The 131,995-nt window shown below is 37.8% G+C and overlaps 10 protein-coding genes and 1 pseudogene across 11 annotated transcripts; 6 read left to right on the forward strand and 5 right to left on the reverse strand.

The window, feature by feature from the left end:
• The first annotated feature begins 202 nt into the window (after positions 1 to 202).
• Positions 203 to 2,457, forward strand: LOC149379376 (NF-kappa-B inhibitor-like protein). The gene is made up of 7 exons (XM_089602304.1): positions 203 to 596; positions 927 to 1,070; positions 1,144 to 1,200; positions 1,292 to 1,372; positions 1,461 to 1,495; positions 1,582 to 1,674; positions 1,919 to 2,457. The coding sequence occupies exons 1-7, from the start codon at positions 366 to 368 to the stop codon at positions 2,184 to 2,186; spliced, it is 909 nt and encodes a 302-aa protein (XP_089458430.1). The 5' UTR covers positions 203 to 365; the 3' UTR covers positions 2,187 to 2,457.
• Positions 2,458 to 2,719: 262 nt separating this feature from the next.
• LOC149379377 (uncharacterized) lies at positions 2,720 to 3,565 on the forward strand. Its single transcript, XM_089603998.1, has one exon. The coding sequence runs from the start codon at positions 2,720 to 2,722 to the stop codon at positions 3,563 to 3,565; it is 846 nt and encodes a 281-aa protein (XP_089460124.1).
• A 1,255-nt stretch (positions 3,566 to 4,820) lies between these two features.
• On the forward strand, positions 4,821 to 5,817 carry LOC149379378 (uncharacterized). The gene is made up of 2 exons (XM_089603999.1): positions 4,821 to 5,456; positions 5,668 to 5,817. Exons 1-2 carry the CDS (start codon positions 4,821 to 4,823, stop codon positions 5,815 to 5,817), a joined length of 786 nt encoding a protein of 261 aa, XP_089460125.1.
• A 3,533-nt stretch (positions 5,818 to 9,350) lies between these two features.
• Positions 9,351 to 15,632, reverse strand: SAMTL (mitochondrial substrate carrier family protein). Its single transcript, XM_089603049.1, has 7 exons — positions 14,021 to 15,632; positions 12,864 to 13,278; positions 12,530 to 12,674; positions 12,281 to 12,396; positions 12,044 to 12,122; positions 10,401 to 10,634; positions 9,351 to 9,990 (listed from the first exon to the last, which is right to left on the reverse strand). The coding sequence occupies exons 1-7, from the start codon at positions 15,087 to 15,089 to the stop codon at positions 9,670 to 9,672; spliced, it is 2,379 nt and encodes a 792-aa protein (XP_089459175.1). The 5' UTR covers positions 15,090 to 15,632; the 3' UTR covers positions 9,351 to 9,669.
• Positions 15,633 to 22,422: 6,790 nt separating this feature from the next.
• LOC149379380 (uncharacterized) lies at positions 22,423 to 23,405 on the forward strand. The gene is made up of 2 exons (XM_089604000.1): positions 22,423 to 22,875; positions 22,926 to 23,405. Exons 1-2 carry the CDS (start codon positions 22,423 to 22,425, stop codon positions 23,403 to 23,405), a joined length of 933 nt encoding a protein of 310 aa, XP_089460126.1.
• Positions 23,406 to 27,416: 4,011 nt separating this feature from the next.
• IQD3 (IQ-domain 3) lies at positions 27,417 to 30,660 on the reverse strand. 2 transcript variants are annotated; one of them, XM_089603791.1, is made up of 6 exons: positions 30,407 to 30,660; positions 29,873 to 29,972; positions 29,467 to 29,781; positions 29,146 to 29,373; positions 28,759 to 28,878; positions 27,417 to 28,251 (listed from the first exon to the last, which is right to left on the reverse strand). In XM_089603791.1, the coding sequence occupies exons 2-6, from the start codon at positions 29,945 to 29,947 to the stop codon at positions 27,637 to 27,639; spliced, it is 1,353 nt and encodes a 450-aa protein (XP_089459917.1). In that variant the 5' UTR covers positions 29,948 to 29,972; positions 30,407 to 30,660; the 3' UTR covers positions 27,417 to 27,636. The 2 variants fall into 2 exon arrangements, with proteins under 2 accessions (XP_089459917.1, XP_089459918.1); XM_089603792.1 differs by having other exon boundaries at positions 29,467 to 29,778; positions 30,407 to 30,657.
• Positions 30,661 to 41,404: 10,744 nt separating this feature from the next.
• LOC149379382 (U-box domain-containing protein 35-like) lies at positions 41,405 to 44,201 on the reverse strand. Its single transcript, XM_089603012.1, has 5 exons — positions 44,033 to 44,201; positions 43,825 to 43,946; positions 43,613 to 43,734; positions 41,572 to 43,303; positions 41,405 to 41,470 (listed from the first exon to the last, which is right to left on the reverse strand). Exons 1-5 carry the CDS (start codon positions 44,199 to 44,201, stop codon positions 41,405 to 41,407), a joined length of 2,211 nt encoding a protein of 736 aa, XP_089459138.1.
• A 7,182-nt stretch (positions 44,202 to 51,383) lies between these two features.
• LOC149379383 (Noc2p family) lies at positions 51,384 to 57,397 on the forward strand. The gene is made up of 14 exons (XM_089604214.1): positions 51,384 to 51,514; positions 51,690 to 51,816; positions 52,038 to 52,098; positions 52,214 to 52,322; positions 52,419 to 52,467; positions 52,557 to 52,651; positions 53,273 to 53,338; positions 53,578 to 54,105; positions 54,209 to 54,511; positions 54,608 to 54,928; positions 55,052 to 55,258; positions 56,103 to 56,192; positions 56,307 to 56,399; positions 56,921 to 57,397. Exons 2-14 carry the CDS (start codon positions 51,708 to 51,710, stop codon positions 57,020 to 57,022), a joined length of 2,133 nt encoding a protein of 710 aa, XP_089460340.1. The 5' UTR covers positions 51,384 to 51,514; positions 51,690 to 51,707; the 3' UTR covers positions 57,023 to 57,397.
• Positions 57,398 to 58,096: 699 nt separating this feature from the next.
• Positions 58,097 to 58,972, reverse strand: LOC149379384 (uncharacterized). Its single transcript, XM_089603797.1, has one exon. It carries the CDS (start codon positions 58,886 to 58,888, stop codon positions 58,319 to 58,321), a length of 570 nt encoding a protein of 189 aa, XP_089459923.1. The 5' UTR covers positions 58,889 to 58,972; the 3' UTR covers positions 58,097 to 58,318.
• Positions 58,973 to 68,422: 9,450 nt separating this feature from the next.
• LOC149379385 (cytosolic sulfotransferase 14 pseudogene) lies at positions 68,423 to 69,376 on the reverse strand (annotated as a pseudogene).
• A 2,123-nt stretch (positions 69,377 to 71,499) lies between these two features.
• Positions 71,500 to 72,986, forward strand: LOC149379386 (uncharacterized). The gene is made up of 4 exons (XM_089604001.1): positions 71,500 to 71,649; positions 72,007 to 72,180; positions 72,418 to 72,478; positions 72,649 to 72,986. The coding sequence occupies exons 1-4, from the start codon at positions 71,500 to 71,502 to the stop codon at positions 72,984 to 72,986; spliced, it is 723 nt and encodes a 240-aa protein (XP_089460127.1).
• The last annotated feature ends 59,009 nt before the right edge of the window (positions 72,987 to 131,995 follow it).

Here is a 131,995-nt window from a genome sequence, read left to right on the forward strand (position 1 = left end):
ATGTATGAAGTCGATATTTTTGAAAACCAAAAATTAAACTTGGTATTTCATTAAAATACGAGTTATATATATATATATATATATATATATATATATATATATATATATATATGTATGTTATTTTCCCAATATTTTAACGTAAAAGGTAATATGGAGCCCACATCATCTTGGCAAAAGAATTGCAATCCACGCATCGGCGGTAGATATTATTACACCGCAAAAATATATCTACAATTTTTATCCGACCGAGTGAGAGACAGGGTGTGGTGGTGGTACGGCTTGGGAATTGCGTACGCACCAGAACAAGCGCCACAACATTCTCTGGTCAAGCAAGCTGAGATAATCCCCATTGGCTTGTCTTATAGATGGAGTCTCTCCAAAGAGCTGGCTGGTTCTTCTCAAACCCCATCAACACAATTCCTCGCACATCCAGACCCAAAAACGCCGTCTTCGTGAATTGCAGCCTCAGAGAAGAGGTTTTGGAGACCTTCGTCAGAGAGAGGCAGGTCACCGGAGATTTCGTTTCACGGCTTTCCGACATGTTTTGGGAAGGACAGCCTCTCAATTTCACTCAGCCACCACAACACCAACTCCAGGTTCGCCTCAATTTTTTTTTTTTTTTTGGGGCGTTAAAGCTAAATAGCAGATTGAAATTAAAAGAATGAATTTGTAATAGCTTGAAGTTGAATAGTCAAAATTTACAACAGTGTCCAAGTACTATGTGTTTCAATAATCTTTTTAGATCATGTCGTTCAATTTTTTGAAAGTGATACATTGCTTATTGCTTAGATACGGCGTCAAAATTCAAAAAATTTATGAACAACGTTAAAAAAAGAAGAAAAAAAATTCGACAACGTAGCTTGTATTTTGCTGAAAACTTACTTTGGCTAGATTGCTATTTTTCTAATCCCTTTGAATCGTTTCAGGTCACTGTGATGGAAGATAATAAAGTCACGGAAGACGATGGTAACGCCGAGGAAGGGGGTTTCTTGAAACTCTCTGCAACCAAGGAATGGTTATCAGGAGAAACAGACTCTGCTCCTCCAACTAATAAAAAGGCCATTGCCAAGGTTCTCACCTCTACAGCTTAAAAATTACTCAATTTCTATTGATTCAATTTACAGATATTATCTTTCACATCAGGCAATGCGAGACGACAGAGAGCGAAGAAAGAGGCTGAACCTTCTTCAATACGAAGCCGTATGATTACTCTCTCGGTCGTTTACAACACGTGTTCTATTTCCAAAACGAAGAAAAACGAAGCATTGTTTGTTTCCCTTATTGTGTGTAGATAAAGAGGGAACTTTGGGTTTTATCCATAGGAATCGGAGCCGCTTGTACAACGTACTGTTTGGTTATTCTGTCGGTGCAGGTATGGTTGATATTATATGCATTCAATGGTCGTTGAAGGAAGAAACAGGTGACTGGTTTAAGGTCTGATGATGCTTAAATATTTTCAGGCTGCTGTTAGCTACGCCACAGGCGCTCTTCTCAGGTATAACCTGATAGCCTAGTTTTTATAGATTTTATGGCGAAACAGACGAGTGATTGTGGTTTTTTTTTTATTTCTTTACAATCCAGTTGTGTGTACCTTAAGCTCTTGTACAACCATGTCGATAAGGTGGGTAGAGAAGACGTTCCTGAAATCTTCAGGCGGAAGAAGAAGGCTAAAAAGTAAATGCCACGCTATCATATTTGTCTTTTTGTGTGTCAATTGATTACTTCTCTATCATTTAGTTCTTTTATTAAACGAGCACCGATCCGAAAGCCCAAAGAGCAACCATCGAAAATGTAAAAGACTTTGGTAAAACATATAAACCCGTGAGTTATACTATATTAATTGCGGATTTGGTTTTGAGATGGAACTCTGTGATACTAATTTCGTTCTGAATGTCGTTTTTTCTTTGTGAACTTGCAGAATTGGGATAAGAAGCGAAGATTTACAGGATTCGTTTGAGAGGACGATAAGGGGAAGCGGGATGGCTCTGTCGTCCCCGAGGCTTGTGCTTCCGGCGGTGATATACGGAGTTTGGGGTTTGTGCCACCAATATATCTCCTCTGACATCTTTGATTTCCAGATCGTGCCGGCGATGCTTGGATTGTTTGTGTACAAAGCAGCGGCGCTTGTTCAGCTCTACCGAGACAACCAAGACCTGTCTTTTGTGTTCCCACAAGACGAATTCTAATCTCTATGAACGAGGGAGAGAAGTTTGCCAAGGTGGCCATGGTTCGGGTTTGAAGTTGGTTCGTCTCTGTCATCACAAGTAAAACACAATTTTGACGCCAAGTTAAATATCTTTTTGTGGTTTTCTCTGTTGTATGAGAACTCGATTCGGTTTCTTTATTTAGTTGCTCATGTTATTATGTAGAGCATGTCAAGTCGGAATCATTTTAATCAGATATGTACACTTTAATTAATTATTTTTAATTAAATAAAGGTAGTATTTTTTGTTCCTATGATATATTACTATAACTCCTTGATGCAGTAGGGAATATAGAAGACTTATTTCGTTACAAGATATAGTTTCATAATATTTAAATCATTGACAATGTCCGTGTATGACATTTTGTTGTTTTAAAAGTCTCACACGTGTAACATTTTACAATTTCAACGAGTTCATAATCAATTAAAAAACATAAACAAATTTCAAATATTCTCTCTGAGTTTCGTTTGGTTTCTTCAGAGTTTCCTTTGTGGACTTCACCTTCTCCGTAAGGTATGGACGATTTATGTAGCAAATGGCAGCACCTCAATGTGACAGAAGACGAATTTGAGGTGGTGGCGCTGGAAGAAGACGACCTGGAAGAAGGGAAGTCTGCGGCGGAATTTATTCTTACCGGAAAACTCATGACCGACGACAAGCCCTACAACTTAAGGGCTCTGAAAAAAGTCATGGGGAACCTGTGGAATGTAAAGAAGGGACTGGAAGTGATCGAAATCCAGGATTCGGCCCTTAAGTTCAGCTTTGGTTGTGCAATGGAGAAGAAGAAGGCTCTCGATAACGAACCATGGCTTTTTGACAAGGCTCTGCTCAGCCTATCGGATCCGGTGGTCGATGGAGTGGATAGCCCGAAACCTCCCCTTTGCACGAAGTTTTGGACTCAGATTCACGGCCTCCCACTCATTGTGACATCGGCTAAACTCGGTGAAACTCTTGGGGGGAGGATCGGGAAAGTCATCAAGGTGGATACGGATAGACAGGGCAGAATCAGGGACAGTTTTATAAGGGCTCGTATTGTCATCGATATTTCAAAACCCCTTCGACGGGGGTTCTTTGTCCAACCAGGGGCCAAGGCTGAGAAGATTTTGTGTGAAGTGAAGTACGAACGACTACCTTTATTGTGTTTCCACTGTGGAGTCATCGGACACCAGTGTGATGGGTGTAATATCAGTGGGGCTCCGAAAGAAAAACCACCGGAAGGGTTTGGATATGGCAACTTCTTGGCCGGCGTGGCTCTGAATCGGCTTGCGTCGCCGGTGTTCAGGATACCTGCGTCAGACAAATCCAGCAAGAGGAATGGGGAGGATAAGAGTCGGGCCGCGGAGGAAGGCAGCAAGAAATAGGGTGCTCACTCGGCGTCGACCGATCCACCGGTAAATAGACCTGTGACTCCTCAGATGGACCACCCCCCCGATTCCGACGAGGTTGGCCCTCAGCCCGAGGCAGATGCGGCTAAGATTCCAGCGGCGAATCAATCTCTTGGGAAAGAACCCTTTCTCGCTCATCCACCTGGGCCCACGCCTCGGGAACTGAGAGCCTCTCTTTCACCCAATCTTGGAATAGAAACGTGGAGGGGTCCTATCGACCGGGTTGGACAAGCAGGCTCCAAGAAGGCCTCGAGTTCCGTCAACTCGGGAATCCCCAAAGTCGTCAGCGGTGGTTTCCAAGAAGGGAGTGACGTGAACAAGATGAGGAAGAAAACAATCACTTTGGGGAAACGACAAATAGGTGCAAAAATTAAAGAAAAGATGAGGGACCTCACTACTAAGCCTGTTGGACCAGACCCAAAAATTAAGTATTCTTGGGCTGAAGAATTAGGCCTAAAAGCACCTAACCGTGGGCCTGTGTTGGTGAACCCGAACCAGCCAAACAGCCAAGGAATTGGGTGGTGACGAGGATCCCCAGACCTAATGCTGATTGGCTGCCCCACCCTTTTGAGTCAAACCCAGCGAGCAGGACTACTAGCCTCGCCACCCCTGGAGCGTCGGCGAACGCCCTCCATGGCACGGCGGAGAGGGGTGAACTGACGGCTGAGAAGACACCACGGGACGCGATCGAGACGAAGCGTCAAAACAATGTGGAGGAAGAAAATGCGAGTGGATTCACTTTCACTGCTTCGGAGAGAGTGTTGGGGCCGGCCCAAAATAACGTTTCATCGGGGCCTCGTGTTAACAGTCGGTCCACGCCTCAGAATGAAGAACGAAGGGGAGAATCGACGATGGTTTGCGCCACAGTTGAGTCTCGGGGTTCTTGGAAGAAAAGGGCCCGACACCTCTCGGCTATACCTCGCTCGGGGGAGAAAACCTTGTCAGATATGGAATCGGGTGAGGGTCTGAGGACCGAGGAAGAAGGCAATACCGCTAAGATGGCCAGGAAACGTGTGGGGCAGCTCCTGGACGCGGAGGAGGATCTACATGCCGAAGCTCTCAGGTCGTATGCGAAAAGGGCTCTTGTTTCTTCTCTGAGGCTGCCACAGGAGCTGAGTTGCCAAGCCTCGAACACGTCTCTCGTTTCAGCCGTTTCTGCATCTTCAGATTTGGCTGCGAACTCATCGATGATTGAAGCGGCGCCCCGCGGTGACGAGGGCCGCCGGGAGCAATGATTACCTTTTTTTGGAACGTCCAGGGGTTGGGAAACCCCGGGACGAGGCGGGCTCTTCAGTCGCACTCTCAAAAGTATAAGCCCGATATGATCTTTCTATCGGAAACTAAACTTAAGAGTAGTTTGGCTGAACGAGTTCGCATTTTGTTGGGTTTTGAGAACTGTTTCACGGTTGATCGGGTGGGGCTTAGTGGGGGACTAATGCTCCTGTGGAGAGATACGATCCGTTTCTCGCTGGGATCTTTTTCTCGATTCCATATTGAGGGAGGAGTTCGGGATGAGGAGGAACGGATGTGGAGGTTCTTGGGTATCTACGGCGACCCGGTGGCGGCTAATCGGAAATGGTCATGGGATCTTGTTCGAAGAGTCTTGGCCACTCACCCCGGGCCTTGGATTCTCGGAGGAGACCTAAACGAAATACTCGAGAACAAGGAGCTCAGCGACGGAAGGACTCGGGACCCTCATCTCCTTGAGTCCTTCCGTCACCTTTTGGAAGATTGCGAGCTGGAAGATCTGGGCTTCGAGGGAGCGGAGTTTACGTGGCGCCGGAGCTCTTCACCGGATAGTGTTGAGGAAATAATTGATAGGTGCTTGGCCAATCCGGAGTGGACGACGATTTTTCCGTTGGCGAAGGTTTTTCACCTTTAAGTATTGGAGTTCGGATCATCGGCCGCTCCTCCTTGCGTCCGATGGTACGAAAGAGAGACCCAAGCCGAGCAAGCCTAGGAGATTCTTTTTCGAAGAATCTTGGTGTGAGGAGGAGGAATGTGGCGCTATCATCCGAGAGGCTTGGGGGACTAGTAACGACCCGAGTGACTCTCATTCTTTTCTTGATTCGCTTAAGAAATGTCGGAGAGGTCTTGCTCGGTGGAACTCGGGTATGAAGGCGGAGCTCAAGTCGAAGATTGAGAGGCAAAAAATCATTGTGGAGCAGGCCGGGGACAGAAGGGCAAAGGGAGTCGGGGAGACCTCGGACGCGAGCAAAGAATTCTAGATGGGCTCGTCGAGAAGGATGAGATTTATTGGCGGCAAAGAAGTAGGATGGCGTGGATGAAGTGCGGGGATAAGAACTCAAAACTTTTCCACCGTAAGGCAACTACACGGAAGAGAATGAACACTATCCGGGGGCTGAGACCCGGAGTGCGAGAAGGTGATCTCGAGGTATTTTGAGGGTATCTTTCGCTCTTCTAGACCCGGGTTGGATACCATTGACACGGCCCTTGCCGGTGTTGAGCCGAAAGTCACCTTGGCTATGAACGAAATCCTTCTTTGTCCCTTCGATGATAAGGAGGTGAAAGCTGCCCTCTTTGCGATGGACCCCATCAAAGCGCCCGGTAGAGACGGCTTTCCCGCCCTTTTCTACCAAAAAAATTGGAAAGTGGTGGGGGATCGCGTGACTACCTTGTGCTTAGGCGTTCTCAACAATGGTGACCCGGTCTCGGAGCTCAACCACACCATTATCACCCTTATCCCTAAGGTGGATAAGCCGACTAAGGTGAATGAATTTCGTCCTATAAGCCTTTGTAATGTCATTTACAAAATCATTTCAAAGTGCATTGTTTCTCGCTTGAAGGGTATCATGGACGTGGTTATTTCGGAGAATCAAGGGGCGTTTTTCGGGGGCCGCCAAATATTCGATAATGTCATGGTGTGTTTCGAGGGCATCCACGCCATGAAGAGGGGTCGATTCGGCAACGGTAATTTCGCCGCCTTGAAAATCGATATGGCGAAAGCTTACGATCGCGTGGAGTGGAAGTTCATCGAGGCTATCATGGTGAAGTTGGGACTTGATTCTAGATGGGTGGAGCTTGTCATGCGATGCGTGTCCTCGGTGAGATTCTCGTTCAACATCAACGGCTCGATCCAAGGTTCCCTCGTTCCGGAACGGGGGCTACGCCAAGGGGACCCTCTCTCCCCATTTCTTTTCCTTTTTTGTGCCGAAGGTCTCTCTCACCTTCTCATGGAAAAGGAAAGAAGGGGTGTCATCAATGGGGTTAGATTCGGAAGAGGGAACCTTCGGTTCTCGCACTTGCTTTTCGCCGACGATAGCCTCATCTTCTTTCAAGCTAGCGTCGAGGAGAGTGAAGAGGTGAACCGGTGCCTCTCGACTTATGCCGCAGCCTCGGGTCAAGCCGTCAACTTGGTGAAATCCGATGTGTGCTTTGGTAATTCCGTTCCGGAAGCCACTAAAGCGTTGGTGGCCGATAGTCTCGGAGTCTCGATCACCCCGATCCACAAGAAGTACCTCGGGCTGACAACCTTCTCGGGCCGAAGGAAGTGTGAGTTGTTCGCGTTCATTCGGGAGCGGATTTGGGAAAATCTTCAATCTTGGAGGGGGATTTGGTTTTCTCATTCCGGTCGCGAGGTCCTCGTCAAGGCGGTCCTTCAAGCAATCCCCGGGTACGTGGCTAGTTGTTTCCGTCTTCCAAAGACGCTCATTAAAGACATTCACAAAATCATAGCCAAATTTTGGTGGGGGAGTAAAGAGAACGAGAAGAAGATCCATTGGTGCAAGTGAGAAGATTTGACAGCTCACAAAGAGGATGGAGGGTTGGGATTCCGGGACTTGGAGCGGTTCAATCAAGCCCTCGTCGCTAAACACGTTTGGAGGCTTGTGTGGAATGAGGGCAGCCTTGTTGAGAGAGTCTTCCGCGCGAACTACTACCCCGACGGGAACATCCTTGACGTCGATTGTAAGACGAATGGGTCCTCTATTTGGCGGAGCTTGATGTGGGGTAAAGATCTTATCGTAAGGGGTTCGAGATGGAGAATCGGCGATGGGGAATCGGTGCACGTGATGAGAGATCGTTGGATTCCCCGGACCCATAACACCGCGCTACCCGATGGGTATCTTATTCCGGAGGATATGCGTGTGGCGGAACTCAAGCATAATGGCGGTGAATGGAATGAAGCCTTGGTCCGAGCCATGTTTGAAGACGAAGACGCGAATGATATCCTCGCCATCCCGATGAGTGAAGATGGGATTCCCGATAAACTTCGATGGCATTTCTCCCTCGACGGCGAGTACTCAGTCAAGAGTGGCTATCGTGTCGCCATGACTTCCCTTGCCCGTGCCTCTCCGTTCTCACCGGGTGTTACCGCGAGATGGTGGAAAACCCTTTGGAAGCTCTCACTCCCACCCAAAATCAAGCTCTTTGCTTGGCGGGTGTGCAAAGGGTGGATTCTGACTTTGGCGAACCTTTTTCGGAAGAAGATTACCGATAATGACCGCTGCCCGAGGTGCTTCGGTGGACCGGAAACGGTCACGCATAGCCTATGCGGCTGCCGAAGGGTCCGTAAAGTTTGGGAGGTCACTTGTTTCTTTGATTTTGTCAAGGATATCCGGGGAGAAGACGCCACTTCTATCTTCATCAGAATCATGGAGAATTTCGAGGTTAGTAACTTGGAATTATTTGTGGTTTTGGTTTGGGAGTTGTGGAATCATAGGAACAATGCGGTGGCCGGTCATGCCGAGTGGAATGCGGTGGATACGGTGGAATGGGCTGGAAATTTCCTCGAGGACTTTCGGGGTGCCACTGTGACCCGTCCATCTTGGCCCTCGCCTCGCTCGCAAACGACCGAACGGTGGCTGCCCCCTCGGCCCGGAACGGTGAATATTTGTGTTGATGCGGCCCTTAACTCGGCTAGGGGAAGTTTCGGCACGGGGTGTATCCTTCGCGACCACCGCGGATGGGTCATTGCCTCGGAGATTTTGGTGAGAAATTTCAGGTTTTCCCCTTCCCTTGCGGAGGCCTACGCGGTTCTTGGCGGGCTGCGGTTGGCGTCGGAGCTCGGCTTTTCCCGGATTACGGTGCACTCCGATTGCCTTGAGGTGGTTCTAGCAATTAAAAGAGATTCTACACCGGCTACGGAGTTCGGCACGATTTTGGAAGACATTAAGGTTAGAAGGCTGGCGTTCTCTAATTTTGATATCTCTTTCTTACCCCGCTCTTGTAACGTTGCGGCACATAACATGGCTAAATATGCTCTCGGAATGAACTCGGATTCGCGATGGATGGGGATTGTCCCTCCATGCGCAATGCGATAAGTTATTAGTGACTTTGTGCTTTGATGTAACCACGGTTTTCCTCCGCCACCTAAGTGAGGGTTTTAATGGTATTTTCCTGTGGTACCGACCACGTTTTCAAAAAAAAAAAAAAAAAGTCTCACACGTGTTAAGCACCCGTGAATGCATAAATTATGTAAAAAAAAAATTAAAAAAAAATTAAAATCTTAAATTTTACTATTACGCTTTTCAAAGAAATTATAGCACATAATAATTTTCCATTGGAGTGAAAAATGTAATAGTGGTAGATATTGGATCTCATTTTTACTACGGTATTTAGTATTCTCCAATGTAGATCCTCTTACTATATGACTCATTTAAAAGTCAGACGACACATCCCAGTCGAGTGGGACTTTCTGATAGCTACCATTAATGAGAACATCTACTCGTACAAGGTTTTTGTGCATTGGTCCTAAATAAGAGCTATATTACACGTACGATGCGCTTTATGTGACAAAAAAAACCTGGAAAATAAGAGCATATTGCAAAAGACTGTACAAGTTGATCAAAAGATCAAGTAAAAGAAGATACAAAACAAAATCCAAAACAAATTTCCACTGCCAGGGAAGAGGAAGCAGATTGTAGAGTATCAAAAGTTAAAGAGACTTGGAAACAAAAATCAATGTGCGTCTCTAAGAGAGGTCGACGAATGATAAATATTTTGAACAGATGATGCTACAAAAATCCCGGAAAGGGTTTCAAAATCTTTCCAGGCAAAAAAAATTCACTAGCTATCATCATCATCATCCACAAAAGATGTTGGTAAGTGAGATTTTTTTTTTACGCATTAGCAGCATTTAGCTTGTCGTTCTTGTCCATGGCCTTTCTCGCCAGCTCGTACCCTGCGAAGTTCATGGCTCCCAAGGGGGCGATCCAGAAGAACCTTGGAATGGCTCCTTTGAATAGTCCGAGCGGTCCCTCGTGACGGAGTATAGAGAGAGCGATCACCGTCATCGACACAGACCGGCCTTGTGCAGTCATCATCCTCGTTTTCATGACGTCGAAGGGCGTTGTGGTGACCGCCGCTAGACCGCCGGACAAAGCTCCCACCATTATCGTCTCCCACGGCTCGAGTTCACGACGCAGAAGGTGTTGAACAAGCTTACAGCATCAACACGCACGACAAGCAATTAGATGCCCGAGATGTGATTATATATGGTAATCAACAAGAGTTTTAGCAACCAGTTTTGAGGCCTCAGCAGAAATTCTATCAACAGAAATGCATGTAATGGTTTTAAATTTAGTTACTATCATTTCGAAGAACCTAAGGTTTAATATTGATTTATGATCAATGGATAGGTGAGAAATATATATATTCATAGTGACCAGCCCTGTATGACCACTTGAAAGTGTTTAAATAATATGATGATTAGTTTGCACAAAATTTTATGGTCAAAGCTTAAGAGTTGGACCAAAAAGATTTCGACGTTTGAATGTCAAAACATACGGGATAACCCAGAATTGTGTTTGAAAAGGATGACGAAGCTAGGGTACAAAGGATATCAACAAACCTTTTTGGATTCAGCGTAGAGACCCATGCCAGCGACATAGAACGGAACTTCTCGGCAAAGTGTTGCGCCGGTCCCACGAAAGAAGCCCCGAACACCGTCTTGGTGAAGTGTGCCGACAATGGCCTCTCCAACGTTGTTAAATAGTCCGGCCTGAAGCCGTTGCTTTAGTACCTCACATGGGATCCGCACCGCTGTTCCCAATACAGTGCTGCAAAATGACGCTATAGATTGAATCTATAGAACCGAAGTCAAACCATAGAAAAGAGTCAACAAGGGTTTCCTTCAATGTGTAAAAAAGATGTCATATTTCGAAAAAATAAAATAAAATAAAATAAACAATGGAAACAAAACAATATTTAAGGGGAACACAAGATATTCTATCAGTTACCGATTTAAGACTTAATGAGATAATTAGCATCAACAAATATAAACTTGCATATCAAACTGATCACAAAAATTGGGAACCCAGTTCGGTGTTTGACACAAATAATTAAGGGGCACACAAGATATTCTCTCAGTTACCGGTTTAAGACTTAATGAGATAATTAGCATCAACAAATATAAACTTGCATATCAAAATGATCACAAAAATTGTGAACCCGATTCGGTATTTGACACCTATGTCCGGGGGCCTTGGACTGGGTCGAAAGTAAGTTACATATAATTCAGACAAACGAGGGTATCTCAACCAAACAATCCCTTGCAGAAGTTTGACACTCATGAGTATAAAAATACCTTACAAACAGTTTCCATGTGTTTCCCATTACTCTCTAACTGAGCAAGTTGGCGTAGCTAATTGACTCTGAAAGAATACATGCACGCTAAACAGGCTTTCAAAACCACATAAATCGTATGTGTTCAAAATACGTTGTTCTAACACTTAGTTAAGATAAGATCGTGATTTGGCGGTTTGAAATCCTGGGAACTCGGGACAGTACTTCTTACTTGAACTATTGAGCAAAAATATCAAGAGTACATTATTTTAAAACCATAATGCCATTATTAAGTTCAATACAAGGCAATTTATGAAAATTCACCCCGAATTTTATGCACCACACATATTGTCATTTAGATGATTGAAACAGTGAACTTTTTAATGGCTTGAGACAATTTTGAAAAATTATCGCTTGGGTTGTTAATATGAATGTGCAGATACTGTAAAAAAAAGGATCAAGTATAAAACTTTTTTTTTAAAAGAAATTAAGTATAAAACTTTAATCCACACTAAACTCCAAAATTTGAGGAAGGTATGATACATGTGAGTCAGCTTATTTTGATCATTTTGACGTCTCACACGCATCTCATTGAGTTTTTCTTAACACGTAAACGTATAATTTTTTTTCGATATCTTGAATTACATAACCTGGCATCATCTTAATAATACTACATAATCATCAAGTGATAAGAAATGTGGTAAACAGCTAAAACTAAAGTGCAGAGAAAGACAATGAGATAAACCAATAGAAGTTCTGATTTTAATTTTTTTTAAATTAAAATTAAAAAAATTGAAACAATTACTTTTTCTATTGATAAATGGCAAAAGCCAGATTTACAAAAAATTAAAGAAGCAAAAGAAAGGATTGATGTGAGAGGATATTTCGAAGGCTAGAAGTACCATAAACACAGTGTAAGAGAAGAGTCACCTGAATTCCTGGCAGCGTTGGAGCAATATTAATTAGAACTAGCTTGCTTGCTTCGAAGATTCCAGTTCGCAGGCCATGGCTACAGCATTGACAGAAAATTTTAGCCATAAATACAAGAAAAATACCAAGCCAATGAAAAGTATATAATATATATATGTGTGTGTGTGTGTGTGTGTGTGTGTGTGTGTGTGTGTGTATTTTATTATGAGACAGAAGGTTTGGATCAAACATAATAACCTGGAGAATTGACCAAGGATGGCAGGGACTGAACCCCTGTATACCCCTCGCACTCCAATCTCTGGTAGCTTTGAAATAATTTCAGGGAACGACAACGTTGATGCTTGTACACGAGTCTGATTGAATCAACAACAAACAAACAGAGGTGAATTATTATTAAGATGTGAGGCTATCCAAGACTATGAACCACCAAGTAAAAACTCAAGCATCAATAAAATATATATTGGGGAAAGAGCTTAAGAAAATTGCCTTAATTGTATCAACTGGATGCATTAGGGCACAAGAAAGAGCACACGAAAGGCCTCCAGCTAAAGCAGATTTTAGAACACTACCAGCAGGTATTTCCATAGGTGGAGGTACAGCAACAACCGTTGCTGCTTCAAACCAGATACTCCTGTATATTGGGAAAGATTGCAATTTGTTCATAAATCATATGTTAAGCAACATAGACAAGGTTTTTTTTTTTTTTTTGGGGGGGGGGGGGGTATCATTTCAATCCAGTTAGAATAGAAGGAAAAATAAAACAAGTTTAAATTACTGATAAATAATAAGCATCGAACTGTGCACGAGCAGATATACTTACCGAGGATCATCTTGAAGCCTGTCAGAAGGGAGTAAGAGCATGAAATTTCGAAAATGCCCATAAGATATAGATTCTGAATCTGCATTCAGAAACCGCATCATCGCAATGGCATTGTCTTCATTGGCCGGAAGCCCAGAATTCTTGAGTGACGTCAAAATTTCACTCTTCTGAAGCGTCCCCGACTTGCTAAGGCAAAGAGAAGTGTATGCCCGGAGAATTGTGGATTCCTTCTGCTCCATCAAGGATAAGAATTGCTTCCAGCCAAATGATTTCGAGAATATGTGACTTCTCGTGCGGCGCATGAACTCGGTAGCGTATCTTCGTGGCAATTTCCTTTTTCTCATTGCAATTTCGAGGTCTTCCAGTGTTACTTGGCCATCACCGTCGCGGTCTAGCTCTTCAAAGAATCTCCTTCCTGTATGTATGAAAAGTTTTATTGTGTCTCAATTACTTTCTCAAGTAGATTTACAGAGCAGCAACGATGCAACGACTAGAAGCAATCCGCATAAAGTGTACCACATGAAAAAGATCAGGTTATCATGTAGGAGTGAGAGTCTATGATCAGAATCTCTTCTATATCAGAAAAGAAAAGGACTGTTTGAAGAAATTCCCTTTACATATTGCAGACTGACGATCAGAAGCACGGTGGTGCAATCTTTGTCCAATTATAGTATAATACGGCCTCTCCGGAATCAATCTTTGTAAAATACTTTATATATTGATACTCATTTTTTTTCTTATGATTTATTTGTATTTGATCTCTGCAGACATAATTTTGTTTGATAGTAACATGGAGAATAAATCCAGATGTTCACAATTTTTTTTATACCAAGTCTAGTGTTTCTAAAACCCAACAGTCAGAATTCCTATGGCCCTACTCATTTTCAAATGCTAAAATAAGCACACAAGGCCGCGCAAAAACTTGTAAAACAAACACAAGCTGAGATAAATATAGTATCATTTCTATATAGTGAGTTGATATGGAGTGGAGATATTAAATTGTAATATGGCCCATCATTACTATGTAAACCTTGCCTTGTCTTGGTCAGTCAATAACTGGTAGGACGACAAAAACAAACCACTTATTGCCAAACAAGTCTAAGGTTAAACTACATATCCACAATAATAGAATATATATAATGTCAAGGAAAACGTACCTTCAGACTCCGTGTATCTGAAGAAATCTTGGACCGAGAACAGCTTCTTTTTGTCGGGATAGTCCTTGGTGTTGGAAGGCCTGCCCAGATGAGGCACGAGCTCAATCAGCTCCGTCAGCGACACGGTGGACAGCGTGGACCTCAAGCGCTCGACATTCGAGAGCGGAATGCTGAGCAAACCGCTGGCCAGCTTCTGAGGCGAAATCCCACCCGCCTCGTCGCCATTTTCTGCATTGACGCTTTCGCCCCCGTCCTCGTCATCGACCGAGGAAGCGACCCCGACGACGCCCGAGGGAACACCTCCGACTTTGGCAAACCTCAGGTTTCCCAAAAAGACGTTCACGTCCGCTCTCCCACCGTCAAGAATCCCTTTCACTATCTTGTCGCCTTCTTGGACACTCTCTTCCAGCTTTTGTAAGTTGAGAGTAAGCTTGTCGAAGACGAAGCCTATAAAGCACTCGAGCGGCTCGTACTTTCCGTCTCTGTGTGTCACTTCTTTACTCGGCGATTCCTTAACGATCCGGCTCTCGAGCTTATCAGCTTCGCTCACCGTCTGAGACTGAAACCGCTTCTTGCTCGTCTTGAACGGGGCCGGGATCGCCTGAGTGAAACTGTTGACCCAAAATGACCAAGCCAATGCAAACTGCAAGCAGTTCACACATGAATTGTCCTCTTTAGCCGAATCCGAATTCGAATCCGAATCCCTCTGCTTCTGCCCATTTTTGCGCACATCGGCTCGGTTGGTGTAGCCTGAATTCGGGGAAAACTTTCCGAACAAAACCTTAATCGGAATCTTAACGGACAAACCTTTCTTTTTCTCCTCACCAACCACTGAGACACACTCACTATTTGTCCTCTTTCTCAAGCCAAAGATGTGGGTTTTTCTATTCCTATCTCCTCCGCCAAACTCGGCACCACCCAATTCATTTCCTTTTGCTTTGGCTCCGCCGAAACAACACTCGAAGTCTCTAGCCGCTTTCTGAAAACTCAATTCCAGAGGCGAAAAAGCTTCTTTCACAGATTGAATCGATTTCAGAAGCGATTCGAGTGGGTCATTCGCAGTCACCATTACTATCAACCTCTTGTTTCTTTTTTTATTATATCCTCTGAGCTCTTCTAGACACTGAGACTGTCTAATTTAGCAAACTCAATCCAATTCTATCGCAATATATCGAAAACAAAATCTAGTTGAAACCAATAGTTAGCAATGAAGTTCAGTGAAGGACCTTCGAAAATCCGAAGAAGAGACCGCCAAGGACCGATCGGTTAGATCCGAATGAGAAGCAGGTAAACCGATTGAAACCGAAGCTCCGATTCGAACAAAAAAATTACACAATTTAATGAACACGCGATGAGAATAGAAATTTACAAGCATCAAATGGCAAACAAAGTTTCTATTTTTTCCTTCATTTCTTGTCTTTCTTAGCTCTCAAATCATTTTATCGCAACGAAGTAAGTAACGTCTTATATCTTCAAATCCACATTGATATCCATAGGAGATAGAAAACAAATGGCGAAGAGGAAATATGAGTATTTAACTTTTATTGAGAGAGAGAGAGAGAGAGAGAGAGAGAGAGAGAGAGAGAGAGATTTGTGTTCGACAGAGAACGAAGAAGCGCAGGAAAAACAAGAAGAAAAGAAGAAAGATTAGAGGCTCATCATTATTCGTTTTTTTACGACCCAAAAAAATTAAAATTATTCATTTTTCTATTATTTTTTGTTGGATAAATATTAAATGCTGAATGGATAAATTCTGACGTAAGGACTCGTTGGAGAGAAGACACTTGGGCTTTGAAACCAGTTGGTACTTGGTCCAAGACTCCAAATACTACACTTGCTCTTTATTTTTATTTTGTTTTTTGTCTTCTTAATTATGTTTACCCAATATTAAATGTGGTAATAAGTTTAGACAAATTCAATGCTTATCCAACCAAACACGTATACAAAACTCAATATCTTAATAGATACTTTATATTAAAATCAAACTCTATTGCTTTGCTACTTAAAAAGAAACTCGATTGCTAGGGTAGGAAATGGAATATTATGGGTCTTAATAAGATTTTTTTTTTTTGGTACTTGCCCTTTTGAATGATCGGTCGAAAATAGGAAGCAGATAAATAGTTAGAAGGAAACTATGAAGAAAAATAATAAGAATAAATATATTTGTTGTGACAATATATACTTTAGTACTCTCTCTCTCTCTAGTTTTAATTACGGAGATAGTATATTTGACTTTATCCTTTCTTATTTTCTTCATTTATAACTCGCGTGCTCCATTTTTTTTTTAATTGCCACTCATGTATAGGTTTATATTGTTTATAACGTTTACTATTAGTGTTAGTTGTAGATATTTGTTTACAATGGTTTATTATGATTAATATATATGTTATTATCGTGTCTATAACTGTTTATATTTGTTAAATAACACAAATCCACATAATGAAAACAAACATATTAAAACAAATCCAATAAAACTTGTATACATTAACTCAATTACAAACTTATTGAAATCGAAATACCGAATACACTAAGTACTCATCTAAATTTTAAAAAGAAACCGAACATCCTATCCTAATCACGAGAAACTCGCCAAAAGTCTATACAAGATGAGAGAAAGAAAATAGAAGAATGAAAAAGTATAAGAAATAAGTTAATACCAATCATTACTAAATTTATATAACCGTTTATAAGGCCATTTCCAACCAATCACTCTATTTCTCACTATATTTTTCAGTAAACAGTGATTTCTATCCAACCGAACTCTATTTTCCACTCTATTTTCACTCTATTTTTATCCCCCTTTATCTCTTATTTATACTTATACCCCTATATATTTTTTATTATTACTGATTAGATAACTTAGAAGAATTATGATAATGAGTAAAATATTACTCTATAAATTAATTATAATTATAAATATAAATACACATTAAATAAAATAAAATTTTATTAAATAAAAATCACAACACAAAAAATAAAATACAACACAACACAATTAAAATAAAAAAATACAACAAAACTCAATTAAAATAAAGTAAAACAAACTACAACACAACAAATAAAAGTAACTTTAACACAAACAATTATGACTCGGAATTAGAATACTCTTCCCACAAGTTCTCAATCAATGCATTCCGAAGTGCGATGTGTGCATCTTTATCTCTTATTTGTCTATAACGAGTACGAAGACAAACTCCTTTGTAGGGTTTACATGGAGATTTCGCAAGACCCAATCATCGGTATATACCAATCATCCGATCAGTTTTGGACTCGTGTTGCGGAAGCTTACAACAACGGCAAAAGTCCGGATTCATAGATGCGTTCGACGCGATCAATCCAATGCCGTATTCAAGTGATTGAGAAAGCTACAAGGAAGACGCATGCATGCATTCGACAAATTGAGAATAGACACCCAAGTGGTGCTTCAACTGAAGATATTGTGAGTATTATAGTTTATTGTTTTCTCACGATTAGATTTTTACTTAACCATTGTTTTATCAACTTTCAGATGGATCAAGCTAAAATATTGCTTTCACAAGATGAAAAATTCAAGAAAAGTTGGAAGTTTGATCATGTGTGGAACATTATTAAGAATTTTGGAAAATTCCAAGATGGAGCCTCAAGTGCAAGACAAACATCTCGAGGTTCATCTTGCCCACAAGAGTCAGAAAATCCAACTCCTGAATCTGCTAGACATCCATCTCCTCATGAACGGCCGATTGGGGTTAAGAAAGCCAAATTAAAAAAAAAATTGGATGATGGAATAATGTCTAGAATTAGTGGTATTGAGGAAGGAAATAAAGAACTTCTTGAGCAATTGAAGAAGACAAGTGTTATCAGGCAACGCCACTTGGAATTGAAAGAAATCAAGGAAGAAAATAAAATATTGTTCCGGGATTTAAGTTCAACACCAGATCCACGGTTTCGGGCATATGTTCAAGCCGAACGAGCGAAAATTATACAAAAGAGGCTTGAACAACAATAATCCCATGCACCACCTCCGACTTCTGATTCATATTCTCAATATTTTACCGGTCTCTGGGGATCCGACACTAATCTTCCAGAATATTAGTTTATCTATTGTAATTTTATTTTGTTGTATTGTGCTTTTTAATGTCTTTTGAGTTTTCTTGTTGATTTTCTTTCAAATTGCTAATGTAATTGTGTTTGGTATTAGTTTATTATGACCGTTTTAATATTATAATTTTCTTGCAATGTGCAAATATCATTGTTGTATTTTAAAATATTGTTGTCTTTCAAATTATGCAAAATAATAAATTTTATCTAAATTAAATAATTTTAGGGATAAATATTAAATAATTATATGAAATTTGGGCATTTGGATAAATTTTAAAACTTAAAAAAATAAAAAAATAAGCATTTAACAGTGCAGCGCTACATCGGAGATGGTCTAAATGTATATATAATTTAAGTCTATATGATCGTGAACAAACATTCTACAAACCAAAAAATTGTTTTAATAAAATTAGAGTTGAAAAAGGTGGACAAGAATTGATATCAAATTACAAAACCATTAACATATACCTATCAATTTTACCTAATTTAAACCACTGAAGATGAGAAATTTGACATCGTCTTTCACTATAAAAAGAAAAAATTATCATGAATACGTTGAATAGAAATAATCAAGAAATGTGGTAACAAATTTTTAAACCTATATACTTTTTCAAAAGACACCGAGTAAATAAAAAAATGCTCAAAAAATTCTAATTAGATAAGAAATTATTCGAACAAAGAGAAAAAAGTACCTTCGTTTAATTATAAATATTGCTCATTTTATTATGCGTAGGTAATTTAAAATACAAACACTCTTCTACGACCAACATACTGGGGATGCTTGTTGAAGAGATCAAATGCCTCAGCAATAGCTTCGTAAACTGCGACTTCTCGTTCATCCCGCGTATCTGCAATATTCCAGCTCATAAGCTGGCAAAGTATTCCCTAAAGTTTGATTCTTCGGTTGTATGGCTCGATGAAGCTCCACCATGGTTGTACTCTGACATTAAGGCTGATTTGCCAAGTTAATAATAACAGCAGCTGGTTTCCTAAAAAAAAGGTATTTGTTGGTGTCCTTCATGTCCACACATACACGCGCAGAGAGAGAGAGAGAGAGAGAGAGAGAGAGAGAGAGAGAGAGAGAGAGAGAGAGAGAGAGAGAGAGAGAGAGATGATTTTTATTCGTTCTAAATAATTTAAATAATTAACGGGATAAATTCGGCAAATAACATATAGATTCGTTGCTACATCATACATTTGACTATTTTTTTTAAAGGCATTTACGTTTGTGGAGATTGAACTCACGATTTCCATTTTGAAGGTGATATGAAATTATTACTAGACCAACATAGGTACTCGTACTATTTTACATGTGACTTTTTGATAAAATAAAAATAAAAACTTGAAACGTAATTTCATATGTGAATTTATTATTGATTATTTTTTTGTATTGTGTAAATTGTTCTAGTAATTGTTTTTTTTTTAACGACTCTTGTTCACTAACTTGGGTCTTTCGGTATATATCTTTGTATTCTCCCTATTATTATTGTAGAACCAAAATTTAGATCCGGAGTTTTATTATTATATTAGAACTATTATGTTTTCTTTATTTTGCACCTTTAATGTTAATTAACCTCAATTTGATATCAAAGCAAGTTCTTTCCATGTTTGATTTGATCCCAACGGTTGATTATGACTCGCTAGTTTCTAAGTTTTTATGTTTTACATAATGTTTTGAATTGTTGATGTAAATGTTATGTTCATAAATTCGATATGTGTTGTGGAATTGATAGCTATTTTTTCAGTCATTAAGTTTGATATTCGCCCAAATTTTCAAGGGTTTGAAATTTTGTTGCTTCCCTAAAAAAAATAAAATAAATAAGGGTCGAGTGGCTATCTAGCCATATGAAATGTTAGAAATTTTGAAATAGCCAATATTTCGTTAATTTTTTTATAAATAGCCACGTAAATCTATTTACACTATCAAAATAACCTAAAACGCAGAGTAAATTTCTAATAAATATGGCTATTTATGAAATATTTACAAATTTTTTTTGGCTATTTACGAAAAATTTACAAAACGTTGGCTAAAACGCAAACACTTATGTTTGTGTGGCTTATATCGCAAAAAAAAAAAAAAAATTGCAACTGTATTATCTTAAAGTAAACCGGGGCTCCACCAGTGTCCCCTAAACCTAGGCTTATGGTACGGAAGAGGAATGGAAATCCCTTCATTCCGGCCTTGAAATTCGAGCGGAAGGATTTCCTTCTAGTGGATGAACGGATGTTGACTTCCACCGGCGAAAATGATTCCTTACATAACTTTATTTTGTATGTTTAAAAAAAATTATGAGCCGTTGGATTTGAGGCAGTTGCAAATCCAACGGCTCTAAATTGTGCCAAAAATGAATATCTTATGACCGGAAGAAAATTTATTTCCATATACATGGAATGAAAATTCTATTTCCAAATCCAGTGGAATTCCGGTCAACATTGGAATGAATAATTTATTCCAATCAAACTCAGAATTCTGTGCCTCATGGAAATGGAAATGGAAATGCATTTCCTTTCACATGCCCAGGTTTAGTGTCCCCCATGAATATGATTATGATTGAAAAAAAATCATCATAATGCTCATCAAATCCAATCTTAGAGTAAAGAATCACTCTTACAGTAATTAACATTCATGTTTCTTGATTTAACTTTGGACAATATAAACAATTTATTTCTTACGCCCCATATGGGCCAATTTAAGGGGTTCATACATGTACCTTTTCATTCTGTCCTCTTATTCGTGATGAAAATGGTCACTTTTGTCCAAAAACTACATTAAATCTTTTAGGCAAAAAATTGTCATTTGATTGAAAACATACACAAAATTTATTTGATAGGTTTCGAGAGATATAGACACACAGATGCCCCATTTATTTGAGCGGTAGGTCGTATTTTAAATTTGTTTCTAAATTAATGTATAATTTTAATATAAAATTATATATAAATATGGGGCATTTATATATAATTTTATATTAAAATTATATATAAATATGGGGCTTTATAAAGAGAAAAATATGAAAGCGGTTTATAAGTTTATCAATATAAAAGTAGGGACAAACATCGTTCTCCTTGAAGAATTGATTCTAACTTATAGTTTGATCAAATCTTTTCGAAAAATGATAAGCTTAACTTATTTAGTTTCAACTCAATTGACTTTTGAGCGATTCTGAGGGAAAGGAGAATTTGATTAAATATCTTACAAATATGGACTTATGATCCACATACTTAACACTACTAACAAAGTTATACTCAATATATTTGAATTGAAACATAATAATTTGAATTGAATACAACAAATCGAGATTTAAAAAAAAATTACGAATAGTGGAGTTGGCGCGCATCACAAAAGCTTACCCATATTAGCATGACATGAAACCATATACATTAATGTACTAATTTTGCCGTATTTTAATTTTTATTTACTTGATTTTTCAAAATAAGGTTTCCCAACAAGTAACAGCGACCATGAAGAAGTACACAAATACCATAACTATCATCTCCAGAGGAAGCAATATGAACAATAGTTTACTCATTGAAGTACAACAAGATTTATAAACATTAAGAGTTTTTCATTAAGGTGAGAAAGTCTCTTTTTACAAATACAACTTCCTGTACTTTATACTCCCTCTCTCAAAAGTCAAAATACATATATGCATATACATATATGCACACACACACACACACATATATATATATATATATATATATATATATATATATATATATATATATATATATATATTAAAAATTTAACGGTTTAAAACATTTGTAAAACACAATTCTGTATTTGAGTAACATTTATAATCTGGTAGATTTAAACTTACGACTTCATTTTTAAGGTAACGTATAATTTTTCACTGAACCAAACTAGGAACTATTTTTTCTTCATATAAAAAGAGGTAGAAAACGATAAATATATCTACAAGCTATCCATTTTCGTTTGAGAAATTTCATTACGTGGACCTCAAAGTTAACAAAATGTCAAAACTAAGTCTCATACTTCAAAAAAAATCTAAAAATGAACTTTTATCTTTATTTCACACAAAAATGCTCTTCTGACAATCGTGGCATACGATGATATATGGTTGTCGAAGTTATTTGGATAATTCATGGTTGTTAGCGTTAGTTTAGCTTTCCCTAAAGTCTAGGAGCGGTTACGTGTAATACACGCTATGATCCTCTTAGTTTGTTACTAGGTTATTTCCGAGTATTTTGTGGTTATTGTTATCTTAGTTATTGTATAAATATGCTTTGATTCATCAATAAAAGATTAGACCGTCCATTCTTCTCTTTTCCCTGGTTTCCATAATCTTCATGGTATCAGAGCACTAATGACGAAGTACGTACACCAGATACAAGGTCTCACATCAACAACCTTATCTGAACCCTCTATTGCCATCACTCCTGTAACCCAAGCCACCCAAAATCAGCCAAACACTGACCATTTCTCCCAACAAATAACCAACCACAAACTCACGGGCCAAAACTATCTCCAATGGTCTCAATCTGTGATGATGTTTATTTGTGGAAAAAGCAAAGATGATTTCTTGACAGGTACGACAGTCACACCCAAGGAAGATGATCCAGCCTTCAGACCATGGAAAGCCAACAACAACATGGTCATGTCATGGCTAATCAACTCTATGATTCCGGAGATTGGGAGAATTTTTTGTTGTATCCCACAGCAGCTGAAATATGGGAAGCTGCAACGATTACCTTCTCTAGTTCAGAGAACACCTCAGAAGTATTTGAAACTGAGAGTCATCTTCATGAGATCAAACAAGGTGAATACTCAGTTACACAATATTTCAGTTCTCTCACACGTAATTGGCAGAAAATTGATCTCCTCGACACACACTCATGGAGCTGCCCTGACGATGCCAAACTCTACAAGTCTATTGTTGAGACCAAACGAGTTTTTAAATTCTTGCCTGGCCTTAACAAAGACCTTGATGAGGCTAGAGGAAGGGTCATCAGCACCAAGCCACTACCCTCTCTGAGAGAAGCCTTCTCTTCAATCAGACATGAGGAGAGTCGAAGAAAAGTCATGATGGGAGATGCTTCACCAACAAGCAATGAAGTCTCAGCGCTCATCTGTTCAAGTGACAGCCAAAGCCAAGCAGCCAAGGCCTATACAGATAGGAAGGGCTCGAGGAGACCCTACTGTGATCATTGCCACAAGCCAGGACACTCGAAGGACACCTGTTGGCAAATACATGGGAAGCCCTCGACTGGAAGCCTCGAAGGTCCAACTCAGAGCAAGAACACAAGGGAAACTCGGTCTCCACCTCTCCATTCAGCAAGGAGCAGCTAGATCTTCTCCAAGCCTTGATCAGTCAATCACAGCAAGCTCCTCAGACCTCTACTAATGGTGCACTTGTGGTGAAGAAAGGTAATATCTCACTGGTTTTCCACTCCAAAACTGACAATGATTCCTCATGGATAGTTGACTCTGGAGCAACCGATCACATGACTGGTAACCGTGATTTATTTACCTCATACCATGAAAGTGATAGAGAAATCACAGTCATCATAGCAGATGGTTCTATCTCATATGTAAAAGGCATTGGAACTGTTAAGATCTCATCATCATTGCAACTCAACTCAGTTTTCTACGTGCCTAAGTTGAATTGCAATTTGCTGTCTGTGCATAAAGTAAATAAGGATCTGAAATGTGTTACTCACTTCACTGAGGATTCTTGTGTGTTTCAGGACAGGGTCTCGGGGAAGATGATTGGCAGTGCTGAGGTCAAGGCTGGTCTCTACCTACTCAAAAACCCACAAAATTCTAGCTGTTTGATGACAAAATTCAATAAGGGTTCAAATAAGGAGCAGATCATGTTGCTAGATTATCAACTTGGTCATCCAAATTTTATGTACCTTTCAAAACTCTTTCCATCATTATTCATGAATTCAAATTTGAAACATTTGCAATGTGATATTTGTCATTTGTCTAAACACACTAGAAAATCTATGTGCCTAGTTCATATAAGCCATCTCAGCCATTTACAATGATTCATAGTGATATTTGGGGACCCTCTAAGATTCCTAACATTTCTGGTGCAAAATGGTTTATACTTCTCATTGATGATCATACTAGGCTCACATGGGTTTACCTAATGAAAAACAAGTCTGAAACTCCTAGTCTCATCAAACAATTTTATCAGATGATCCATACACAATTCAACACAAAAATTCAGATATTTCACTCAGATAATGGCACAGAATTTTTCAACTCAATCCTGAGTGAGTTCTTCCTATCAAATGGTATTATCCACACCAGCTCATGTGTTAAAACTCCTCAACAAAATGGAATCTCGGAAAGGAAAAATAGGCATTTATTAGAAGTAGCTAGATCACTCATGTTTACTACTAATGTGCCTAAACAGTACTGGGGAGAGGCTGTCCTAACCGCAGCTTATCTCATAAACAGACTGCCCTCAAGGGTCCTAAAATTCTCAACTCCTTGTCAGAAATTACTTGAGAGTTTTCCGAATTCTAAACTCTTGTCAACAATCACACCTAAACTGTTTGGATGCTCAGCATTTATACACCTATATGACCAGAACAAACTAGATCCTAGGTCCCTGAAATGCATCTTCCTAGGTTATTCACCATCAAAAAAGGGGTACAAATGCTATTCACCATCTCTCAGAAAATATTTTCACACCATGGACATTACCTTCCTAGAAAACTGTCCTTTCTACACTTCGATTTAGGGGGAGAATTCTATAGAATCTCAGGATAAAAATACTCCTCCTGTGCCTCAGCCACTTCACATTGAGCCTGTCCAAACAGATTCCATGCCAGAAAGTCTAACTCCCACCTCACAAAGTCCACCATCATCTGAAACTGAAGCCAACCAATCATTGGAACCTAGTCCCTTGACTGATGACAAGCATGATCCAGGTAACACTCAATCAGATTCTTCTTTACATGATGATGACTTACCCATTGCCTTGAGAAAGTCTACTAGAGCTCATACACCTTATCAGATGGAGGATTTTCTGTACTATGGTCACCTCTCAGCAAGTTGCAAAGCTTTCCTCACTCAGATTGATCAAGCTCAGGTTCCCTCCTTAATACAAGAGGCTCTAGCAAAGCCAGAATGGAAGCAAGCCACTTATGAAGAGATCAGTGCTCTAGAGAAGAATGACACATGGGACATCACCACACTGCCACCTGGGAAAAAGACTGTAGGCTGTCGTTGGCTATTCACTATCAACCACAACTCTGATGGGTCCATTGAGAGGTTCAAGGCAAGGTTAGTTGCTAGAGGTTTTACTCAAACTTATGGTATTGATTACCAAGAGACATTTGCTCCTGTGGCTAAGCAAAATACTATTCGAGTCTTACTCTCTCTAGCAGCAAACCTTGATTGGCCATTGCACCAGTTAGACATCAAAAATGCTTTCCTAAATGGTGAGCTAACAGAAGAAGTCTACATGGATATTCCACCTGGTTTTGAAGGTCAACATTCTCAAGGACAAGTCTGCAAATTGAAGAAAAGCCTATATGGACTCAAGCAAAGTCCTAGGGCTTGGTTCAGTAGATTCTCCTTGGTACTGAAGAAAGTTGGATACTCTCAAAGTGAAGCTGATCATTCTCTCTTCTCCAAACATGGTGCTAGTGGTAAAATTACAATTCTGAGTGTCTATGTCGACGACATTGTAATCACAGGTGATCATGAGGAAGAAATTGTCAATCTCAAACACATACTTGCCACAGAGTTTGAGGTTAAGGATTTGAGAAAACTAAAATACTTCCTAGGTATGGAAGTACTCAGATCTGAAAAGGGTATTTGTGTGTCTCAAAGAAAATACACCCTTGACCTCCTAAAGGAAACTGGAATGAGTGGCTGCAAACCATCTGAGACTCCTATGGAACCAAAGCTCAAGCTTGATGCAGCTGAGACTGATGTGGCAGTGGATCGAGGAAGATATCAACGGCTAGTAGGGAAGCTGATCTACCTGGCAAACACTAGACCAGACATTGGGTTTGCTGTGAGCCGGTTCATGAGTAACCCCAGGGAATCTCACATGGAAGCTGTGTTCAGAATCCTTCGCTACCTCAAAGGAACTCCAGGAAAAGGTTTGTTCTTCAAGAGGAGTCCCAGTCAAAGTATTGAAGTCTACACTGATGCTGACTATGGTGGTTCTCAGACTGATAGAAGATCTACATCAGGTTATTGCACCTTTATGTATGGTAACTTGGTGACCTGGAGAAGTAAGAAGCATTCAGTGGTCTCACGCAGCAGTGCCGAAGCCGAGTACAGATCTCTTGCTCAAGGGATATGTGAAGGAATTTGGCTCAGACGACTACTCAGCAACTTGAAGATTCCCTATGACTCTCAGGTTCTACTTCACTGTGATAATGAAGCCGCTATTAGCATAGTAAAGAACCATGTTCACCATGATCGCACCAAGCACATCGAGATTGACAAGCACTTCATCAGTGAGAAGATTGACAATGAAGACATCAAGCTACATCACATTCCTTCTCGTCTACAAATTGCTGACATTATGACAAAGGCTCTTCCTTCACCTTTGTTCAGTGACTTGTGTTGCAAGCTAAACTTGTTCAATGTGTATAGTTTAGCTTGAGGGGGAGTGTCGAAGTTATTTGGATAATTCATGGTTGTTAGCGTTAGTTTAGCTTTCCCTAAAGTCTAGGAGCGGTTACGTGTAATACACGCTATTATCCTCTTAGTTTGTTACTAGGTTATTTCCGAGTATTTTGTGGTTGTTGTTATCTTAGTTATTGTATAAATATGCTTTGATTCATCAATAAAAGATTAGACCGTCCATTCTTCTCTTTTCCCTGGTTTCCATAATCTTCAATGGTTATAAGGGTATTTTTGTCCGAAATAGAGACATTCATTTTTAGATATTTCTGAAATAAAATGTCTAATCTTGATATTTTAACTTTGAGGTCATGTAATGTATTGAAATTTCTCTCTCGTTTAGTCGGTCATGTTTCCTGTCCTCCTACCATGATATCATCATTGATAAATGCTTGCTTACCGTCGTCGGTAAATCAATAAAGAACATATCACGCTTCAAGACCCAATTGTCATAATAGCATAAACAATCCCACCTAACTTGTTTATTTTAACGTTATCGCTAGCTTTTGGTGAAATGAAAATAACCTTTACAAGGTTAATGTTGGCAGTGACTATGTCTTCCTTGAGTCCTCAAATAAAGTCCCCTTGACTTAGTAGCCTCAAATACCACAGCGTGGTAACCACACTTACTAATAGTTAGTTATATATGTTCCGTTTGACTAAAATAGCACCGTAATAAATACATGTTCGGCTGAAAGAATGTTCCAGGGAAAATAATACGAATAAACGAGAACAAGAAACTCATATAAGAGGAATCAATTACAGCATCACTACTACACAATTAAAAGAAAGAAAAGAAAAGAAAAAAAAAGTTAATTATTTAATAAGAATACTTTGAACATAGATGTCAACCCCCTAACAACCCAATTCTACAACACATTAGCAAAACACACAACAAACATACACATTAGCAATATGAGACCTATACTCCAATGTCCTTGATAATGGTAGTGGTGGTGTCGAACTTAGGCGGGCCCGAGTGTCTCCTGGGCCCGGCCGGGGAAGAAGAAGCGTGGAAAGAGAGCCTCTTCTTGACCGACGAGCCCTTGTCGGGTGTGGTGGGCCCGTTTCTGTCGAACCCGAGGGGGCTCGGGAGACGGGACTTGGCCTTGGCGGACTGTGTCGGAGCCATGTAGCTGGGGACGGAGGAGGAGCAAGACAGCGAGCTGGCGAGGCTGTCGCCGTCGTCCCTCACAGACGACCCGGCGATGCTGTGCCTCCGTCGGTACACCCGCTGCTCTGACTGGGCGCTGAAGCCGCTTCTAGAATCTTCTTCCTTCGGGGTCCGCATTGTCGCGGTCACCGACGAGGCCGAGGGCGAGTGGCGGGGCCGGGGCGAGGCTCTGCTCTCCCGCCTCGGCTCTCGCCGGTACGCTGCGGAGCTCTTTGTTGAGGCTCGGTCTTGTTGCGACTCGGCCGCGCTTCGGCTCTCCCACGGCCTCGATGCCATCCATCGCTCCAGCCAGCTCCAACCCCAGTGCGGGTTGCTCGGGTCCATGAACGTCGGGTTCGCCGATTTAGGAATGTTCTTCAGTGTCTGCTAAGCATAGTAACATATGGATCCAGTACGTTAATATTCTAGTCTAATTATCGGATAATTAAGAATATAGTCCGACTAATACAACATCCAGGAGTTGTAGCTATTAAGTTATTTCAAACTAGTTTCTTCATTCATAATTTTTTTTCTTCTTCTTATAACAGTCGATCGGATCACTTGCTGTTGTTACTCTTCGGTTTCCTGGTGCGGTCTATCCTGTAGAAGTACTCAAATTGGATTAGCGATCGATTTCTAGGTTTCGCCGTAAATTTAATTGGTTCTAAGGTAGAGTATTGCGCCAGAAACAATAGTATCTCCAATTAGAGCCTCTCGGGGGTGTAAACGATATCTTTTCTCGCCACTCCATAGTGTATGAGACAGATGTATACATTTCGATCGGAAAAAATTCATTAGAAACTAAAGCCGACGCCCTTTCTCAACCAAAAAATCTCAACAAAAACAGTAATGCAATATTCAGACGAATAATTGATCCAAAGGAAACAGAACCTGATGAGAAAATGCATAAGCCAACGCCCTTTCTCTCCTCACGGCGGCCTCTTGCTTGCTCAGCAGTTTAGCCTCCATTTGTTCTTTGGACTGAGTGCTGTCATTCCAGTCCTCTCCGATCTGCTCGAAAATTCACAAAAAAAAAAAAATTAGATTCCCACTCAAATACAAAAAAAAAGTAAAAAATAGAAAAATAGCCACTTTTAGACGTAAATCTTAGATAAATAACCAATAATTGGTATAAGAAAGTGGCTATTTACCTAAAATTTACGTCTGAAAGTGGTTATTTACCTAAGATTTACCAAACGTTACCTATTTAGCAATGTCAAACGTTTAAATTGGCTATTTTTCTAATGGACCAAAAAAAAAAACGAAAAACACACGTACCGCGGATCTCAGCTTGTCAAGCTCTTTCTCGGTTTTCTGCTGAAGCTGCCTCTGAAATGCAAGGTTCTCTTCAGACATTCTGATCCTTCTCGTGCGGATCTGGGACTGCAGGCGCGCCAGAGTCTGCATGCACCGCAGCGTCGCGTTGGCTTGCCTCTTCACCGACTGCCCGTGAATCAGCGTCCTCAGTCTCACCAACCCTCTCAACGCCTTCAACGCCCTCCTCGCCTTTCAAACATCAATCACACATCCAAATGAGAGAGAGAGAGAGAGAGTTACTCCTCATTTTTTTAAAATGAGATGGAATCTCGTGATACTTACCAGATAGCCCCTGAAAGCGGTTTGGATCCTGATAGCGGCGATTTCGTCTCTGGATTCTCCGCGGAAGCGCGGGGGAGCGGTGAGGCGCACGACCTCGGCGGCGGCGTGGGCCGCGGCCACGGCGGCTTCGGCTGCGGCGGCGGAGGCGAGGGCGACGGAGACCGCGTGCTTGCTCTGCTCATTCTCGATCTCCCTCAGCTTCGCCGGAGGAGCCTCGTTTTGCTCCGCTGCTGCCGAGGAAACCGTGGTGGCTTCGTCTGAGTCTCCGTTGCTTTTCTTCCCAAACCATTTCTTCTTCGGCTTTCGGGTTTTCTGCTAAGCATGGGATTTGAAAAGAGTGACTTGTAAAAAATGGTTTCAAATAATGTTTCAAGAGTAGTGTATGGTAGAAGTTAGAAATAAAAACCTGATCTTTCTTTTCTTTGGAGTCTGGAGTGAGGGCTTTCTTTACTGCAGAGAACCAACTCCCTTTTTTGCCCATTTCCCCTTCTCTACTCAATTCTCGTCTAAACAAAGAAGTGCTTAAGGATTAGGAATAACAAGGCAAAGGTAGATACATATATTCCAGAATTTAATGAGTGAAAGTCCAAGAGGTCTTGACAGAAAGATTTATACAATTGACGAATCTAATAAACGCAATTCTAGAAAATTAAATGTGATTTTAATGTGTAAGGGGAAAGGAAAATATAACTGACGATTTATGGAGCTAATTGAACAGAGGAAGGAGGAAAAAAAAAAAAAAAAAAAAAGCTACAGAAGCATTATTTTTGTTAGGATTTAGAAACAAACGGATAAAGGACTTGAAACAAAGTTGACAAAACGGCAAGATCTTCATAATAGACAATGAAGAGACAAAGTAAAAACAAAATGGATTAAAAGTCGTGTGTATGAGAAGACAAAAGGCCAAACGAAACAGAAAGACATTCCGTTTTTAACTTACCACTTCTGCGTTGAAAAACTCATAGATCTTTCTCTGTGAGCTCAGAGAGGGACTAATGTAGCTTTCTCTCTCTCTCTCTCTCTCTCTCTCTCTCTCTGTAAGACCAAATGGGATAGAGATAGAAATGTGGAAGTAGAAGAGCACGCGAGTGGTGTGAAGAAAGAGAAAAAAAATAGTCAGATCTCAGAATGAGGAAGAAAAGTTTAAAATTAAATGGTTTTACAGCGAGGAATTTCTGGATTTGGTTTCTGAGGATTAATTTCTATTTTAGCCAACAAAGAACTGAAACAACAAGTAAAAAAACTACTACAAGAACAGCCTACAACAGTACAAAGTACAACCAAACCTTGCTGTCTTTGTCTTACCGTTTTGCCTTTTTTTTGTTTATTTATTTATTTTAACCTTTTTGGTGGCAAGATTACCCGTGGCAGTTAATTTTTTCAATGGGAACTTTTTATATTGTGTTGCGTGGCGTAGAGGCAAATCTGTTGGTTCTCTACTGTACACATTCCACGTAATTATATATATATATATATATATATATTTTTTTTTCATTATTTATTGTTTTTTTGCTACAAAAAAGTTTAATTGTGGTTATTTTACAGTTGAGGGAAAACTTTGAAATTTTCTTGTACAAGAAGTTAGAGGGCTGCACAAATTTGTACTAGATCTTCTATTAAAAAATCGCTATAGAAGATTTCAATGCTTTTTGCCAAGTCATAATCAAAGTATACTTATAGAAACTATTTTTTTTTCATGTTTAGGAAGCTAGTTTAATGCTATTAAATGCCTTTTAAAAAACACTACTTGTTATGTCCTACCAAAAATTTAGCTTTGTTTGGAAGCATTAGAATGAAAGCATGCTACATCACTTTATAATTTAATTTTAATTGGGCACATCCTAACTTCTTGCTTTTATATTGCTTCAACAAAAAAGCTAAAATCTACAAGTTTGTTTAGCTGCTTGAAGCTCAGTATAAATTTAAGGATTGTGACAGGGTTTCCATCTTAATCATCACAAGTAATAATTGCGTAATCCATGTTCGTGTTATAGTAAATAGTATATCAAAGCCAAATGAGTAGTTAGTTTTTATCTACCCTTTATATCAAACTACAAATTGAAAATGAAACAAGTCAGTTACTTTATATTATAAGAAAATTGACAGCAATAATATTATTTATTTGTCATTTATCAAAAATCAATCAAAATTTAAATATTGACATATTTAATACTAAATTTATCACGAATTGTAATTAACTCGTAATCAATGTATCACATAATAAATTAAATTCGTGATCGATTTAGTATTAGATGTGTCAACATTTGAGTTTTGATTGTTATTTGATAAATGATAAATCATTGATATTATTGTTATTAATTTATTTGTTTTATATGAGATTACCGACTTTCTTTTATTAATAAAAATAAATTCCTCTTCGTACTATCTTAAGAAATGAATTACTCTTAAATTTTCTTTTTGACTAAAAATCATGGGAGATGACTTCATACCTATGCTAGTAAGCATATGCATCTACACCATTCAAAAATAAAATATAATACCCCAAAATACAGTTCCTATGGCAATGACAGGAATCAATTTCAAATCTAAATGCCTGTCAGCGGTATTTTCCTATAAGAATATCTGATGCAAATAACTTAATATATTTCAGATGCCACGTCAGAAGAAGATTGTGATAGGCACGCTTGGTGGTGCCTGGTGGTGCTTATAAATGTCATCACGTGGGCTATCATTTCTTTGTATTTTCTTCTATATTCTTATGCATTTATTTTTAGTTCCATTTATTTATTTCTTGTTGGACCATCCGAGTGATCCGACCATGCATTATTTTTTACCTATAAACAGAGACAATCGATTCATTGAAAAACAAGATAAAATACAACTGAAGAAACTAATTACAGATATAACATGGTGTCAAGACGAAAATCATCCTCAAACTCGCTCCATCAAAAGTGTGGCACCTTATTTTTCAGGCAAAGTGGCAAACTATTCGAGCTCATCAAGAGTTGGCCTTGCCAAGTTTAGCGCGTAATACCGTAGCTAAATAAGGTCTCATATATAACACTCGACGGCCATGAGAAACAACCATCAAGTAGAACCGATAAATCTTGGTGAAGCTGATGGTTAAATAAGACTAGTCAACGCAAGAAAAAATATGACCACGATATCTAGATAAACCATCGAAACCACTAAATCGATGATTAGAGTAAGCACCGTACAACTCTCAGGTTACCATAGAAATAAGTGATATTTTGTTGGTGTTGACATACAAAAATGGTTCAACAATTGTCCTGCGAGGAGCACTAGGGTCCGAGTAGGGAGCCCCGACCACACATAGGTTCCAGGTAGGATTTTCTCTATATACAGACGAATCTAGTACAAGAGAGCAGGGGTGACCGTGCTCTTGATGAGCTGCCTACGTACCCGCATTTGCGGGATCAGGTCATGACGTAGTTCAAGAATGTGGATGAGGGTGCTTTTGGATAGGTGAGATTTCCGGCGTATACTCCTCCTTCCCTTTTCTTTGTTGATTTGCTTCCCTTTTATAGAGTTGAGTTTGGAGATAATGGGGAGTTCAAATCCATTATCTAGAAGTTACTTTGTAACTTTCTCATTATCCTTGTGAGTGGGTGGTTATCATGCATAACCGCTTGGTAATTATTTTTATTAGAGTAACCATCGAGTACGCATTCTCAGATGGTTTTAAATAATGATATGACCACATTTTCTTAGTCTTCCGACGAGGGTCTGACCACATGCTCGGAGGATCCGACCACATGGGTCCGAGTATAAGGGTCCGAGCACGTTCTTGACCTTGCTAATTTTATGTGTAACAGCAACCTTCCAGTTTCTTATTATTTTTGTAAAAATGATAAGTAACTATATTGCACAATCCTCGATTTAATTTTCATGGAATGCTTTTCTTGGATTATTCCTCGTGATGTTCCAAAGTTGATTATTTGTCGGCTTAAAAGCCGAGATTCGACTGAGGTGTCTTCATGAATTTCTTTTATATTGTTCTCATACCTCTGACTACATTTTATGAAATTTTTTCTATATCGTTCTCATACCTCTGAGAACAAACTTGAAATTTCATTCGTGTGTGCTCATACCCTTTGAGCTAACACTTATTATTTTTATGAAATTTCATTTAAGTCTTTTTGCTCTTGACTTATGAGCAAAGACTACATTTTATGAAATTTCTTCTATGTTGTTCTCATACCTCCGAGAACAAACTTGAAATTTCATTCGTGTGTGCTCATACCCTTTGAGCTAACACTTATTATTTTTATGAAATTTCATTTAAGTCTTTTTGCTCTTGACTTATGAGCAAAGACTAGATTTTATGAAATTTCTTCTATGTTGTTCTCATACCTCCGAGAACAAACTTGAAATTTCATTCGTGTGTGCTCATACCCTTTGAGCTAACACTTATTATTTTTATGAAATTTCAATTAAGTCGTTTTGCTCTTGACTTATGAGCAAAGACTAGATTTTATGAAATTTCTTCTATGTTGTTCTCATACCTCCGAGAACAAACTTGAAATTTCATTCGTGTGTGCTCATACCCTTTGAGCTAACACTTATTATTTTTATGAAATTTCATTTAAGTCTTTTTGCTCTTGACTTATGAGCAAAGACTACATTTTATGAAATTTCTTCTATGTTGTTCTCATACCTCCGAGAACAAACTTGAAATTTCATTCGTGTGTGCTCATACCCTTTGAGCTAACACTTATTATTTTTATGAAATTTCATTTAAGTCTTTTTGCTCTTGACTTATGAGCAAAGACTACATTTTATGAAATTTCTTCTATGTTGTTGAGAACTAACTTGAAATTTCATTTGTGTGTGCTCATACCCTTTGAGCTAACTCTTATTATTTTTATGAAATTTCATTTAAGTCTTTTTGCTCTTGACTTATGAGCAAAGACTATATTTTATGAAATTTCTTCTGTGTTGTTCTCATGCCTCCGAGAACAAATTTGAAATTTCATTTATGTGTAATGGTCAGTTGCGTAGGGTGATCAGTCCTACATCCTTGATAGATATTAAGTAACCGTTCCCTAAATTGTGCGTAATGGGTGGTTATTTCATCGAGTGATTTGTTTTGGAATTTACACGTGTTTGATTTGTTTTGACTAGTCTTTGACCTATTATCTTCTCTTATCTTTGAAGTTCTGATTGATAGGGTTCGTTCTTAACTTATGAACGGGTCGTTCCTTCTCAATAGTGAGCTCTCAGGCCTATTTTACCTGAGCTCGGTGCTGGATTCCTTGCGTCTTCTCGGGATTCCGAGCAGCCTACTCGGTTTAGACAAAATAATCCCGTAACAGTAGCCTTCCAGTTTCTTAGTATTTTAGTAAAAATGGTAAGGAACTATTTCAGTTTGATTTCGCTGCAACTCAACTGTGTTCATTTTTACCTTATTCATTCCTCGGATTCGGCCTGAGAAGTACTTTTGTTCATTATAGAACGTTTTATTTTCTTCCTCAACTTTAGGCCGAGAAGAGATTCACTTGAATCTTTTAAAACAAATATTTTTGTTAACGGTGTCATTTTGCTTTTATCGAGAGTGAATTGTATCGAGAGTGAATCGTTGCGGTTCTTACTCGAAATTTCATTCGTGTATGCTCATACTTTTTGAGTTAACACTTATTATTTTTATGAAATTTCATTTTGGTCCGTGCTCTTGACTTATGAGCAAAGATTAAGATTTTAGGAAATTCCTTTTATGTTGTTCTCATACCGAGCAGAGTAGAAGGTACCGAGGCCGAGTAGAAGGTACCGAGGTCGAGAACAAACTTGAAATTTCATTTAGCGAGATCTATCCCGTCCATACCTACAAGTTATAGAAACATATATCTAGACTATTGTAAATTACTGAAAGTATATTTAAAATAGTACCTTTTTATGCGTTTTTCGTGGGTTAGAGCATGTGGTCGGACCCTCTTCTCGACATCCATATCCATGCTCTTTATTTTTATAAGTTGCATTTGTTTTGATGTTATGGCCATCTAGCTATTTTAATGTGCTAGATGCCCTTAAATTATGCTATATTAAAGCCTTCCAGCCTTTCGGTGCGTGTTAGGCACTTTTGTTTTTTCTAGTCATCCAAGCATCTAGACGTGCTAAAGACCATTTTTTTTTTTGTCGTTTTCGACGGAGGGACAATGTTTAATTGTTCTAGATGATTTTTCACGGAGAGATGTTGATCTAGACACGGTCTACGATGTTCAAAAAGTACTTGCCTTTAATCTCAATGCTACCCCCTCATTCTAGCGCCAAAATGTTGACATACAAAAATGGTACAACAATTGTCCTGCGAGGAGCACTAGGGTCCGAGTAGGGAGCCCCGACCACACATAGGTTCCAAGTAGGATTTTCTCTATATACAGACGAATCTAGTACAAGAGAGCAGGGGTGACCTTCCTCTTGATGAGCTGCCTACGTACCCGCGTTTGCGGGATCAGGTCATGACGTAGTTCAAGAATGTGGATGAGGGTGCTTTTGGATAGGTGAGATTTCCGGCGTATACTCCTCCTTCCCTTTTCTTTGTTGATTTGCTTCCCTTTTATAGAGTTGAGTTTGGAGATAATGGGGAGTTCAAACCCATGATCTAGAAGTTACTTTGTAAATTCCCCATTATCCTTGTGAGTGGGTGGTTATCATGCATAACCGCTTGGTAGTTATTTTTATTAGAGTAACCATCGAGTACGCGTTCTCAGGTGGTTTTAAATAATGATATGACCACATTTTCTTAGTCTTCCGACGAGGGTCTGACCACATGCTCGGAGGAACTGACCACATGGGTCCGAGCACAAGGGTCCGAGTATAAGGGTCCGAGCACGTTCTTGACCTTGCTAATTTTATGTGTAACAGTTGGTATATATTCATGTCTTGTAGTTAAATAATCAATTAAAAGTAAAGAAATGGACAAATTTATTAATCTTTATAACCCACTAATTTTATCAATTTTGTTAGTGAGCCCAGTGTACAAATACATTTTGCCTTTAACTTTATATGTTTTATCATTCTTTGAGAAGGTCGAGTCGAGAAAGGAGAGAGCGGAAAGAGGGCAACGAAGCATAATATGTGAAAATAGAGCTCAAAACACCGTCATTTTGCCTAGAATCTCAAAAAGACATGACATGTCGGGATCATAATGTTTGAGGGTTTGTTGTTTATGCTTCCGAGTACGACTGGGGATGGGAGTCTGTCTGTTGTCACTGGGCTTCAGTCCAGGGCCAGTCCATGTGATAAGCCTAATAAGCCTAGGCTTAATGCCCCAAAAAATTAAGAAAAAATAAGGCCCAAAAATTTTGTATTTAATAAGCATAATTTTTATCTGATAAAGCCGACATGGTTGAATATTCAGCAAACACACAAAATTGATCTTTTAAAATAATGAAATAAAAGTCAATTAAATATCTTAAACGCTAAAACAAACCAAAGTTGTGTACTTGGAGCCTTTCCTCTTCTTTTGCCGTTATACACGCACAGACAAAGTCAACTTCTTTTTTTTTTCCTTGCTGAAACAAACCAAAGTTGTGTACTTGGAGCATTTTTCATCTTCTTTTGCCATTACACGCGCATACAAAGTTAGCTTCTTTCTTTTTTTTTCTTGCTGACACATTCTCATTCACATGAGCTTCATCAAAGACTTAAAATTTAAGGTAAATTTTGATTCATAGAGTTTTATTTATTTATATTTTATTTTCATAATCACCAAATTGTTTTTATCTCAAAATTAGTGATCATTGGAGAAGTTTAGAGACAACAAGTACATTGAATCCAAGATGGGGAAAGCAAAAAAGAGAAAAACAATCATCCATTGACTTCAATCAAAGGTTTTATCTCTCTAACTTGACTATTTTAAGTGTTGATGATTTAGTTTAGTGCATTTGCGTAGTTTTTTTATTTTTTACTTGTTGTGTGATTTAGAACATAGAAAAATCATGTCTTATTGGAAATATGTTTCCGGTTTTGAAAAACTTAAAAAAAATGAAGAGATGAAGAATTGGTTAACTCTAAAAAAGGAGCTCTTGAAAATTTTCTAAAGAAAAATGATCTTGTAATGAATGAAGAAGTGCATGAAAATGAAAATGGTGAAACAGTGGTAGAAAAATCTAGAGATACAATGGGTAATGAAGAAAACCTCGGTGATTGTAATGAAATTGAAGAAGAAGTTAACAATCATACGAATGACGAATATATAAATATTTATGATCCGGGACGATGGAATAATATAGATAATAATTTTAGAGACATGCTTGTGGAAAAAGGTCCAACTAGAGAAAATAGTAGGCATTTTGCTCATTCTTACTATCTTAGAAAACTACCAAATGGGGAAAAGCATGATAGAAGATTGTTGATTTATTCAAAAGATCTTGATAAAGTATATTGTTTTTGTTGCAAATTGTTTAACATTCATAACAAGAATCAATTTGGTGATGAAGGGGCAAATGATTAGAGAAATTTTAGTAAAAAATTGAAAAGTCATGAGATGAGCAACGATCACATAAAAAGTATGAGTTCTTGGTTTGAATTAGAACAAAAATTAGCAAAAAATAAGTCAATTGATAAACATGCTCAAGAAAGAATAAATAAGGAGAAGGAACATTGGAGGAATTTTTGGTAAGAATAATTGCAACCGTGAAAAATTTAACTAAGAATAATTTAGCATTTCACGGAACGAATGAAAAGATTTATCAAGAAAATAATGGGAACTTTTTGAGTCTTGTTGAAATGATAGCGAAATTTGATCCTATAATGCAAGAACATGTTCGACGTATTCAAAGTGGTGATATTTATAATCATTATTTAGGACATAGGATTCAAAATGAGCTTATACAAATGTTAGCACGTGAAGATAAAAGCCAAATTTTGAAAACTATAAAAGACGCAAAATATTTCTCGGTCATACTTGATTGTACTCCGGATTCAAATGACATAGAACAAATGTCTATCGTTTTAATGTGCGTCTGTATGAAAAAAAATCCAATAGCCATAGAGGAATATTTTTTGGGATTTTTACAAGTTGATGATACTTCCTGTGAAGGTCTTTTTGGTACACTTGTAAAAGAAATTGAAAATCTAGGACTTGACATACATGATATAAGAGGACAAGGTTATAATAACGGATCTAATATGAAAGGAAAACACCAAGGTGTTCAAAAAAGATTATTAGATATAAATCCTAGAGCATTTTGTACACCTTGTGGTTGTCATAGTCTTAATTTAGTAATTTTCGATGTTGCAAACTCTTGTGTTAGGGCTATTTCATTTTTTGGGGTTCTTCAACGCATATATTCATTGTTTTCTTCTTTACCAAGCGTTGGAAAGTGTTAAAAGATAACATATCCGATTTGACCGTTAAATCATTGTCACAAACTCGTTGAGAAAGTCGTATTGATAGTGTTAAGGCAATTAGATACCAAGCTCCAAAAATTAGAGATGCATTGCTTGAGTTAGGAGAAACTTGTGACGATCCTAAAATAAAGAGTGAAGTCAAATGTCTAGCAGAGTATGAATTAGAAAATTTTGAATTTTTGCTAGGCATGACGTTTGGTATGATATATTGTTTGCTATCATGTTGCAAGTAAAAGCTTACAAAGTGAGAGTACACATATTGGGATTCAATTGAGAGGTCTTATCACATATTTTCAAAATTATAGAGAAAATGAGTTTACAAATGCCATTATTTCGGCAAAAGAGATTGCAAATGAGATGGAAATCGAACCCAAATTTCGAGAAAAACGTGTGATTCATAGGAAAAAACAATTTGGGGAAAGTGTTGATTATGGTGAAAAACTAACTCCCGAAGAGTAATTTCGAATTGAATATTTTCTATTCATCGTTGATCGAGTTATATCTTCACTTACCAATAGATTTGAGCAATTTGAAACATATGCAAATATTTTTGGATTTCTTTTCAATTTCAAAAAGCTAAAATCATTGGATGAATGTAGTTTGAAAAAATTTTAATTGAATCTTGAAGATGTGTTAAAATGTAATGGAGTTTCTGACATTGATGGGTTAGATTTGTTTTGTGAATTAAAAGTGATAAGGGAAATTTTGGTGAGGGAAAATAGTAGTCCAATTGAAACACTTGATTATATTAAAAATGTGGATTGTTTTCCAAATGCATGCATTGCTTATAGGATATTACTAACTATTCATTTAACCGTGGCTTCCGCCGAAAGGAGTTTTTCAAAGTTGAAATTAATAAAATCTTATTTGAGATCAACTATGTTGCAAGAACGGTTGAACGGGTTAGCTATGTTGTCAATTGAAAAAAATATGTTATCCGAGCTTGAATTCAAAGATCTAATTAATATGTTTGCATCACAAAAAGGTTAGAAAAGTTCAATTTTTATAAATATTTATTTGCTAAATCTTTTGTTTGTTTGTATGTTTATTTATTTGTTAGGTATTTGGATCGAAAAATGGACAAGTTGAAGACGCGTGTTCACAAAAATCTTAATAGACATTTTCTCTTTTTTTTTCTTTTAATTTAAGAAGATAATATTAAAAATTGTTGTTAAAAAAATTGATACTATTATTTTTTAATTTTATATTTATTTATTTTTGTAAGACCTCACTTTAATTTTTCGCTTAAGGTCTCCACAATCACTAGGCCGCCCCTGCTTCAGCCGCATCACCTCACGGCCTTTGAGAAGTTGTTGTACGACATACGAATGGGATTTTATTAATGTTTTGTGAAATTTGTGTTTCTTGTTTCTTTTGCTTATACGAGAGGTTATGGCCCATATAAAGTGGCTCTTCTCTTCTCGACTGCTATAAGATTAATAGTAATACCAATTTTGTTTTCTTGCAAATACTAGTTTACAACAAATACTCACCGGTCAGCGTGCTGCGGTGACCCGTGTTTCAGCGATGTTTAAAGCTGGCCATATGGAACCCGGGAAATGAGATCCCCTAGTCCCGTCCCATATTTTGCGGAAAATGGGACTCCCGGGACCGTAAAAAATGGTACCGGGAAATCCCGGAACCATTTTCCACGGTACCGGGAATTCCCGGTACCATATTTCGCGGTTCCGGGATTCTCATATTTCCCATATTTATTTATTTTATTTTATTTTAATCATAAATACATTTAAAAATAAAGAAAAATTCATATATTTTCAATTAAAAAAATGCAATATAAAAAATACGGTACTAAACGGTGCTAAACGGGGATTCCGGTTCCGTCCCATTTCCCGGATGGTTCCGGGACAAAAGTCCCGGTACCATATTTTATAATATGAGTTTTTCCCATTTCCCACATGGTACCAATAATATCAAGCTCGGGGTCTCGCGGGATCCCATATGGCCACCTTTAGCGATGTTAGCCTTTTTAAATAAAAAATAAAAAAAAAATTCGTTTTTTTGTCAAATTTCTCAAACTCTTTTCTCTCTCTTCAAAAACACTTTAACCTTAACCCAAATCACCAAAATTCGATTTTTTAAACGTTTTCACTCGAATCAATCATCAAATATTTCATCTCCAAGTGTGATTGAACTCTTTTCTTCATCAAAAACAACTTTCTTTGACGTGTTTTGCTCAAAAATCAAAAGTCTTAAAAGGTAATATTTTGAACTCGCTTTTTAAAAAGGTAATACCTACATTAATTATGATTGACAATACTTGATAACACAGTATCATATTTTATTTTTGGGAGCCTTAAAAAGCTCTTTTCTTTCACATGTATGAACATATTAAAGAAGCAATTGATGATTCAATGATTTCAGTAGTACATATTATTCCGTCTCGTCCCTTTTGTTTCTTTCTGTTACATAATTGGCTGAGCAAGGAACGTAGAGAGAAATTTTAATAATGAACAACTACAAAATCACAAGACAACTGCTCTGGTTTTTGATACGTAGATATAAAAAAAAAAATGCTTCAAAAGAGAATAATGAGAAATAAAGCAGATATGCATCAATAGAAGAAGATCGCAGTGAAGTGAATGTCTTAAGAGGAGGCCGTACTACTGGAGTTCTCATATCCAGATGGTTGTTGCGTGTCAATTATCACTTCCTGCAATGCAAAAACGCAAACCACACAGGTTAGGTTAGATGATCTCTCTCTATTTGTATATATGTATTATATGTATTTAGAATCAACTAATAAGTTCTCACCTGCGACGACGACGAACACGAAGAAGAAGACGGGAAGTGGTGGCTGACGTGTCCGATGTCGGGCGTGGTCTCCTCGGCCATCTCTCTGAGCCTGTTGAGCTCGGGCAGGATGTCCTTGCCGAGGTCGGGCCTGTCTTTCCTCCGCATCTCGGCGCACTTGAGCGCTAGCTTGGTGAACTTGACGGCCTCTTCGAGGGGCCAGTCGGGGACGGCCGGATCGAGCATCTCGGCGAAGGTGCCGCGGTCGATGGCGCGGTGGACGTGGTGGGCCAGCCCCATCGGCGGCTTGGCCGTGACCATCTGGAGGAGCAAAACTCCGAGGGAATAGATGTCGGACTTGATCCCGAGCATGCCCGTCTGCTGGTACTCCGGGTCGATGTAGCAGAACGTCCCGGCCGTGGCCGTCATCCGGTACTGGGTCACCGAGTCGGCCACGGAGGGCGGGACGAGGCGGGCGAGCCCGACGTCGCTGATCTTGCTCACGAAGTTGCGGTCGAGGAGGATGTTGGCGGGCTTGAGGTCGCGGTGCACCAGCGGCTCGGGCTTGGTCCCGTGGAGGAAGAGGAGGGCGGTGCCGATCTCGGCGGCGATGCGGAATCGGAGGCGCCATGGCAAGACCGGGGAGTTTCCGCGGCGGAAGAGGCGGTCCTCGAGGCTCCCGTTGGCCATGTACTCGTAGACGAGGCACCCGAACTGCGGGCACGCCCCGAGGAGGAGGACCATGTTCGGGTGCCTGATGCAGCTCAGAACCTCCACCTCTTGCTGGAACTGGGACCGCCCTTGGGCCGCGTCCGGCCGTAGAACCTTGATGGCCACCGCCGTGTGGTCCAGCTTTCCGCGGAAAACCGGGCCGTACCCGCCTTCCCCGATCTTGCGCGACTCCGAGAAGTCCTCCGTGGCGCTCTCGATCTCCTCGATGGTGTAGCGCCGGTACCGGATCTCGGCGTGCCCCGCGAAGCCGCTCTTCCTGTCGTCGGCGGCCTTCGACTCGGCGTGCATGCGCTTCCGTGACTCGAGCTCGGCGATGCGCTGGGCGGCCTCGGCGGCCTCGATGGCGGCCTTGCACTTGGCCTTCTCCTTCTCCGCCAGCGCCAGAGCCGCCTCCTCCGATAGCTTGGCCTCCTCGAGCCTCTGCTCTTCCTCGAGCTTCCATCGGTGGAGGTCCATGGCCTTCTTCTTGGCCGACAGAGCCTCCTTGCAGGCCGAGCTGTACAAGTCCATGGTCTGCTTGAGCTCCTTCCGCAGCCGCTTCATCTCGGCCTCCACGTCGTCCATCGAGTGCGACGAATCCGAGTAGTCGGAGGAGTAAGAGGTGGTGGTGGTGGTGTGGTCGAAGATGGAGTGGGAGGGGGTGGCGAGGACGTCGTAATCGGGGCTCATGAGGTCCGAGCTGGGCCGCGAGCTGCTGACGTACGAGATGTCCGAGTCGGGGGACAGCTCGTAAGACCGGTTCGTGGAGTTGCGGCCGCCCCTTAAGAACGGAGACCGCATCTCGATCTCGTCGTGGACGTAAGGCAGGCCACGGTGCGGCGGCGGGTGGATGGGCATCGGCATCGGGGCCCGCGCCGACAGCCTCGAAGGCGAAGCCGCCGGTCGCTGCGCCGGGGCCGCCGGAATCTTGGACGAAGCCGACCGCACCGACGAGATCTTCCCTTTCGAAATCACGTACACCGTGCAAAAATCCGGCGCCACTTTCGACACGCTGCTCGGAACATCCGTCGTTTTGAACCTCCTGAAAACATTGATATTAGCAAGTAGAGAAGATTTGAGAGGTATGTATATAGGGTCCATTAGGAAAATAGTCGTTTGACAAATAGCCAATGTTTGGTAAATCTTAGGTAAATAGCCACTTTCAAACATAAATCTGAAGTAAATAGCCACTTTCATATGATAAACGTTGGTTATTTATCTAAGATGTATGTCTGAAAGTTAATATTTATTTAAAATTTACCAAAAAAATGACTATTTAGCAATGTCAATAAGTTGGCAATTTTTCCAATTTTCTAATATATATATATATGTATATGGGTAGTTATCTAACTTGACAATGCCATTTCTGGAAGCCGCGCCCAACACCAGCGTCTCTATGGAATTGGAGGTCACGTAGTTTAGTATCGTCCTCGCTATGTCGGTGTCATCGACGATCACTTCGTTGCACTTTATCTAAACAAAAGAGAGAACAAGAGACGGTGATTGACGTTATTGAATAAACGAGACGCAAAGAGAGTGGTACGTAACGTAACAATGACTCACATCCTTTCGGTTGCAAAAGCAACGGAAGGGAAGGAAGAGGTCCTTGGCCTGATTCTCGAGCTGCTGTTTGTAGGTTCTGGCCACCTCTTCGCTCACTTCGTGCATCGATACAAAGCTACCAACTGCGATGACCAATTGTATATAGAACCATTCATGAATACGTATTTCAGAGTTGAACTACAAATTTTATGTGAAATGTGAGACTCACAAGGGCTGGGAACTGAGGAAGGCTTGTTGTTGACGTGAAGGAGAGTGATGGACTGGCCTTTGGTGATGAGATGATCAACGGTCCATTTCAAAGCGTATTGGCTGCTCTTGTCTTTGTCTATCGCCACTGCCACCACCTCTTCCCTCGTCTCTCCCACGCCCCGTCTCATCATGATTTTTTTTTAAATGATTTGCTCTCTCTCTCTCTCTCTCTAAATCACCATCATATCATCATAAGAGAAAGACAGGAAGAGGGAACAAAGAGAATATTAGTTCATTATTGTTTCCCTCCACCAAGGAGATGGAGGGATAGAGAGGGAAGATTGTTTGTTCGTTGTTTTTTTGTTTGTTAACGTTATGGTTTTTAATTTTTACTCAAAAATAGATTAAATAGCTCATTTAATTCTCTATATTTAAGTTTTCTTTTTCAAGGCCGTTCCTATAACTTCTTTTTTTCTTTTCCTTCTTTGTCCATGCTTCGAAACACCTAACCAATTTTAAGGATCTATCAATATAATTCTCCTTTTTTTGTGCTTTAAACAGCTCTTACAAACAAGAGTCACAAAACCCCAACACGGTAACATAAATAAATGAAATAAAAAGTTACGGTGGTTAATAATGAACGGAACATATGTAATTAGTTTGTTTCCTTCTAACAAGTCGACGAGAACGAAGACAACTTCCATAAGCTCCACGACGCCTTCGTCGCCACTGGAAGGATTGCTGACATCATTAAGATAATCAAGGTATGATCTTCTGGCTTTTAACATAGAGATGAATTCCGATTGGAAATGAGAATTCATACTTGTGGTGTTTGGATTTAGAAAATTGCGTGGATAATGAAAATACATGTGAATTTGCGTTTATGGGAATTTGGGTTTTCATTCACATTCTCCTTTTGCAAAAATCCAGGCTATATTTTCAAACATGGCCTTATAAATTGATTTTTTTTTTATTTTTTATTTTTTGGTGTGAACTGGGAAATGGTGTAGATGATCATGAAAAGGAAGGTGATAATCTTCAGCTTCACACGTCGAGATTCTTTTCCAAGAAGGGTTTCGTCAATGCACTCTTTGCCACGGAGACCGTAATACCCTTTTTTTTTCCCTGCATTACTGCATTTGATAACAATGACAGTTTAGCTTTCTAGTTTATACTAAAAATCTCTCATTTGTCGCAGTTTGCTATGGGCCAGCCAAAACTGTCGTCTTCACGGCAGTCAAGAAGCGGGAACGGTGATAGTCATCCTTACATCGGATCAGGTGAGTATATCAAGGCGAGTCAACATTGCCGTGCCTTCTTTCTCCGGCCTAGGGGTGAACCAAGTATATAGTAGAGTCAGCATTGTTTTATTTTATTTAGCGATATAAGCCACATAAACATAAGCGTTTGCGTTTTAGCCGACGTTTTGTATATTTTTCGTAAATAGCAAAAAATATGACGTAGCAAACGTTATTTACACATATTTACTAGAAATTTGCTCTGCGGTTTTTATTCTTTTGATAGCGTAAATAAATTTACGTGGCTATTTACAAAAAAATTAACGAAATGTTGGTTATTTGAAAATCTTTAACGTTTCATATGGCTAGATAGCCACTGGACCATTTTATTTATTTCTTTGCTGTTTTAAGCTTGACCTGAAGTAGGTGAGAGGGTTTCAAAGCTGGAGCAGGAAGTTGCGACCCTTGAGGCAACCGGGGAGGTAACACTATTATTTCTGTAAATATTTACTCATTTTTTTTAGTTAGCTGCTCATTTTCTGTGATGCAAATTGTTTCTTTCGTGTTCATGTACAGGCCAGTATCACAAGATCAAACTCGACATAGCCCAACTCGAGAAGAAAATGATGTCAGATATAACGAGGCCCGAACGAGTTCTCTACTATCTTCAACCCGGCCGTCTGGTATGTGTGCTTTTGCTTTGTTGGCGAATTTTGTTTATGATCCAAAATTGTTTTGTGTGCTCGAACACATGCCGTGGGGTAAGGACAAAATCACATTTTATTTTGCGCAAGGACATGGGATTTTTCGGCTCATGAAAACGCACTCCCTTCTTTTGGAAGTACAAATAAAAAAGGAGAAAGCTTTAGGAAGGCAAAAGCAAAACACCCTTAAGCCTATATCGTCTTCCTTTTCTTTTTGGGTTCTCTGGGCCAGCTGGCAGTATCAGTGTCATCGCATAGAGTTGCACCGGCTCGAGCTCATCTTCGTGCCATACATAGCAGAAAAAAAGGGACCAGTGCTGATAGGTGCGTTAATCACGCGGAAAACTCCTATTTTCCCGACTAAATCCGAGCTTGTTCTCGAGTATTTGTGATGTTTTTTTGTGTGTTTTTGAGAGACTTGTAGGTTTTAGAGGCCAATGAGGTATTAAGGAGGTTAGTAGAGCATCACGTGAAGTAACGGAGCCATTTTGAGAAGATTCGAAGCTTTTCGCCAAGTTAGAGCAAAGAAGAAATACAGCGTCCTCTTGTGAACAATTCTGAGAGTTTGAAGTAAAGATTTTGGATGATCCAATTCCATGATTGGATAGAGCTCTCTCTTATCTTTCCAACGCATATTTATTAGCAAGAATCGGACATCGGAGCTAGGAGTTATGGCCGTTACAAAATCGGTGCGCGCGGCGCGACGCTAGGGGGTCGCGCCGCGAGGTTCCGAAAATCGCCGAAATCGATCTCCGAGCATGAAGCGCGGAACGCGAGATCTTCCGGGATGTCAACCTCGCGGCGCGACCCTCGAACTGCGCGCCGCAAGGTCCGCCGAGACAAAAAAAGAGGAAACGCGGATTTGGAGTCGATCTGAGCCGTTGGATCACTTTTAATTACCCAATCTACTCCGAAAATTAAGAGAAACCCAAGGATTTTAACCTAGGCCTATAAATACACCTCTCAATCTCTTGTTTAGGACTTTTGGCACTTTTTCATTGTTTTTCTTAGTGTTTGAGAGAGATAGAGAGAAAGAGGAGAGCCGTTCTTCATCAATTCGCGCTAATTACAGTTTTCTTCTTCTCTTTTACTCTTGAACTCCCGTATTTTAATTTTCAATTTAGTTTTCAATTATGGTTTATTCTTCTTCCTATTCTTTTATTCTCTTTTTGTTTTCTCGCTACGCCATGAACTAATTCCATTAAGGACTATGGCGTAGCGGGTTTAGGATTCGGTTATGGATATGATTTAATAAATTGAAGTTCAATTTCCATTCTCTACTACTTTGCTTAATTCAAATCCGTTTTTAATGCTTGATCGAGATTAGCTACCTTGTTCATGATTTTATACTTCAACTTGATGCCTGAGAAAGATTAGGTTGTTAGTGTTTTGGTTTGAATTACTATGATGCATGCCTAGGCTAGAGATAGTTAGGTTGCCATAGAATCGCGTGAATGCTCTTGATATGAATGCATGTTTTGTTAGGGATTGAGATCGAGAGAAGATTTTCCTAGCTTTGACATAGGTTGTTAGATGCTCGAGAGAGATTTAGCAAAATTATTCTGTGAGTATGGTTAGCAAAGAGTAGTGAGTTGATTATTGATTGTGCGTCAAATTCGTGTATCCAAACCGTTGAATAAACCCGTGAAGCCTTGGTCCTTAGCCTCTTTTTTTGCTTACAACTTTTATTTGAGTATTTTGTTAATTAATTGTTTTAAAACTTGTCAATAATTTGTGACATCTTTCCATCTCCTCCTTAGTTCAATTCGTGCTAGTTGATTTGTTTGTTAATTAAGCTTGTTCCTCGTGGGATCGACACTCGTACTTAATTCACTATATTACTTGGGCGACACGTGCACTTGCACGCGTAAAAATCGCAACAAGTTTTTGGCGCCTTTGCCGGGGACCAAGTTTTTAATTGCAATTCAATTAACTAGATTTCAATTTGAACATTCTTTTATTTTCTGTGTCTCACCTGTTTTTGCGTTGTCTTTCTCTTTTGAAGGTTGATGCGAAAAGACGGTGATTCGAGTCTCCTTCCGATAGATTCCGAAATCGAGAAAACGTACAAGAGAAATCGAAAGGAAAAGAAGCAAAACATAGACGAGGAAGTCATTGAAGAAGAGATCATGGCCAACGAAGAGAGACCACTCCTCGACTATGTGTACCCACCACTCAAGGGTACCGCCCGGCCATTGTCAACCCGGCCATCGGAGGGAACCAAAGTTTCGAGATCAAGACGGGGACGATCAACATGATCCAGCAAAATCAATTCTCCGGAGCCCCGAATGAAGATCCGAACGAGTACATCTCCAACTTCAACGAGTTGTGCGGAACATTCCAGATCCACAACATCAACGCAGACGCCATCCGACTCCGATTGTTCCCATTCTCTCTCCGTGACCGGGCAAAAGCATGGCTTAACTCGCTTCCCCCCGATTCCATCACCACATGGGAGGGGCTGTGCAATACCTTCCTCGCCAAATTCTTCCCATTCGAGAAGACGGCCCGCCTAAGAAACGCCATTCACAGCTTCGCGCAAATGGACGGCGAGTCCCTCCACGAAGCATGGGCACGCTTCAAGGAGATGCTCCGAAAATGTCTTAACCGCGGGGTCACGTTGCCGGTCTAACTTCAAACGTACTACTACGGACTCCTCAACTCGACGAAAAAATAAAAAACAAAAAAAAAAACAAAAAAACGAAGCGAAAGAGAGAAAAAATAGAACCAGCGGTGAACTTAAGATATGAAGCACATATCGTCGAGTAAAATGTGCGTTTTTTTAATATATTTACATTTATAAGGTGCGTTTGTTTTTGGATTAACATTGTTTAGATATATTTTTTTGTTTTGATTCGTGATTTGGATATTAAGGGTTTCTTGGTTTTTCTGGGTTTTTGAATGCATGCGTAAATGAAAAAAAAAGTTTGTTAATTTGTTGCTCTTGTAAACTGAAAAGGGTGTTCTTGACTATATATTTGTGTTGTTGATTCTTAGTTTTTGGGATTTTCAAATTTTTCTTGATTTTAAGGCTTTATTATCGCGATTCTAGAAATTTGGGTTTTTGGTTTTTGATTGCAAGGGTTAATCACTCCAATATTTGGGTAAATTTGTGTTGTTGGCTTAAGATGACGTATATTTACATATCTAGCTTTTCATATATTTAGAGTTTTTAGTGTTTTTTTGTGATTTTGAAATTTGGGGTTTCTAGGTTTTTGTTTGCAGGATCTTGGTAAATTTACACTGTTGGCCAAGATTTGGTTAATTTACATCGTTGGGAATGTTGGTTATGATGATAAGATATCGTTTTTAAAAAATATTTGTCAATAAGGAACACATTTTTTCGAAACTCGTCATTAGGTTCTGTTAATAGAGTATCTGTAAATATGTATGTGCATGTCAATTTACAACATTTACAACTTGCGTATATGTGTGAAAATGTGGAGTAAATATCTGTTAATTGACTTGTGTACCTGGAACAATTAAGCATATTTTTTAAAAAAATTTACTGTGATTAACGTATATCACTGACACAAGTAGTAAGATGTGAACATGACTCTTCTTCAATGGCGAGAAGATCTTCAGCCTAAAAAGGGCCGAAATTGACAACAACAATTAAACAAATGAGACAGGTACATGCGGTGTTAATAATATGCCATTATCATTTTTATTATTTACAAACTATTTTTTATGCCAAATGAGACATGCATTTTGTTGTCCCACGTGAAAATTGGGTTTTGAAACAATGAATTATAGACTCGAAAAGAAAGCGAAGAAAGACATCGACCTCGAGCCAAGCAGCCAACCTTCTTTTTCATCAGGAGTCGACGATTAAAGACTCTTCTTTATGGTTTTTTTTATCAATCTTGAAAGAATTTAGTTAGTTTTGGCTTTATCAAAACTTATTTACACAATTTGGTTATATATTATGAACCATATGGTGATATGTTGGATTTCAAAATGTGTGGGTGTGTGAAATTAATAATTTTTGCACAATATTGCTGACTACTATAACATGCTGAAATCAATTTATAAGCGTGTATTGACAACCAATTTACAATGTATCTTGACGGGCTATGTGGGCCTGGGGGTTGCGCCGATGTCGAACGGTGTTGGTACCATTAGTGGATCTCAGACAAACGTTAAAATTCTTAGGCCGCCGAACGTCTGCTGCTCGAAGTCTAAGGTTGATCTCTTATCGTTTCGAAGGTTATAGCGGGGGATGTGTACCTTACGGACGACAAGTACTAGTTAGAGTGTGCACATATTAGTCATGCTCTAGAACTAGTTAGATTTGCATCATGCATTCTTATGTGTTTGTTTGCATGTCACATGTTATCATATGGCATTAGTCGCTTTACTTTCTAAGTTAGACTCCCACTTACTGAGTCAATCGACTCATAGTTTTATGACCATTGGTAATGTAGAGAAGGGGAAGACGGCGATGTTAATGACGAAACCGAAGATGAAGACCGGACGCGTATCTCTTGACCTATGGGATAATGAGAACTCACCCGGGATCAACCTCTTCTGTAATAATATCTATATTTTGTTGAACCCCTTCCGTAATCTACGCTCATAAACCAATCTCCTGTAATTATACGCAAACCCATGAGCTGATATGTATATATAAATTATCGTTGCGAGACTCAAAGTCTGAATTGAGACTTATATATTATCGTACTTAAATATGTTTAATATAAGTGTTATTGTTATTATGTTTACTTATTTATGTAACTATTTGATATAATATATTGATATGTTGATGATATGATTTGTGACGCCATCCACCGTCGCGGCTCGTGAGCCGGCGACGAGAGGTCGCGGGTCGTGATCAACCCAAAGATTTACAACTTATGATTTTCAATTGATTTGTCAAACAGTTAATACAACTTATATTTTTAATATTGGTTGCTTAACTTAAATTTGTCGAGTGGTGGTTAGGAATTTAATTTCGAAATGAGCCCGAGATTACCCAAGATTTTCAACTTATACTTTTCAATTGAATTGCTTATTATGTGAGATAAGACCACACAAAAACATATCAGAAACCTATATAACCGATAACCTATCTAATCGATTATAAAAAATTAGTTTTAAGTTATTTAGCCTTTTTTTTAATTGTAGAAGTTACTTATGATAATTCTTTTTTAAAAAAATTATCTCACGAAACAATTGTTGAAAGTTTTCTAGTGAATTTTTTTCTAGTAAATAATCATTTTATTAATGTTTATAAATTTTTAAATAAATATGTTAAGTATTTTGGGCTTATAGTTATTTATTATTAACCATATCATTTATAAGATCAATTCAAAGCTATTTTCGTAATAACATCAATTCAAAGCTATTTTCGTAAACAATCATTGATATTAGTTATTTTTTAAATTTCCCCGTTTTTATTTTTGAAAATATTTTGGGACCAGGCTTGACCTATTTGTTATTTTGGTCTCAGCTTCATATCAGAGAAGCTCTCTGCTCTCCCGCCTCCGATTCCCAGACGTGTCCGAGCATTTCTTCACACAGCCTCTCTCTCTCAGTATCGTCCTCCTCACGCTGCGAGTATGGTTTCTATTCTCTTTGGTTTCCGAAATAACAAAATTAGGGATAATAAGAAAAGTTGAGAGAGCTTAGGAATCAGGAGAGAATGAAACGACCTACTAGTCGGACCTCAGTGCTCTGTTCGCTTCTTTTTTCCTTGGCTTCGAATGATTTTTTTTTTTTTTTGGTTTTCCAGAACTTTATTTGATCAACAATGGGGAAGCTCGGAAAGAACGCGAGGAAGTTCGCGAAGAAGAATCTCCAGTCTGTTTACAAGAGAAACCGAAAATTGAAGTCTATGTTCAAGAAGAGATTTGCTAAGAGTACACTATTGTTCATTTTTCTGTGTCATTTTCATTGTTTAAAATGTATGTTTATATGTTCAGACTCGGTGTTGCACAGAAATGACAGAGATTAGGATTAAGTGATCAAAACTCGATTTGCGTGTTCGTTTACTATACTTTTGGTGATTGTAGAGTTTTTTTTTTTTTTCTTTTCGTTAATTTGGTTTCATTTTGTTGTCATTGTTTGTTAATTTCTTTAGAGAACAGCAGAGGTGATGTTGAAGAGAAAGAGGACGGGAAAGTAGTGCCGACCAATGTAAGGTAGAAAAATTGCTCATTCATGTTCTTACTGTTCATGTATTATTTTCCTGCTTATGTTATGCTTAGATTGGAACAGTTCTTGAATGCTCGTTTCTATTTTGACTTGTTTTCTCAGAAGAAACAAAGGGAACGCACCTTTTGACTTTTCTCTTTCTGGGATATTCACCAATGAAGAAAGCAATGTGGCCGGAGATGATTCAGACAGTGACGGATATCTTCCCGAGGTTTTTGAAGATATAATATATGCTGTATTACTTGATATGGTTCTATATTCCTGTTTGTTATGTCTATTTCGCATTAATGCTGTGAGCACCACGCAGGATTTGAGCTTAGTTGCTGCTGGAAATGAGAGTGAAACGCACGTAGAAGGTGAGGCTATTTTGTTTACTTCTTTTATAAATTCAGGTATAACCCTAGTTGGTTAATGTATCACCCTAAGTCAGAATTTTGTATTGCAGATGTTGCTTGTGCTGGTGATTTATCTCTGGAGAACAGAGAATTACACACAGATCTTGTGAAGATAACAAAGAAGTTGGATAGGCTGAAGGCAAAGGTATCATAGTTATTTTGACGTGTATTATTTTATGCTATATAGTTTCTTGTGTGGAAAGTCAGAGACCATGGGTGCATCGTATTATAAATGTAGATAATAAAAAAAAGAATAGTATGACTATGATGTAGAAACTTTAGCTGCACTTTGGGTGTCAGCTAAACATAGGCAAACAAACTGGAGAGGAATGTTCCGTTTCAATAAAGTGGCTGGAATTCCGGCTAAACCAGATCGAAATTGTAGTTTTCAGAATTAAAAGGAACAGTACTGAGGGAGCTGAAATTTTGTTCCGGCACTGTGCCAGTAACCAGATTATTCTGTTTCGATTGGAACCGGAAGAAAATTCCGGTTCCGGGTCATAAACAAAACACAGAACAGAAATCCGGTGGATGTGACGGGTATGAGCTAATCATACCTGGGAACTTAAATTAAATAGTTAATGATTATGGCATCTTGGCAATTATTTTGTTCAGAAAAGACGTGTGCAAATGACCATGCAATAGCAATATTTTTATTTTGACAATTAATTTTCTTATGTTCGATTCCATTTTAATGGTTTCTTCTATGGCTTGTGCTTTGTGTACTAACCTATTTTTCAATGCCACGTCTTGGTATTAATTTCAGGATAAGAATTTTTGCAAGTTTCTAGAAAGTTATGAGAAGGAGATTAAATCAATCAGAAATGAAGATGTAAGTTGTTTCTTTTGGGTAATTATTCCAGATAAATGATACCTTTAGAGCATCGCTTAGTATTATATATTATTTTATTTTCCTCCGGTTTGGTGACTGTTTCTGTCATATGCATTGAGATTTAGCAACTATACATGCTTAACCTTTATTTGGTTACCAAGAAAGTATGAAGGTGGAGATCTTATACCTTAAAATAATATTCCAAATTGATGATATTTTTTTATTGTGATTTGTAACAGTATTCGGACGACGATGAGATGAGTGTAGATGAAACAGAATTAGTGAAGGAGGATGATAATAGTCACACATTCTTCTGGACTAACTCTGCTTTTGATTCATTTCGTGAACAAGTCGTAGAGCATCAAAATTTGTCTGCCTTAACTAGCCTTTTGAATGGATACCGTATGGCATGCCACTACGGAGCTGAATCTACTGAATTTCATGATGCGGCTGACTCATCTCATAAATTCAAAAGCAGTGAAGCCTATAGCAAGATATTGGTTTTCATGCTTAGCGAGGCTGATAATCTCTTTAGGAAGCTGATTGGTTTATCAGGCTCCAACGCCAGGAAAGAGAAGAGTTCAGAGCTAAAGAGCAACCCAAAATGGACTGCTGTGAAACCAATGATCAAATCCTATTTGAGGAGTACTCTTTTTCTTATGAATCAGGTTACTGAAACTGATATACTGGTCTTCTCTCTGAATCAAGCAAGGGCTTCTATTCCTTTTTTCAACGCATTCCCTTCATTGCTATGCAGGCTTCTGAAGGTACCTGAAGTATTGTCTGACCAAAGATCGCAATGTCTTTCTTTTATGCTATCAACGTCATGTTATTTGGACTACCCCTTAATCTGTGCTTTTTATGTCTCAGACTGCCCTCCAGTTCTGGGCTACAGGTGGAGATAGCGTATCATTTCATGCCTTTGGCATTATACGAGATATAGCAATCCTGTATACTTCCGATTGGTTTGACACCTGTTTTGTTGAAACATACAAGTGCTTCATCGGTCATTGTGAGCTTGTGGAGGATGTTCAATTGAAACACATACAATTTATGCGCAACTCGTTTGCTGAGCTATGTTCTGTAGATGTGCAAACGTCATCTAGAAAAGTGACGGTTTCAATCCAACATCTCAGAAAAATGCTACAACAGGGGCTACAGATAAAGAAAAAGGTTTAGGAATATGATGACTCTTTTGGTGATTTCATGTCGATATTTCATCTGTTATTTCAATTATAAATGGGTTGTATCTTGTATTCTTGTGTGTAGGAAGCACTGATGAATATGTGTAGCTGGCAATATATTAGTTGTATTGATCTCTGGGTCACCTTCATATCCGCTAATATACAAGATTATGAGCTCCAGCCATTGCTTTATATGATCATTCAGATTATAAATGGGATGACACTTTTATTTCATGGACCAAGATATTTACCGTTAAGGGTCAAATGCATTCAGTGGTTAAATCATCTCTCTATCTCCAGCGGGGTTTTTATTCCTGTTGCATCACTAATTTTGGATATTTTGGAGTGCAAAGTTGGCGATGGCGGAAACCAAGGGAAGCCTATCAGCTTTCCGTCTTCTATAAAGGTAAAGGATTAGAGTTTGTTAAGAGTCTGAATTGCGTTCTAATTCTTTCCTGTTGAGTTTAGTCTCAACTATAATGTTATAGTAGCCATATATGTTGACTGGTGCATTGTGATGCTTGTACAGGTGCCCAAAAATTTGTTAAAATCACGGACCTTCCAAGAGCAGTGTATCTTATCTGCTATTGAACTGCTATCAGCACACTTTTCGCAATGGAGCTATCATGTATCTTTCCCTGAGCTAGCGACTATCCCACTAATCTGTCTACGGAAATTTCTTGAGAAAACTAGTGTTGAGAGTTTCAAGCGCGTAGTCAAACGCTTCGTTGATCAGGTACATACTTTTTTTTACTCTATGGTATCTGCCTCATCCATTTATCGGTGTAACAGACATCAAAATTGGTAAGGGTGAAAAGTAGTCGTGTATAATTAGGTGGACATGATGCTATATAATGCACCTGTGAAATTGAGTAAATGGTCATGTCTATATAGATTTTAGAACATAATTAATACATGGAGCATATATAACTATGAATAGAAGCTTGGAAAATAAATCCATTATTGTTTGGTCGTCTTTCTGAACATTACTAAGGTTCTGTTGTGGTACCTCGATTTATGATGACCAAGTATTAGATTTATGTTTACGCCGGTGTATCTGTGTTGGTAGAGATAGTCTTATGAGTTTTGTATTTATGGTCTAGTACTATCACAGGAATTTGAGTTTATTTTATTTATTTTAATTTTTTATGATTTTTCGATGACCCCACAAGACTTTTCTCAGTGTTGCGCATAAAAATACAAGTCCGAAACACCAACATTTGCAAAAAGTTTCATATAAAATTGAAAATCAGCTCCAAACATAAACATTCAACTCATATGATTCAGTACTTAACTACAAATTTTACGAAGTACAATACGATTGTTTTCTGTTTCACGAGCCTTGTGTGACCTCTGGCGATAGTTCGGGAAATTAGTAGAGAGATGGAGTTTTAGAGGAAGGATAAGAGAATGACTAGGTCATTTAAAAACATGAATTCGATAAATATTCTAGAAATAAGGTGGTTAGTCACTGTACTAAACAACTATAAGAATATTCTAGAAATTAGGTGGGCTTAGGGTGTACAGAGGCATGTCCTGATTTCACGAACAGATTCATAAATAGCTTGTCTTCTCTACAGGCAGAACAAAATATCGAGTTTGTGAGGAGAAAAAGAGAGGAGGTGGCATTTTCACCGAAAGATCAATCGTCCGTAGAATTATTTCTTCAGGTTTGCATCCTTTCCATCAAATGGAAAATACAATTTTCTGATCCAACTAATAATGGATTGTTGAATTTTTTTTTAATTTTTTTTTAACTTATCGTTATCATGGTCGGTCTCCAGCTTGAAAAGACCAATAGCCACACTCCGTTCACGCAGTATTACAAAAGCATAATGGAAAAGGCTGTTACTAGAAATGCCATTACCAAGGGAAAGGTGCAAAAAATCTCTCCCTCATTCTCTTTTTCGGATTTTTGTCTAGGTTAAACTCTCTTTTACTATTTTCTCTTTGTTTGTTAAAAGGGTTTTTTTTTTCCCTTATAGAAGATTTCAAATTCTTCATGTTGGCATCCATCTGACACTCTATCAACTCACCAACTTCTCATATGATGCTTTAAACCTAAGAACGTTGTTATTAGTATCTCATGTTACCCTATGGACGTGTCTAATAACATAATTGAGGATGATATGCCTAGTTATATCTATTTTTTTAAACAGTAATGTTTCTTCTCTTTAAACAAAATAGAAAAAAGATCAAAGTAACTCCTCTTATTTGTAGTAACTATGCTCTGGTGACTATAGTGTAATTTTATTTTGGACTTGAAACAATATGGTTACGAGACATTTTTGTGTGTAGAGATCTAAATCTCTTTCACTTCTATTTGCATGAATATAAACTAGAATATGGATCCCTATTATTTATATATTTGAGAATAACAATACAATTATTACTGCAGATTGCTGGAGCAGAAAAACTTGTTGATAAAGTGCAAAAGCTTACAAATGGCGTGGCAAATCCAGATGTCAATGGTGGAGATGGAAGAAAAGATGATTCGTAGCATTGAAACACGGTGAAGAACCGAAAATTTTGGGAGAATGGACCTTTTTTCGTGGTCCCGTGTATAACATTTAGGTCAGCTATATATAGCCTCTTTTCTAGTACGCAACGACCAATTTTGCCATAATTAATATGCGTTTATAGATACTTGAAGTCATTAGAAAGACTGAAGAGCCCCCTACTTTAGGCCAGATCAAGTTAGTAATCAGTGCTTTTCTATTTTTTCAATTAATATTAATGGATTGTAGTTATCGTTGGCGGTTTGATTGTTTGCACAAGGATTGATATACTTGTAACGATTTTGAACTTTTTATTTTACTGAGATATTGATCACACATTTTATTTTACTGAGATATTGATTAATTTTTTAGGATGATTTTAAATACTTCCATCAATTTCTACCGATCAGAATTTGTCGTGACTTTTATATATTTACATCACATAACCATACACCTTGCTTACTTTCTCAATACAAAGAATATAGGAAACGCTGTAGTAAGTGTGTTATGTATTTTATAAGATCGTACATGCTTGTAAATATATTAAAACTATAATATATTATAACTTTTATATATATACATCACATAACCATACACCTTACATACTTTCTCAATATAAAGAATGTAGTAAACGTTGTAGTAAGTGTGTTATGTAATCTTCTTCTTCTTCAAAAAAAAAAAAAGTTTGTCATGTAATCAACTATTTGTAGCAGTGCTGTTTTTCGGTCACGAGTCTGTCGTCAAAGAAAAATCAGTAAAATGCAAGAATACTCTCTGGTTCCTACTTCCTAGGCGTGCGTGGTTAGCCCATATATATATATGTAGCACCTGATTACAGTATGTAATAATTTGATTTTCAATTGTAATAATTAATTTATTTATTTTTCAAATACATAAGCAAGGAACTTGACTCATATGTACTTTAACACTGCGTTATGTACAAAGAAAGTGAAAAAGTTGGGGAAAAAAAATCTACCATCTTAAAAATTTGGACATTTGTATTTGTCTCGACTCTCGAGTCCCTCCCAAATTAAAAAACCGAGATTTTATTTTATTATAAGCATAAATTTTTTTATATAATTATAATCAATTAATTTCTTAATTAGTACACATAATTTTATTTCATTTTGTTCAACTTGTTTGGCAAGAAAGTGTCTAATCCTTCTCTCCCTATAACTTAATTCTACATATCTGAAAATTGTGCAGATAGTTCACTTAAACCCGCCAAGTCAACAAATATGGGCGCGCTTGTATACAACGTGTATCTCTCTCTCGCTCTCTCTCTCTCTCTTCTAGCCTTACCAAGCCAGATTTGCCACGTGTCCACCTCCACAGCCGAGGGCCCACCATAACCACTTGGACGACGTCTTTTCCTTTGTCGTTTCTCGCCGCCGACGGGTCTGCCTCGTCCTCATGTCCCTCAGCTCCATCCTCGCCGGAAATCGGGCCATCCCGAACGCGTAGAAGTACCACTTCGGCTTCATCATCACCACCTGGCACGACACTCTCGACCCGACGACTCGTGACTCGTCGTCGTTTATCGGCTTTTGCTCGCCTGAGTGGTCGCGACCTTTGTGGGGAATCACTTTCCCGCAGAAGACGACGTCGGATTTGTTGTCGGTGTTGTTATTGTTCGGGCTTGCCGACGCGACGGCGTTGAAGAACTCGAACAAGTCTTCGTCGTCGAAGGCCGAGGTTTGGTCTGATTTGGTTGAGAATTCGTCTTCCCATTTGAATGAATCGCTATGTATGGGAAGGTCACAGAAAGACAATGTTTCTTCTTCTTCTTCGTCTACTTCTTCTTCTCTTTGGTGGTGGTTAGTCAACTTGGTTCGATCAAAGTTTTGATCTTCAGTGAACATTTTCATGGAGGAGCTAATTGAGAGCGAAAATATCTGTCTGTGGTCTTATTATTATGTTGGGTCATTTGATGGGAAAGATAAGTAATAAAGAAGTATATATATATTTATATATATATATATATATATATATATATATATACGTGTCTGTGTGAATATTTTGGTACAATGCTTCTAGATGGATGGTCAGTTTTTTATGTTGACTTTAAAAAATTGAGAGAAGAGAAAAAGGTTCATATTAGACTGGGCTAATATTATAAAATGATTTCAGGCTCTACGTGTACTACATATATTTTTATTTTTATTTATATTTCAACTTTCAATTTCTAGAAGAACAGGTAGGGCATGGAAGAGCGAAAGGTTGAAATGCCTTTGAATATGAAAAGCAATATTTGACTAATACATATAAGTTAGTTTAGACTGTATTGTTTGTGGGGTTCAAGTGTTGCATCATGGGATAAAAAGTAGAGAAAACAAAAGCATATAACGAAGAAAAGCTGGAGAACACTTTCGCGTTATGACAACTTAAGATAGAAAAAAGACTGCATCTAGAACAAAGACGATTTCTAGGTGAATTCTCTAAGATTTTTCTTTTTTTAATCTTAGCATTTTTTTTTCTTCGACCAAAAAAAAAAAAAAAAGACGTGGGCATAGGACAATTGCCTGACGGATTTCGTTGAAAATGAACGGGAAGTTGAGAAAGGCAAAACTATACTCTGTATTAATTGTTTTTATTAAAAATAAAATAAAAAGAAAGACAAAAATAGTCTTCTTGTTATATCAACTCTCATTTTTAGGTCTTACATTTTTCTCTCTAGGAAACGTTAAGTTTTGGAATTGTGTTAAAGATCTTCAAGACGCGTTGGAGTATATATATACATAAATTTTGGTTTTTCTTTAACAATTTTATAATTTTTTGGTGTAATTTTCATGAATTTGTAGTTGGGTTTTCAAGAAAAGGCAATTTTTTTTCGTAAAAAAATCACCATATTTTTCAAGTTTGATCTAAAATTTTCTAACTTTGAATTATATGAAATTTTGTGTCAATTTTTTAAAAAAAATTAGCATTTCAAACCAAAACTTTTAACTTGTGAGGCAGTGTTTCTAGCTCAATTTCGAGAACAAACACATTGCATTTAAGTAATCTTGTTCATGAACTCTATATCTATGAGAACTCATAACCCAAAACGACTAAGTCATTTCCCTAAAGCTCCGTTTGGAACCCGGAAAATAAGAGGGAAAAGAAAATGGAAATCTCTCATATTTTACTTTTAAGTTGTTTGGATTGATCAGGAAAATAGGGTGGAAAAAAATATGATGGAAAATGTGAGGGAAATAACTTTTCATTTTCCTTTTTTTAATCAAATAAAAATGAGAATCTCTCCAAATTTGTCTATGAAATGATCACATTTGTGTGTCTCGTCTAGAACCGAGCCAGAAAAGCTCAATAAGGGGGCTTATTTGAACAAATTATTTAGAGGGGCTGATTAAAAAAAGTCATGGTAAAAATGAATTTTTTTAAAACAAAAATGAGTCAAAAGTGTAAATTTTTAGGGTAAAAAATGTAAAACTTTTTAAAAATGGGCAAAAAAAATGTAAATAAAAATATTTGATGGGGGCTAATTAAAAAAATTTATTTTTTAAAAAAATGGTCAAAAGTGTAAATTTTTTAGGGTAAAAATGTAAAATTTTTTAAAAATGGGTAATAAAAAAATTTAGGGGGCTAATTAAAAAAAATTCATGGTAAAAATGAAATTTTTTTTTAAAAAATGAGTCAAAAGTGTAAATTTTTTAGGGTAAAAAATGTAAAACTTTTTAAAAATGGGTAAAAAATGTAAATAAAATTTTTTTGAGGGTGGGTTGGAACCCACCCTCGACTTGAGTTAGCTCCGTCCCACGTCTCATCGCAATTAAAATTTTGACTTTTTCTATTATTTTCTCTCATATTTTTCATGACTTCTAAACACAATTAAAATTTTGACTTTTTCTATTATTTTCTCTCATATTTTCATTTTTTCTATTATTTTCACTTTTTCTCTTATTTTCCGAGTTTCAAACGGAGCCTAAAAACCTAATAAAATATTCTTAATTTAGAAACTTTATCATTGACTCGTCAAGTGAGGATGGATATTCGTAAGGGATTATATCATATTTCAGGATTTAGGTAAGCATAATTATGTTAAGACTTTAAGAGTTAATATGATTTTGGCTTTAAGTCATAGAAAGTGCATTAGTCATATCCAATATCTTTATAAGAAATCTAGGAAGATCTATAAAGTCTTGAACTATCTATGTTTCATAAACAATCATCTACTAGAATCAATACTCTATTTGTTCTTCAAGCTGGCTTCTCGGATGGCACGCAAACGGGAGGACGGCATCCCGAGGCACGCGTCAGCCTCACGGAAGTTCCGTGTACCGCGTGAATTGGAGACAGAAATTTTCGTTCCGACACGTGGCGGAAATGGCAGGGAGGTGTCGGAAGGAAATGGCAGGCAGTATTACCGTTGGACACAAATGAGACTGAGTATATTTGTTATCTGCGTGTGTGTGTGTGTATGTTGCTGTATAACGTTAATGTAAACGTTTTTTTTTATTTTTTTTTAAATCTCAACCGTTAGATGAACAAATATTAAGATCTGGACGGCTGAAAAAATTTGTCCGTTAATTGACCGTTGGCCCTCCGATTTTACACCATTCTTTAAATTTTAACCCACTTTTTATTTCTCCTATAAATACATCTGAATTCTACAATTTTAATCACAACTCAATCTCTAAAACTCTCAAAATCTCTCAAATTCTCTCATATTCTCCACATACAAAGTTTATAAGTTTATATTCTAAATTTATTTATTTAATTAAGTTTAAAAATAATTAGTATATACTTAAGTTTTTATTTTACTTAATATTATATAGTTAAGTTTTTTGTTTACTTAATATTATATACTTAAGTATTATAATTTTGTTTATACAACTAAGTTTAAAAATAATTAGTATATACTATATACTTAAGTTTTTATTTGACTTAATATTATATACTTAAATTTTGTTTACTTAATATTATATACTTAAGTATTATAATTTTATTTATATAACTAAGTTTATAAAATATTTATTATATACTTACGTTAGTTAGTATTATAATTTTTTAGATAATTAAGTTTATAAAATTAATATTATATACTTAAGTTAATATTATAATGTCTGGAGAGTCGACATCTCACCGAGGTTCTCGTCGAGGTTCACGTGAATCGCGCCGAAGTTCTAGTCGCACTGTCACGCCGTCGCAATCACAACAACAACACGACGAAGTTGAACAACCCTCTCCACCTCAACAATTTTCACAAAATTGGGTAAACTTTACTGAAAATCCCAATTACATCGAATCTCACCGACCACAATGGCATCCACCTAACGTCCCTCTAGAATTAGCCCGATTCGCCCCGATCTCCCCTTATCAACCTGAATATCTACCACAATTTCTTTCACAACAACCTCCACCTCCTCCCCGTCCAATTCACGAACAATATGGTACACAATATCATCCTCATCGCGCCCAACCTTCTAGCTCCCATCAAAATCCACACGAAGACCCTTACATGGTGTACCGAGAACAACTCCGTAGATTTGAAGAACAACAACAAGAGGAACCTCAACACGAGCCATCACCTCCTCCACCTCCACCACCTCAACACGAGCCATCACCTCCACCACCTCCACCACCTCAACACGTGCCATCACCTACACCACCTCAACACGAGCCATCACCTCCACCACCTCAACCCGAGTCACCTGAAGACTAAGCTCCCGAAGCACAACAACTTCCACAAGAGAAGAAGAAAAGAAAATCCCGTTCTGAAATGTGGAAATACTTCATCGAGTTCACTGACAACGAAGGAAAGAAGGGAATATGCAACAAATGTGGGAAGCACGTCAAAGCCGACTCTGCATCTCATGGTACTTCATCGTTGCGCCACCACTACAGGGTTTGCGTCTTGAAGGGATCTACATCCATGGTAAGTACCCACGATCCCGTAGAGTTTAGAAAAGAACTAGTAAAGTACATAGTTTCTACCGACCAATCATTTTCTCATGTAGAAAGCGCGGGCTTTGGTAGATTTGTGCATTACTTAGTTCCTGGTATAAACATTATTTCAAGAAAAACTCTTAGAAGTGATATTATGCGAAATTTTTTGGAAGATAAAGACACACTTAGAGCATGCTTCATGTCTGCTAGGTTTAACGTGGCCCTCACTTCTGACATATGGTCTGGAAATGCCAAAATGGACTACATGTCCGTTGTAGATCATAACATAGACCAGTCTTGGAATCTCAACAAGAGGATCGTAGCGTTTAAGAGAATAGAGGGTAGTCATACCTCTGATGCCATACTAGCAATCCTCCTAGACGTTATAGAAGAGTGGAATTTTCAGGATAGAATAATTTCAATAACCCTAGATAACGGCACAAACAATGACGTCATGGTGAGAGCGTTACGTCTTAAGATCCCCAATCAAGAGTGTCTTTTACACCAAAGGTGTGCAACCCACATCATAAACCTCATAGTGAAATCCGGGTTTAGGAATTTTGACGAGTGTATCTATAAGATTAGAGATGCTATATCTTGGTTAAACAGTTCGAACCAAAGGGTAGACGACCTTAAGAGGCGTTTTTTAATCAACGGTCTTGAGGAGAGACAATTCCACACCGATAACAAGATTAGATGGAACTCAATATTTTTAATGTTGCATTCTTTCTTATCCGAAAGACATGTAGAGATTACACGAGAATTCGTGAACAGAAACGGAGGCCATGACATAACCGAAACAGACATCGCAAGGGCTAAGGTCTTTACTCATTTTCTTCACGTTTTTTACGATGAAACATGTGCATTGTCTGTTGTTTACACACCCACATCTTATTTAGCCATACATAGTGTTACAAAAATTGCCGAACATCTTCATGATTGTAACCATTTTGAAATTTTTCAACCATGCGTAGAATCTATGAGAGCAAAATTTTCAAAATATTGGGGAACTACAAAAATTCCTTACTTATATGGTTTTGCATGCATTCTAGACCCTCGAATGAAATTTGGGGGTTATTTGACATTTTTACAATATTTAAAACGTCATACTGGACAAGATTACGTTACACATGATCATGCTAGGGTCGTGGAAGAGTTTTACTCCTTTTTCAGGTTCTACCAGCGCCAAGCTCCTGTATTTCCCGAGCCGAGTACACCTCGACACTCATCGACAAGCAAAGGAATGTTCCGAGACATAGCTCGTTTTGCTCGAGGTGGAACTTCATCTCCAAGATCGTCACCGCATGCCCAACCCACTGAAGATACGGCTTCCAACGACGAGATCGCGTTATACACATCTCAACAATTTGCCTCCATGAACCAAGACGACCTCAACTTGCTAGCGTGGTGGCGTCAACACGAGAACATGTTTCCGATCTTGTCGAAGATGGCCCGAGATGTTCATTCGATCCCGGTGTCAACGGTGTCGTCCGAGTCCGCATTTAGTAGTTCGGGTCGCATCCTTGATGATCGTAGACAAAGTTTGAAACCCGAAATGGTCGAGGCTCTCACCATATACAAAGATTGGTGTCAACACGAATAACGTTCTCAAGAAACATTTGTGAACATTGATCTTGTTGATAACTTTGATATTAACTTTCAAAACATGACTATTAATGAAATGTAGTCTTGTTGTAATGCTTTATTCATAATATTGTTGTAATGTTTTAACTTTATTTAAAAAAAATATTAATAAAGATGAAATTCAGTTTACATATTAGTACCTTCTTTTAAAATTTTAACAGTTTTAGTCCTTTTCATTTACCATTTAAATTTGATTTTTTATTTTTTTTTAATTCCTTATTGGAAGTTAATGGAAATATGGATTTCCATTAAGGTTAACGGAAATTCCATTTCCGTTAAGCAATGGAAGGCATCAAAATGGATAATGGAAATACCATTTCCAATAAGCAATAGAAGGTGGCTTATTGGAAATGGAATTTCCATTACCTTCCATTGCCCAGGATGATTTGTTCTTAAGATTGTGAATACTTTTTAAACAACTATATTGGAACAGATGTTATGCAAGTCATTATTTAAGTTATTTTAATATAGAGATTAATAAATCATAGCGCATACTTAATGATACTTGATGAGAAAGAATGTTTCTTGTAGTGGTATTTGGCTTCAGTTGTTAGCAAATTAACCACGTGCTAAAAGTGAAGACTTCAACTTGACTATATTGCCTCCAACATTATAGAATATAGCCTCTATTTGTCAAAATCTACAGCATAATCATAATCATAGCGACAGTAACCAACATTTCTACAATAGTTTGAGTCATTTCCTTTGCATGTCAATCACGTGTTTTTTCAGGTTTCAGATTAAGTGACTTGGTAGCTTGTCATTATTATCTACTTGGTGGACACACGAATATGCTATTCAAGCTCGCTCTGTGAATGAGCAATATGATGGCATACATAGTACTGCCAGTACAGTTTTGAGTATGGGATGTTCTTCATTTATATGAGGATTGTCTCCGCTTCATGCTCAGAAACAGATTTGAGCGAGCACCAATACCAATTGAAGTGGAGATAGATTTTTCCTCTTCTCCAAACCACTTTCTTCAAGGAGCTCTTTTGAGATAGAGTCATAAAATAAACCATGTCATTGATTGAGAATATCAAATACCTTAAGTTTTTATAAATATGTAATTGTTATGATAATTATAATGGAAAAATGATTTTAGTCAGCATGACTTTATAATGAATTTCTCTTACCAAAATATACGTGTGATTTGAGTAATATTTGTAAATTCTTGTCATGCTTTTCGTTGAGAGCAAATTTGATCAAATAAAATTGAGAAAATACATGTCACATTATGACTAAAAACGCTTTCTAAGATTCAACGTTATGCCCCTAAAATAGCAATATTCTATTGTGATTGGAAACATCCATCTGAGGCTCAAATGGATGTTGACTCTTTTAAAGGGCCAGACTTCATTAAGCCCATCCATCTGAAGGAGGCTTTTTACTCAGATGGGCATATTCAAAAGAATGGGTTTGGTCAGGATAATCCCCTATTCTCCTATGCTGATGAATCAAAAGCCCAACGTAAAAAAAATTGCCATTCCGATCGTCAAGGCCCACCATGGTCTTTTGGGACTATTCTGCTCCTCGTTGACACAAGCTACGAGCTGGCTAGGCTGTGTTGAGCAAGAAAATTGGCCAAGGTAAACAACCACGAATCCCTCAGAAAAGCTCGGGAAAGAAAGAAAATTGTGCCGACCTCAAGTCCGGGACGGACCTTTTTGAAGTTATGGTTTTCGATTCGGACACCGTAGGCTGAAAAAAAAAAAAAACTAGTTCTCTTCTATGGAGGACGAAGGAGAAATCCCGTTAGATGCAGCTTGGTATTTCTGTTACTGTTTTTTTCTCAAGTGGTTTAACTATCTTTTCAGATTATTTCGTGATCTTTCTCTTAAGATTCTCAATTTTATGTAGGAGTTTATCTCCGATTTAAATTTTGTATTCACTCTTCATCAAATATCATCAATAATAAATATTTTGTTCTTAAATATTTGATATGTTTTTTAGTTTTAAGAACAAAATATTTATTATTGATGAAGAGTGAATACAAAATTTAAATCGGAGATAAACTCTTACATACGCAATAATTCTTGCCTCATCTTCTCAATATATTCAAATTACAACTGTCGCCAATAATTTGATATTAATTCACATGTCTAGAATTTCATTTTTAAAAACTTCATGTACACAACTCTTTTTTTTTCTGAATAAATATTTTATTTTAGAAAAATGACACAAACTACGCGCCAACGTTTTTAAGTCTTTAGCTTGAAATTCCAAAGTCCAAACTATCAACATTTTTAAGTTTTTTGCATAATAGTCGTAACTAATAACGTGTCATTTCAATTTTTTTTTTTCTCATTTTAACCTCAATTATTTTCATTTTTTAAACAAATAAAATCATGGATTTAATCTGAAAATAAAGTCATTCTATATTTATAGCAACAAATTAAATATATAATATTCAGTTTTTCAAAATCTCTCTCTCTCTCTCTGTGTGTGAAAGATATCTGACTGAGTCCGGTATTGATTGGCCATCCATCACAATTTTCGAGTAACCTCCGACTTTCTTATGAAGCATTTACTACCTCCAATCTGATATAATACGGAGAAGGATGATTGTGTAGATGGATTTGATGTCTTATTGCAAACCATGGTTAATGAATCAAAAGGCTTCTTTTTTTTTTCTTTTTTTTTTTTTTTTAAATGTTCGAATCTTGTTTTTGAAAACTCTGATTGATAGTCTTTTTTATAGGTAAAGTGCCATTGTTACATTGTATATTTGCTTATGTACTCCTTCTTTGGTTTTGTTATATATAGGCGTTTTGGAAATAATAGTCTTATTGTATATATGACTATTTATTCTAATTATGGGTTTTTTTGGGGATAGGTTCTGTAGGTTAATGAACACGTTTAGCTAGGTTCATTCCTAATATCTCCTAGGTTAAGCATGCTATTCAGGCACGATGGGGGATGATGAGGTCAACCTCTCTTTGTTTATTTTTGTTAATGTGGTATGTATATACAAATTTGTGTTAATTTTAATATATTTGTATTAATGTCGGTAAATTTATTACAAAAACGCAGCTTAAATAAATATTAGAGATTAAAATGCAGCATTCGAGCACTACAATGAAGAGTTAAAATCAGAGTAGTGAGACAAACTCGTCGTTAATAGAGAGAGATAATTAAAAAATGTGTGGTCATTAAATGTGGATCTAGTCAACTCATTTAATGAATTCTTATTTATTTAATTCTGAAATATATTATTAAAAGTACTTTGAATATTTAATTATCGTTAAATTTTGTTAATAGCTATTATGTAAAATTAATAAAATTTTAGCTATTTAGTACATTTAAATTTGTTATTAACTAATTAGCTATATAAAACCTTTTATTTTTGGGGAAATGGTGGCAAAGATGCTCAATGTTTAGACAAAACACTTCTTATATACTCATTCTTTTTTTTTCTTGGGCAAAAATACTCAAAGTTTCAAATTTAGTTACGCGTAAATACTTTGTCGTTAAAATTTTTGTTTAAACTTAACGTTCCGAGTAGTAACGGACCAATTATAACGTAACATACATGTGATATTTTTATCAAATAAAAAAAAACTTTTGAGTATATAACTAGTATTTTGATCAAACATCGAAAACATTGAATATTATTATCCTCATTACCCTTTTATTTTACGTGTATTTTACAAATAACTAAACAAAACGTGTTACTGAATACCGAGCACGTGTTTCCAAGAAACATCGACTCATTTTTTATTATTAAAAAAAAAACACCCGTCACAAGAGCGTCCCAGCAAGATCTCAAACAAATGTAGAGAATCAAACAAGAAGTATTCAAACAGTAAAACAAGGATGAACACATAGAAATACATAAAATAAAATAAAATAAAAAAAACCATGGAAATATACTAGATCGACATCTTGAAGGACAAACCGGAACCAGCTAGCTTCTCCTCAACGACGTCGTTGACTCGCTTAGCCATCTCCGGAGTGATATGGTTGACCCAATCCCCAACCTGTCCTTTACGAAAGTAAGTATTATTCCCATACGTGGGAAACAACTCTCCATTGTTGTTCACCTCCAAACTCTTCAACCTCTTCAAGCTACACATCTCCACGATCTCCTCCGCCGCACCAAGCCTCTCTTCCTCCTCCGAAAACCCAAACCCCACGAACTCCGCGATCCTCTTCACCTCCGCCGCCGTGTCCCTCTTCAGCTCCTCGTACTTCACGAACAGCACCTTCTCCGGCCTCTCCACACTCTCCCTCCAGAACCCCAACACGTGGCTCCAGTAGGGCCCGAACGAGTGCCCGTCGCCCTCCAGGAACCGATCGGCGTACTCCTCCGCCGTCCACTTGGCGCCGCCGGAGCCCACCGCGTAGAAGTGCCACCCGGACGCCAGCACGTCCAGCGGGTTCCTCGCCACGTAGACCACGCGGCACCTCGACAGCCTGGCGGAGTCCGGCCACAGCCCGTACGGCGCGTGGGTGGACCACAGCCTCCCTCCCCCGCCGGCGCCGACGGTCTGGTCCGGCCTGGGCTCGGCGGGCAGCGGGAACTCGACGAAGGGGACGAGCTCGTGGGGGTTGGAGGAGAGGAGAGGGGTGTCGGAGCCGGAGTAGCGGGACCGGTGGACGGTGGAGAACAAGAGGGCTTTGAGCCACGTGGTGCCGGATTTGGGGAGCGAGGCGACGAAGATGTCGCCGTCGCGAGCCTGGAAAGCGGTGCGGAAAGCGTGGAGGTGTGGGATGCATGGAAGGGGACACCAGACTCCTTTGTAAAGGACGTGGTTTGAGTGAGCACCCCAGTCTCCTTTCGATCTGGGAAGATCATTGTGATTATCTTCCTCGGTGAGACTCATCTTGGGACTTCCTTGTTATGGTGACCGTAATACCTGCTTGCCTGCTATATATATACACTAGGCAATAATGTAATGTCTGTTTTTTTTTTTTTTTTTTTAACAACAATAATGTAATGTCTTTAAAGTAGTGGTTCTTCTACGTGTATCATAACTGCTACAGTGCACTAAATAGATTTTTTTGAAAAAAAAAGGATATTCAAATTTTTTTTTTTTTTTACTTGAAGGATAAAATTATATTTTTCGATGGATAAAAATAGTATTTTCCTTATATTATAACCTATTATAATTGTGGAAATAATCGAAAGTAATCATTTATTGTAAAAAAAAAAATCAATATTAGTCGTTGAACTTTCTAATTTTCATAAATAACAGATTTCAATAACTGTTGATCAGATTTCAATATCAATTAATCAAATTTCAATAGTTATTGACCACATTTCAATAACTATTGACCAGATTTCAATACTAGTTGACCAAATTTTAATAATTGGTGATTAAATTTTAATAATTGTTGATTAAATTTTTTAAACATGAACGTATTTTTGTTTGAAAATACAAAAACGATTATTAGTGAAATATTTTGAAAATATGAGTGAAATATAAAAAGCGACGCACGTTTTAGATTAGTTATGAATAATGAAATAATAAAAACTTTATGTCGTTTGCTTTTACTTTTTGACAATGACTATGTTTAGCTCAACTTATTAAGCTTGATTTTAATTTTTTTTTTTTAAGTTAAATCAGATTTAAATGTTTGGTAAAATTATTTTTTTCTAAAAACTAAAAAGTGTTTTTGAATATTTTAACTAAAAAACTAAAAGCTGCAATTTGAAACTTTTGTACCTGGCTTTAGTTTTTAATTAGTAGTTTCTCTCGCTTAACTTTTTTTTTCTCTTGCACTAATTTTTAATTCTAATTATCTTTATATGCTTTTATCAAATATTTTTTTTGAAGTCACCAAAATTTATAATTTATTTTTTACAATCTGTAGACACCAACTTTAATATATTTTTTTTTATATAGATAGATGCCTCGAGCAAATGGTCACACGTATGTCTGCTATCCACTCCTAATATAGCTTTTGCTAGATTACTTGCTCAAATAATAAAATTACGAGCTCAATTTCCTGATCATACAATCAAGAAAATCAGACTTGACAATGCTGGTGAATTCACGTCTCAAACTTTTGATGATTACTGTATGTCAGTTGAGATTGTTGTTGAACATCCCGTTGCTCATGTACATACACAAAATGGTCTAGCTGAATCATTGATCACGCGCCTCCAGCTTATTGCTAGACCATAAATAATGAGAACAAATCTCCCTACTTCCGTATGGGGTCACGCAATATTACATGATGCGGCATTAATTCGCATAAGATCAAATGCATATCATAAGTTCTCCCCGCTACAAATTACATTTGGTCAAGAACCTAATATATCTCACCTAAGAATTTTTGGTTGCGCTATCTATGTGCCCATTGCACCACCCCAAAGAACAAAGATGGGGTCACAGAGGAGACTTGGAATTTATTTAGGTTTTGAAAGTTCCTCTATTATGAGATATCTTGAACCTCAAACTGGTAATGTTTTCACAGCACGTTTTGCTGATTGTCACTTTGATGAGGAAAACTTTCTAGCATTAGGGGGAGAACGAAAACAACTAGAAAAGGAAATTACTTGGTCTGTACCAACATTATTGCATCTTGATCCTTACACGAAAGACTGTGAAGGAGAAGTTCAAAGAATTGTACATTTGTAAGGTATAGCAAATCAACTTCCTGATGCATTTGTAGACACAAAAAGAGTGACTAAATCACACATTCCAGCTGAAAATGCTCATGCGCAAATTGAAATCCCAAAAGGGAAATTCGAAAGTAAACTCACTCATGAAGTTACAATACGCCTGAAGCGTGGAAGACCATTTGGTTCAAAGGATAAAAATCCCCGGAAAAGAAAAGGAGAAGAGAAAAAGGATGACCCCAAAATGGAGGAATGTATTCTTGAAGAAATACACAATGAGAGAAATCTAGAAATCTCGATTAACTATGCAATACCTATATAAGATGGAACCGAAATGAAGACATCAATGATGCATTTTCTTATAATCTAGCATGTGATGTTATGGACGAAAATGAGGATCCTGAACCACGGTCGGTTACTGAATGTAAAAATAGACATGATTGGGCTGAATGGAAAAATGCAATTCAGGCTGAATTAGACTCACTTAACAAGCGTGAGGTTTTTGGACCTATTGTACTTACACCTGAATATGTAAGGCATGTTGGATACAAATGGGTATTTGAACGAAATAGAAACGAGAAAAATGAAATTGTCAGATACAAGGCTCGCCTTGTTGCACAAGGTTTTGCTCAAAGGCCTGGAATTGATTTTGAGGAAACTTATTCTCCCGTTATGGATGGAATTACGTTCAGATACTTGATCGGACTAGCGGTTCATGAGAAACTAAATATGCACCTCATGGATGTTGTCACAACCTATTTATATGGATCGCTTGATACTAAAATTTACATGAGAATCCCCGAAGGATTTAAAATACCTTAAGCATCAAGTTCAAAACCAAGAGAGCGATATTCAATCAGATTAAAAAGATCATTATATGGATTGAAGCAATCCGGAAGTATGTGGTACAATCGCTTAAGTGAATATCTATTACAAAAGGGATATGTCAATAATCCTCTTTGTCCTTGCGTCTTCATCAAGAAAACAACATCCGGATGTGCAATTATTGCTGTCTACGTTGACGATTTGAACATTATTGGGACAAATGAAGAGATTCTTGAAGTAATATCTTACTTAAAGAAAGAGTTTGAAATGAAAGACATTGGGAAAACAAAATATTGTCTTGGTTTGCAAATTGAGCACATACAAAGTGGCATATGTATGCATCAATCAAATTATACAAAGAAGATAATAAAGCGATTCAATATGAATAAATCAAATCCATTAAGTTCCCCAATGGTCGTTAGATCTCTTGATGTGGAAAAAGACCAATTTCGTCCATGTGAAAAATCTGAACAGATTCTCGGTCCAGAAGTACCATATTTCAGTGCAATTGGAGCTCTTATGTACCTTGCTAATTGTACTCGACCTGACATAGCTTTTTTTGTTAATTTATTAGCAAGATTTAGCTCAGCTCCTACAAAAACACACTGGAACAGTATCAAGCATGTGTTCGTTACCTCCAAGGAACAATTGATTTAGGATTGTTTTTCCCTAACAATACGAAACCAGTTTTGATTTGCTATGCAGATGTAGATTATTTATCAGATCCACATAAAGGGAGATCTCAAACTGGATATGTGTACACGTGTGGAGGGATTGAAATTTCTTGGCGTTCCCAGAAACATACACTTGTTACGACATCATCAAATCACGCCGAGATCATTGCATTACATGAAGCAAGTCGCGAGTGCGTGTGGCTGAGATCCCTGACGCAACATATCAGAGCCACAAGTGGTCTTCCATCAATTAATGATCCAATCACGCTTTATGAAGACAATGCCGCTTGTATCGCTCAAATGAAAGAAGGATTTGTCAAAAGTGACAGAACAAAGCATATCCCTCCAAAGTTCTTTTCTTTTACTTAGGAGTTAGAAAAGAAAAATGTTCTCAATATCCAGTATGTTCGTTCATGCGATAACTCATCAGATCTCCTTACAAAGGCTCTCCCCACTTTAGTGTTCAGAAAACATGTCGATGACATTAGGATACGTAAACTACAAAACTTATGAAGATGTCATACATGTCAGCATGAGGGGGAGCTTTACGTGGCTGTACTCTTTTTCCATTACCAAGGTTTTTATCCCACTAGGTGAGGTAGCATAAACACGTCAGCATGATGAGCATCCCAAGGGGGAGTGTTATGAATGATATGGGATACTCATACAAATTATCATACTCCTACAAGTTGCCCTTTACACTTGTAAATAATTTTTACCACTTGTCATCTTCACCATATGTAACATTGCCTATAAAAGGCATACTTCTCATTTTGTAAAATCTATCCCCAATAGAAGAAATTCACTCTTATTTCTTCTCATCTCTCTTTAGCTATTTATACACTCAAGCTATCACATCCACTTTTGTCTCCCATTATATATTACTTATAATTGTTTGTTTAATAATCTATAAGTTGTATTTTATAACAATATATAGATATATTAAAGCATTTTCAGATAAATTTGAATAACTTGAAAATATTATGTTTTACATAGTTTAGCTAAATTTGTAATAGGTAACATCATATACTTAATAAATAAAAATATTATTAAGTAGTAATATGTAACATCCTATACTTAATAACAAATAGTTTTTATATATATATATACACAATCAGATAAATTTGAATACCTTGAAAATATTATGTTTTACATAGTTTAATTAAATTAGTAATATGTAACATTCCATACATAATACATATAAACCACAAAAAGTAGGATGATAAATTGGCCAAGACCTTTAAAAATGCTTTATTAATAAACATGTAAAAATAAAATGCAAAATACAAATACAAATAAATACAAAAAAACTCTTATGGATTTGTTTAGAAAATTTCATATGATTCCATTCCAAAATTCATATGTAGATGATAGAAGCATTAGATACATTGAATTATAAAACGAAATTTGTATTTTTTTTATAGTCATCAATCAGAATTGATTTAATTAATTAAATATATATATATTTTTTATCTAAAGGAGTGTTTTCAAGTTTACAGTTCCAGATTTAAATTTACATTTATAAAATAATTAATATTCAAATCTCACAAGAATTCAATACTGTATACAATAAGTACAATATTATATAATTTATATTTATATGGTATTTGCGCGTGTATGTATGATTAGGGATGACAATTTGGTCCGAATAACACTAAACTCGTAAGGTTACGACACGATTTTGGATCGAACACACTAACACAATTAAATAATAGGTCAAAACGACACGATTACGGTAACACGATTAAAATCCAATTAACACCATTATTAAATAGTCGACACGAAACACGATTACGACCCGCACGAATATGGCCCAACTAAAACGATTACGAGTAATATCACGATTACGACGCAGTTTAAACACGATGAATATTATACGTGTAAAATTTTGCTATATATACAAATGATGTAAATAATTTTGAAAATAGTTTAACTTAATTATTCATGCAGAAACATCAAATAGTTTTCAATCAATCATATTATATCAAACAATTAGGAATAATCACAATTCAAGAGGGATAACCTTTGAATCATATAGTTATTTTGTCAATCGTCAATTAGTTTTGACATCGAAAATATAGAAGATACGTACTAAGATTATCAATTATACTTTCAAAACCCTATTTTCTGAAGGGCTGGTAGAACAAACAAGGGAAATCCAGACAACCACCGCACTCAAAACAAGAGACTTTGTGGTTTATCTCAATCTTCTCTGTGTTTTAGGAAAGGGAATTGTATATAACTCATTGGTCCTTTTTATTGCCGTGAAAATGCAGGCCATACATGATCAAGAGACTTTATTGTATATAACCATATGTTGATTGATGAGGACGTTCAATTCAAAGTTTTTAGTTATCGTGTTGGCTAAAATTAGTCGTCGGCCCGAAAATGCCGAGACGGTTTTCATTGATCTTTGTTATGAAGAGGTCAAACGGCGTATGGGGCCATCTCAATTGGACAAAAGAAATTGGATGAAAATTTAGTTGGATATGATAGCTAAATTCGGTAAGGCGTATAGGCTAGACAAGTTGAAGCAAAAGTGGCACCGTCTTAAAAATGCTACTAAGATCTTCCAAGGACTTACGGTAGCCACATGATTTAGATGGGATACAGAAACAAATACGGTGACCGTTGATGATGAAATTTGGAAAACATATATTAAGGTAGTAAATTTTTATTGACTATTTATTAACTCATATATTGTTGTTACGTTATATATTGACTTTATTTTTTAGTGCAAGTTGTATGGAAAGATGTCGGTCTTCATGCTCTAGCTTCTGGTAAGACATCCTTCCTCCTGTGCGCAGACAGTATTTCTAGCAAGTTTCCAGTTTTGCCAGATTGCCTTGCTGGTGACTTTACTGCGTGATATTCTTGCGAGAATGGGTAAGGAAACCCTAGATACACTTCCATGTAATTGTACAGCTGCTATAAAAGCCTTGCGCTTCCCCTTAGCAGCCTCGACGCCTTGTCAAAATACTTAGAGCTCCTAGACGTGCAAGACCGGCGGATTGGGAGGCTTTGTGTATTGATAAGAGCGGTGTAATTCCTCAAACACTATTCCAGAAGATTGAGTGTTTGTGAGATTTGGGTTTTGTGTTGACGTGATTGAAGTTTCACGTGCGTTGAAGATTGAAGTCGACCGAGCATAGGCGTTTGCTCGAAGAGTGGAATTGAGAGGGGTCTCAAATTCAGGGGGAGTCCCTGGTCTAGGTATTCACTTGTAGTAATAGTTTCTATGGCCTTGATTTTGTGTTGTAATCATATAAGACCTTGCTTGTACTATTGACTACTATATAGTGAAATCATTTCCACTAGCAGAGTACTCCCAGACGTATGTGATGTTGCATCGAACTGGGTAACCATATTGTGCGTCTTTTATTTATTGCACATTTGCTATTTATCCATTATCTGTATTTAAGCAAGTTGTCGGACACATTGTCAATACATTGTGTGCGACATATTATCTTCGTGACTAAACAGAATTTCAATTTGTATCAGAGCAGACCCCTAGATCTTTGGGTGGTTTCCTGGGTATTTTATTCTGTTTACCAGAGATGGATAGTTCCAGAGAAGGAGGGTCTGTCTATCGTCCTCCAGTTCTTGATGGAACCAACTATGGTTATTGGAAGACACACAATTCTGATTTCGAGTTAAACACTTTTCTGTGAGGATTTTCATTCTCTCTTTGGTTCGTTTAGAACTATTCGAGTCTCTTACAAAGCATAAAGAGAGAATGAAAATCCTCACAGAAAAGTGTTTAACTCGAAATCAGAATTGTGTGTCTTCCATTCAGCCTAAAGGCTTAATTTATAGAGTTTACAAAGGTCAAATTCGCAGCTCCATGGGCCCCATAACCTAATAAGCCCATTTAGCCTTATTTAAATACTAATAAGCATAAAACAAAGGACCAGCCCAATACAAACCATTATGGGCGTTTTAAATAACATGTCTTGGCCCAAATAACAAAAACTGAAAATAGAAAAATAGGAATAGTCTGACTAATTCAATTCAGCCCAAATAACGTTCTTCATTGTTGTTTCTTGGCTTCCTTGAATCCTCTCCTTTGCGAGCTTGTCCCCTTCTTCATCTTGGAGCTTGATGATCAGATTGTTAAGCTCCTCCTTGAATCTCCTCGCTCGAGCTCTCGTCACGGGTCCTTCCGGCACTTGGTATTTTGCTTGCGGCTCCTTTTGGGGCATGTCCTCATCAGTATTCGAGATCTCGCCAATAAGTCTTACTCTCTTGGCAAACCTATGACGGAAGAAGACCTGGTCAGAAAAACCTTGAGAGCTTTAAGTCCAAGATTCAAGATGAAGATCACTGCCATAGAGGAGGTTCATGACCTTAAGAAGCTGAAGTTTGATGAACTTATGGGATCTCTCATGACCTTCGAGCTATCTCTTCCCAAAATCGAGAAGAAACACAAAGGAGTAGCTCTCAAAAGCTCTATCCTTGATCAGAAGGAGCAGGTATACTCTGACTCGGATAATGAGATTGATGATACTATAGCTATGTTGGCCAAAAACTATGGCAGGGTTATGAAGAGATTCAGCCAGGTGATCGGGAAGACTGTCCCTCAAGATGTCGCAGACAACTTTCAGCAAAAGTTTCAGAAGAATGGAAGTTTTCACAGAAATGGCAAAGGTGGTGAACGATCTCACAATACTGCTGGAAAAGGGAGAGGTATACAGTGCCATGAGTGTGAAGGCTTTGGGCATATTCAGAAAGAGTGTCCTAACTTCTTAAAGAAGCAGGAGAAGGATTACAATGTCACTCTCTCTGATGAAGAAGAAGAAGATAGAAACTCTGACCAGATAAGCAATCTTGCTGCTTTCACAACTTCTATTCCTATCCATAACTCTGAATCCTTTAGTGAAGTTGCTGGTTCCTAAAAAAAAATTGTTACTAATGATGAATTTTCTGATTATGCTATGAATGATGCTTATAACGTCTTACATACTAAATGAGTTTAAGAGTCTCAGGCTCTTGACAAGCAAAGTGTTCTCATCCTGGCTCTTACTGAAGATTAGACTAGGCTCTTAGAAACCATTGTCGATCTAAAGCGCGAAGTCAGCCGCTTAAATGGGGAACTTGACCAGATGAAAAAATCTGTCAGGATGTTGAACTATGGCACCGACAGTCTTGATAAAATTCTCACAGTTGGTAAGCCTGCAAAGAACATGAAGGGGCTTGGGTATACTCACGGTGCTTCCACGTCTTAGACTACTTTTGTCCCTCAAAAGTCTGCTGCCAAAATGCCGTGAAATATGTCTCAGACATCTGGTTGTGACAAGTTTCAGAATCAGCATCAGCAACATCCTTATAGATCAACCAGGTCTCTTGTCAACAGACCTCGTTGGGTCTGCCATCACTATGGACGTATGGGTCATATTCGGCCATTTTGCTATCGCCTATATGGGAGGAATCTTCATCGGCATCAATCCTCCCACAGGCAAGCTCAACCAAGTCGTTCCCCCCATCTCGCATGGAATGGAGAGTGAAAAATGCGTCCTATCACGCCAACATTGCTTACACCTCACAGCGTGCCTCCACTGGTAACGATTGGTACTTTGACAGTGGTTGTTCTCAGCACATGACAGGTGTTCAGACCTTTTTATCCAACATTAAACCTTACTCTAATTGCCATGTTACTTTTGGTGATGGAGTGAATGCCAAGGTTATTGGTAAAGGTCAACTTAATTATCATGATTTGTCTTGCTTAACAGAGGCTTTGTTGGTTGAGGGCCTCACTGCTAATCTTATTAGCATTAGCCAACTCTGTGACTTGAACTTACGTGTTAATTTTACTCGTGATGAGTGTGTTGTGATAAATGAGGAACATGATGAGCTTATGAAAGGAACCAGGACTCCAGACGACTGTTACATGTGGTCCCCGGTCAAAGGTCAAAGACTCTCAAGTCACCAAGTGTCTCCTGTCCAAGGCAGATGAAGCTAAGCTATGGCATCAAAAACTCGGTCATCTAAATCTTAGAAGCATGCATAAGATTGTCTCTGAGAAGGTTATTTTCAGGCTCCATGATCTTAAGATTGTTGAAGGAAAAATCTGTGGTGGTTGTCAGATAGGAAAACAGGTCAAGAAGTCGCACAAGATGGTGCCACATCTTACCACTTCACGTGTTCTGGAGCTCCTACACATGGACTTGATGGGTCCTATGCAGACTAAAAGTCTCGGTGGAAAGAGATATGTGTTTAATTGTGTCGATGACTTCTCCAGGTACAATTGTGTTGATTTTATTCATGAGAAATCTGACACTTTTTACTATGTTTGAAATTTTATGCAAGCAAGTGCAAAGAAAAAGGGAGAAAGCATAGAAAGAATAGCTCATGAATTTTCTGCCCCCATCACCCCACAACAAAATGAGATTGTTGAAAGGAAGAATCGCACTCCTCAAGAAATGGCTCGAGTGATGATGCTTGCCAAAGACATTCCTCTCCTTTTAAGGGCTGAAGTGCTCAACACAGGCTGCCATATTCATAACAGAGTTACCATTCGTTCGAGTACTACTGTAACTCATTATGAGATATGGAGGGGGAGAAAGCCAAACGTCAAGTACTTCCATGTCTTTGGTTCAGTGTGTTACATCCTTGCTGATCGGGATCCTCGTCGTAAGCTTGATCCCAAATGTGATGAAGGTATCTTTCTTGGGTATTCCAGAAACAGTCGTGCTTATCGTGTCTTTAACAAATGCACCAAGTCTATAATGGAGTCTATAAATGTGGTTGTTAATGACATTTATGATGATTCTAAAAGTGCTGATAATGAGGATTAAGTTTTACCTAGTAGCACAGATGTCAGCACAGATGATGGTGACAAAGTGGACGACAATGTGTCTGAAGACGATTCTCCTCTTTATAAGTCGTTCCCTGACAAGGAAACTGAAGCTTTGCCTAAAAAATGTGCTCCTTCTACAAGAATTCAGAAAAATCACCCTGTTAAAGATGATCTTAGTGAATCTGTTGATCAAAGCATGTACAGAAGTATTATCGGAAGCCTTTCATACCTCACTGCCAGCCGTCTAGATATTGCTTACTTTGTTGGTGTGTGTGCTCTGTATCAAGCTAATCCTAAAGTTAGCCATCTCTCTCAGGCTAAGCGCAATGTAAGGTACATCTCTGGAAGTGCTAACTTTGGGCTCTTATATTCCTTTGATGCTACTTCTACTTTTGTGGGATACTGTGAGACTAACTGGGCAGGAAGTGCAGTTGATAGAAAAAGCATTTCAGAGTCTGAATATATTGCAGCTGGCAGCAGCAGCACTCTACTCTTGTGGTTGAAACAAATGATTGCTGAGTATGGTGTCGGCCCAGATGTCAAGACATTGTTCTGCAACAACATCAGTGGTATGATTATCTCTAAAAATCAACTAGCTAGCATTTTTACTAAGGTTTTGGGTGCTGATTGATTTGAAGATCTTCGGTCCTCACTTGAGCTGTGTGTTATTGTTCAATAACAATTACTGGGTCTAGGCCATTATTGTCTTTTGAGGGCCTTTGATTATTATAAGGTGTTTTGTGTGGATGATTATTATTGGAATTTCTTCTCTTTTTATTCATGGGCCCATTTATCTGGTTGGCTCATTCGACGCGTATACAGGGCTCTTATGCCATTTTGGTTCATAGTTTGGACTTCTTACTTGTTCTCCCAGTTGCTCTCCTTTGGTTGTTTGGGAAAACTCTGTCGTTCATTGCCCTAATGTCACTTTGTATACACAACCCTATTTTTTTAGCTTGAGTAATCCATTGGCCCAGTTTATCTCACGACGTTTTTTTGTACTTCTCTGGTTCTCAGCTCATGCAATTGACGTTTTTCTGGTTAGTGTAACCACTCTTTGCTTCGTGTTATTTTGTGGAGGTTATCTTGCAAATTTTGTCAGAGTGGTTAGAACAATAAGCGGGAAGAGAACATCTGCCATGGCGAAAAGGAAAGTTGTCGTGAATGAACCATAGAGTTTCAGATCACCCAACGTGGTGTTCGTGTTAAGGGAATGTCATCTAGGAAGAGTGCCGATGGTCAGTCCGGAGGTGCTCAACCTGAGAAGACTCTCCCTACAAGAGAAAAATTATTGCCAAGGAGAAGAGTGTGAGGATTGCTCCAAGGAAGGCTGCTTTGTCAATCCAAGATATCATTGGGTCTGTCTCTTCCAAGCACCGTCTGTTGATCACTATGATGAAGATGTTCCCTCCAAAGAATAGGGTTCAGTTTCTCCAAGTGAAGCCCCTCTTGTGTGGATTCAAGGTATTTCTGGTTCTGTCCCTACTCCCCGTGGTGATTGAGAAAGAAAATGAAGTTAGGGATATTGATGTGATTGATGAGAACCCAGAACCTAGTGCTATGAATGGAGATATTGTAGAGAGTGATTGTGATAACTTGGGATCTACACTTGCTTCCTCTGATCCCCACATGCTGATGCTATCATTGGATTTCTTGGTCTGTCTCATTATGTTGGTGCTTACAATCCGGTCGGTGAGAAAGATGTCGCACAAGATGTCCTTGCATCTTTCGTGAAACTGAGGTAGTTAGTGTGCCTCTTAGTGATTCAACTATGGAGATGGCGGAAGAAAGAGATGTAGCTCGTCCTGAGAGTTTGTCTTTGGCTAATAAAAGATTTGTTGGAGGCCAAAAGTTTCCTAAGGGTGTTCCTCCTGCCCATCTGGACAATGTTTCCTTCCACGAAGAAGATCGTATGAGGAAGTGGAGGTATGTGTTTCATGGGACTGTGTTTCCTGAGAAAGAACTTTCTAAAGAGGCTCTGAAGTTTGATGTGATTATTGAACTTCTGAACGGTGCACAGTTGCACGAGACTGTCATAGAAATTGGTCCCTATTTTTCCAAGTTGGCGAATGAGTTTGTTGTGAACCTGTATGTCTCTATTGATCAACCGCATTATCCGAAGTTCAGAAAGGTTTTTGTGTGTGTGCACTGCTTTGTTGTCTCTCACTCTGTGATCAACGACTTATTGAGTCCTGGGAAGATTATTTATGCGGATCGTCTACCTTCCATGGTTAATGTGGCCAAAGAGCTCTCAAATGAGGATAAGAAGACTTGGCCTAAGAAAGGTTCACTAGATCTCTCTGCCAAGTTCTCCGTACTACATAGGATTGAGATAGAAGGACGTCCTACGTACTGATGAAAGGCTCCGAGTAAACTAACTTTCCGTCACAAGCTGGTTGAATGGAAACATTCTCGTGATCTTGTTAGGCCTTCTGTCGTGATTTTTGTTGCCGCCGGTGATTCTTTGAAGACTGCTCAGCCTGCTCCAGAAGATGAAGAGAATAATGTTGAAGTCGAGGATGAGGAAGAAGATGTGGTCGATAGTGGTGAAGAGTAAGATGTAGATGACGATGATGAAGGTTCTGGCAGGACTCCTACTTTCTAGAGTCTCTCTTTAATTGGTCTGTACTATCTGAATATTTGGTCACCTTTAGTTGTTGATGCTCTGGTTGATAGATTCCTTGGCTTCTCTTGGTGATCAGCCTCTGCTCTCTTCTTCGGTATGTGTACTCAGACTATGTTGATTGTGATTATTATCTGCTGTTTGCTTCAGTTCTCTTGTATATGCTCAGACTGTTTGCTGTATTTCCTCCATCTGTCTTGGTCGATCCTTACCTTTGGTATGTTTTTTAGGCAATCAGGGGGAGAGGTGTCATGAGGGTCATTTATTTTGACATGAGGTCATTTATTTTGACGCTCTTCTCTGGTCATGACGTTTTTTTGAGAACTGCTTTGGAAGTGCTTGCCTAAAAAATAACCAAAGGGGGAGATTGTTGTTACGTTGTATATTGGCTTTATTTTTTAGTGCAAGTTGTATGGAAAAATTTCGGTCTTCATGCTCCAGCTTCTGGTAAGACATCCTTCCTCCTGTGCGCAGACAGTATTTCTAGCAAGTTTCCAGTTTTGCCAGATTGCCTTGCTGGTGACTTTACTGCGTGATATTCTTGCGAGAATGGGTAAGGAAACCCTAGATACACTTCCATGTAATTGTACAGCTGCTATAAAAGCCTTGCGCTTCCCCTTAGCAGCCTCGACGCCTTGTCAAAATACTTAGAGCTCCTAGACGTGCAAGACCGGCGGATTGGGAGGCTTTGTGTATTGATAAGAGCGGTGTAATTCCTCAAACACTATTCCAGAAGATTGAGTGTTTGTGAGATTTGGGTTTTGTGTTGACGTGATTGAAGTTTCACGTGCGTTGAAGATTGAAGTCGACCGAGCATAGGCGTTTGCTCGAAGAGTGGAATTGAGAGGGGTCTCAAATTCAGGGGGAGTCCCTTGTCTAGGTATTCACTTGTAGTAATAGTTTCTAGGGCCTTGATTTTGTGTTGTAATCATATAAGACCTTGCTTGTACTATTGACTACTATATAGTGAAATCCTTTCCACTGGCAGAGTGCCCCCAGACGTAGGTGATGTTGCACCGAACTGGGTAACCATATTGTGCGTCTTTTATTTATTGCACATTTGCTATTTATCCATTATCTGTGTTTAAGCAAGTTGTCGAACACATTGTCAATACATTGTGTGCGACATCTTGTCTTCGTGACTAAACAGAATTTCATATATGTTTTGTCATATTTATTGTCTACTCTATTTTTTTTGCAGAAATATCCCGATGCGCAAGTTCTGAAAGAGTCGGAGGTCAAAGTGCGTTAGAAGTTGGTGGACCGTCGTACACAAGCGCAACTACACAAGCTCGACGTGCACATTCGGAGTTTAGAGATTGTATTGCTCAAGCTATGTGGAATAATTATGCATGATTTCATATTTATGATGACAAAAAAATTATTGTATTCAATTAAAACAACAATGTCATATTTATATTTTGTGTAGTTAAATCTATGTTTAAAAAAAAAAATTGAGTTAAGAAATTGTTTCCATGTACCAAATAATTTTCATTTTTTCAAAAAAAAAAAAAAATGAAAACTGTACCAAAACAGTTTTTTCAGTTTTTTCAATTTCTTAAAAACAAAAATTGAAACTGTACCAAACAGTTTTTTGAAAACAATTGCAAAATAATTTTTCAGTACAACTACAAATATTAGAAAACAGAAAACAAAAAACAAAAAACAGTTTGAGTAAACTACCAAACAAAACCTTAGCTTTTAGAAAAAGTATTTTTAAGTTTGCTATATAAATTACTGTAATATCGTCGTACAAAATATTATTCATATATATGTATATAAATAAGCATATTAATAATTATTATTTAATTATTAAGAACATGTCTATTTTAGTCTTTTTACTATAATATATTTATTTTACCAAACGCTAAATTAGTTTTTATTACCAGCAATAACTGTTTTATAAACAGTTTACCAAAAACCTTATCAGTTTAAAAAAAATAATTTTTTTCAAAAAATGAATTTAAAAGCATTTTTTTTTAAAAACAAAGCTATGTCAAACGGACCTGTCTTGAAAAAAGAATAATTCCACAGACAGAAAGAGGTGGGACTGTGGGAAGCAAAAAAGCAAGAGTAGCAAAAGTAAGGCAACAGTTTAAAATTAAAAAAAAAAAAAAAAAAAAATTAAAAAACCTGCCACGCATCAAGTATGTATAGTTACGAAAAAAAAATTTAAGCTTTTCTTCCTTTGGTGTAATATATATATATATATATATATATATATATATATATATTATATATATATATATAATATATATATATAATATATATATATATATATATATATACTCTCTTTATAATTATCTTTTAACACGTATACCATTTTTTCTATCATATATCTTTTATGATTTACTTTTTATAATTAGATCTAGGTAGAAGCCACGAGGGACATGTGCTTCCCTCAACGCAATAGATATATATCGAATATGAATTTTATGTGTATTGCAGCATAAAATATACAATTTGTTTTTTTTGAATTTTTTTTTTTTTACTTATTATAAGGATAAAATTGTCTTTTTCTATGGATAAACATAGTGTTTTCCTTCCATTAACAAATCCTAATATAATTTAGGAGTTCATAATTTAGTATCTCAAATTTCTATGTATAAACGTGGACATAGGGAAACGTAGGGATCCAAGTGGAGGCAAAATGGTGCTCAACGCAAAAGAGAATAATGTTTTCTTTAGGACAATAGCCAACAATTCATATTTTTTAAATAATAAACGTTTGCAAACTTTTGAAAAAATAGTTAAACAATGTTTTTTTTAGGACAATAGCCAATAAGAATATTCATGTTTTTTAAATAATCAACGTTTGCAAACTTTTGAAAAAATAGTCAAACAGTTTATGTGGTATTAGTGATAGCTAATAAAAATTACTTTTATGACATTAGTTGTTTAAATTCGTCACTTTCTTTTTCCTAGTTTTGAATTCGTCACTTTCTCTCTCCTACTTTCTTTCATATATTTTTTTAATAAAAACTTCAAAAATCCATATATATCTCATATGAACTCGAAATTGAGTGATTTCAAATCCTACGGATTCGTGGCGCCGATATCTTCAAAAATAGATCCATTGTGTTTGATGAAAAATCATGTTTAATGTGTCATATTTAAGTGTGTTTGTAATGAGTTTTCTAGAAATATTCAATAAATTTTCATTTATTTCCAGATGATTTCCGAAAAATTTCAGTTATTTTCATATCTAAGACAGTAATGTGATTTTTCTATATCTATGGCATTAAAAATTATTTTTCATCCAACACAATGGGTATATTTTTGAAGATCTCGGCGCCACAAATCCAGAGGATTTGGAATCACTTAATTTCAAGTTTATATGAGATATATATGTATTTTTGAAGTTTGGATGAAAAAAAAATGTTTGAAAAAAAGTAGGATAGAGAAAGTGACGAATTCAAAACCAAAATATTGAGAAAGTGACGAATCTAAAAAGAAAAAAAAAACCGCTAAATTGATTTAAGGACACCTTTGGAATTTTAACCCATTACCTCAAATGCCGCCTCATACATTTGACTATTTTCCTATTACTTTTTAAACGTTGGCTAAATCTCAAACGTTAAGATTAAGATGACTTAGTTAGTTACAAATCTATTTTCTTTATATAATATAATGTCGTCGCTTATATCATATTCTAAGAGATTTGGTGATTCATGTGATTGGCTTTATAGTAGTAGAGTGCTCTAATATATATGACAAGAATAATTGAAAAAAGAAAAGAAAAATGGCGATACAAATTTTTAAAGTGTTAAATTGGATATAAAATTTATTCTCTATTTTTTTCGATTGCTAAAATTTCTATTGTTTGTTTTGAGTGTCTCCGTTACTCGTTACAGCATTAACTTTGACTGGAAGTTGGTATATAAACATGATTTAATATTTATTTTGCTTAAAATTAATCAGACAGAACAAATCATGATAAAGCAACAATAAAAAAATATATAAAAAATAAAGAACACATATAGAGAGGTAGAGGCCATGATTTTGACCTCTCGCTACCGCTGTTCTCACCGGCAACTTTCCCGGACGGCCACGTAGATTCTTTTCTCCTTGTGGTTATCCCGTTTCCAGCTCGTGAGTTCTGACTTTCTCCTTAATCCTTTTTGGTTGGGATTTGGGGTTTCACTTATTTGTGAATTTTGGCTTTTCGCCATTGACGAACCGTGGTCCATCACAGAGATCGTGTGCCACTTATGCTCGGCCGCGAGAAATGCATCGGACTTCCGTTCGATCACTCGTCACCCCTTCGGGATTCAGACACCTCATCACTAATCGAATACATTGGCAAAAAGTTGTTGGGCTTTGGACTTTGATTGAGTAAACTAAAAATGGAAGAACTAGGGTTTGAATTTTGAAATACCTAAGATTTGTACGATAGTTCGGAGAAATTTAATAGGGAGAGAGAAGGGGCCGGAGTATTTTTACTTTTATCTTTTATTTTATTTTATCATCTAAAAATAAAATAAAAGAGGAACCGTTAAATCTTGACCGTTCATTGAGGTACACAATAACGAAGACACTCAAAATAAATAATATGAATTTTAGCCGTCGAAAATAATAAAAAGAAAATATCCCACATAAAAAAAATATTACGACAGGAATAATATCTTTTTTTCCCAAAAAAAAAAACAACCGAACGTAACAGATAGCAAAACTCGTTTGTTATGCGTGGTATATAGTAAATGTAATGATTCTATACATGAAATTATATAGGACTGCCCGTCAGTAGTTGTTAGCTTATATATATCACAAGTGGAGACTGGATGAAGATACGGATCTAGGGTGGAAGCCACGAGGGACATGTGCTTCCCTCCAGGTTCAAGCCAATATAGATAAATATTAATATATGATTTTTTTTATGTGTCGTAAATTGTCATTTTTTTTTTTTTTACATACAACATTTTCCAGGAGATAACACGTCATGTCCCCAAAATACGGCATGAAAGAAACAGCTGGCGATATTGTCAGCAGTTGGAGTGCAGTTGAACATAATATTAAGTTTAACTGCCACGTTTCAACCAATGCTTTCGATTATAATTTAATATTAATTATAATCTTTTATCTGAACACATTTTCGTTTTTAAGTTTTGAAAAGAGAAACTTGATAAACACTACCTTAATTAGAAGATTATATTACAAAGTATTAGTAATACCCTACATTATGGACGTAAAAGGTAAAAATTATTCTTAATATAAAAAATAGTATATACATATATATATATATATATATATATATATATATATATATATATACAAACAAAATACTCGCACGTTGATGCGATTTGGTTGATATATAAGTAATTTTATACGGACAATAAAAAATGACATAAATCTAAATTCAATAGTTACAAAGAATTTATTTGTCATTACACTGTAGACTGAATAGTGATTTTGTACTCTACTTTATATATAATAATAATTTTTATACTGATTTGATCAGTAAATGATGTGGTTGACGTAGCTATATATAGGCTAAAAGGAATGTAAAAAGATCCATTGTAGAAATTTTCAGATATCTTATTAACATTAGCAATCAAGATATTTTTGGATAATCCTGTCATGATAACCTTATTGAGCTGACATAAGCAATCCGAATTGTCTGAATATCAGTAGAATTTTATGTAATTTATAATCTTCTATAAGGTAATTCTATACGAACAATAAAAATAGCATAAATGTGAATTCAAAAATTACAAAGGGTATTTTCGCCACTACACTGTAGAATGAATTGTGAATTGTTTCTAGATAAATAGTAAACCTTAGCTCTCCTTATATATCTATATATTTTCAACCTTTTCGTATTATATATTTTCGACCATTTATTGTTATATTTTGGTTTTAAACGGCTAGAGAATATATGATAGATAAGTTAAACTACATAAAAATAATAATTATAACCATAATGATTAAATACTTCATCCATCTTATGGATACAATTTCTTCCAAGGTTGTTATGTATTAAGACACTTATGTGATGTAGTCATTTACTGTTTTTCTATTGGTTCTTTCCTTCTTTTCTTATGTCCTTCGTGACACTCTACTTTACTGTTTCAGTGCTTAAATATATAAGTTTCACTATTCTGTATTTTCACTTCTCAAGTTCATTCAATACAATTGAACTCTCGAGCTCTCTTTTTCACTCCAAACTCTAGTATGGCATCATAGCCCTAACTTCGGCTTCGAAAAGGTAGATTCGATCATGGCGTCTGCTTCGATCACGTCAATGGAAATGAAATGTGGTATCTCATTGAATTTTCTCATGATACTTAGGCTATAAGAAGCAAATAGATCTTAAAGTTGAAACAACATGTTGATGGTACTCTGAACAGACACAAGGCGAGCCTTGTGGCTCAAGGATATAGTCAAATTTCCGATTTTGACTATAATAAGACATTCTCTCCCGTACCTAAGTCTGTTACCATAAGGATTATTCTCACTATGGTATTGTCTCAGGCCTGGCCAGTTCGTCAGTTCGATGTGAATAATGCTTTTTTGAATGGTAAGAAAAAGCGAATCTCTCTATATAAGAACGAGGAGGTGTACATGGTTCAACCTAAGGGATTCATTAATCCAAACTATCCAACTCATGTGTGTCGCTATAGGCTCAAGCAAGCTCCACGTGCCTGGTTTTGCAAGTTGTCTGCAACTCTCCCTTCTTTGGGCTTCTTTGCTTCCAAGACTGGTAGCTCATTGTTCATCAGGTCTACTTCAGGGTCTCAGATATTTATCCTTGTCTATGTGGAAGACATATTGGTCATTGGTAGTGATTCTTCTGTGCTTGAGCATATGATCTCTCAGTTCAGTGCCATGTTCTTAATGAATGATCTTGGAATCCTGGATTTTTTTTTTCTTGGGAATTCAAGCGGTCAAGACCGAGACTGGTCTTCTCTTGAGTCAATCCAAGTATATCAAAGAGCTACTTGGGAAGGCTAAAATGCAATTTGCTTGCTCGTGTAACACACCAATGACTGGTGGTCTCAAGCTAACTGCCTATGGAAGTGATTGTGTAGAGGTCACTCGGCTCTATCGTAACATTTGTTGTGGCAGTATGTCACGGTAACGAGATCTGAACTCTCGTACTCAATTAACAAGTTGTGTCAGTTTATGCACAATCCTCTTCAGTCTCATTGGGTTGCTGTGAAGCGCATTCTGAGATACTTGGTTGGTACAGTGGACTTCGATCTTCACATCACTAAAGCTCTTAATTTCAACATCTATGCCTTCTGTGATATTGATTAGGGTGTTCATCCCGATGATCGTAAGTCAACCACTGGTTATTGTGTGTTTTTTTGTGGTAATTTGGTTGCTTGGAGCTCGAAGAAACAACACACAATCTCATGCTCTTCTACAAAGGCAGAGTTCAGAAGCACATCTGCAGTGGTGTCTGAGGTTTCTTGGATTTGTTCATAGATCACTGAATCACAGCTTCCTCATTCTCGTGTATTAGATATTTGGTGTGATAATTTGAGTGCAGTAATGTTATCTGTGATTCCAGTTCTCCATGCTCGAACCAAGCATGTGGAGATGGATCTCCATTTTGTCTGTGATAAGATGGCCAAAGGTTTGATTCAAGTCAATCACGTCCCTGATTGTGATCAGGTTGTTGATGTTCCCACCAAGGCTATTTCAAGCTCTAGCTTTCCTCGTCTCCGTTCCAAACTCAAAGTTGACTCGTTGATCGACTTGAGTTTGAGGGGGTTATTAAGACACTTGTGTGACGTGGCCGTTTACTGCTTTTCTATTGGTTATTTCCTATCTTCTTATGTCTTGCTTGGCACTCTACTCTACTGTTTCACCGCTTAAGTATATAAACTTCACTACTCTGTATTTTCATTTCTCAAGTTCATTCAATACAATTTAACTCTCAAGCTCTCTCTTAATTTCACTCCAAACTCTAGTATCTTGTTTTATAACGGATTTTATTTGTATAACTTATTTATTGATTACCTAATTATATGTAATCGATTGAGTCATGAATAAGTTGTTGGTAATTTCATTATTATTTTCTATTATTTATTTTTGTTTCAATCACTTAATTAATTACGTTGTAATATACTTTTATTATTTATTTATTTCACGCAATCTAAAGTGATTATTAAAAGCGTTGGAAATCAAGAGGGTAAAAATAGAAAGAAATAGACTTGAAAACCCACGAAAGAAGAGAAAGCCACGCACTTTGAGCTCCACTCATATAATGAAGTTGTATGTCAATTTCACGATAATTTCCATTGAAGCCCATTGCCACATGCATTGTACGGAATGCCTATCTGAATCGACTGGCATCACTTGATAAATATGTGAAAATGTTACCCCATTTAATGGGGTGATGACCTGAAAAGGAACATATATATAATAATGTGAACGCATAATTTGGGCCATTAGCTGGGCCTAGATCGAATTTTGAAGAGGGGCCGCAGCTGCTCCAACTTGGACGATAAGAAAACTCTAAGACGATTGGTGTACGATCGAGCAATTGTCACGAGATGACAATTTTCACCTTAAAATTCGATTTTTGTTTTTCTCTTTTTTATGTATTTTATTTAATTATCTCCCCTACGGTGGCCGTTTTAATTATCTCGACTCGTTTACACTTTTAGCCTTGTATATACATATATATATATATATATATATATATATATATATATATATATATATATATTCAAATACTACGCGTGCATTTATTGTGGAGGAGAGAAAACTTTTGTTTTTTTTTGTCCAGTAGATATATAGTCATATTTAATTTTACGTGTTGCCATTTAGCTAACCTTTGGTAAATTTTAGGTAAATAAATATGAACTATTATTTACACCCGTAAATTGACAAAAATACCCTATTCAACTTACCGTCCAGCGTCATTACACATTATGAATTAAAATGGTTATTAATTCGAGCAGTTATAAATGACTATTTACAGTTATTGATTTTTTTTCTTACATGTTAATAACACTATTCAAAACTATTAATATGTATTTTGTGAACATTTTTGCAGTCAACCTTTTAAACGTAGGTTTCTTCCCACATTATCAAACTCAACTTGTTAACATGTATGCTATTAAAAAAGTTAATAAATTATTTTTTTATTATTAATAGATAAAAAGTACATCATTTTTTATATATGTTGTAACTGTTATTTACACATAATAAATTGAATTTGGTTCATGAGACCTGTTCTGGCTCTCTCTCTCTCCGTCACGGATAACCTGGTTCCACGGAGATGACCGTCTGCACTGTGATTCACCGTATTGGAATACATCAATCGATTGAACCAAAAAAGCGAAGATGAAACACGATTCCGCAAGCACATGTAGGTCCTTCCCTTTGCGCCTTCCGCCTCGGCCTCGTCGGATCCCGCAACGTCCTCGATGTCATCGATAAGTGGTACAACCTCACCCCCCTTCGCCCTCGCTAGAATCGTCAGAATCTCCGGCGAGAAGATGAAGAGATCTGAGAAATTGAGAGAGAGAGAGAGAAAGAGATATATATATATATATATATATATATAGAGAGAGAGAGAGAGTAGAAAGAGATCCGGGCGAGCACCATCCTCGCTCTGGCTTGTCCTTCTCTTAGTCGTCTTGACTCAAGTCCATGCTCTGCTGCGCCTTCCGCCTCGGCCTCGTTGGATCCCGCGACGTCCTTGCCGCCATCGATAGGAATCACTGGCAACAAGAAGAGAGAGAAGGGCAGTATTTAAAAAAAAAATAACTGAATGCCAATTTTAGGGGATTTGAAACTAATTGAATGTAATAATGATTACTAAATTTTCAAATTCAAACGCAAATACACGTAAAAATACAAAAAGGGCAAACCTGGAAAACGTAAATTATTCACATGCTGCCACGTAATCATTGTGGCTATTAACCTAAAATTTATAAAAGGTTGACTACTTAGTAATTATCTTAATTTTGGTGGCTTAGTTAGCTAATATTTTATCGTTTTTTTTTTTGCTTTCTAATGTAACTTTTTTCTTTCTCTCTTTTTTTTTTTTTTTTTTTTTTTTTTTGCTAATTTGTGTTTTGAGTGTTTTTGAAGCTTGAATACCCGCTGATCAGGGGGCGGAGCCAGACTCTGATAATAGGGTGGGGCAAAAATGTTAAAGAGTAAAAATAAAAATCGTTAACAGTGACTACTAACTTCATAATATACAGATTCAAAGAGAACACAAACAATATATATATCTAACTTACGAATCAAAATAGGTTCACCTTTTACTTTATATATTCTTTGTGTCTGAGTTATTATTGATAATAGTTATAAAATCTTATGAGTATTCAGAAGTAATTAGAGAAAATATGTAATTACGACTCTTTTTAATAAAATAAAATACAGTATTTCTAAAGATAAAGAATGTATTTGTAAACATGAAATTTAGTACAAAACGGTTAAGGATGTAGTCATATCATTTTTTTAATTTTCATAGGAATAAGTATCATTATATTTTAAAAATAAAATTATGGTAATGATTGATGATATATTTTGGAGAATGGAATTCTTTAGCATTTAGTTAATTTTTAATATATCAATTAATGTCTAAATTGTTGCCTCAAGTTGTTTGCTTTGTAACTTGTGTACACGTTTGATCATAAATAGTCTTTGTAAGTTCTAATGATGCTAGTGGTAGCTAGTTTGGTCTAGCGGTAATCCCACACACACCTCGACGGAGAGGTCATGGGTTCAAGCCTCCATGGGATGCAGAAATGCATGCCCCGTAGGATTTATTCTAATAAGTATGTAATGTAATCTTGGCCAGTAGTGCCACCTACTATGTAATCTTGGCCGATAGTGTCACATGCGCTTTGCACTGCTAATATATCATGTAATCCTGGCGATAGTGCCTCTTCTCGAAAAAAAAAAAAAAAAAAAAGTTCTAATGATGCTAGCTAGGTCTACATACTAGGTTCTATTTTTTTTTAAAAAAAAATTAGCCACGGCCTTGGCCCCTGCGCTCGACCTCATCTCAATTGTATTTAAAATAAATAAATTTTGCGAAATCGAATCCAACACCGTTGAACCTAATTTGCCAAGCTTGTTTGACACGAACTCAGGTTTTCTCACAAACTCATCCACGTTAAATTCCTTTACCATGGACAGAGAAACTTATTGAACTTGGTTTATAGTTTACATATTATTTTAGTAGGAAACTAATATCAGTAACAATTTATAATTTGAAAAAAACAATATTCCTACAATTTTGTTTCTAAGCGGAGCTGTACATGAATTCCGCGTATTGAAGGTCACTGTCGATTAGCATATGGAAAGTTGGAAATCACATAATGAGATGGTGACGTGGAAAGGCACGTGCATGATGCATGATTTGGGCCATCAGGTTTTGAATAACAGAAGGAGAACACTCTGGCGATGAGTGGTGTGACTGTGAGTAATTGTCGCTAGCGATTGTTTTCATACCCAAACTCGGTTTACAGTAGTACCATAGGAGAAAAACTAACAACTACATTTCGAAGTCACTGATCTCAGTCCACCTCTGATTTCGCCTAATAACTTACAGCCTTAGGTTTCAAGCATGGAAATACTAGACGAATCGACATCTTGAATGACAAACCAGAACCAGCCAGCTTCTCCTCAACGACGTCGTTGACGCGTTTAGCCATCTCCGGAGTGATATGGTTGAACCAATCGCCGACCTGTCCTTTACGAAAGTAAAAAAGTATTGTTCCCATACGTGGGAAAAAGCCCTCCATTAATTGTTGTTCACCTCCAAACTCTTGACCATTTCTTCCTCCTCCGAAAAACCAAACCCCACGAACTCGGCGACCCTCTTCACCTGCGATCCAAACTATTAATTACGTGGTTATTAAAAAAATTAGGATTTTTTAAACATATATTAAAAAAGAAATTAAGTATAATAGTTTATTTTCCCTAAAAATTGAGGTATTTTTTCTCCTAAAATTTGAAGTTTTTTTTTCACAAAAAATTTGAGACCTTATGTAGCACAATCACTCAGAGATATGACAAGATTAATATTTTATTTTTGCTCCCAAAATACAATTGAACGAAACAGCTTAGGAAAACTTGTCTGTTATACATGGTATATAGTAAATATTAGAGTTCTGCACAGTCCGATCCAATTTACGATTTTACCGGTTTGTTTGCGTCGCCCTAATAAATATGACGAGTCTATACATGAACCTTCTAACATCTACTTACTTACCTAAAAGAAAAGAAGGAAAAAGTTAGGAAAAAAAAAAAATTCACCAAAATCAGCTGACACGTGGTTTAATATTATTATTTTTTAAGATTTTTCCTTTTTTTTTGCATGTGGAGCCCACTGCCCACTTTGTTTTCTTTTACTATCAGTTCACATTTTTTTCATTATCTCTCTCGTTTCCCTTTGCTTTCTTTGCCATCATGATCATGTCATTAGAAATGATAAATTAATAAATTATTTTATCCTTTATTCCTTGCTCATATTTTTCGTTCACACTTCGTTTTCCTTTTTATCAAACGGCCAGAAGAATCAAGACCCACTATTTGTTCTATATTTTGTTTACGCTTAAATTGTTTGTATATTTTTGTCAAACGGTGGTCACAACTAAAGGATACCTTAAATTCATGTCTGTAGATAATATTAAGAAACTATATCCAGTAAGTACCGTGAACAATAAATTAGTGAAAAACATAGCAACTGAGGGATACAATTAATTATAGGTTTTTATTTTTACAGTTAATCTCATTTCTTATACTATTTTTCTTTCTTTTTTTTCATTTCCTACATACATCATACAATAATTATATTTATAATTATGTTTTAATGAAAAAATTATGGCATTTTATTTAAATATCATTTTGTTTTAATAATTTAAAACATAATACATTCTGTGATACTGTATATCACATTACATTATGTGATACTGTATTGAATTATTTAAATAATTACTTCAATCATTTAACTTTTTATTTTATTTTTAATTTTAACATATATATTTATATTTATAAAATAAAAAACATAATACTTCGGTGTCATGGGTACAGCTTTAAGAGCTGGAAAATATAAAAAAAAAATACGTAAATTATAGGACTGCTCATCAGGAGAACTTGGCTTATATATCGAAAGTGGAGATTGGACGAAGATACGGATCTAGGTAGAAGCCACGAGGGACATGTGCATCCCTCAAGGCAATAGATAAATGAATATGAATATCAAATATATGAATTGCAACATTTTTCAGCAGATAATACGTCATGTCCCCAAAATACGACATGAAAGATAGAGTTGGCTGTTGGCCATCGTGTCAGCAATATTGAGTACAGTTGTTTCACACACAAAAGAAAACATAATGTTTAGCTAGAAAAGAAAACTGGGATGTGAATAGAAATGACAATGACGATGGAATGAGAATACAAAGCTATTATGATGTTTGGTGCTAATTTTTTTCAACTAAATATTAGAATGGAATATGTTAGTAATTGACAAAAATGTCTCTATTTCATCTTCCCCAAAGTTCAGGCCATAGTTTTTGTTTTGTTGGAAACCGGTATAATAAATCAATGTCGTTTGATTCAACCCTAACGATTCTCTACTGGAAAAACCACACTTCCACCATCTCCAGCATTCTCACCCTTTTGCTTCTCACTGTGGGAAAAGACCACTGCTCCACATGGTTGTGATTACCTCAAATCAAAGTAATATTCCATAGAATTGTCATTGTTTCATTTAAAAATAAACCAAACATAAGAATGCCAAATTTTATGAATAAATTACATTCCATCAAATTGGCTATAAGAGCATCTTCAATGCTATGAATAGTCAACTTTTGTTACATCTTTATCATAATGGTATTTAATTACAATATTCTTCCACGTAATTTATTTGACAACTTAAAAAAAACACTTCAATAATAACTACTTTTAAATGTGTCAACTATAATCCTATTTTATTTTTCACTTTATTTTCACATTTATATATAAATAATAAAAATATTAAATAGTTTGATTTAAAAATAATTACGATATAGTTGAATTAAAATATGGCACGATAAAACAAAATACAAAAAATGAATTTAGATTAAAATCATATTTATTTTAATTTAGTAAAAACAGCAACATTCAGAACTTCAAATCATAAAAATATTGGAAATACAAAAAAAAAAATATTATTAAAATAAAAAATTATTTTTTTAATATTGGGACTATGGAAAACTATTGGAAATACATAAAATTGAATAAGAAAACAAATGATAAAATAATGTTTATTGTACTTTTTATTAAAAAAAATATAAAATAAGGTCTTCAGTTAGCATCGGTGCTAAAAAAAAACACCGATGCATAAGTTGTTTTTTTTAAGCCAACTCCAAAGGATATGCTACATTGAGTGTCATCAATGTCATCTTTATGCAACTCAAGTTGCCACCCATTGGAAATGCTCTAAAATACAACAAATACTAGCTTTAGAGATGCGACCAAAGTCGCATCCAAAGGTCCCATAGTCGCATCCAATGGTACCATTGGATGCGACTTCGGATGCGACTTTATCGCATCCAAAAGTTCGTATCTAATAATTTTAGATGCGACTAGTCGCATCCAATGCTCAAGTACTTTTAGATGCGACGAATAGATGCGAGTAGTCGCATATAAGTTCGCATTTATTCTGTTCCTTCGAAATCAAATTGGGCGGGTGTACTGACCTTTGGACGCAACTAGTTGCGTCTAATGCTCTTCGCGCCAAGTGGCGGGTAACTAGTAGACGCGACTAGTCGCGTCCAATGCTCTTTGCGCCAAATGGCGGATGACCATTAAACGCGACTAGTCACGTCTAATGCTCTACCTGCCAAATGGCGGGTTATCTTTATATGCGACTAGTCGCGTCTAATGGTAGATATATATATTTTTTAATTTATTTGAATTATCAATTCAGAAATTAGATTAAAATAAATACAAATAGAAATATTTTATTATAAACGAAATAGTCGCACATAGTTTAATTTTTTTCGTTAAACTTCTATTGTAAACGAAATAGAAAATAACATAAAACTTTAAGTAGCTAATTAACGTATACTACTCTAATACTACTTGCGCTGGGAATAATACTTGTCGATCATGAATGAACCTCTACCGCCCCGTCCACTTCTTGCGTTGCCGCCACTGCCGCCGCTACCACACTCACGCTGATGCTCTACAGAAGCTGGCGTAGTTTGATCATCCCTCGGAGCTGGTGGCGGCGTAGATCGAGTCTGAGGTGTCACGGCGATGGACGAGGTTGAGGCTCGGGCTGACTTGATCTCATATTTTGGGTGAGCTCCATGATCTGTCGCTGCATCTTCTCCATCATAGCTTGCTGTGACTGCAAACTGGCTTGCTGGGACTGGACTGTAGCATGTAACTCATCAACCGCTGGATCGGCGCGATGACTGCGAGATGATGAACTAGACGTGCCTCCATTAGACGCTTCGGTGAGTTGCAAATATCCCCTAGGGATCGAGAGACCTATGCCGACAAACCAGTCATTTCGCTCCTCGCTCCCCGAGAACAAGGAGCATCATTGCCTGCTCTACCTCATCGATGTTAACCTCTTCGCCTTTGTCCACTGCTTGCTGCTGAATTTCGGCCACTTGTCTCTGGATTTGTTCCTTTACACATGTGGAAAAAAAAAGTTGATGAGTTTCGTATAATAAAAAATAACTAATTAACATAATTAATGCAACTTTACAACTTACAAAGAGCGATCTCGTGGCTGGCGTCTTCCACTCCCCACTAGGATGATATTGGTGGAAGTGCTGCCACGACTCTAATGCAGAGCCTAAGGTCACATCTTCCCTCAACTACAAGTCATAATCAAATGTTATGCAACGTGTTAATATAAGCTTAGAAAATATTTCAATCAAAATTCGTCGAAATTACTACTTACGTTCGCTTGACGATGAGACAAGAAAGATGTCGACCCTTGTCGGCTTTTTGTTTTTTCTTCTTCTGATTTTCCTTGTTGCGATCAGACTTTTTCTGCAAAGCGGAAATCAAGTTAATTCAAGTTCATAAAATTTAAAAAATTATTTGAAAATGCTACCTTAAAATCTTCTGATTCAATCCGCTCTATAGCCTTCTCCCAAGCAGTCGAAGTCACGCCCTTTGGCATTTCTTGTTTGGCCAAATCTCGTTGCCCGCAAAAGTTGATTCTGAACTTTCTCGAAAGTTTTTACTTTTCGTCGGTCCTCGCTTATTCTTTGAACCAGTGGATCCCGGTGTCTGAGGAGGATCCCGATCCTCGCCTCTTCCTGCTCCATCGGAAGTCGACATCCTTCACAAATAAAAATAAAAATATAAGAAAAAGTACTTGTTTGATAAAAATAAAACAATTTTAAATAGTAAAAAAAGTATTACTCATTCATCGTCACTAGATATAACGTTAGTATCATCATCGACATCTACATCTACATCATCTCCCTCAAACTGAAGACACGTTTCATCTTCGTCGTCGTCGACATCATCGTCATCTTCGTCGTCAATATCAGCCACAAGCTCAACTTCACTTGCTTCGTGCCGATGACTCACAAGATTGAAGTCTGACAGTTGCACCGTCAGTGGAATTGAGGCAGATTTAATTGCGTCAACCTCGGGAATGTCCCAAATCCCTCGATGATTGCATTCCTCTACAATTTCCTATTTGTCACCTTTAAGAAGGTCTTTTACGTAAAATACCTGCTTTGCTTGAGTCGCGAGTATGTATGGCTCGTCTGAACCACTCTTTTGCCACAAAAGCATTCGTCGCTCCACAAATCTTATCATCGTGCACTCGTCTATCAAATGCATTTGAATAATACAACACGATAATTATGCCTATAATTCAGCACAATGACATCCTCCATCCGTCCATAAAAAGTGTACTCATCCACAGGGACACACACGCTGCTGTTTTGAGTGGTTCGTTGATTATCACGACGACGAGTGATGAACTTGACGCCGTTAGCCACACAGCTCGGATACTGATGGGCGAGTTCAAAGGACCCGGTAGACAATGCGTAGAGCTCTTTAGACACGTCAGAACCACTAACTTTAAGATCATAAATCTGGTTACAAAAATAAAGAATTGATTAGCACTTGTTAACATTAGTTATATTCTAATCAACTTTAAAGCTTTTACCTTTTTTGCAAACCAAACTTTAAAGTCCTTCCTATGCGCAGCGTCTACATCATCGACACCGGTTTCTTTCATGAGTTCCCAATGCTCACTATATATGAGATACATCATTACTCTATTAGCATAATCACTATGAGATAAAACTTAGAAAATCGTAGTGATAACTTACGGCATGTATAGATCCAATTCAGGACAGTTGGTAAAGATGTACCACTCTGCCATATATCTCTGTTTATCGTCTAATATTATCGGGTTCATCGTCCCATACGGCACACACTTCTCGGATCGAAAAACAGAGAGCTCGCAAACTTGATCTTCAACAACATCTTTTTGTTCCTCAAGATACCTTGCAACGAACGCTAAAGCTTCATCTACGATGTAAGCTTCAGCTATAGAGCCTTCTGGTTTATCTCTATTTCTGACAAAATGCTTTAGCGTTCCAAGATATCTCTCAAAAGGATACATCCACCTCATATGCACCGGTCCACCATACAAAGGTTCCTCGGGTAGATGAATCGCCACATGAACCATGATCGTGAAAAACGCGGGTGGGAAAATCATCTCAAACTTACACAAAATCTCAATGATGGAATCTTGCACTTTTTCGATATCTTTGACTCTCGATGATCTAGAACTTATTAACTTAAAAAAGTTGCAAAGTTCAGCGATCGTCTCTTGTATAGGCTTAGGCACAAAAAGACGGATACCAACATCCAATAACCTCTGTAAGATCACGTGGCAATCGTTCGACTTCAAACCAGTCAGCTTCCCGTCAGCAGTTACAGTTTTCTTCAAATTCCCAGCGACACCCTCTGGGAATTTGACAGACTGGAGGAATTCGGTGACTCGCTGTCTCTGATCAAGAGTCAAAGTGTACGCTGTCGGCGGTTTGTACCACCAATCCCCTTGTTTCTTCAAGTGTAGAGTGGACTTGATATTCATGTCCATCATATCGTGTCTCGCTTTCTCAGTATCTTTGTTCTTCCCTTCTAAGCTGAGCAAAGTTCCGAGAAGATTCTCGCACACATTCTTCTCTACGTGCATGATGTCCAAGTTGTGCTTCAACTCTAACTCTGACCAGTACGGTAACTCGAAAAGATGCTTTTCTTGGTCTAATTCAGTTCGCTCGCATCTCGCTTACGTTTTCTTCCCAGCGGGTCAGCTTGCTTGCCCGATGTCTTGCAAGAAACACAAGCCAACTGATCGAGTACGTTTTTTGGAGTCAACTTCTTCGGCGGCCTCCTTCTCTCGTGCTGAAGCGAGTAGTGGTCGTTACTTTTTCTCAAGGCGTTTCAGAGTTGCACGTGGGACATGCAAAATATCATTGTCCACTCCATCCCGATAAATATGATCGAGCCGAAAAATCATTTATCGTCCACAGTAGTGCGGCGTACAACCGAAACATTTCATTGTTGGCTCCATCTCGCAATCTGAATCCAGTTTCCCATAATTCTTTCTGCTCTTCAACAACAGGCTGCAAGAACACGTCCATGTCTTTTCGTGGTGAGCTCGGCCCGGGAATTAGAAGCGTCAGCATCAAGTACTCTGACTTCATGCACAACTAAGGTGGCAAGTTATACGCAGTCAGTGTTGTCAATGGTGCCCACAAGAAGAGTAGTAGTGTCTATTTATGTACATTTGATGTCATATAGTCTTACGAAGACTCTTGCTTGTAATTGCTTATTCATTAATAAAAAGTTGAAACGTTCATTCAATCTTCTTTGTTTGAAGCTTTATGATAAAACCTTAGTCTTTTAGTCCATAAACAAACTTAACAACTTACGAAGAGACAAATGTAGATTTGCATGAACAAACTCTTCGTAGTTTGCTTAAAACGATATATTCGCAATCTTAGGGTCAAAGGACTATTGACCTCAGTATGATTGTTAGAAGAATCTATGATGTCTGGTTATGAGGCATTGAGAGTTGGGGACTCTATAGTTCTTCTAGGTATCTTCCGAAGGTACTGAATTGACCAGTGCACTTCTAGAGACAATATAAGAACAAACCATTTAACCTCTTATGTCTCGAAGTCACTATGTATGAATTGCATCATGCTTACCTTAATCCTGAAATGAGACATGCCATTTCACACCTTAGTATTCTCATTTGAGAAAGTCAGAGTTCGGACTCACTATGTCATTCCGAACAGGGCCTATTGGTGAAATACTAAGTTGTGAGTATGTCATGAGTAACTTTGTGAAGTTCTCATAGATATGGAATTCATGTACAAGATTGCTGAAATGCAATGTATGTCACCTCATGCTTTGTTCCTTGGAGTGTGAATAAATGAACTGGCCAGTGTCCAAATTGAGTCCTGACTCTTTTGGATGAAACAATGTGACTTGTTAGCTCCTCGTCAATACATTGTTTCTAACTTATTCACAAGCGACAAAGGAGTTGAGGAAATAACAGCTAGAAGGGTAAAATGGTAATTTAGTAAATCCCGACTAGCTGATGACATTCATGAAGGGTAGCATAGATAATATTCAGTGGATCCGCTCATTACAATTAGGTGAATTCTTGAGTAGAAAATAAATTCATTTGAACCGAGAGATTTTCAGTGTCAGCTCTTTAGTGGAGTCAGTTGGCATTAAGCTAAACTTGGAAAAGGTTTGTGAACTTTTGAGTCCAAGTGTTTAGCTAAAGCTTTGTTCATTTGGGTCCATGAGGTCACTGTCACGAATCACATCGATAGGAATAGTTAAACTGGAAGCTAAGTCAAAACAAGAACGAAAATTGTCGAAAGGGTATTTTTGTCTTTTGAGACAAAGGATGAAATGAATGTCAATAAAGTTTTGACAAGGTCATTTTATGACATGTTTCACTCGGCCATGACTTGATCATTGGGCCTTGTGAATTAATTTCATTTCATAAGAATTTTATTGAAAATTCTTATTGGGCCTTTTTCATGTTGTCATGAACAAATGGAAAACCTTCCAGAAGCCTTTTCTAGAAGGCTATAGGCGCCCAACATACCCAAGAGATAGAGAGAATATTTTGTGCATAAATGTATGAAGATACTTGCCAAAAGAAAAAGAGGAAACAAATTTCCTCTAAGGGAAACAAGAGGTAGGCGCCCAAGTTGAGAAAGAAGCAAGGCAAGGAACAAAAAAGGAAACAAATCCAAGGCTTAATGAAGCCTACCTTGGCCGAGTGCATCATAGAGGAAAAGAGGAAATTGGCTCATGAATATGTGATATTCTATAGAAGAGGAAACTACCTTATTGAAGGTGAGACCTCTCCTATAAATAGGAGCCTCATTCTTCTCATTTTTCTCATTCCACATAAGTTAGAGATTGAGAGCTTCTCTCTCTAGAACTTGTGGTTGCCGCCCCTCTTCTCTCTCTCTCTAGTTTATTTTCGATTTTTCTTGTCTTGACACCTAGGTCCTCACTCGACCTAGTGTTTAGCTCTGCGACTTCGAGACTCGTTCTTAAGTCGTAGTGTTTAAAAGTGCCCACTCACTGATTCCTTCTTTTCGAGTGATTTAGTGATAGAAACTTTCGTGGTTGCTCGAGGTGCCGAGGAAAGAGAGAGAGACGTGCTGCGAGGGGAGACGAGCGTTGCAAACTTTCGACAAGCTTCTTCAAAGTTCAAGCTTCAAGAAAGGTTAGTAAACTCCTAGCTCATATTGGTTTTTAATTACATGTACTTGCACTTGTCTAGGTTAGTAAAAACTGTTTTACTTGTATAAGAAAATTTTTAAAATTCCGCCGCTTACCGAAGCGTTAATTATTTTCTCAAACCCTAGATCGATTCCAACAGTCAGTACCACTGGCCATATGTTGTACGCTAAATTCATTTCCCCTAACGGGTTGAACCCATCTGAAGCGAGACCAAGTCGAACGTTCCGCGGCTCTGCAGCGAAATCTGGGTATCTTCGATCTAGATTCTTCAATGTCATTCCATCAGCTGGATGTCGTAGGACGCCTTCTTCTTTGACACGCTCTTTATCGTGCCACTGCATTTCAAGCGACGTGTGTCGACATGCGTACAACCGCTTCAATCGATCTTTCAAAGGGAAATACCGCAATATCTTTTCCGGTATTTTTTTCTCGGGAATCTTCCATCTGCTCTCGTTGCAATTTGGGCAAACGTCATCTTTCTCGAGATCTTTTCGGAACAAGACACAGTCGTTCTTGCAAACATCGATCATCTCGTACCCCATGCCGAAGCGCTTCAGTCTCGCCTTTGCTTCGTAGTGCTTCTCGGGAATTCGGTTACCGGTAAGATGAGATCTCCTTAAGAGTTACAAAATTTTGGTAAACGACTTGTTCGTTCAATGGTTCGTGACTTTGATGTGCATCAACGAGACCAAGAACGACAACGATGAAAACTCTTTGCATCCGGGGTACAATTCCGCTTCAAACTCCGTAAATAAGTATTCCACTTGCTCTTCAGCACGGACCTCGCTCGGAGTTGGATCCGCACAATCTTCGAAATCATCATGATTTATGATGTCATGGAGAGCATCGTGCAATCCTCCTACCCATCTCTGATAAGTTTCGATGGAATCTTCTTCTTGAGTAATGATGTGGCGCTCGCCGTGATGATACCATTCGGTGTAGTTTGGGGTAAACCCCTTGGTCATCAAATGCGACCTTACGACCCCAATATCATGCCACATTACATTTTGCAAGACTTGCAAGGAAAAATGTATTTGCCATCTTTGTTCGGTTGTTTGCTTGCAAGACGAATAAACTCATTTACGCATGTTTTATACTGCAAGCTCAATCGATCATTTTCAATAATCCAATCTCCACTTGGATTTGACATTTCGCTGAACGAGAGGAGAAAACGAGAGAGACAATTAAGTCATTAATTAACTTTGAAATTAGTAAATTGTTTCTTTAGGACCGAGAACGAATTTAGTAGATATTGAGAGAGAGATTTTGGAAATGATGTTATTTTTGTAGACAAATTTAAATAGTAAAGCGAATTTGGTTAGAATATTAATTCTACCGAAATTTCGACAGAGTTTCCAATATAATATTGACAAACCCAAAATCTGCAATTTCATACTAAAGCATATAAAAACCACACATGAATATCCTATTTATTAATTAAATCCTAAACCGAGCCGCCGTGGCTCGATACTTCTCAACAATTTAATTCAATTAAAATGATTCAAAATTTAAATTCAATTCACTTTCAATTTTAAATATTAACATACATTTTATTTAACGAACAAAATTAGACTATGATATTTCATAACCATATAAGTTAAAATATTATACTTAGCTTGATTATTTAATTTACTAATTAAGTTACATTATACTAAACTTAATACAAAAATTAAACTCATTGACTAATAAACTTAACAAAATTAAAATGTCAACTAAATAACATTAAAAATTTGTTCATGTTAACTTGATCAACTATTATGTTAACATGTTAACATTTAAACTAACTAACATATATATTAACTAAATTACAAATTAAACAACCTAATTTACAAACTAATATATATATATATATATATATATATATATATATATATATATATAACTAATTAGGACAAAATACGTTATCCGGTGCGACGAATGTCGCACTCAATGCTTAAAATGCTTAGAATGTCGCACGGTGGCGGGGAGATCACGGCGGCGGGGGAGGTCACGGCGGAGGAAGAAGAACGAGCGTCGGAGAGAGAGAGAGAGAGAGAGAGAGAGAGAGAGAGAGAGAGAGAGAGAGAGAGAGAGAGTGAGAGAGAGAGGCGGTTTGGGCGAAAAAGAAGACGCTCGGGTATTTAAAATACCCTAAAACTATTAGGTGCGACACTGTCGCACCTAATAGTCATAAGTGTCGCACCTAATGTGAATTTTCATAACCAAAAATATTCGGGGAGAATTTCTGACCGTTTTAAATTTTTAAACCCATTAGGTGCGACAAATGTCGCATCTAATGGTATTAGGTGCGACAAATGTCACACCCAATAGTATCAGGTGCGACATTATCATACCGGGTGCGACAAGGTTGCACCGGATAGCACTAATCATCAGCGAAATTTTTAGTCGCTTGGAGGATTATCTGGTGCGACATGTCACACCTAATATGTGCTTAGGTGCGACATTTAGGTGCGACATGTCGCACCTAATATGTTAATTTGTAGTAGTGTCTAACCTGTTTGGCTATCCGAAGAGGTAAACAGCGACGGCAAGGACGAGGTTGCGAAGGACTTTGGTTGTGGCTCGGGGCTGAGTGACACAGCGTCAAGAATGGAGCAGGCAGGGTCGATGTTGTGAGAGACAGAGCAAGGCAGCGAGGGCGAGCGAGGCTGAGGCAGCGAGGGCGAGGGCGAGCGAGGCTGAGGCAGCGAGGTCGAGCAAGGCTGAGGCAGCGAAGGCGAGCGAGGCTGCAATGGATCTGCGTCACTGTCGGGTCAGCGGGTGGCTACAAAAATAGAAATAGAGAGACATCGGAGAGTGTACCTAAGCAACGAGAGCGATCGAGGCAGCAACAGTGGGCTCGGCAACGGGTCTGCAACAACGAGCTAGAGGTGGCCGATCTGAGACATAGGGAGAATGGTCAAAGAGAGAGAGAGTTAGTGAATGAGAGAGACAAAGAGAGACAGATTACCCTGAGACCACGACGGCGGATATGGAAGTCACCGGAGTCCGTGTCTGAGATTGTGGGCTGAGATTGGCGCAAAGTGGTGGTGGTGGGCCGAGATTGTCTTCGGCGAGTAGGCATAAAGGTGGTGGTGGTCGGAGCTTTGAAGAAATCGGCCGGCGTTTGTGGTGGTCGGAGAAGACAAAGGCGGTTCGTGGTGGTCGGAGAAGAAGCTGTGGTGGTTGTGGTCAAAGAGCAGTGAAGAGGCGGAGGTCGGGGGTCGGAAGCTTCGCGGCGGTGATCTGGTCGGAACGGCGGAGGACTGAGGCGCGGGGGTGGTCTCAGGCGAGGAGGCATGGTGGCGGTGTGGTGGGTGTGTTTGTGGAGGGTGGTGGCGCCAGAGATTTGTAGAGCGGCAGCGACAGGGGAGGGTGTGGTCGTGGTCGGAGGGCAGTGGCGGTCGAGCCTGGTTGGAAATTTCAGAGGAAATTTCTGGTTATTGGGGGGTTGAATGAGCTGGGAGGTGGAGAAGATGAGTTTATATCATGTTGCCCTAATTTTTAGACGCGTTTAATCGCGTCTAAAGTCGCGTCCACCTGTTTAATAGACGCGACATCGCCACGTCCCTAAGCTGACCAAATTAAGAGGGAAAAATTGACCCGCTTAAATATAAAACTATTGGATGCGATTATTCGCATTCAATAACTACATTTTAGATGCGATTAGTCGCATCTAATGCCATTTAGACTATTGGATGCGACTAATCGCATCTGAAGGTCATAAATCACTGTTCAATGTAAGTCATTTCAGTGACTGCTTTAGACGCGATAAATCGCATCTGTTGCACCATTGGATGCGACTTTTAGACGCGATTAGTCGCATCCAAAACTCATCCACATCCAATGACACAATTTGTAGTAGTGGTATTACATTGCGTGGTAGTGGGCTTTTAAGTATGAACATTTTGTTTTAGTTTATTAAGAGTAATTTATTGTTATTGTTTTATGAGAAATGATGATTAACGATTATGTTTTTTCTGTTTTTATTTATATGCATAGCAAATTTTTTCTTTTATATAAAGAGGTCTCACTTTAATTTTTGCTTAAGGCCATAATTAATGTCGGGCCGGCCCTGACCCAAGGTTTGATATTTGAGACTCTTCGATTCATTGTAGTCTTTGAGGTGTATTTTCGGATTTGAGACTTTGTATTGGTGATTATTGTATCGTGTCCAAGAGCTTTATTCATTTTAGCTTGAGTGGATTAGTCCGTTTGGAGAGTGGACCACTATATTTTCGAGTGTTTTTTTTTACTTTCTCGCACTTTATTATCGCCATTCAATCTTTTGCATATTTCAATATCGAATATGTTGGATTGTGATTATGACGGTTTCAGTTCATTTACTATTAGAGAAATTGTATAATTTGTCACCAATTTCATAACATTTTTCCACTTTCCACTAAAAGGTTAATTTTTCTCAAAATGTCACCTCTATGTCAATAATGTTGACATCCATGTCAACAATGTTGACATCTAATAGTGAATGGCAAACATAGATGTCAACATTGTTGATATAGATGGTGGCATTTTGGGAAAAATTAGCATTTTGGTGGAAAGTGGGAAAATGTTATGAAATTGGTGGCAAATTAGGCAATTTCTCTTACTATTATGTGTGCTCGGTTGATGCTATATACATTATTAAATTAATAAGATTGTTTTTATTCGATTTTTAGGTTTTCTTGCTTACTGATTATTGTTTGGAGCGGATAAAGAAATTAGAGTTGTTGAGTAAGTGTTTGGTTTAGTTTAAAATTTGCAAAAACTTTCCAGCATAAAAATCGGAACATAAAATGAAGAATTAAATAAAATGAGAGAGAAAGAGACTCATGACTATGAAAGAAGAGTGTAAAAAAATGGTGTAGAAGTTCGAAAATCGACTTCAAAATATAATGTAAAAGATCAAAAATCAACTTAAAAAATAGTGTAGAAGTTCCAAAATCAACTTAAAAAATTAGTGTAAATTTGAACATTATCTTAAGAAACTAGTGTAATAGTTCAAAAATAACTTTAAAATAACAATCCAAAAGTTTTAAAATCAACTTTAAAAGTAAAACATTAGTGGAGAAGTTCAAAAATTAATTTAAAAATAATGCAAAAGTTCCATAATAACATTTTAATAATAAAAAAGGGTAGAAGTTTAGAAATCAACTTCAAATAATCTAAACCGTTACAATTGGTAAAAAAAATGGTTAACCATTCTAGAAATATTTTGATGCAGACCATGCGGTATTTTAAAAAGAGATTTGTAACTAACTAGATCCACTTTAAACATAAACATGTGATTTTTGATCTAGCTTACGTTTGACAATTTTAGAGATATAGTCAAATGACTTATGTGGCAATAATTAAGGTCTGATTTATCCTTATTTATTAACAAATTCGTCACTTTCTCTCTCCTATTTTATTCAAATAATTTTTTTTTGCATCAAAACTTAAAAAATTCGTATCTTTCTCATACGAACTCGAAATTGAGTGATTTCAGATCCTACAGCAAATTCGTGGTGTCGAGATCTTCAAAAATTAGCGTTTCATGAATAATTATGTTTAATGCATCATATTTACGTTTCCATTTATTTTTTTGATAATTTCAAAAAATTTCAGTTATTTCCATATTTAAGGTAGTAACGTGATTTTTCTACATGATTTTTCATCCAATACAATGGATCTATTTTTGAAGATCGCGGCGTCACGAATCCGTAGGATTTGGAATCACTCAATTTCGAGTTCATATGAGATAGATATGTTTTTGTTTGAAGTTTTTATGTAAAAAAAGTGTAGGAAAAAAGTAGGAGAGAGAAAATGACGAATTTGTTCATAAATAAGGACAAATCAGACCTTAATTATTGTCATATAAGCATTTTGATTATTTTCCTAAAAATTGTGAAACGTATGATAAAAACAAATTTCATAGTTTCATTTTGGCTATTTTGCTACAGTGTCCTTTAAAAAAACAAAAATCCGAAAAGAATTGTTTTCAAATGCATGTAAAACTTATAAATCTATATGAAAGGAATATCTAGACTAATCCATTAGGTTTAACACAACACACAACACGAAACCTATATGTTTATATATCTTCCTTAATATAAGAAATACGTATACGTTTTTACCGTTCATAAGGGTAACTAATAAAAAATGACTCCTTATTTTGTTTCTAAATAGATGTAAGACAAACGTCTCCCTTCTTGCCCTTGTTCATAAGATAGAGCATGCCACTGACTTAAATTTTAGACATCTGTATGGATGATCTTGCGGTCGCCATTGTGATGACCCAATTTCCTGGATCGTTATAATTATAATCTTCTACTTATAAAATTAACGTATAAAAAATGAGGATTTTTTCTATCTCATATAATATTTTTTAAAAACCGTTCGCGAATTAATTTTTTTTTTCCGAAAACAAATGTTCTTAAATACAATAGTAGAATTAAATCATAATAGACCGTATCAGGATAAATTTGATTAAAAATAACAATTAAATAAATAAAAACCAAATGGTTAAACTTTGATCATGGTAAAGCTTTGACGTGAAAACTTTTAGATCTTTACTTGAAAACTGGCATTTTAGAACTAAATTACAAGAAAGTAAGTTATAGTAAATTGAAAAATACAACTAAGCCACATGAAACGTTGTAATCGTCTTTTTAAAAAGCGTTTCAACATTCTTTACAAATTAGCGAAATTGATGACATGCCAATGGATCTCTTTTTTTGTTTCGCGATTTTATCCTTGTTAATCATTTATTTGAAATTGTTTTTAAAAAAATTCCAGTTAAAACTAAATCAAAAGTCTTAAATATTTAGTTATTATTGTGATATTTTTATTTATTTATATGCAATCTGGGTCCTATAAGATATTTTTTTCATATGCAATTTGTTATTAATACATGTATAGAATTTTTAGTGCAACCATGGTTGGATTTCAAGATTCATAGCCAAAACAAAAAAGAAACGCAGAAACGATCGGTCCCCTTCGTCGGCCGAGAAAGATCATAAGATGAAGAAAGTCAAGACACATACGAAGCCCTAACTTCGATCTTCCTCTCCGCCGTGGCCAAAACCTCTCCAAAATTCACCGATGGCGATCTCAGGAACAACTCCACAGCCCTGATCGGGCTCCCTGTTCGACTCGACGAGAGGTTTGGCGATTGGCTCGTTGGATTGTGTATGTGCCTCAAAATTCTAACCCTAATGAACCTAATCCAAACCGAGCCGCTTTCCGCCGGTCGAGGAGGCTATGGATCTCTTGTTTTGAATTCAAAACCAACAAGTTGTTTTGCTGATGTTTTATCGTTTTTGAATTTGTTTTTTATTTGGGTTAAGGTCTATGTAAATTTGTGTTAATGTTAGTATTTTTTTTGTTTATTTATGTTAATGTTGGTAAATTTGTTACAGAAACGCAGCTTAAATAAATCCGCGAGACTACGACGCAACTTTCGAGCATCACGGTGAAGCTCTCTTGGTCGGTCAAATCGGCAATGAAGTATATTTTAAAATTTTTAGGGATTTTTGTAATCTATAACAAAATGAGTTGTTTTTTGTTGTGTTTTATTATTTTTCTATTTATTTCTTGTATTTTTGTTAATTAATTTATAGTTGGTAACTATTTATTTAATGAATGGTATTTTTGTCTTTTAATATTTATTTATTTTGATATATGGTTATTATGCAATATAAACCAAACGTTGATTATTTAGCAAATTTTAAATTTTGTAATGGCTAAATAGCTAGAATGCCCAAAATTTGGTAATCAAGCTAAAGATAAACAATACAAAACTAAAACATACTACTTAATCTACATAAAAAAATATTATTTTGAAATTATAATAAATGTAATTTCTTTTATGTGTAATGGAAATATTTCTTACGTAGTGGTAACCTAACGCAACCCACTTGCTATCGATGCCGTTAATTAGTCCAATCTTGTCACGTTGCATTAAGTTGTTTATCTACGGCACATACGTAACATTTTCGTGAAACAATGAGAACAATATAAAACTCACACAACAAGATGAGTAATGTATGCATGAACCGGTTATTAGTATTTTCGTTCTAATAAGTGACATGGTCTTTCTTACCATAATTGATATCATATTTTATATCGGAGTTTCTCTAGAGTAGTCATACCTATTTCAGTGTACACTTTGGAAATGAAGTTATGGATTTGCAAGACCCCATACTCCGCTCCATTGTATTAAACTTATAACAAATGAGAAATTTATCATTTGGGCACGTAAGTCGGCTAGAGAAATTTCTCCACAAGACCTCCTTAGTCCGAGGTGGTCTGACTTTCTCACTAATCTTCACTTGATTATTTAGGTGACATGCAAATATGACATATGACATAAATAAACATCACACGTGACATTCTTACATAGCTTATCAATGCATATGAAACATAGCATAGTCAACGTAATTCATTAATTAGCATTTCATATATCGTACAAAAATTTAATTACCATACAAACATACACAAACATCAACATACACAACGTCATATAAATTCAAGAATATGTCGTTGATACTCGATTCATCATCACTTATTATATCATAACATAACATAGCCTAAAATTCATATATCTAGACATGTGATCATCGCATAATATATCACAAGTCATAAAGCATATAATCATACTCTTACATATCATACCATATTATATCAATTCATATCATAATATATCATATGATATCATGACATTTCATATTTTACATAACTTATAACTATACACAAACACATACATAATACTATCAAACAAACCACGTCATGAATCTCAAACTCCTTATTATTTTATGGGTCCATTAGGTATATAGTCATATTTAGAGTTTCATATTGTTATATAGCCAACGTTTCGTAAATTTTAGGTAAATAACGTCCATGTATTTACACGCGTAAATTGACGTAAATACCCCACCATTTTATATCAATGAAATGGCAAACTAGGAATGCCACGTCATGTTTGTGGTTATTTAACTAAGATTTACGAAATGTTAGCTATATAGCAATCTCAAACGTTTTAGTTGGTCAGTTAGCTAATTTTTTGTTATTTTATTTAAAATGAATATATGTTGTAGTAAGATTGTTCTCACTTTGAGTGGAATTAACGTTCTATGATAGTGAATGGTTCAACACTCGAGTCGATTCAAAACCTTTGAAATGGTAGAAAAATAATATACTCCTGCGTTTCTTAGAACATCAAAATTTAGGGATCAGAATCTTAGTTAAAAGTTTTTATTTGGGGAAGAAGAAAGAAACGTAGATATTGAGATAGAGAGGATGAGCCAATTATGAGTGTGGCGGAGAAGTGAGTAGGGGTGAAATCGGTTCGGTTCGGTTCGGTTTTGGACCAATTTGAAAACCGAAACCGAATTTTCGGTTTTGAAAATTTTGGACCAATGACCGAACCGAATTGGTCCAAAACCGAAAATCGGTTAACCGAATTTTCGGTTAACCGGTTTTGTAAAACCGATAACCGGTTTTATAACCGTTTTAAAACTGGTTAACCAGTTTTGAAACCGGTTAACCGAAAAAATCGGTTAACCGATTTCAAAACTGGTTAACCAGTTTTAAAGATGTTACAATTATCCAAATCGGTTATCCGGTTCAAATCGGTTAACCGATTAAAATCGGTTATCCGGTTTTAAAACTGGTTATCCGGTTTCAAAACCGGATAAAAAAAATTCGGTTAAATAACCGATAACCGAATTTTTGGATTTTCAAAACCGATAACCGAACCGATTCTTAAATTCGGTTTCGGTTAACCGAACCGAATTTTCGGTTTGATGACATGGCACCGAATTTCGGTTTCGGATCGGTTCGGTTATCGGTTTAACCAATTTTCGGTCAATTTTTGTACACCCCTAGAAGTGAGAGTGAGAAAGGGAGACCGACTAAAGTGTAGTAATAATGAGTTCTCTAACCTTTTTTTTTTTTTTTTTTTTTGTATGCTTGAAATAAGGCAATATTTCCGTAAGAAATCTCGACCAAAAACAAATTCTGGATAATGTAGCTCGTCATAGTTAGTTTTAAAAATATTTCCTTACCAATTACGTATAAATTAATTCACTCCCACTTATACTCATATATTGACTTTCCTTTTATTAAAATCTGCCAGCCCACAACGTATATTAAAATTTTGAAATAAAAGCTATTCATATACATTTACACGTAATACATGTATACAGTAAATGTATTCACACAAACGATATATCCAAAACGTCAACTTTTAGATATACAACAAATATTTTAGATACCAATTATGAATCAGGAAAATTTACTTTTCCTGAAAACGTAAAACGTCAACGTTATAACTTATTAACATTTAACGTTAAGGAAATGTTCTAAAATTTTCTAAAATGTCACTAATGGCAAACAAAAAAAAAGGTGGTCAAACATTCTAGAAATATTATAACGAAGAACATGCGATATTTTTATATTAAAAAAAAACCCCAAAATGAAATGTTTTCAAATAAATGTAAACTTATAAACCTGTGAAAAAGAATAACGAATTTCTTATCCATTAGGTTTAGCACACCATGAAAACTTATATATTCATATATATATATATATATATATATATATATATATATATATTATATATATATAGATAGATAGAGAGAGAGAGAGGAAAAATGAGATTGATCAAGACTTAAAGACGAGAAGAGAAAGAGGATATATTACCTTGATGGTATTTTTGTAAATTAATGATTTAAAAAAGATAATTTAATGATGAATAGAGAAAGTTGAGAAACCAAGTTTAATGTTACATACCATTTGAAAATTAAGTTTCATGCTGAAAACGTAATTCGGAAAACCAAGTTTTTGGGTAGGTAAAGTGTCAAAAATACCGTTGTTAAAAAACTTCGAAACGATTAGAAAGATGAAAGCAAAAACTTCAAAATCACTAGTGTTGACCTGTAAATTAGTACAACAATATCTCACGAAAATGCACAGACTCCGAGTACGAGGACTCCGAGTACAGAGATGATTTAGGCAAGACTTTCTCTTTATACAGACGAATCTAATACAAGAGAGCAATGTTTTCTAGAGGTTCTAAGTAAAAGAAAGTAAGTAAAAGTTCTTCAAGAGTTCTCTCCCTCGAGAGCCTCTGCGAGCTCCTATTTATACTTGTCTGGTGTAGCTTTGTGGTTGTGGGCTCTGACGGTTATTCTGGGGAACGTGGGGTGATCAATCCCACGTTCTAGACGGTTTTTGGGTAACTGCTGATTCCCTCTCGCTGAGGTGGACGGTTATTAATCTTCGCACGATTTCTGAACTGTCAAGGTGTGCGTTTAAGCATTTGAAACATGTTTTCTTTTGGTTTGACTAGTCTTTGACCTACGGTCTTCTCTTCTCTCCGAAGTTCTGATCAGTAGGTTTCGTTCTTAACTTATGAACAGGTCGTTCATTTTCAATGTTTAACTCTTAGGTCTATTTTACCTGAGTCCAGTGCTGGATTTTGTATTCTGCTCGGGGTTCCGACTACCCTACTCGGTGTCTGACTATTTTATCCCGTAACAGCAGCCCTCCAGTTTCTTAGTATTTTTAGCAAAAATGGTAAGGAACTATTTCGGTTTAATTGATTACCGCGTTCATCTTTGCTTGTTCGTCTCGGAATGACCCGAGTAAAGTTCTACATTCTTTTCTTTTTCATAGGGTATCGTATGACGTCGTATGCCTTTGGTGATATTGAATCATCGCGTCGTTTCGCTTCGACGGTCAGATCTGCTTGGCTTCTTGGACAAGCTTAATCCTAGCCGTTTATGCCGCCTTTATATAAGGCTTCTCCTAAGTTTTTGGATTCATTCCACGTTTTCTTCTAAATTTTACTCTCAGAGTGTTCTCGGCTTGACCTGCCTGTTCGGACTGTGCTCTCAATCCTTTCGTTTTTTCTGTTCAGACCTTCCGACCTTCAATTTGTGGGTAAGGTTTCTTTATCCTTAATCCGCTAATTATATATATTTTGTTTTATGATCGTTACTCGGTGATCCGTACTTTCCTTTATTTCTCGTATTCGGGCCCTCCGGACTTTAGGGATCATAGTTTCTCAACTTCCTTAGGGCTATGGGAGGCCTCGCGCGTCCTGACCTGAGTTTCGACCCCCGTGTCGTTCGGCGATCGGAGCCCGACCCCGATAATGTTATCTTGTCGGATGGGACCACGTTTCCTTTTCTCATGAGCCGAGTTTGGTACCATGTCCCAGAGATTGGATGGGACCGTCCCGTAATAGCTTATGAAGAATCATGCGTGTATCATAGTTCTGGGTCCGAAAGGGTTGATATCGAGGCAAGGATTTTTGACTCGTCTTCCCTGTCGTGTAGGGATACCATGGTCTTGGAGATATCGTCTTCGTTCGCTTCTTCGAGGGGGAGCGAGTCGGAATCTCGTGATACGACGAGCTTTTCCCTTTCGCAAGACCGAGAAGAGAGCTATTCTCAAGGCACTCCGGGTCTGAGCGGGAGGACATTTGGGGTCGATCTCCCGGAGGAAGAGGATGAGGCCTTGGTTTTTGAACGGAAAGAGGGCCAGTTTTCGGCCAAGGTTTGGACTTCTCGGGTTACCGAGAAATATATACAAGACCTGAGGGAGGAATTCGAGATCGCAGAAGGAATTATCATTTCGGCACCTTTAGAAAATGAGAGGGCCGATCAGCCTCCTGCCGGGAAGATAGCATTCAATAAGGCTATCTTGAACGTGATCGGAGGATTACCGATGCATCCTCTCATTTCTCAGTTCGTTTTTGACCTGGGTTGTTCTCCTACTCAGCTCGTCCCCAATGTGTATAAGATTTTTGTTGGGATGGCTGTGCTATGGGCGAGAGTTTACGATCGCCCCGTCACTTTACAAGATTTTTCGTAATATTATTCGTTTAAGTCGGCTCCCGGGCAACATGGTTATTATTATGCTCGGGCCCATGATGACCAATCTAGGGTGGTTACTCGTCTACCTTCCAGCCAGAAAAATTGGAAGGATTACTTCTTTTGGGTTGAAGGGAATGCCTCCTACGATAGATGTCCCATAAGAGCTTCGTTCTCGGAACTGGGTGTGACTCTGGTTCAAAATTCTTATTTGATAAAGTGGGCCAGATTTTTTGTTCTGGTTTCCTCATATGTTTTATGTTTGGTTCCAGGTTCCATTCCGCAGTATCCTGAGGACGAGCGACCACTCCACTCAGAGATCTTTGATATTTTGGAGGCTGATCGGTCGACGTTTGTGTTGTCGGACCCAGACTTACTCGATCAATACTATTATTATCCCTATTCAAGTGAGCATTCTATTCGTCTCTTATCAAATCGCATATGTTCCAATCTTTTCTCGTTCTTACTTTTTGTTTCTTAACAGAGATAGCACAGATGGCGAAGAAGAGAGCCGCTCCCGAACAGGTTCCTCCTAACCCAAAACGTACTAAGGCTTCCAAGACTTCGGCTGCTAGTAAGCGGGCGGCCCCGTCTGCTTCAAAGGTTTTGGAACATCCGAGCTCTCTTCCGAGGAAAAACCCGATCGAAACTTCTTCTGCATCCGACCACCTGACTCCGATCGTTACCTTCCTTCACGAGCATCTTCCTGCCGAGAAGGTCCAAGCGGTTCTCGGGTCTGAGCCTTTAGAGAGGCTTAACCAGGTCACCGACTCCGTTGTTTCGGTACGTTTTTATTCATCTAGTCGGTATCTTTTTCCTTTCCTTGACAAATTTTTAAGCTGACCTTTTTGATCACCACAGAGCTTCGTTGGTGTGGTTGGCCTTATCGGACTACTAGGTTCCGAGCTCACATCTTTGAGACAACGGAACGATCGTTTTCTCAAGGAAAGGGATGCGGTCAGGGAGGAAACGGCGAAGATCCGATCGGAGCTTACGCGGAAATTCCAAGCAGATCTTGAGGCTGCTCGTTTAGTAGCGGTGGAAGAGTACAAAGCTTCCGAGGACTATCGCAACATGCGCGATGACCTTTATACCGCCGGAATAAACGAAGCCGTTCGGATCCTCGGCCCGAAGAATCCTACTCTGGATACTACGGATCTTGATGAGGATTCGGAGTCAAGAGCTAGTGATGACGTGGATGGAGGAGGCGACCAGGAGTAGAATTTTATTTTCTTTTGCATTCTAATTTCTGTTAACCCGCTCGGGTCTTGAACAATTGATCCGTGGTCGGATCTTTTATTATGTAATTTTTGTTAACCCGCTTGGGTCTTGAACAATTGATCCGTGGTCGAATCTTTTAAAAAATTTTGTAGTTGGTGTTTATTTATGTTTCTGACTTTGGCGAAAATAGAGTAAAAAGTATTTCTGAACTTTGGCAAAATAAAGTATAACTAAGTATCAAGTATTTCAAATTTTAAGTTTTCTAAACAACTGTTTTCTAATTATCCTGCCGCCTAGTTTATTTTGCCGTGAAATATCAAAACCATGTGATTAAACACTGAGTAGAGAAACAAAAGTAAATAACTTCTGAAAATCACAAGTACGTGCGACCAAGCCGCTTTTTGAAATTGCAAACACAATATATGCGACCAAGCCGCTTTTTGAAATTGTAAACACAATACATGCGACCAAGCCGTTTTTTGAAAGTTTTAAAAATTGAAACACTTAAACGTAGAATTGGCGAAGGTGAAAACTTAAAAATTGAAACACTTAAACGTAGAATTGGCGAATGTGCTCGGCATTCCAGGGGTTTTTCTCCATATCACCGTTCAACTGTTGTAGTCGGTATGCCCCGTTTCCGAAGTCTTCTCGGATGATATAGGGTCCTTCCCAGTTTGCGTTGAAGGCTCCTTCCTGGTGGATTTTGGTGTGGAGAAAAACTCTTCTGAGGACTTTGTCGCCGATTTTGAAAGATCTTGGTCGGACTTTCCTCTGTTGAGTAATTTTCTCTTCTCACTGTTGGTATCGTGACGTCGGTCGGGATGACCGTGTCGGAACCGTATGCGAGGGAGAAAGGCGTTTCGCCAGTTGCAGAGTGTTCGGTGGTTCTGTATGACCAGAGGACTTCTTGGAGCATATCAACCCACTCTGACTTCTGTTCGTCTAACTTCGTCTTTAGGCCGTGCTTTATTGTTTTGTTGACGGCCTCCACCAATCCGTTGGATTGTGGTCTGACTGGAGTAGAAAAAACCTTGTTAATGCCATATTTTTCACAAAAACTTTTGAAGGAATCGCAGTCAAATTGAGTTCCGTGGTCGGATACAATATTGACTGGTATCCCTAACCGAGTAATAATATTTTTCCATACAAATTTCTCAATTGCATGAGCGGTTATTTTGTTTAAGGGCTCGACTTCAACCCATTTTGAAAAATAATCGATGGCTACAATCGCGTACCTGCACCCTCCTCGGCCTGTTGGCAAAGCTCCGATTAGATCTATCCCCCATTTTGCGAATGGGATCGGGCATGAGAGGGAGATGAGTGGATTAGGAGGGAGCCTCGGGATGTTAGAGAACTTCTGGCATTTGACGCATTTTTGTGTCATGTGCCGAGCGTTGGCTTTTAGCGTTGGCCAGTAGAGTCCTTGCCGGATGATCTTTTGTGCCAACGCTTCGCATCCGATGTGACTTCCGCATATCCCTTCATGGATCTCTTTGAGAGTGTATTCAGCTTCGTCTTCGTCTAGACATTTGAGGAGAGCCTGAGAAAATACCCTTTTGTAGAGACTTTGACATTCTAAGAAATACCGAGCAGCTCTGAATTTCAAGCTTCTAGCCTCATTTTTATCTTTGGGCAGGGTTCCGTGCTGCAAGTATTCCCTGATCGGAGTTTGCCATGACTTTCGATGATCGACCTGAAGCACGTGGGGAGCCTGCTCAATGCTAGGTTGCCCAATTTTGATAACTGGGATTGACTCCGAGTCGGTTCCTTGGGTGGCAAACTTCGCTAACGCATCGGCCTCTTCGTTCATGGCTCTGGGGACTTGGGTGATTTCGCAAAGTTCGAATTCGTTCGCCAGGTTTCTGGCTTTCTCGGCATATAGCGACATCTTTTCGCCTTTTGCCTGAAACTCAAATTTCATTTGATTAACAATTAACTGAGAATCCGAATATACTTTGAGCTGTTTGATTTCTAAATCTTTTGCTATTTGTAGCCCATGTATCATAGCTTCGTACTCAGCTTCATTGTTTGAAGCATTGAAATCGAATTTTAAAGCGAATTTTACCTTGTCTCCTTCTGGACTGGATAGCGCAATCCCGACTCCGGACCCCTTTTCGTTGGCCGCTCCGTCTACGTACATGTCCCAAATTGGGATATCAACTGGTCTGTACGTGAATTCTGCAATGAAATCAGCTACTGCTTGTCCTTTGATTGCTGGTCGGGGGCTGAAGCGTATATCATATTGTGTCAGCTTGATCGAGCATTTCATTAGCCTTCCGGACACATCAGGTTTTTGCAGCACCTGGCGTAGCGGGAAATTGGTAAGGACTGTAATCGGATGCGCGAGGAAATAGTGTTTCAGCTTCCGAGAAGCGGTGATGAGGGCGAAGGCTAGCTTTTCGAGTTCCGGGTATCTTCCTTCCGCCTCGTTGAGACGTCGCGACGTATAATAAACCGGGACCTGGTGTTTTCCCTCATTCTTGATTAACGCTGAACTTACTGCATGCTCCGATACGGCTAAGTAAATTTCCAGGGGCTCTCCTTCCTGTACTTTTCTTAAAGTAGGAGGCCATGCCAAGTGTTCTTTCAGAGACTCGAAATTTTCATTGCATTGCTTGGTCCATTCAAACTCTTTGGAGCCTCTGAGCGCATTAAAGAAGTGAATACTTCGATCGGTTGACCTTGAAATAAAACGGCTTAATGCAGCTATGCACCCTGTCAACTTTAGCACTTCTTTTATGTTCCGCGGTGGTGTCATGTTCCATAAGGCTGTAATCTTCTCTGGATTTACTTCGATGCCTCGTTCATGAACAATGAAACCTAAGAATTTACCTACAGAGACACCGAACGTACATTTTAGAGGATTCAATTTCATGCGATATTGCCTTAAAAGTTCGAATGATCTTCTAAGATCGTCCGTATGTTCATTTATTTTTCGGCTTTTAACCAGCAAATCATCAATGTATGCTTCCATCGTAATCCCGAGTAATTCAGCGAACATACGATTTACTAATCTTTGATATGTTGCTCCAGCATTTTTTAATCCAAAGGACATTACTGTGTAGCAGTATAGTGTTGGAATCGATCTAGGGTTTGAGAAAAAGTTTAACGCTTCGTTAAGCGGCGGAATTTTAAAAATTTTCTTTTTAAGTAAAACTAGTTTTTACTAACCTAGACAAGAGCATGTGCATGTAAATAAAACTAGTATGAGCTATGAAGTTCACTAACCTTTCTTGAAGCTTGAACTTTGAAGAAGGTTGTGGAAAGTTTGCAACGCTCGTCTCCCCTCGCAGCACGTCTCTCTTTCTTTCCTCGGCACCTCGAGCAACCACGAAAGTTTCTATCACTAAATCACTCGAAAAGAAGGAATCAGTGAGTGGGCACTTTTAAACACTACGACTTAAGAACAAGTCTCGAAGTCGCAGAGCTAAACACTAGGTCGAGTGAGGACCTAGGTGCCAAGACAAGAAAAATCGAAAATATAAACTAGAGAGAGAGAGAGGAAGGGGCGGCCAAGTCTAGAGAGAGAAGCTCTCAATCTCTAAAACTTTGGATGAATGAAAAGTGTGGAATGAGGCTCCTATTTATAGGAGAGGTTTCACCTTCAATAAGGTAGTTTCCTCTTCTATAGAATATCACATATTCATGAGCCAATTTCCCTTTTCCTTCAAAGAGGTGCACGTCCAAGACAAAACAAGTAAGTCCTTGGATTTGTTTCCTCTTTTGTTTGCTTCTCTCTTGACCACATTTGGGCGCCCACCATGTTTCCTCTTAGGGGAAATTTGTTTCCTCTTTTTCTTTTGGCAAGTATCTTGATACATTTATGCACAAAATATTCTCTCTTCCTATGGATATTATGGGCGCCTATCACCTTCTAGAAGGGGCTTCTAGAAGCTTTTCCATTTTGTTCATGACAACATGAAAAAGGCCCATTAAGAATTTTCAATAAAATTCTTATGAAATGAAATTAATCCACAAGGCCCAATTAATCATATTATGGCCGAGTGACATTAAGTCATCAAATGAACTTGTCAAAAAATTTATTGACATTCATTTCATCCTTTGTCTCAAAAGACAAAAATACCCTTTTGACTATTTTCGTTCTTGTTTTGACTTAGCTTCCAGTTTAACTATTCCTATCGATGTGATTCGTGACAGTGACCTCATGGACCCAAATGAACAAAGCTTTAGCTAAACACTTGGACTCAAAAGTTCACAAACCTTTTCCAAGTTTAGCTTAATGCCAGCTGACTCCACTAAAGAGCTGACACTGAAAATCTCTCGATTCAAATGAATTTGTTTTCTACTCAAGAATTCGACCTAATTATAATGAGCGGATCCACTGAATATTATCTATGCTACCCTTCATGAATGTCATCAGCTAGTCGGGATTTACTAAATTACTATTTTACCCTTCTAGCTGTTATTTCCTCAACTCCTTTGTCGCTTGTGAATAAGTTAGAAACAATGTATTGACGAGGAGCTAACAAGTCACATTGTTTCATCCAAAAGAGTCAGGACTCAATTTGGACACTGGCCAGTTCATTTATTCACACTCCAAGGAACAAAGCATGAGGTGACATACATTGCATTTCAGCAATCTTGTACATGAATTCCATATCTATGAGAACTTCACAAAGTTACTCATGACATACTCACAACTTAGTATTTCACCAATAGGCCCTGTTCGGAATGACATAGTGAGTCCGAACTCTGACTTTCTCAAATGAGAATACTAAGGTGTGAAATGGCATGTCTCATTTCAGGATTAAGGTAAGCATGATGCAATTCATACATAGTGACTTCGAGACATAAGAGGTTAAATGGTTTGTTCTTATATTGTCTCTAGAAGTGCACTGGTCAATTCAGTATCTTCGGAAGATACCTAGAAGAACTATAGAGTCCCAAACTCTCAATGCCTCATAACCAGACATCATAGATTCTTCTAACAATCATACTGAGGTCAATAGTCCTTTGACCCTAAGATTGCGAATATATCGTTTTAAGCAAACTACGAAGAGTTTGTTCATGCAAATCTACATTTGTCTCTTCGTAAGTTGTTTAGTTTGTTTATGGACTAAAAGACTATGGTTTTATCATAAAGCTTCAGACAAGGAAGATTGAATGAACGTTTCAACTTTTTATTAATGAATAAGCAATTACAAGCAAGAGTCTTCGTAAGACTATATGACATCAAATGTACATAAATAGACACTACTACTCTTCTTGTGGGCACCATTGACAACAAACTCCCACTTGACTCAAAGAAGATGTGAGTAGTCCTACATGCCTAATCCCTCTCGAAGTTGGTCGAAGACCATGTTCGCTAGGGCCTTGGTGAATGGATCTTCCAGAGATCTACTTCACTCCACGTCTCCGCGTTGCGCGATCTCTCGAATCAAATGGTATTTCCTCTCAATATGCTTAGAGCGCTTATGGCTTCTAGGTTCCTTTGAGTTAGCGATAGCCCCACTATTATCACAATAAAGGGTCATGGGCTCGTCGACGTTTGGAACAATTTCCAAATACTTAAGGAACTTTCTAAGCCATACAGCCTCTTTGGATGCTTCACAAGCAGCCACATATTCTGCTTCCATTGTGGAGTCAGCAATGCAAGATTGCTTAATACTTCTCCACACAACAGCTCCACCATTAAGGATGTACACAGATCCCGAAGTGGATTTCCTGGAATCCTTATCCGCTTGAAAATCGGAGTCGGTATATCCCGTCATAGTCAGGTCAGTACCTGAGTATGTAAGCATCAAGTTCCTAGTTCTTCGAAGATACTTAAGAACATGCTTAACAGCAATCCAGTGCTCGGGTCCAGGGTTGGATTGGAAACGGCTAACTACGCCAACGGCGAAACAGATGTCAGGTCTAGTGCAAAGCATAGCATACATAAGGCTTCCTACGGCAGAGGCGTAAGGAATTTTCCTCATGTCTTCAATCTCTTGTGCAGTCTTGGGAGACTGGTCCTTAGAGAGTGAAACTCCATGCCTAAAGGGTGTTTGACCCCTCTTGCAGTCTTGCATCGAGAAGCGATCCATCACCTTATCAATATAAGATGCTTAAGAGAGCGACAGGGTCCGGTTTTTCCTATCTCGAAAGATTTGGATCCCCATAATGTACGCTAGGGGTGTACAAAAATTGACCGAAAATTGGTTAAACCGATAACCGAACCGATCCGGAACCGAAATTCGGTGCCACGTCATCAAACCGAAAATTCGGTTCGGTTAACCGAAACCGAATTTAAGAATCGGTTCGGTTATCGGTTTTGAAAATCCAAAAATTCGGTTATCGGTTATTTAACCGATTTTTATTTTATCCAGTTTTGAAACCGGATAACCAGTTTTAAACCGGATAACCGATTTTAATCGGTTAACCGATTTGAACCGGATAACCGATTTGGATAATTATAACATCTTTAAAACTGGTTAACCAGTTTTGAAATCGGTTAACCGATTTTTTCGGTTAACCGGTTTCGAAACTGGTTAACCAGTTTTAAAACGGTTATAAAATCGGTTATCGGTTTTACAAAACCGGTTAACCGAATTTTCGGTTAACCGATTTTCGGTTTTTGACCAATTCGGTTCGGTCATTGGTCCAAAATTTTCAAAACCGAAAATTCGGTTTCGGTTTTCAAATTGGTCCAAAACCGAACCGAACCGAACCGATTTCACCCCTAATGTACGCGGCGTCTCCTAGATCCTTCATATCGAATTGCTTTGCTAGCCAGACCTTAACCTCAGATAACTTACCCACGTCATTACCAATGAGTAGTATATCATCGACATATAGTTCCAGAAACACAACTTTGCCTTCGTGTATTAACTTGTAAACACAAGGCTCATCTATTGACTGTTCAAAGCCGAAGCTCTTTACAGTTTCATCGAATCTAATATTCCATGACCTAGATGCTTGCTTTAGTCCATAAATGGATTTAAGCAACTCACAAACCTTGGTCTCTTGACCTTTATCCACGAAACTGTCTGGTTGAGCCATGTAAATGCGCTCGTCAAGATTGCCATTCAGAAAGGCTGTCTTGACATCCATTTGCCAGATCTCATAGTCGAGAGCTGCAGCTATGGATAGGAGTATGCGGATGGATTTAAGCATCGCGACTGGCGAGAAGGTTTCTTCATAGTCAATCCCTTCTTGTTGGGTATAACCCTTTGCCACAAGTCGTGCTTTGAACGTCTCGACGTTCCCATCAGGACCCCTTTTCTTCTTGTATATCCACTTACACCCTACGGGTTTAATCCCTTCAGGAAGGTCTACAAGTTTCCAGACTTTGTTGACATACATCGAGTGCATTTCAACTTTCATGGCGTCAAGCCAAAGGTTTGATTCAGAACAAGCCATCGCTTGGCTATAGGAAACAGGGTCATCCATGTCGGAGACGGCTACAAGAGAGTCTCCATAAGACATATACCTGTCAGGCTTTTGAGTAGCCCTCCCACTACGTCTAAGTACTACTTGACGAGATTCTGATGAGTTAGGTTGTGTTTCAGTTGGGGTAAGAACAGTTCTTACAGATGAGGTAGAAGCTTCCTCACCCAACTTTTCTTCAAGCACAATTTTGCTTCTAGGTTTCGCATCCTTCATAAAGTCCTCCTCAAGGAAACGAGCATTCGTGCTAACGAAAGTCTTATCGTCCTCGGGACTATAGAAAGTAAAACCTTTGGTTTCCTTCGGATATCCTACAAACAGGCACAATTCTGACCTACTAGCCAACTTGCTAGTCTTTTGCCTCAGCACGTGTGCAGGGCAACCCCAAATTCGGATGCGGCCAAGATTCACTTTACGGCCAGTCCATCGTTCATAAGGAGTACCAGGAACCGTTTTGGACGGAACTTGGTTCAGAATGTAGGCGGCTGTTTCGAGGGCATATCCCCAAAAGGAAAGCGGGAGTGATGAGTAACTCATCATTGATCTAACCATCTCCATAAGAGTTCGGTTTCTTCTCTCTGACACTCCGTTTTGTTGAGGTGTGCCAGGTGCGGTAAGCTGAGAAGCGATACCTTCTTCTTTAAGAAAGTCATCGAACTCTCCAGACATATACTCACCACCTCGATCAGATCGAAGGGTTTTGATCACTTTGCCAGTTTGCTTTTCCACTAAAGCCCTAAAGACCTTAAATACGTTAAAGGTCTCGGATTTGTGTTTAAGCAAATAGACAAACCCATATCTTGAGTAATCATCAGTGAAGGTAACGAAGTATTCGTATCCTCCACGTGCCTGTTGGTTGAGCGGACCACATACATCAGAATGTATTAGGTCCAGCAACTCAGTGGCTCTTCGACCCTTATCGGAGAAAGGTCGCTTAGTCATTTTTCCTTCTATACAGGATTCACAAGTAGGCAGTGAGCCTATTGCAGAGGCTTGGAGTGGACCATCCCTCACAAGTCTCTTAATCCTATCTAGACTGATATGACCAAGTCTTAAGTGCCAGAGGTATGTTGATTTTGTTAGATCGGAGGATTCAGAAAGTTTGATCCTCTTTGGCTCCCTAATTAGATCGTTATCTATTTCGGTGTCTAAAAGAGAAGGTTGAGTGGGATAGATGTAGAAAAGAGCATTCTTCATACATGCATCAGTGACAAAAGAATTATCAGGAAACGAAATACGAATTCCATTCTTAATGAACTTTAAACAATAATCTTGCTCACGAAGACGAGCAACGGATATTAAGTTCTTCCCAAAGGTAGGAACAAAATAAACATTATTCAAGTTTAAAGTGCGGTCTTCAAAAGACAGCGTCACGGATCCCACAGCCTTTGCAGACACCAGGCTCCCATCACCCCATTTGAAACAGAACTCGCCTTCCTCTAAGCTTTTGGTTTTCTCGAAACCATTCAAGGAACAACAAATATGGTTAGTAGCAGCGGAGTCAATAATCCACGATGATACATTATCAGCTACTAAGCATGCTTCGGTAACTAGTACAATACTACGTTCCTTTGCTTTGAGATAGGCGTGACAGTTCTTTTTATCGGCCTTGTAAGGTCTCTTCACAGTTCCAGAGGCGGGGGCTTTTTGCTCAGTAGCATGTGCCTCTTCTTGATTCCTCTTTCTCTTAGTGAAACCTACAGCAGTGTGAAGTTCCTCCATAAGCTTGGTAACAGTGTACTCTAGCTTGTTTATGGAGTAGTTCATCTTGGAGGTATCAAGAGATGCGGGGAGAGTTTCTAAGATCATATCTATGATATTCTTCCCATCAATCTCAGATCCTAGGATTTCCATCTTATTTAGAAAACTAATGATCAGTATCATAAAGTCTCTAACAGGAGTCCTAGCCTGCGTATGACAGTTCATAAACTGTCGGACTGCTTGTAGCCTTGTCTGACGCCTTTGCCCTCCAAACATCTCAAGGAGATTGTAGAGCATGTCAGCGGCAGTCTCGAAGTCACGATGTTGCTCTTTCAGCACATTGTTCATAGATGCCAAGATATAGCACCTCACAATCTCATCGGATCGAAGCCAGGCCGCTAAGGCGTCATTGTCCTCTTGAGTTGAATCATCATTCGTCAGAGGAGGACACGGGGTGGTGAGTACCCATTTGTGCTTGTTAACGGTAGGTATTATGTCGAGGTTACGTTTCGAATCTACGTAGTTTTCGTTTTCGAGTTTGATCGAGGAAAGAAAGATAGAGAGATGGTTGAGAGACATATTGCCTATAAGAGTTGAAACAAGTTTATGATTAGTCTTTGGTTTAGGATTTAAGTTTCATTAAGACTTTTGTAAAACCCAAAGGTGTTATAAACCAAACGATAATTTACTCCCTCAAGAGAAGGCCGCAAAAAATCTCCATTTATAAGTAAATGACACATCATTAATGCTAAGCCAAGATGTCAGTACATCATTTTGACTAGCCACCTTGTAAATTGGTTTGATCACTCACATCCTTTCGCAGAGCCTTAAGGAAGGATACTAGGGATTGAGCCTAAGTGTGCAACTAACCACTTAGTCCAAAAGATCAGCTTTGAAAAACAATCCCCCAAGGGGAGGCCTTGCCATCATTGCATCACTCTCGGACGTAGCTCATTGAGCAATGATCGAAGCAATAACGCCTTGGAGTACTCACATTTAAGTGAGGGTCGCAAGAGCGGCTCTTAGTCCCACGTTAATGCATCTTTCATTAGTGTTGGGGATCGTGGGTTACAAACAACGAATATAACCCTCCCACTTAGTTTTTGGAGTTGGTTCATCGACTCTTTTAAGTTCGGAAACAGATTTCCTAGTTAGAGAGCGACAGAGCGGACAACTAGAAGAGAATCCTAGATCGACATGTTCAGAGCAGTATTAGTGCATAAAGGCACAAGGGACATACTCGATCTTTTCCTATTTTCTATTTCGGGAAAGTGCGTGAGGGAAGTGTGAACTTCAACTCACTCGAACACTTGAAAGTTTGAGATTACACATCTTTTTATTTTTCGGCTTGTCTACAAGGAGACCTCCCACTCAAAATTTCAAGAGCATATAGATTTTGAACATATGTGATATAGATATAGTTTTGAAAACATTTTGAAAACTTATTTGATTTGGATGACAAAATATTTTCAAGTTTGAAAGTGAAAACGGTTTTTCAAAATTCAAACTAGTTTTGTAAAAATTCAATTTCAATTAAACTTTCAAAAATCAAAACATTTTAATCTTACACATCATGTTTATAATCATATGAAAAACATTTTTGCTCAAGAAAGTTTTCTCATTAGAGTTCTATAACTCATGGTAGTGGGGTTTGAAAATCCGGATTTCTAAAAAACTGGAGTTTCAGACAGCCGCGCACCTCGGAGTAAAATCGCCATAACTGGCGGCTCCGATGTCCTTTTGAGCCGAAACCGGTGGCATTGGACAGAGGACAGACAGAGCTTTAATTTGATTCAAGAATCATTAAATTTCGATTTCTGAGCAGAGAGTTATGCCGCTTTTAATGCGGGTTTACATTCCAGCTCGAAGAAAAAGAAATAAATTAAAGCTTTGTCCTTTTAGGTACGAAAAAGAATCGAGTGTAACGGAACGTTTTATGAAGTTGTTTAAAGCTTTTATTCGTGTTTTATTAGCAGGGTAATAACATAAAAATAAAAGAAATAACAACATGCATAAAACGATTCAAGTAAATAAACGAAACTAGAAAGAAAACAAAACTAGTCACAAAATTTACTCGAAAATTCTCAAACCTTTAAAACACGTTTTTCAATATAAAAAATTAAAAACTTTTAGAACTGATTCTAATGTGTTTTAACATCATCCCAAACTCATAGAAAATCAACATGGTTTTTAATTTAAAGGCATGAGCAATAAATTAAAAAAAAATCTAAGATTACAATTCTAACTTGTCACAAAATTAGTAAACTTTCGAAAACGATTTTCAAGCTCATAATTTAAAAACATGCACATGCATTCCTTTGACCATAGCTCTGATACCATTTGTTGGAATCGATCTAGGGTTTGAGAAAAAGTTTAACGCTTCGTTAAGCGGCGGAATTTTAAAAATTTTCTTTTTAAGTAAAACTAGTTTTTACTAACCTAGACAAGAGCATGTGCATGTAAATAAAACTAGTATGAGCTATGAAGTTCACTAACCTTTCTTGAAGCTTGAACTTTGAAGAAGGTTGTGGAAAGTTTGCAACGCTCGTCTCCCCTCGCAGCACGTCTCTCTTTCTTTCCTCGGCACCTCGAGCAACCACGAAAGTTTCTATCACTAAATCACTCGAAAAGAAGGAATCAGTGAGTGGGCACTTTTAAACACTACGACTTAAGAACAAGTCTCGAAGTCGCAGAGCTAAACACTAGGTCGAGTGAGGACCTAGGTGCCAAGACAAGAAAAATCGAAAATATAAACTAGAGAGAGAGAGAGGAAGGGGCGGCCAAGTCTAGAGAGAGAAGCTCTCAATCTCTAAAACTTTGGATGAATGAAAAGTGTGGAATGAGGCTCCTATTTATAGGAGAGGTCTCACCTTCAATAAGGTAGTTTCCTCTTCTATAGAATATCACATATTCATGAGCCAATTTCCCTTTTCCTTCAAAGAGGTGCACGTCCAAGACAAAACAAGTAAGTCCTTGGATTTGTTTCCTCTTTTGTTTGCTTCTCTCTTGACCACATTTGGGCGCCCACCATGTTTCCTCTTAGGGGAAATTTGTTTCCTCTTTTTCTTTTGGCAAGTATCTTGATACATTTATGCACAAAATATTCTCTCTTCCTATGGATATTATGGGCGCCTATCACCTTCTAGAAGGGGCTTCTAGAAGCTTTTCCATTTTGTTCATGACAACATGAAAAAGGCCCATTAAGAATTTTCAATAAAATTCTTATGAAATGAAATTAATCCACAAGGCCCAATTAATCATATTATGGCCGAGTGACATTAAGTCATCAAATGAACTTGTCAAAAAATTTATTGACATTCATTTCATCCTTTGTCTCAAAAGACAAAAATACCCTTTTGACTATTTTCGTTCTTGTTTTGACTTAGCTTCCAGTTTAACTATTCCTATCGATGTGATTCGTGACAGTGACCTCATGGACCCAAATGAACAAAGCTTTAGCTAAACACTTGGACTCAAAAGTTCACAAACCTTTTCCAAGTTTAGCTTAATGCCAGCTGACTCCACTAAAGAGCTGACACTGAAAATCTCTCGGTTCAAATGAATTTGTTTTCTACTCAAGAATTCGACCTAATTATAATGAGCGGATCCACTGAATATTATCTATGCTACCCTTCATGAATGTCATCAGCTAGTCGGGATTTACTAAATTACCATTTTACCCTTCTAGCTGTTATTTCCTCAACTCCTTTGTCGCTTGTGAATAAGTTAGAAACAATGTATTGACGAGGAGCTAACAAGTCACATTGTTTCATCCAAAAGAGTCAGGACTCAATTTGGACACTGGCCAGTTCATTTATTCACACTCCAAGGAACAAAGCATGAGGTGACATACATTGCATTTCAGCAATCTTGTACATGAATTCCATATCTATGAGAACTTCACAAAGTTACTCATGACATACTCACAACTTAGTATTTCACCAATAGGCCCTGTTCGGAATGACATAGTGAGTCCGAACTCTGACTTTCTCAAATGAGAATACTAAGGTGTGAAATGGCATGTCTCATTTCAGGATTAAGATAAGCATGATGCAATTCATACATAGTGACTTCGAGACATAAGAGGTTAAATGGTTTGTTCTTATATTGTCTCTAGAAGTGCACTGGTCAATTCAGTATCTTCGGAAGATACCTAGAATAACTATAGAGTCCCAAACTCTCAATGCCTCATAACCAGACATCATAGATTCTTCTAACAATCATACTGAGGTCAATAGTCCTTTGACCCTAAGATTGCGAATATATCGTTTTAAGCAAACTACGAAGAGTTTGTTCATGCAAATCTACATTTGTCTCTTCGTAAGTTGTTTAGTTTGTTTATGGACTAAAAGACTATGGTTTTATCATAAAGCTTCAGACAAGGAAGATTGAATGAACGTTTCAACTTTTTATTAATGAATAAGCAATTACAAGCAAGAGTCTTCGTAAGACTATATGACATCAAATGTACATAAATAGACACTACTACTCTTCTTGTGGGCACCATTGACAACATATAGTCCTCGGTCAGTTATAAATGCCGTGTGATCCTGGTCGGGACCAAACATAGGGATTTGATTGTAGCCAGAGTAGGCATCCATGAAGCTTAAAATTTCATGACCTGCTGTGGCGTCTACTAATTGATCTATTCTCGGCATAGGGAAACTATCTTTTGGGCAAGCCTTGTTCAGATCCGTAAAATCCACACAAGTTCTCCATTTCCCGTTAGGTTTCTTGACCAGGATGGGATTGGCTACCCATTTTGGATATTTAGTTTCCTTTATTGACCCGTTAGAGATTAGTTTATCTACTTCTTCATTTAAGGCTATATACCTTTCGGAGTTTAAAGCCCTTCTCTTTTGTCTAATAGGTTTTTTTTTAGGATCTATATTTAACATATGACACGCTATTTGAGGATCTATCCCCGTCATGTCGGATTGTGATAAGGCAAATATGTCTAAGCTATTAGACAAAAGAGTAATTAAGTTATTTTTGGTACCTGATTCAAGATATTTTCCAATCTTGAGTTTCTTCTCAGGTTGTTTCGGATCCGGAGTGATTTCCTCGACCTCATCCCCTGGGCCAATTTCTTCTCGGCTCGGAAGGCGTGGGTCGAAATCCGAGTCGATCATCATAACTTTGTGGACATCTTTGTCCTGACTCTCTTTGAGATAATTTGCGTAACAGCTTCTTGCGATAGCCTGAGTTTCGACTACTTCGCCTACCCCGTGCTCGGTAGGAAACTTCATCTTCAAATATTCCTCAGAAGCGATAGCCCCGAGGGACTGCAACGTTGGCCTGCCAATGATCGCGTTGAACAAAGATTTTCCGAGAACCACCACCCACGTTGTGTTAGTGGTTTTACTCCTCGGGTTCTCTCCTACAGTTATTGGGAGTGAGACTACTCCCTTAGGCTGGATTGAGTCTCCTGTGAAACCATAGAGATTTTCGGGAGAAGGAGCTAATGCGTCTTGCTTAAGACCCATTTTGTCAAATGTGTCTTCGTAGAGCACGTCGACAGCACTCCCCGTGTCCACCAATATTCGGTGTACATTCCTGTTTCCGATAAGAGCTGATATGACCAGTGGATCGTTGTGAGGAAACATCACCCACCGAGCATCTTCTGCTGTAAAGGTGATAGGCTCCGAGCTAGGCTTGACTATTTTGCTAGGCCTTCATTCGGCTATAAACAAGATTTGTCGGGGTCCCGCGTAGGCCTCTCTTACATAGCTCTTTTGAGCGCTCCTTGAAGTTCCTCCCACATGTGGTCCTCCGACTATGAGTGAGATTTCAGCATACGCCTCGCCTTTCTGATCCTCTTGATCCCCGTGCTCGGCCTTGAATTTCTTCAACGCTCCTCTTCGGATCAGAGCTTCTATAGCTTCTTTAAGGTTGAAACAGTCAGCAGTGCGGTGACCGATGTCCGCGTGGAAAACACAATATTTTGTTTTATCTCTCTTCGAGATATCTTTCTTGATCGGCCTTGGCTTAGGGAAATCTTCTTTGTCCTGTGTAAGACTAAATATCTCCTCTATCGGGGTATTGAGTTTATGATATTTATCGAATTTACTGGAGA

This window comes from Urtica dioica, chromosome 12 (genome assembly GCF_054948205.1).
Source record: "Urtica dioica subsp. dioica isolate 48M chromosome 12, U.dioica_male_clone48M_v1_H2, whole genome shotgun sequence".
Lineage (NCBI taxonomy): Eukaryota > Viridiplantae > Streptophyta > Magnoliopsida > Rosales > Urticaceae > Urtica > Urtica dioica.

What these genes read in the sequence shown, in the direction of transcription:
- LOC149379376 (XM_089602304.1), top strand. Translation starts at nt 366, where the DNA reads ATGGAGTCTCTCCAAAGAGCTGGCTGGTTCTTCTCAAACCCCATCAAC. An exon ending in CACCACAACACCAACTCCAG is followed by an intron (nt 597 to 926) that starts GTTCGCCTCAAT and finishes GAATCGTTTCAG; the next exon opens with GTCACTGTGATGGAAGATAA. An exon ending in ACCTTCTTCAATACGAAGCC is followed by an intron (nt 1,201 to 1,291) that starts GTATGATTACTC and finishes TATTGTGTGTAG; the next exon opens with ATAAAGAGGGAACTTTGGGT.
- LOC149379377 (XM_089603998.1), top strand. Translation starts at nt 2,720, where the DNA reads ATGGACGATTTATGTAGCAAATGGCAGCACCTCAATGTGACAGAAGAC.
- LOC149379378 (XM_089603999.1), top strand. Translation starts at nt 4,821, where the DNA reads ATGATTACCTTTTTTTGGAACGTCCAGGGGTTGGGAAACCCCGGGACG. An exon ending in CGATTTTTCCGTTGGCGAAG is followed by an intron (nt 5,457 to 5,667) that starts GTTTTTCACCTT and finishes GATTCGCTTAAG; the next exon opens with AAATGTCGGAGAGGTCTTGC.
- SAMTL (XM_089603049.1), bottom strand. Translation starts at nt 15,089, where the DNA reads ATGGTGACTGCGAATGACCCACTCGAATCGCTTCTGAAATCGATTCAA. An exon ending in AGGCTTCAAGATGATCCTCG is followed by an intron (nt 12,675 to 12,863) that starts GTAAGTATATCT and finishes CCCAATATACAG; the next exon opens with GAGTATCTGGTTTGAAGCAG. An exon ending in ATCCAGTTGATACAATTAAG is followed by an intron (nt 12,397 to 12,529) that starts GCAATTTTCTTA and finishes TGATTCAATCAG; the next exon opens with ACTCGTGTACAAGCATCAAC.
- LOC149379380 (XM_089604000.1), top strand. Translation starts at nt 22,423, where the DNA reads ATGACGAAGTACGTACACCAGATACAAGGTCTCACATCAACAACCTTA. An exon ending in TCTTCATGAGATCAAACAAG is followed by an intron (nt 22,876 to 22,925) that starts GTGAATACTCAG and finishes CGTAATTGGCAG; the next exon opens with AAAATTGATCTCCTCGACAC.
- IQD3 (XM_089603791.1), bottom strand. Translation starts at nt 29,947, where the DNA reads ATGGGCAAAAAAGGGAGTTGGTTCTCTGCAGTAAAGAAAGCCCTCACT. An exon ending in CCAAAGAAAAGAAAGATCAG is followed by an intron (nt 29,782 to 29,872) that starts GTTTTTATTTCT and finishes TCCCATGCTTAG; the next exon opens with CAGAAAACCCGAAAGCCGAA. An exon ending in TTGACAAGCTGAGATCCGCG is followed by an intron (nt 28,879 to 29,145) that starts GTACGTGTGTTT and finishes ATTTTCGAGCAG; the next exon opens with ATCGGAGAGGACTGGAATGA.
- LOC149379382 (XM_089603012.1), bottom strand. Translation starts at nt 44,201, where the DNA reads ATGAGACGGGGCGTGGGAGAGACGAGGGAAGAGGTGGTGGCAGTGGCG. An exon ending in GCTTTTGCAACCGAAAGGAT is followed by an intron (nt 43,735 to 43,824) that starts GTGAGTCATTGT and finishes TCTTTTGTTTAG; the next exon opens with ATAAAGTGCAACGAAGTGAT. An exon ending in TCCAGAAATGGCATTGTCAA is followed by an intron (nt 43,304 to 43,612) that starts GTTAGATAACTA and finishes CAATGTTTTCAG; the next exon opens with GAGGTTCAAAACGACGGATG.
- LOC149379383 (XM_089604214.1), top strand. Translation starts at nt 51,708, where the DNA reads ATGGGGAAGCTCGGAAAGAACGCGAGGAAGTTCGCGAAGAAGAATCTC. An exon ending in CAAGAAGAGATTTGCTAAGA is followed by an intron (nt 51,817 to 52,037) that starts GTACACTATTGT and finishes TAATTTCTTTAG; the next exon opens with AGAACAGCAGAGGTGATGTT. An exon ending in GTGACGGATATCTTCCCGAG is followed by an intron (nt 52,323 to 52,418) that starts GTTTTTGAAGAT and finishes AGCACCACGCAG; the next exon opens with GATTTGAGCTTAGTTGCTGC.
- LOC149379384 (XM_089603797.1), bottom strand. Translation starts at nt 58,888, where the DNA reads ATGAAAATGTTCACTGAAGATCAAAACTTTGATCGAACCAAGTTGACT.
- LOC149379386 (XM_089604001.1), top strand. Translation starts at nt 71,500, where the DNA reads ATGGACGAAAATGAGGATCCTGAACCACGGTCGGTTACTGAATGTAAA. An exon ending in TTGTACTTACACCTGAATAT is followed by an intron (nt 71,650 to 72,006) that starts GTAAGGCATGTT and finishes TATGGATTGAAG; the next exon opens with CAATCCGGAAGTATGTGGTA. An exon ending in CAAATGAAGAGATTCTTGAA is followed by an intron (nt 72,181 to 72,417) that starts GTAATATCTTAC and finishes AAATCTGAACAG; the next exon opens with ATTCTCGGTCCAGAAGTACC.